Raw genomic sequence first — 115440 nt, 5'->3', positions numbered from 1 at the left:
GATCAGTGTTGTCCAACTTCTTTGGTACAAGGGCCAGAATTTTTGTGGTCTACGCGGTGGAGAATCGATTATTGAAGTCTGTGCTGACCAATCCCACTTTTTAAACCACACCCAATTGCAAAAAATGTTAAGACAATACCCACATTAATGATGGTAGCACACAAAAAAAACTAAATGGTGGGTGCTCACTGCAGGGATATCACTCTTATGAAAAGTTTGTCAGATTAAGACAGACCCTTAAATCCATATGCCTTCTCCCCTGTGGATAACACAGCAACACACAGCACATTATTAAACATCTTGGGGACCCCTTACAAAAGGCAGAGCTGTAAATCGGAGAAGTTCTATTGTTTCGTGGTTTTTTATTGCGACTCTGAGGAATCTCTGGTGACACTTCCTTATCAAACGTACTGTAGTTAGGCATTTTAAAGGTCCAAAGTTATTAAGGATTCACGAGGTAGAAGGGAGGGAATTATTGACATGATAGATTCCATTTTGAATCTTTTTTTGAGAATAGACTTTAGTTTAGTAGGCTTATAACAGTCGTGAACCTTCTGTTAGACTTGGTAACTGAAACGCTTGGAGAATACAATCCTGATTCTCTTTGTGGAACTGTGGTTAGAACTAGCTGATTTTTGAATTTCCGGAAAGACAACAACATTGCTTACCTTTTTGTCTTGTAACTATTTTGTTACCTTCTCTTAAGGTTTGGAGTACCCATCTGTCTGATGTGATCTTCTCCCATTCTTGTAGAAAAAAATTTATTCTTCCCCCCACTGACAACTTATCACGTGGAAAATGATTTGTGACCAAAGTCAGCTCGGCCCTGGCCTCTCCTGGATCTTGATTTGGAGGTGAAAGGTCTTTCACCATCAGCTATATTTTGCATCCTGACAAAATCTATATGAGGTCCTGAAGGGACGAAAGGAAGCTCTCTTGGACGACTTCTTAACTTGAGGAAGATATCTCACTTTATCATCCAAATTTTTCTCCACCAGAGGATCAAGCTCAGAGCTGAATGACTTTTCATCTTCAAAAGGCGGATTAAGAAGCCTGTCCCTATGCTTTCTGTGTGTGTGTTATACTCTGCCTACCCTAGGCTTTCTGTGTGTGTGTCATATTCTGCCTGCTCTACATGATCCGTGGGATGCGAGACTGGTAGGGGTTCTGGGGGTTTGTTAGCATTTGGAAACTGTTGTTTTGTGGGCCCCTATGTTGTTTAATCATGTGCTCTAGGGGTGTTGCTGTGTTATCCACAGGGGAGGAGGTATATGGATTTAAAGGAGAAGGAAAGTCGTTTAGCACTTGGGGTGCCAAATGTTAGGCACCCCCAAGTGAATGTATTTACTTACCTGAAACCCTGGGCCAGTGCTCCAGCAGAAAACTGCACCGGCCTGGGATTATTCCAGTAAGCACCATGGAGCGTTTCTCTTCTGACTTCTTCATTCTTACAATTTCTCGGGGGAGACGCATGCGCAGTAGAATGACAAAGCCAAATTTTTTAGTTTAATATGACTTACAGTTTTTCACATATGAATGATGAGTGATATTCCTGCAATGAGCACCAACCATTTGGTTTTTTGGTGTGCTACCACCACATACCTCCCAACATTTGGGAGGTGTAATTATTGGCCATGCCCATTTTATGACCACACTCCCTAATTACAATTCCCGTTTTACAAAATTTGGCAGAATATGAAAGTTTGAACACATTTCTGGGAGTTTTTGTGCAATGTTTTATGTGTTATAACAGTTTTGCAAATGAAAGTGAATTGCCCTTTAAGCTGCTAGTCTCAGTTCTCCAAAGAGATTTTCTTATCTAAAATAGTTACAGTTTTATCTTTGCTTATCTTAAATTGTTACAAAAGTATCTAAGTGCAGCTGCTGACTGTTCTGGGCTCTCTGCCAAAAAGCCTCTTGTTTTAAGTTTCAGAAACTTTGTATCTTTTTCTGCATTCAGTGCAAGGGAATCAAAGAGAAAGTCAGAACATATCAGTAAATACTTCGGCTGAGCTGTCAAAATCGGGACTGTCCCCCGGAAAACTGCCACCATCAATTTGGAAATGGTTTTAAAAGTTCTTGTGGTAACATGGGTGTGGTTTAAAGTGTGTGTGGTTTAAAAACAGGGAGTGTCAGCACTAGCTTCCATTATCGGCCCTTCACCTCAAGGCCAGAAAAATTCCAGTTCTCGATACCACAGTAGTTAGACTGGAAGCTGGCCTACACAGCAGTGCAGAAACCAGTTCCTGAAGGAATTAAAGCACACTCAACAAGGGTAGTGCTGAAAAAGCTGGTGTTCTAGTAGACTAAATTTGCAGAACCATATTGTGGTCAAGCTTTGCAAACCACTACATGTTGTCCATTGGTGCACCAGGGGAAGTTCATGTTTGCTAGGGTAATTTGTACCCTAGCAACCAGATTGCTAAAATTGTAAACTGGACAGCTGATGAATAAAAAGCTAAATCACTCAAACACTACAAATAATAAAAAATGAAAACCATTTGCAAAACGTTATTTTAAAAATGAACAACACCTTTAAAGTAGAAAAACTCCTATTAAGCCAACCTCTGTACTTAATGCAGTAAATGTTACCCCCACCATGTTGAAGTTATACTGGCAGAAAGTGGCAAATATCGAACAGATAACTAAGTTAGCGATGGCCCAAAAACTGCAGGTTGGGCAGGTTCAGCTCACCTTCTGCAATATTCTGGGATACTGCTGTGCAAGCACCACAGGCAGGGCCGGATTTACATAGCGGGCGCCCCTAAACCCACTGCTATTTGTCTACCCTGTCCCCTCCCCTTTATTCGTGCAAATTTTCATCATCGGGACCGAAGCAATGAGGATTGACGCACAGGAAATTAAAAAATTCAGCACATCCTCTGTGTTTTTGCCCGAAACATGTAGTGTGGACAAATGATAAAAATGTAACTTGCAGTTATTCTGCCTACAGTGTGTGATTCCCAAACTTTGGATATATATTGTTAATAGGTTAATAGTTCTGACTGTAAAATAAATTATCATGCCTTAAAAGGAAACTCAAATTCACTGGTAGGGCCAATTTGTTATGGAACCCTCTGGTGCATAGTAACACATTATATCCTATGCCAGTGCTCCATCTTTGTGATAAAAAAACCCACCCTGCATAGGACACTTTTTCAGAGTCCCATGTTATTTCATTTTCACAGGGGTAAGGTGTGCTGCGCTGGCCAGTGTGCATTGTTTTGCAGAAAAACGTGTTGAGTGGTAAAATGTGATTTTATTCAGTGGTGGATGCCTAACAAATTTCCAACCTGAATTTGACTTTCCTTGTCTTGAAATCTCCTTGACATGGGCAGCGTCAAGTTTCAGCCCCCTTCCCAATCCAACTCACCCTTCTGCCGTTACACAACTGGGCACTTCTTCTAAAAGGATTGAAAAGGCCACAGCCCCTTTTATTACATAAATTCATCATCATATAATTCCACATTTCCAACATCTTTATATCTTAACAACTATCCAGCGGGATCCCCCACCCTTAGCCGCTGAAGGCTGCTGCCATGGAGATCCCTTTGCAACTGGATATATCCACATTCTGAGGCTATTCCCCTTTTTTTGTCCTTCCCTCCTTCACAGTGGCCAATATCCACAAACCCTCAGCCCTATACATCTTCCACAACAACAGTTGTACCCTGTTCCAACACTACTTTCCTTCCCCCGTAGCTTGACTGAGTTGTCCTTCCTCCCTTTATATCTTCACATAACTGGGTGGGTGGGACTGCTAATGAAAAATCGTGACGAAAGCTTCTCTGTGTCCTCTTCTCTCCTTCCCCTTTTATTCTCCAGCTACTTCCGGAACTACAATTCCCACGATCCCTAGCTCTCCAACTTACGGTTCCGCTTGCTAACCCTGTCATGGCTCTGTCCCTTCATTCTTTTACGGTCCTCAAGGGCCTGCTTTCTTCTAATTTCTGTCTTATGGCAAGATCTACTTGCGATTAATTCATCAGAGATTTCATAGCATCTACAAGCAGGCACAACCTTATGAGAAAAGGCAGGGTGAAATATTGCAATAGGGTATTTAACAAGAGTACATATGAAGAAATATTATTAGTTTGGCACCTCTCACTTCCATGGAATGGTCGGATCCTGAAGGCATGAAGGACAACAGTCAACTGATAATGGACCCACTACTATGAGAACAGTAAAAATCACAGAGGTGTGCTGTGAATATATAAAAGCAGCGCGGGGCAGATATTGTGTGTGTTTTACAGTTGCAAGGAAAACCACAAAAATGGATGGAAAATGTTGTCCCATTAAAATACTAAGCAGATAATACGTCTATATACGCTCCTTGATACATTAATTTTAAATCAGTTGTTTTCTTCTTGCTGTATTAGGTTTTATTATAGGCCACACAGGTGCAAAGGAGCCATGCCTTTAGAGGTGTTACTTTCTGGGCTCCCTTTGTGTGTTGCACATACTGTACCTGTGCAACTGACTTATACCTAAGGATTTGCATGCTTTACTGTACTGCAGCTCCCTAATTTTTCACTGCAGATGCAAATTATCTCCATTGGAAAATTGTGAAGTTGCATCATGTGTTACAACAATTACACAGGAATACTGGGAAACAATACTGCACTGTGAGTACAATAATAATAAGGTATCTTGGAATTTTGCTTTGGCAAAATTAGATTTTTTTTGTTTACATCCCCTTTATATATAGATGGCGCTTAAAGTTCTGGGTATTCATGGTTTTGTGGCGAAAAGAAGAAAGGGACGATAGGAACTCTTTGATTGGAGCTTACTTCAATATCTTTTGGTATTCTGCTGAAATGATTTGCCTGTGCCTTTGAGATGCCCATGGCTGACTTTGACCAGATGTTCATTTGGCACGAAATTGTTAGGCTATGCTTGTCCTAATAAATATTTTTTACATTTTATAACTATCTTTGCTCAGTTGGTCTCCATACCATTTTTCCAATTTTGGTAACCCTTGACTGAGGTTTACATAGTGAGACTGTATGTTGTTATTTTCTACACTTTTGTACTCACATTTATTTTTGGAGCAGACCCACACCATTCATTCTGGTTGGTTTAGAACTCTACTCACTCCTAAGCAAAACAAAATGTTACACTGCAAGGCACTGGCCTTTCACAAGTTAAAAACGTATGCTTAAGGCCAGTGGCACAAGTAGCATTTTGTAGCCCACAGGCATTTTCCCAGGAACATCTGAATACTGGGGTGTTTTCTGCACAAAGATTTTTAGTGAAGCAGTATTCAGTTGTATGAAAAACTAGCTGTGCAAATATTTGGGTACCCTTGTAATTTTGCTAATTTGAATGCATGTAACTGCTCAATACTGATTACTGGCAACACCAAATTAGCTCGTTAAGCCTTGAACTTCATAGGCAAATGTGTCCAATCATGAGAAAAGATATTTAAGGTGGCCAATTCCAAGTTGTGCTTCTGTTTGACTCTCCTCTAAAGAGTGACAGCATGGGATCCTCAAAGCAACTCTCAAGATCTGAATACATATTGTTCAGTATCAAGGTTTAGGGGAAGGCTACAAAAAGCTATATCAGAGGTTTAAACTGTCAGTTTCAACTGTAAGGAATGTAATCTGGAAATGGAATGCCACAGGCACAGTTGCTGTAAAACCCAGGTCTGGCAGGCCAAGAAAAATACAGGAGCGGCAAATGCAAATGATTTTGAGAATGGTTACAGACAAGCGAAAGATCACCTCCAAAGACCTGCAAGAACATCTTGCTACAGGCTGTCCATGCTCCGCAGCCATCAAATTTAACTGAACTGGAGAGATTTTGTATGGACGAATAGTCAAATACTGCCATCCAGAATCCACACCCATCAAAGGCTATAGGAGGTGTTTAGAGGCTATTACATTTGCAAAAAGAGGCTCAACTATGTATTGATGTAATATCTCAGTTGGGGTGCCCAAATGTATGCACCTGTCTAATTTTGTTATGATGCATATTGCATATTTTCTTTTAATCCAATAAACTTTATGTCACGGCTGAAATACCACTGTTTCCATAAGGCATGTTGTATATTAAAAGGAAGTTGCTACTTTGAAAGCTCAGCCAATGATAACCAATACTCCAAAGAATTAAGAGGGGTTCCCAAACTTTTTCATATGACTGTACATACATGGAGGAGAAATCTGGAAGTAATGGATTAATGACAGTTCATGGCAGAGTTCCACCTGTTCATATTCTTCACTGTCTTGATCATAGTACAAACAAGCAGTTCCATCAACCCCTAACAAAGTAGCTCTATACTTTCAAGAGTGCATGTGCTATCTTGGTCCCATTCTAGAGTTTCTCCTACTCTTATATTCTTATTATTCCCATTTTGTAATGTTCTTAGTGTTCTCTACTATGGAAGCATGATTTTGTATAGCCCAGGATGCACTGACCTTTCTAGTGGAGTGTGCGTTTCCTATCCATCTAGCTATAGAGTATTTTGAGGCTTGTTGACCTCTTTTGTTTGTACCAAACAGCACCAGAAGGGCATTGGATTTCTGAAAATCAGTGGTCCTGTGAATATAGAATTTAAGTGCCCTTACTGCATCGAGTGTAAGTAATTGTTTCTCCCTATTGTCCACTGGTTTTGGACAGAAGAAAGGAAGTATAATTTCTTGGTTGAGATGGAAGCCCAAGATGACTTTCGGAAGGTGAGATGGAATTGTGCAGAGGAGCATTTTGTCTAAATGAAATATTGTACACGGTTGTTGATGGGACAGGGATGCTAGGTCTGATACCCATCTTGCTGAACATATTGCGAGCCGGAAGGCCACCTTCCAGGACAGGAATTTAAGATCCACCGAGCCCAGCAGTTCAAAGGGTGGTCTTTGGAGGGTTCAAAGCAGTAAATTAAGGTCCCAGGAAGGGACATGGTCTCTTCTTGGAGGGCTTATTTTAAATTGTGCAGAGGAGCATTTTGTCTAGGTGAAATTTTGTCCACAGTTGTTGATGGGACAGGGATGCTAGGTCTGATACCCAGCTTTGGAGGGCGCAAAGCACTAAATTAAGGTCCCAGGGAGTGACAGGGTCTCGTCTTGTAGGGCGGATTTTTATGAGTGCCTGAAAAACAGTTTATTTCTGGTAAGGTGGCCCATTGTTTGTGACAGAGATCCGATAGGGCACAAACTTGCACTTTTAGTGCTGAAGTATTGAGACCTTTCTCTGTCCAGAATATGAGTGGCGAGGCATGAAGTTCTGAAAGTAATGGATGAGACCAGGGCTGTGCCGCAGACATCTGTATCAGTTCCACAAACCACAATCTGCGTGGCCACCATGGAGTAATGAGGACCGTGGGAAGTCCTTCCATTCTTATCTTGTGAATGAGGTGAGGGATGAGTGGTAAGGGTGGAAATGAGTATGCCAGGTGACACTTCCATGGGCAAGTGAGTGCGTCCACTCTTTTTGTCATTGGGTCCTTTGTGAAGAACCTTTGTAAGTTGAGTGTTGAATCATGACGCCATGACATCCAAGCAAGGGATGTCATGGACGGTAGTTGCATCTATGGTATTCTCGTCGAGGTCGCTTGCCCTGTGGTAAGAAATTGCCTTTGCCACCTGTGACTTCTGAAATTATTTGTTTTAGTTTGCGCCAAAATAGTTGTGATCCATTTAACTTAAGACATGTGAGCTTGTGCTTAAACGTTGCCCGGCTATTGTTGCAACCACAGGACCCTGCAAGCCGAGATGCTGCTAAAGGAGCCTTGGCGGCGAGTTTAGCATTGCCTAAGAAGGATAGCTGCGCCTTAATATTCTCTAGCTCAGAAGTGAATTGTTCTGGGGCAGCTGGAGATTGTTTTAGTAACTCCTGGCACCAGTATGTCACTGTTTTTGCCACTGTAGTAGATGCTGCTGCCAGTTTAAGTCTATCTTCTTATACATCAGGCCTTTGATGTAACCTGCATCTTCTGTCTGTGTAACGAAGTCTCACCCTGGTGGTCTAGTGGGGGGACGGCAGGGACGCCTGCCGCCCCCTCGACGGGGACGCCCGTCACGCCGCGCCGATCCTCGTCCTGTGCCGGCTCCCTAGTGCGGCCGCGCATGCGCACTTCTGATTTAAAGGCGCATGCGCGCTGACGTAATGACGTCAGCGCGAGAGGCGCCAAATTCAAAAAGTATTTAAAGGGCATTCTCACAGTAATCATTGCCCGTGACAGGATTTTGTTCCTGGTGCTTTTGAGCTTTTGCTATATTCTGAACCTGTTTGATTCCTGTTTTTGATCCCTGCCTGGCTATTTGACTATTCTGATTTCTGGATTCTGACCCTTGCCTGATTACTGACTACCGCCTCTGATTAACCCTCTGATTGACTCCCTGGTTTGACTCTTGCCTGTCTGATAACGATTATTCTCTGCCTGCCTCGACCCGGCCTGATCTGACTACTCCTTTGCCTAAACGCCTTGTACTGCGATCTTCTGTTCAAAGACTTTGCTTTACTGTCGTGCCCCTCTGCCTATCCAGAACCCTCATCTTGCACCTCTCGTTTAAGTCCAGGTGGCATCCAAGTAAGCCGAGGGCTCCTCCCGAGGCCCAAAGGCGGTCACACTACTGGTGAAGCACGAGCCGAGACCAGGGTGCCTGGTGTTTGTTCTGGTGTTGGGTGCCGACCGTGACATTATGACGGGCCAAAGATGGACGAAGAAGGTCGAGCTGCCGCTGCTCCTTCCACCACTGAAGCGCTACTTACCACACTGTTACAGCGCCTGGAAGAACATGAGCAGAGGCAAGATTACCTGATGCAAGGTTTCCACAATTTGACCCGGCGACTGGATGCTTCTGTTCAGTCTCCAGCTCCAGTAGTCACCCCTCCTGTGGCCACTCCTGTGGGTTCTCCTGCTCTGTTGGGTAATGTATCCAAAACCCATGAACCCAAAATTGTGTTTCCTGATAAATTCAATGGGGACAGGTCAAAATTTTTCGTGTTCCAAGAGGCATGTAAATTATACCTCAGCTTTTTCCCCCATTCATTCACTACTGGTGAGGAAAAAGTGAGGTTTGTAATAACCCTATTACAGGGTGATCCCCAAGTTTGGGCTCTCAGATTGCCCCTCTTAGATCCTGCCCGTTTTTCCCTTGATTCATTTTTTAAAACCATGGCTGTACTTTATGATGACCCGGATCGTGCATCTTCTGTCGACTCCGCGATTCGTAAATTGCACCAGGGGAAACGGGATGCGGAGGTGTATTGCACCGAGTTCCGCCGGTGGGCAGTGGAGACTGAGTGGAACGACATGGCGCTTCGTAGCCAGTTCCGTATTGGGCTGTCTGATTCTGTCAAAGATAGCTTGGTAAATTACCCTTTAGCCTCCAACCTGGATGATCTCATGTCACTTGCCATCCAGGTAGATAGGAGGCAGAGGGAAAGAAGGGGTGAAAGGGGTTCTCCTATGCATTCTGGGTTTACCAATGTTAAGTATAACTTTTCTAATATGGTGTCCAATGTTAAGTCCCCTAACCCTTCCATGGTTCAACCTCAGGAGGAACCTATGCAATTGGGCATATCCCATCTAACCCCTGAGGAAAAAGCCCACAGGCGTTCCCTTGGTCTTTGCATTTACTGTGGGGAAAAGGGTCATTTCCTGAATTTATGTCCTAAGAGGCCGGGAAACTTCCAAGCCTAAATGGAGAAGGGGAGCTCCATTTGGGTGCAGAAGTTTCCTCTCCCCAGTCTACCTCTAGGATTTTGATACCTGTTAAACTCACCTGGCCTACGGGTTCTGTCAGGGTGTCCGCTTTTGTGGATTCAGGGGCGGAGGGAAATTTTCTGGATGCCACCTTTGCAGCAAAATTTGGTATTCCCTTAATCCCCCTAATTCCTCCTATGAGGATTTTGGCAGTTGATAAAAAACCTTTAGGTTCAGGCCTGGTAACTAAAAAGTCTGTGTCTCTTTCCATGTGCTCTGATAATCATCACAGTGAGAGGTTAGCCCTTTTTATCATTGAGGGTGCGTCTTCTCCTCTTATTTTGGGGTTACCTTGGCTCCAGACCCATAATCCTCATATTGACTGGGTATCTGGGAAGATTCTGCAATGGGGTCTTAAGTGTGGTGGTTCATGTATTCCTCAGGTGGTGGCAACCACTTCTTTAGAAGGTTTACCTGCAGCATATGCTGAATATGCTGACGTGTTTTCTAAGAAAGCTGCAGAAACCCTTCCTCCACACAGGCAGTATGATTGCTCTATAGATCTAATTCCTGGGTCTATTCCTCCTCGGGGTAGAACATACCCTCTTTCCTTGCCGGAGGCCCAGGCAATGAAAGAATATATTAAGGACAACCTTGAAAGAGGGTTCATTAGGCCTTCTAGTTCCCCTGCGGCGGCGGGTTTTTTCTTTGTTGGGAAGAAGGATGGTGGTCTACGCCCCTGTATAGATTATAGGGGTCTCAATAAGATCACCATAAAAAACCGCTATCCCCTCCCGTTAATTTCTGAATTGTTTGACCAGGTTAAGGGTGCCAAGATCTATTCTAAGATAGATTTTAGGGGCGCCTATAATCTCATACGCATTAGGGAGGGGGATGAGTGGAAAACTGCATTTAACACCAGGGACGGCCACTACGAATATCTTGTAATGCCCTTTGGTCTCTGTAACGCACCCGCCGTGTTCCAAGAATTTGTCAACGACATCTTTCGGGACCTGCTGGGGATATTTGTAGTGGTCTATCTTGACGATATCTTGATTTTCTCCTCTAATTTGGGTGAACATAGAAATCATGTTCATCAAGTCTTGTGCAGACTCAGGGAGAATAATCTTTATGCAAAACTGGAGGTGTATCTTTGAGGTTACTTCCATTCAGTTTCTAGGGTTTAATATTTCCAGCAAGGGTCTTGAAATGGATCCAGGCAAGGTGAGAGCTGTACTGGATTGGACCCAACCCCAATCATTACGTGCTACCCAAAGGTTCCTGGGGTTTGCAAATTACTATCGTCAATTTATTAAGAATTTTTCCATTATTGTGGCTCCCATCACTGATTTAACTAAAAAAGGCGCTGATCCCAGCATTTGGCCTCCCGAAGCTGTACAAGCTTTTGAATTCCTCAAAAAGGAATTCAGTTCTGCCCCAATCCTTTGTCACCCCGACACTGCGCTTCCTTTTATTGTGGAGGTTGACGCCTCTGAGGTAGGAGCTGGGGCAGTCCTTTCTCAAAGGCACCCAACTACCAACAAGTTACATCCCTGTGCTTTCTTCTCCAGGAAGTTTTCACCCGCAGAGGTGAATTATGATATAGGTAACAGGGAATTGTTGGCAGTCAAATGGGCCTTTGAGGAATGGCGGCATCTTCTAGAAGGTGCTAAACATTTGGTGACGGTCTATACCGACCATAAAAATTTACTGTATATTGAATCAGCTTTACGCCTAAATCCTAGGCAAGCCCGGTGGGCTTTATTCTTCTCTAGATTCAATTTTTTGTTAACTTTTCGGCCTGGTTCCAAAAATACCAAGGCACTCTCTAGGAGTTTTGAATCCTTTTCCTCTGACTCTAGTGAGTGCACTCCCATCATTCCCAGGGAAATAATTGTTGCGACCTTGGAGTCTGACCTCTCTTCCTTGTTGTCCCCTTTACAGTCATCTGCTCCTGCTGATACCCCATCTGGTAAATGGTTCGTTCCTGAGGAGCTTAGGGAACAAGTGTTAAGAGAGGTTCATGATTCTAAAGTGGCAGGTCATCCAGGTATTGCAAAAACCATTTCTCTTTTATCCCGTCATGTCTGGTGGTCTTCCTTCAAACAGGATACTAAAACATTTGTCAATTCCTGTCCAGTCTGCCAAAGGTCTAAGTCATCTCATCTTCTGTCCCAGGGTCTATTAAACCCCTTACCCATCCCAGAGAAACCATGGTCTCACATTTCCATGGATTTTATTGTGGAGTTGCCTCCTTCTCAGGGTAAGACAGTGATTTGGGTGGTGGTCGATAGGTTCAGTAAAATGGCTCATTTTATTCCTCTTCCACATCTCCCTTCTGCTAAAACCCTGGCTGACTTATTCATTACTCATATTTTTAAATTCCATGGTTTTCCTGAAAATATTGTTTCTGACAGGGGGGTTCAGTTTGTTTCAAGATTTTGGCGTGCCTTTTGTTCCTTGGTGGGTACTGAATTGTCTTTTTCCTCTGCCTATCACCCCCAAACTAACGGTCAAACCGAAAGGGTGAACCAGTCCCTTGAGCAGTATCTCAGATGCTATGTGTCCGATAACCAGTCCACATGGTCCGAACTGCTACCCTGGGCAGAATTTGCATACAATAATGCTACCCATTCCTCCTCAGGAGAGTCTCCTTTCTTTGTTGTCTATGGTTTGCACCCCAAAGCGTTTTCTTTTTCTGACTCTAATTCCCCTGTACCCTCTGCCAATTCTTCTGTCCTGAAATTTTCCGAAATTTGGTCTCAAGTTCATAATTCGTTATCCGCAGCTTCCCTAGCTCAAAAAAAAGCTGCTGACAAATCCCGTAGGGAAGCACCCCAGTACAAGGTGGGAGATTTGGTATGGTTGTCGACTAAGAATATCAAGTTGAAGGTTCCCTCTCCTAAACTGGGTCCTAGGTTCATTGGTCCATACCCCATCATTGCAATAATTAATCCATCTTCTGTCCGTCTTCAGTTACCTCCTAATTTCAAAATTTCTAATTCCTTCCATGTCTCTCTTTTGAAGCCTGCCAATAATTCTCGTCATCTGTCTGTTCCTCCCCCAGTGTTGGTTGAAGGTCAGCCTGAGTATGAGATCCAGGAGTTCCTCGACTCCCGCCTCGTGAGGGGTAAGTTGCAATATCTTACCAGGTGGAAGGGCTTCGGTCCTGAGGAGAACTCTTGGGTCTCAGTTGATGACATCAAGGCTGACCGCCTCAGGAGGCAATTCCATGCTAAGTTTCCTGGTAAACCTGGGGGTCCAGTGGCCCCCCCTAGAGAGGGGGGTAATGTAACGAAGTCTCACCCTGGTGGTCTAGTGGGGGGACGGCAGGGACGCCTGCCGCCCCCTCGACGGGGAAGCCCGTCACGCTGCGCCAATCCTCGTCCTGTGCCGGCTCCCTAGTGCGCGCGCGCATGCTCACTTCTGATTTAAAGGCGCATGCGCGCTGACGTAATGACGTCAGCGCAAGAGGCGCCAAATTCAAAAAGTATTTAAAGGGCATTCTCACAGTAATCATTGCCCGTGATAGGATTTTGTTCCTGGTGCTTTTGAGCTTTTGCTATATTCTGAACCTGTTTGATTCCTGTTTTTGATCCCTGCCTGGCTATTTGACTATTCTGATTTCTGGATTCTGACCCTTGCCTGATTACTGACTACCGCCTCTGATTAACCCTCTGATTGACTCCCTGGTTTGACTCTTGCCTGTCTGATAACGATTATTCTCTGCCTGCCTCGACCCGGCCTGATCTGACTACTCCTTTGCCTAAATGCCTTGTACTGCGATCTCCTGTTCAAAGACTTTACTTTACTGTCGTGCCCCTCTGCCTATCCAGAACCCTCATCTTGCACCTCTCGTTTAAGTCCAGGTGGCATCCAAGTAAGCCGAGGGCTCCTGCCGAGGCCCAAAGGCGGTCACACTACTGGTGAAGCACGAGCCGAGACCAGGGTGCCTGGTGTTTGTTCTGGTGTTGGGTGCCGACCGTGACAGTCTGCAAGGTAAGATTTGCACGCCAGCCTGACAATAGGCGTGTCAACTTTGGTAATTTTGCGTGAAAAGCAGAGAAATCACTGGCACAACTTGGGTTATTTCTAGCAGGGAAAACCCTTGCTCATTTATTGCGGATGCAACGTTTTGGGGCGTAACCCCTTTGTCAAGCATTATTTCATAGCACTGTAAACTTGTCTTTCCAATATACTGTATACAATAAACCAACACTCATTTCGAAATTATTTGTTTATTATAAACATGTTACAGCATGGACTTCTAAGCGGCAGGGCAGGAATTGATGCTCACTGCCCCACTGACAAGAGATGCTTTATTGAAACTTACAGCATGTTCATCTATCACAAAGTTACGGATACAGCCAGTAAAAGAGTTGCGTGTAGTCAGTGTAGGCCCAAGTAAAGAATCTAAAAAGAGAAAGAACATGGAATATAATAATTGTCAGTGTCTGTTTGAAGGTTTTGAAGGTGTGATTGCTTATTTGGTAGAATCAGCTCCCACTTTTTCAACTTGTGAGTCCTGGTGCACGTACCCTGACTGGCCACCTTCCAATCCTCTCACAAGTATTGATTGAAGTACAGCACCACAAGTCTTTTCTATAAATAAAAATGCCTTTATTGGAACACTGGCAGGACCTGGATAAGCGACCAGGTACCCGCCAGTGTTAGAATTAAGGCATTTTTATCTATAGAAAAGACTTTTGGTGCTGTACTTCAATCAATAAAAATTCTGTGTGATGCCCAATATCTTGTAGGTTCAAGAGTCTCATCAGATAAGGACCTCACAACTTTCTACACAGAGTCGTGTTACTGTAGATCGAATTGCTGGGCCAAGGGTCAAACAAATAAAACAGCACAATATGGCTGTGCACAATCAAGTAAATTTGCCCTTGTTTGCCAACCTCACCAAACGAGCAGATCTAGCTAACTTCAGAATGTTATCTTGAGTACATGTCTTGTACAGTTAAATATGTTCTGAAATACAGGATTTCAATAAAACTGATAGCACTTGGGTTTGTGTTGCATTCATTTTATATCACACAGGATGCTGCAGTGAATGGCCCAGACAAAATATCCAACACACTGTAGAGAAACTTACTTGGTACACCTCCAACAAACACAGGCTCTTTCAGCTCCAGCACTTTGGTGTTAATGGGGCCCACCACATGGTTTATCTCAGAATCCACATCCAGTTGTACTACATTTCCATCTCGTATCACTTAAATAAAATCATAGAATTATAAGACTTCTGAGAGGTATTTGGCACTATGCAGCATACAATCTTCTCTATGTGAAATGAGTTGCATATACTGTAGCGTGAAACAATATGGAGGATAAAATAGTACTAGTATCTAGAGAAAAGTGCTGTACTTGTAAAACAACAAAAATCAGTTTGTTATTGCTTCACATACAATACTTTAGCTCCTGCGTACACATTTTAAATAACATTACCAAAGTTTTGGTGAACACTAGCAGCTGTATAGTTTAGATCTGGGGACTTATAAACACATTTATTTGTATTCAATTCCAAATATTAGAAAAGTTGCAGTTATTGTAGGTCATACACACCTGCAATTCGGTGCCACTGGCCATCACAGAGACTCTGTTTTGGTAGGACATGTGTAGAAAACTCTCTGTTGCCATTTTTCACCTTAACAACAACCTATAGGAAGATACAGTCAGCACTATATTCGTTTTTCATTTAATAAAATGGAGAACTACTCCTTAATAACACTTAAAAAATCATATTAGGGCTATTATTAATCTATAATGCCATGATATACAGTTCAATTAGCTGCTGTCACATGTTTTACATAGTACCATGGATAGTAACTATGTAGAATGCCATACTTAGAAAGTAGCTGTTTAGTTGCCTGCGATTGCACCCTGTACTGGATTTCTGTAGTAGTCTCTTACTTTGGAACTTAGTTTGTAAGTCATTAGTGCTTGTCAAAACCCAACAAATTCTATAATATATATGCTAAAAAAGCAAGGTCAAGAATGTTTAAAAATATAAAGTTTGTCACTGGGCAGGATTTTGTTCTGTATATTGATGTTTTAAATCATGATGCACCAAATCCAGAATTTATTTTAGAATTCAACAGAATTACTGGCTACTCTATATCTTTATCCAAAATAGTATTAGCTTTTACCCCTCTCTCCCCCAGTCACTTGTGTTAACCATCGTTCTTACTCACAAATCTTTTTGTCTGTTTTTGTCTACAGTCTAGTTACTCTACCGTCAACTATACTATATACTCTCTTGCTCCTTCCTCCTGACATTAATAATTTGCTTTATTACCCTCTCACTATTTACCTTTAAGTTAACTTTTAGTCTGTAATACAATGGCCAGTTCTAAACACCTTTTCAATTTGTCTTCATTATTTATTTTTTATAGTTTTTTAAAATTATTTGACTTCTTCTTCTGACTTTTTCCAAATAGGAGTTACTGACCCCATCTATAAACAAATGCTTTGTAACCCTACGAATTTATTTTTTCTGCTACATTTGATTATCATCTTTCTTTTAGGTCCTCTACTATTTATATTTCAGTCTCTTGTTCAAATCAATGCATAGTTGCTAGGGCAATTAGGACCCTAGCAACCAAATTGCTGAAATTGCAAATGGAAGAGCTGCTGAATAAAAAGCTCAACACTCAAAAACTACAAATTAAGAATACTAATCAATTGCAAGTTGTCTCAGAATATCACTCTCTATCATAATAAAAGTTAGCATAAAGGTGAACAACCCCTTTAAGGAGTAGGTATTTTATTTTTTACTTTGTCTAATATAACATTACAAATTTATATTTTTTTGCAGACCTTGCCCTAAATATTATCACAGTCTTTCTAATTTTGCAGGTTCCCCTGTCTAGATAGAGCTATTTATTGATTGATCAGTGTGCTGGTGGGAAATTAAAGAATGTACTTTCTCTGGACAAATAAAAAATTAAGTACAATTATTCAAAGAATAAGAAAACTTATCTTTTGCCTACCTGTCCCTGCTTCATGTGTAAATTCAAATACTCTCCATTCACATTTTGTATGTGAATCAAGATTCCAGAGTTATTTCGTGGACGGACTTCAAGGGCAAACTCAAATGTTAACCCAGTACTGAAGGAGTCATCTACAAGAGGGAAAGATAAAGTAATCAGTCAAATGGCTGTAAGACTTTCTAGCATTCTCTTGTGTTTTATTTGATGGAGACTAACATTTCGGCTAATCCAGTACTCTTTGCCAAAGTGCAAAAATAATAAATGTACTTGTCATGAAAACATGTAGTGGTTAAAAAAGGTGCTTAAGTGACAACATCATACTTAATGTTAGTCGCCTCTTTCGTAGATCATTATTATCAATTATTTGTTGATCAATTTATCTTGTGAGCTTATTTTAGATAAACAATATTTATTTCATGAGTTTTTTAAGAATAATATATTAAACACTTGTGACTTTAAAATCACCTTGGTGAACTACACATATGAAAGTAACTAAAGCTACTCTTCCCATTGGTTAAAGGGGAAGTCTTGTATAATTTTCCAACTAAACACAAGTGCACTTTATAATTTCTACTCCAATAAGAGGGTTGCTTTTTCTTTTTGGTGACTGACATTCATGTGGTTGGGTTCTATTTGCTAGTTATCTTTGGTATTTTGAAAAAGTTGTCTTGTGCGGGCAGTTGAAATATATTAATTTTCACAGAATTTCACACTGGTTTGAAGGCAGCTGAAGTATTAGAGGGTTCTTTCAGTATGCCAATGCAGCACGGTATTTTACTTGTCTGTGTTGATTCACGTGTTTCTGTCAAATAAACACTTTTGTCCAGACACTCATGATGGTGCATTGGTGGTATGTAACACAATGTTTTCATTCAGTAGTTCATTACCAAGAATCACATATCCTCCTTCTGATGAAATGTAGGTTCCAGATTCCATGGGGCCTTCAAAACAAGGTGTTACACTGAATGTCTGGGAAGGTGACGTCAAAGAGCGTCCATTCATCTGCAAATTGCTAAGGCAGCCACTGAAACTGTACGCTGAGTTGATCTAAGGAAATAAGAGAATTGGGAATAAACTAAACATTTAGGTAGAAAAGCAAAATTTCTAAGGTCATATTTACATATCTTATATAACTACCCAAATGAAATGTCTTTACAGCACTTGTTAAAAATCTAGCTGATAGTAACAGATATTTGGTTCTATAGACCAAATTATGAATTTGTCCATGATGCCCAATTAGTTAGCACACTCTCACTAATGACTGCAACAATTGGATGTCTTGCAAGGATTTTAGCTAGTTTTTTCCTTACATTTATATTGCCACTCAAGTCAAGTCTTAAAAGGTGATTTGAAAAAGGTAAAAAAGAATAAAAACTAAGCAAAATAACTGTAATATTGCACAGTAGTTATGATACATCAAACTATGTAAAGTATTTTTTGGGGGATTTGTCACCCACTGTAGTGCAGATTTAACCACAGGCAACAAATCTACCTATGTGCCATGGTTATTATTGTCAGACATTGGGGAACTTAACTTGGTGGAGTGATACTATGATGCTAATGGTAAACACGAGCCAGGTACGGGGAGCATCACATCTCTCTCACACTCTCACCTCCATGCTGCACGTAACATCCGTCCCCCTCAGGGTCAAATCCATGAAGTTTAGCCAATACGGAGCACTCGGAGTGATGTGTTAAAATCATTAAATTTTAATAGTCCAAGTTAAAAGAAAGTAACAGCGTGTCAACATACAAAATATCAGATCATCCGCTTTACGTGTTTCATGGCTTCTCGCCACTTCAATTCACATCACTCCGAGTGCTCCGTTTTGGCTAAACTTTATGATGCTAATGGCTTGGAGAGGAGTTGGCAGCAAAATGCATACGTGTGTTGAAATCTGCTCTCTGTCGACTACACCTGGCCCAACGCAATGGAATTAGCCTTATTTTGGCTCATCATTTACATCTGTGACATTAGCTTTATGCTTGCTCATCGTTTATTCTTTTAGTGTAAATACTGTTAGCCTGGCTGTAGTAATAACAATTATGATGAATAAGTACGTCTATCTACCTGAACATTTTTGATTGCTATTCCAGGCGCTACACCTCCTAGATAAAATGGTGCATCCACAGTCCAAATAACAGCAGCAACAGAAGTACTGTCTTCTAATACACGGAGCCCATTAATGATTAATCTTCCTTTGTTCTTTTCCCGGATGCATAACACCTACAACAGGAACAGAAGCAAATATTTCAGTATAAATAAAATAAAAAATACCATATCAATGCAAAAGTTGTAGAGCTGTATATAATAGTAAAAAGATGCTGGTTGAGAGTGTTCATAAAGCTTTACTAAAAATAAAAAATTAAAAAATAAATGTGAATAAGTGTAACAGTGGAAAGTAACATTTCTGTATTCAATTGCATGCCTTCATTTACTCTTAAAACATATAACAGGTATGAGATCCTTTATCTGGAAATTCATAAACATGGTGTGCTTTTCTCTGTATTAATAAACTGTACTATGTACTTGATGGTAACTAAGCTGCATGAATCCATATTGATGGCAAATGTTTAAATGATTTTTAGCAGATATGGTGATATAAATTACAGAAAGATTCCTTATCTGGAAAACCCCAGGTCTCAAGCATTCCATATAATAGACCCTATACTTGTATTAACAATATGAAAAATAATAATTCTTATAGTAAATATTGATTTGAAATATGTTGCTTCGTCTTACTCATGCAAAGCCCTCTAAATACCCTTGTTTAACAAAATGTAGATATCTATAACAAATACAAAAAAACAATAATACGTGGTGTATATATATGTATTCAAAAGTTAGTCTTTGCATTACCTTCCACTGACCATAATTACATTTTCTGGTCTAGTGCACAATGCTATTAGTTGCATGGGTACTGGACATCTATATGAAGCCCGCTCTGCATGTGTATGTCACCAGCACAAAAGAAGATTTAAGTCAGATTAAGGAACACTAAGGTGCAGATTTACTAAAGTCTGAAATCAGCAGTCACCACAGAACAAACCCACTTTCTAAGCATATTTATCAAATGATGAACTTCATTATGAAGTATAAATTCAGTAAAAATAGGTTGTGTAAATCATGGTCCCAATCTCCTCTTCTCCACTCTGTGGATATCTTCAGTCTGACCTTTGCCTCTCTTTAGCATGGGTGAAGTAGCTGCACAATGTGTCACCCTAGGCCCCTGGTTTCCAGTGCTCATATCCTTATTATAAATTAGTATTTTACCTTAAAATCAACTTTTAAGTATGATGTAGCATACGAAAGGAAAATGGGGAGGAGCTATGGTTGGGGGTACTGTTAAGGACAGTGAGGACCACATGTCATATATGTAAATCGTACCAGTATTACATGTATGTTTACAAATGCAAGTCTGACTAGTAAAATGTGATAGCAGGAGGTGCTGGAGCTGGAGGAGAAATATGATGTAATTGGTGTGGTCGAAACATGGCTGAATGAGTCGCATAACTGGGCAGTTAATATCAGTGGCTATACTTTGTTTCGGAGGGACAAAGGCAATAGAAAAGGAGGAGGGGTGTGTCTGTTTGTTAGGGAGGATTTAAAAGCTAATATAATGGAGGAGGCGATGTTAGAAAATGAGGGGGCGGAAGTCATAAGGGTGGAGCTCTTCACCAATTGTAAAGAGCAAATTAATTGTAGGAGTATGCTATAGAACCCCTTATATAAGTAAAGAGGAGGAGGAGGCTAAGCTCCCGATGCAAATGGAAAAGGCTACTAGTTGGTCGAATGTAATGATAATGGGGAATTTTAATTACCCAGATATTGACAGGAGCAAATGTACTGCCAGGGCAGTTAATGGGAACAAGTTGATAAACGAGTTGCATGACAATTATGGCACAGGTTATTGCGGAGCCAGCCAGAAAAAATGCTATACTGGATCTAGTGACATTTAATGACCCACAACATATAGCAAATGTGCAATAGAACCCCCTGGGCAATAGTGACCATAATGTTATATCATTTAATGTCTGGTGCAAAAAACTAATATACACTGGGGCTACAAAAACCCTGATTTTCAGAAAATCAAATTTTAAGGCTGACATGCAGAGCATAGATTGGGCCTTGTGTTTTCTGTTAAAAACAAGGAACAGCAATGATTGGCATTTAAAATCATTACTGTTCTCAACATGTTAGGTCACATGAGCCAATGAACAGACGGAGTTCTGTCTTTTGCTTCCACACTTCTTCTTGTTACAGTTACAGTTACTTTAATATATATTCCAGATTGGTAAGATTCTTTCATATGCCACTTAATTTGATGTAGACTATCTGTTGCTTAAGTATTAATTTTGGGGATATCGTTTTTCTTTAATATAGAGGTAAATAAGTTAATAGGAATGAAGAGAAAGGCATTTAAAAACTACAAGTATGTGGGGACAGAACTTGCATTTAACAAATATAAAAACTATAATAAATGCTGTAAAACAGCAATCTGGAAGTCAAAGATTGGAAATGAGGAGCACATTGCAGCAGAGGCGAGACTAACCCCAAAAAGTTTTTTTTAAGTATATTCATAAAGCTTTACTAAAAATTAATGTGAATAAGGCAATAGGGCCAGATCAAATACACCATGGGTTCTAAGAAAGCTTAGTTCAGTTTTAGACCGGCCTCTATTTCTCTATTTAAAGCTGATATCATTTCTATATTTAAAAAGGGATTCGATCTCAGCCTGGCAATTACAGGCCAGTAAGTTTGACATCTGTGGTAGGCAAATTATTTGAAGGCTTGTTAAGGGATCACATTCTAAATTTTGCCCTAGTGAATGGCATTATGAGCAGCAATCAGCATGGCTTTATGAAGGATAGGTCATGTCAGACAAATTTGATTGCTTTTTATGATGAGGTAAGTAAGATGCTGGACAGCGGGGGAGCAGTAGATGTGATTTATTTTGATTTTGCCGAGGCATTTGATACAGTACCCTACAAACTACTGTTTTCTAAACGAAGGTCTGTTGGGCTTAATGAAGTCATTTACACATGGAAAGGAAACTCGCTACAGGATTGTGTACAGAAGGTGGGTGTTAATGGTTCATTCTCTACTTGGCGTAAGGTTCTTAGTGGGGTACCTATGGGCTCTGTATTGGGCCCACTTTTATTTAACTTGTTCATTAATTACTTATGGGAGGGTATTGTAAGTAATGTTTCAGTGTTTGCAGATGACACAAAACTATGCAGCCCAATTAATTCCATCCAAGATTTGGCATCCTTGTAGCAGGCTCCTGACAAACTGGCAATCTGGGTAGCTAGGTGGCAAATAAGATTCAACATTGATAAATCTAAAGACATGCACCAGGGATGTAAAAATATCCAAATAATACACTTAATGGGTCTGTACTAGACAAATCCATAATGAAAAAGGACCTTGGAGTCTATGTAGATAATAAACTTGCCTGTAGCAAGCTATACCAGTCAACAGCTTCAAGGGTAACAAAGATCTTGAGCTGTATTAAAAGGGGCATAGATTCATGAGAGGAGGGGGTTATTCTTCCACTGTACAGAGTGCTGGTAATGCCCCATTTAGAATATGCCGTACAGTTTTGGTCTCCAGGACTCAAATGGGACATTATTGAATTAGAGAGGGTCCAGAGAAGGGGAACTAAGCTGGTAAAAGTTATGGAAAATATCAGCTATGAGCAAAGACTGGCCAAGTTGGGGTTGGTCACGCTGGAGAAGAGGCGCTTAAGGGGTGATATGATAATTATGTATAAATATATAAGAGAATCATATAATAATCTCTCTAATGCTTTTTTTTACCAGTAGGTCCTTCCAGCTGACAAGAGGGCACCCATTACAATTAGATGAAAGGAGATTCTGTCTAAATATTCGGAAGGAGTTTTTTTTTACAGTGAGAGCTGTGAAGATGTGGAATTCTCTCCCTGAATCAGTCATACTAGCTGATACATAGATAGCTTTAAGAAGGGGTTGGATGGCTTCTTAGCAAGTGAGGGAATACAGGGTTATGGAAGATAGCTGTTGATCTAGGGATTGGTCCAATTGCCCTCTTGGAGTCAGGAATGATTTTTCCCCCTCTGAGGCAAATTGGAGAGGATTCAAATGGGGTTTTGTCTTCCTCTGGATCAACTAGCAGTTAGACAGGTTTTATATAGACTTAAAAAGTTGAACTTGATGAAAGTGTGTCTTTTTTCAACCTTACTTACTATGTAGCCAGTTATATTCTAAGACAATTTGCAATAGGTCTTCATTTTACATTATTTGTGTTTGTTTATTTTGCAGCTCACTAGGATGCAATTTTATCAGCCTGGAAGCTAGCCTCCAATATAATGAAGCAACTCGGCAGTGGTTTAAATGAAATACTGGAATATGAATACGAGAGGACTGAATATAAATAAAAAAAATAACAAGTAACAATAACAATACAAAATGTAGCCTCACAGAGCAAACGTTTTTTGGCTTCCGGGGTCAGTGAACCCCATCTGAAAGCTGGAGACAGAGAAGACAAAAAAGTTGAAACTACAAACAATATAGAACGAGGAAAAATTGTTAACAATAGGGCTATAACATACTAACAGTTACCTTAAAGGTGAACTACCATTTAAGCACACATGTGACATGTCCAAAGTAGACTAATAAAAGATGAGTGAGCATTAGAAACGTTCTCCAGGTGGTTACTTGGTAGTTTCTACAACAGCTTTTCTCAGGCCTTCCTCTACAAACTACCCAGTAACAATCTGTTTCCATCTGAAGAAAACTGTGCATTCACTGGAAACTAAGCAGCTAACATCAGGGCAGCAGATGCCTCGAGACCACAAATATTTCAAAATTGTTTAAACATACAAACAATGTACAGTAAGTGGTTTCTAAGAAAACCCTGGTTCAAAGTGTTCATGCATCAGATTCCAAGTATTCAAGAATAATTTTTAGTATATGTAGTTTAAGCTGAGTAAAAATTTAAGAGGTCATTTTATCAGGCAGACTGAAATGTTTGAGATAAGAGGATTTGATACTAATTTACAGCAGCCCACCTGCAAGCATGCAATCATGCAGTAAATTAAAAAAAAAGGGAATATGTGTGTGTGTGTGTATTAATATAGTGTACTAAGGCATTACAGATTGTTTAATAGAGCTTCTGGGCATTTTCATTTGAGTTGGGCTCTGGAAAGGAGTAATTGAGCAATGATCTACAACTTACACTGTGCCATAAGCCATCGTTGTACTTCTCTTGAGACTTGATCCTTATCTTTTGCTGCCCATGGTTAAACATGAAGGTGAGTCGGCCATGAGACAGAAAGAGAGTCATAAAATTGTTTTCCTCTTTATCAGAGACATAGAAGATCATTCCATTGGATGAGTATGTCTTCAGTCTTACAAACAGTTCAGATCTGTCACACAGGAATAGACTTTTAAGTATTCAGTCCAAACAATTCTTTTAAATTGCACAAGGCAATTCAAGCATATGAAACTTAACCAGAAGATTTTATAGTTAAATGAAAGAAATAAGCTAAATAAATAAGCATACACTGCTGGAACATCTGCTGTGTGGGTGGGGGCAGTATAGTGTTAGGGCTGTTTTTCCATTAACCACAATGTAATGAGCAGCGTATATCAACTTCTGTTTTATAAGGGTGAATGTATGGCTTGTCCATAAGGCTCAAAAACATGTTCCTTTTTGTTTACATATGCAGCATTGTAAGAAGGTTGCTTATGCAATGCTGTTTACACATACAGTTGTTTCTTCAACATACTTTAAAGTCACAACTGAAGGATGATGCAGAATAAGAATACCTCTTTTAAGTAATTATTTATACAAAGGATTTTTCCAGTGACCTCAATTGCTCTATATACCTTATAGTGCTATTCTTCACAGAGAGTGAAAATAAAATCTCCTGGGAAGACATGGGGGCCAATTTATTCTCATTTTTGTGGTTTTAGTGGTTTTAGTGGTTTTGAAACCACAATTAAAGTCGCAAACTCTAAAATTATTAATGTCATGAGATTTATTAAAAAAACAGAATAAAAAAAGTAAGAATGGAAAATTTTGCTGAATGCTGCGCTACAAAATCCGAATACCTCTAAAAATTCAAGTTCCTACAAAAACCTCTAAAAGTCTTAATTTATTTAGAGCATTCCAAAAAGATCAGTGCAGCTCCCACTGACTTCTACAGGACCTTGACAACTTTAACCAATTTATGCAGATTGTAATATAATATAATTTTCACCACTGGCAATCTCTGAAAAACCGTAGAACCTGAAAGATAATATGATTTAGTTTCTTTTGTGGGTTAGGGCATGGGAAACATTTGATATTGCAGATGTATTACGAATATTACTTACTTTTCATTGAAGCCATTAGGGATCTGTTTGAATTCCTGTCGGCTGTTGGCTATGCCACCATAGAGATGTGCCTGTCTGGCAGCCTTTGGTCTGCTAGAGAGGGTGCACTGCGAGACTAATTCTAAGTCTTGTTCTGTCTCTTTGGACCCAATTGCAGCTTGAGACTCTAATGTTTTTTCCATTCCAACCTTTATAAATAGAAACAGCTATTAGCCATTTTTGTCAACATTGTTTAAAGGGGTTTAAAGGGTTGTTCACCTTTCATTAACTTTTAGTATGATGTATAGAGTGATATTTTGAGAAAATTGCAATACCTTTTATTTGATTATAGTTTTTTTTTCTTTGTGTTTTTTGTTATTTAGCTTTTTATTCAGCAGCTCTCCAGTTTGCAATTTCAGCAATATGTTCAAATTACCCTAGCAATCATGCATTGATTTGAATAAGAGACTGAAATATCATCATCATTTATTTATATAGCGCTGTCAAGATACGCAGTGCTTTACTGCAGTTATAGCAAACAGGGAATAAATGGTGGATAACAGACAAGGATTACAGAGTACAATAGGGTTAGAAGGACCTAGAGATTAGAGTTTACAAACTAAAAGGTTAGGGTACAATTGAGACATTAGGATTATATAAACACTTTGTCATTTTTGATACAGCAATGATTAATTAAGGTACATTGAATAAGCCTCTTTAAACAGATGGGTCTTTAAGGAGCGCTTGAAAGTTTGGAAGGAAGGAGAAAGTCTGACAGCTTGTGGCAGAGAGTTCCAGAGAAGCCCGAGAGAAGTCTTGTAGACGAGAATGGGCAGAAGTGACCAGAGGAGAAGTGAGGCGAAGATCAGAAGCAGAGCGTAGGTTTCGTGAAGGAGTGTATTTGGAGATTAGAGATGAAATATAGGGAGGGGTTTCATTATTAAGGGCCTTGAATGTGAGTGTAAGTAATTTGAATTTGATTCTAGAAGAGATTGGGAGCCAGTAAAGGGACATACATATGGGAGCAGCTGATGTTGAGCGGCGAGCTAGATGAATGAGTCTAGCGGCCGCGTTTAGAACAGATTGGAGTTGTGAAAGGTGACTTGTTGGAATACCTGTGAGGAGTAAGTTGCAGTAATCAAGGCGGGAGATGATGAGAGACTGAATCAGTGTTTTAGTTGATTCTGAACTGAGATAGGGTCGTATTCGAACAATGTTGCGCAGTTGAATACGGCAAGATTTTGCAAGTGTTTGAATGTGTGGTGAAAAAGACAGATGAGAGTCTAAGATGACTCCTAGGCAGCGTGCCTGTGTGGTGGAATGAAAGGTGGTGTTGTTTACGGTGAGTGATATCTGAGGGACAGGGGAAGATCTTGGAGGAAATATAATGAGTTCTGTTTTAGAAAGGTTCAGTTTCAGGTGGCGCTGTGACATCCAGGAGGAGACAGCAGAGAGACAGTCTGTGACTTGGGAAAGGACAGAATTAGAAAGATCAGGAGTAGACAAGTAGAGTTGGGTGTCATCAGCATAAAGGTGATACTGAAGTCCAAATGACTGAATGAGTTTTCCTAGTGAAGTTGTATAGAGCGAGAACAGCAGGGGGCCAAGAACAGAGCCTTGAGGAACTCCAACGGAGAGTGTGAAAGTAGTAGAAGTAGAGTTAGAGAAGGAAACTTTAAAGGAACGGTCAGACAGATAAGATGTAAACCATGAAAGAGCAGTGTCACAAATGCCAGATGAGTGTAGAATGTCTAGGAGGAGTGTGTGGTCAACTGTGTCAAAGGCTGCAGAGAGATCTAGAAGGATTAGAATGGAATAATGACCTTTAGACTTTGCCAATAGAAGATCATTGGTTACTTTGGTGAGTGCAGTTTCAGTTGAGTGTGATGGGCGGAAGCCAGATTGCAAGGGGTTGAGGAGGGAGTTGTGAGTGAGATGCTGGATCAGGCGTTTGTAAACAAGCCTTTCTAGTAATTTGGATGCGAATGGAAGAAGGGAGACCAGTCGATAGTTAGTGGGAGAGCTGGGATCAAGGGAAGGTTTTTTGAGGATAGGAGTGATTAGTGCTTGTTTCTATAATGATGGAAAGGTACCAGTAGAGAGTGAAAGATTGAATAGGTGGGTAAGTGCAGGAGAGAGTGTATCAGAGATTGGGTGGAGAAGGCGAGAGGGTATGGGGTCAAGGGAGCAGGTGGTGGGTTTTGAGCTGGCTAGAAGTTTGCTAACTTCATCTAGAGTTGCAGGGGTGAAGGAGTGCAAAGTAGATGTGAGTGGACTGCACGTTGGTCTGAGATTGTTGTCGGACGGTATGCTCAGCCTAATGAGATCGATTTTTTCATTAAAGAAATGAGCAAGGTCTTGGGCGGTAACATTGATAGATGGAGGAGGGCATAGGAGTGAGTTAAATGTGGCAAACAGCTGCTGTGGTTTGGAGGACATAGTAGATATTAGATAAGAGAAGTATTGTTCTTTGGCTAATGATAGAGCTCGGTTATAGCAGGAGAGCATGAATTTGAAGTGGATGAAGTCAGGATCAGTTCGTGACTTTCTCCACCGTCGCTCAGCTGATCTACTACATCTTCTGAGGTACCGTGTTACACTAGTGTGCCAAGGTTGGGGTTTAGCTGGCCGGCTGTGACGGGTGGTAGAAGGTGCAAGGGAGTCGAGTGCTGTTGAAAGGGCATCGTTGTAGAGAGAAGCTGCCATATTGGGACAGGAGAGAGTATTAATATGAGATATGGATTGTGCTGATACTGTTGATAATTGTTGTGGTTCAAAGGCATTAAGGTTTCTGTACGTGTGGGTAGAGAGAGATGGTTGTGAAGGTGCAGGTGAAAGCAGTATCTGAAAGGAGAGTAGATGATGGTCAGACAGAGGGTAGGGAGAGTTAATTAAGTTGGATGGGCAGCATGAGTGGCAGAATATAAGGTCAAGAGCATGACCCTCGATGTGGGTAGGTGAGTCGGTCCACTGAGAGAGACCAAAAGAAGCTGTTAGAGAGAGAAGTTTAGAGGTGGCAGCAGAAGCAGAGTTGTCAATGGGGATGTTGAAGTCCCCTAAAATGAGAGCAGGTGTCTCACTGGAGAGAAAGTATGGAAGCCAGGCAGCAAAGTGATCCAAGAAGGTGGAGTAGGGACCTGGGGGGCGATATATGACAGCAACACGCAAAGAGATTGGAGAAAACAAACGTATGCTGTGGACTTCAAAAGAAGTGAAGGAGAGAGAAATCGGTGTAGTTAGATTTTGAAACCTACATTTGGGGGAGAGAAGAAATCCCACCCCACCGCCATGACGGCCATCCGGTCTAGGAGTGTGAGTAAGTGAGAAGCCTCCATAGCAGAGGGCAGCAGGTGAAGCGGTGTCTGAGGGGGAGAGCCATGTTTCAGTGATTGCAAGAAGGTGAAGGGATTTAGCTATAAAGAGGTCATGGACTGCTGTTAGTTTATTGCAGATTGACCGTGCATTCCAGAGGGCACATGAGAAAGGCAGGGAGGGTGCTGGTTTTATGTGAATTAGGTTTGCAATATTAGAAGTGCGTAAAGTCTGAGAGACTGGAAAAGACCTTGTTGAATGCCTGAGAGTAGGAATAAGTGAGAGTACAAATGAGTGAGTTGGACCAGGGTTTGGGGAGATATCCCCAGCTGCAAGTAACAGTAATAATGAGAGTGAGACAAGGTGTGACCTAGATTTGACAGTGCGAGCATTGTATTGTTTGATGGGATGAGAGGGGATAATAGATTTAACAATACAAGATAGTGTGCTTAGATTGAGAGAGGGTGATGGGAGCAGTGAAGAGGAGATTTCAATTTCAGGATAGTTTGATGGATGTTGGAGTGCAGAGGATATATGCAGAAGTATAGAGGAGAGAGAGAAAAAGAAGGCAATCAAATTAAACATAGTTGGACAGTATAATCCGTCTTATTTTGTTGATAGAAGAATTGTTGAGCAGTGATGTCCAGTGTTTGCTTGGAGATTCCAGTCCAACTCTGATCCAACTGCTGTCCAACTCTGTCTAACTCTATATGTTGTACTTAAACTTTCTGTACTTTAACTTGATGGACTTAAGTTGTTAAATGTGCCATGGCTCTCCTGCCATGCTCACCCCTGCTATGCTTCCCCTAGAATGAATGTCCTGATATACAGCAAGAGGGTCACATGGGTGAGGGCCAGCAATTGATTAATTAAGACAAGTTAAAGACAGAAGAATCTCTGAGTCTGGTCATCTAAGAGACATCAATAGCAATAAAATGGACATACCAAACTATTCACTAAAGCAAGCAACAAATTGCTAGATAAATGTTAACTGATGCATTTTAACACCTACCCCACAATTGAATAATTGGCAATGGTAATACAAAGTTTTGCAGCAGAGTTGGATGGTGAGATGCAGAAAGCTAGGAGCAGTAAGTTCAATTAGCAGGAATTAGACATACCCCACAATTGAATAATTGGCAATGGTAATACAAAGTTTTGCAGCAGAGTTGGATGGTGAGATGCAGAAAGCTAGGAGCAGTAAGTTCTATTCACATGCTGCTCATTATTAAAATACTGACCTATGTATCACAGAGAGCTGAAGACTAGTATATATATATATATATATATATATATATATATAGAACAAGAAGGATCAGCACTCACTGTATTGATGTGAAGAAAAGTTTTGCGTTTATTGATTTACAACATAATCCGACGTTTCGGTCCCACCTGGGGACCTTTCTCAAGGTGGGACCAGGTGGGACCGAAACGTCGGATTATGTTGTAAATCAATAAACGCAAAACTTTTCTTCACATCAATACAGTGAGTGCTGATCCTTCTTGTTCTATATATCCTGTATTTGATCGTGCACCACGAACCTGTTTAAAGATCGGAGTGCTGGTACTGTGGGACTACATATATATATATATATATATATATATATATATATATATATATATATATATATATATATACACACACACACACACACACACACACACACACACACACACAGAAAGGTACAGTATGTGCCCTGCCTCTGGCCAACAGACACTTTGCTCTTATCTGTGGACTCAAACAATGGCCTACAGGTAGAGATCATGAATAGAAATATTGAATAGAATATGAATAGAATATGAATAGAAAGATGAGCAGTAGATTGATGGGCGATGATATTCTAATTTAAAATCGCCACCACATTTATGCATAGCTATAAAATGCAATGAAAGGGTCTCAGAGGATGTAAGGATACCAAAAAACATAGCAATTCAGAAAGTAAGATTAGTATCAGTAACAAACTTACACTCTTCTTTAGCTTTCCTTTGTCTTTAGAGGAATTTTTACCATGCTTTTGATGCAGAGCAATAGGAGGTGTTTCAACTGGACACCCATAAAGAGAAGGTTGGACTTTCTCTGTGTATTTCTGAAAATCCTCAACTTCAACATCTCTGTCAACTCTTAAACATTGAAAGACATTGTTACTGTTTATTCTTGAGAATAAATCATCTGTAAAGGCATCTAGTCCAACCAAAGAACCAGCGCAAACACAAACTGACAGAATTCTAGCAAACAAAAACATAAGGAAGCAAACCCAGTGATTGTACCCATTTGTTCCTGTTTTTGCTTAGTATGACAATTTTTTCAGCCCAGTAAGGTAAAGAAGGGGCAAATCTATTAAATCTCTTTAATCCACATGTCTCAATCCCACCCAGTCCTGCAATAACAGGGATATTGCATGATAATCTGTGTAAAAGCCCCAATACCTTCTCTTAAACTAACTCTACTGCTTCCCCCCTGGTTGTCAAGTAGGCATACTAAGACATTACAGATTCTAGAAAAGTTTACAGTGAAAATCATGCCTACCAGCATCATACCATTATCTTGTTATCTAATATATTAGGATTATTTTGCAATGTTTGCTGTATTCAAATTTGAATTTAAATTTCTGAAGGGTATTCTGGTGTTCAGAGCTACAAAATTATATATTGCTTTTGAAAAATACTGTATAAAACCCACAACAGAGAGTCATGTATTCACAGAGTATACATTAACTGGGCAACTGGACCTGGAGTACTTGGAAAACTGTTTTATCACACATTGTTGCTTTATGAATTCATCTCTATGGTGTCTGGACTACAGCTCCCTTCATGCTTTAAACTTCAATAATATACTAAAAAAGTTCAGCAATATTTGGTATGGAGAAATACTACCATTGAAGATATATGTCTCCTTTAAAACATTTCACTGCAGGCTTTACATCCCCCGCCCAAAAAAGTCACATATGGCTGATATTTGTTGAAAGTTGGCAAATAGTAAGCTCATGTCTGTGGTTTTAATAAACTATGCCTTTATACTTTTCTAAGAAAAATGCATTTAAAATAGAACTCTTATGAGTAAATAGTTTTTAATTCTACTATAATAGCTTGCCATATGATGTCAATTGCCACATGTGACCACTTCAAAAAGGTCACCACAAACATATTTTCATGCAATGGAGCAGTCATGTCTCATGAGTATGGATTACTTTGATGTTACCTTTCAAAAAAGGTTTAGTAAACCAGAGCAGCTAGCTATAGATGTCTGCATTTATTGAGTGAATAGTTCAGACTGCACTTAGCACCAAAAAATACAAAACAAACCTTGTGAAATAAGCATTGCTGATACACCCTGTGAAATTGGCCTGGGAAACTCCAGTTGGGGTGCCTCCAAAATAAAACTTTCTTGCCACCGGAGAGCTTGCATCAGATTTCTGTCTATCTTCTACACTTGCATCTGTTTCATCTACCAGCAACTGATACCTACAAGCAAAAAGAAAACATATAGTGTTGCGTTTGTAGAATGGTTTGGCAACAAGACATGACAATCCATGCAACTGAGGAAGTCTTCAAACATATTTACAAAACGAATGCACATACAGCGGTACAATCATGCTGTGTGATCACATTATTTTTGGAAAACCTATAACCTATTCTACTTTTAAAAAATCAGAGTTCTTAAAGATGTGGATGAATCCTAAAAAATCTGAAGGTTTCCTACTATCTATTCTATAATATACAAGGTGCATACTATACCTTGTTGGGGAGACTGAAGCAACCACAAAGTGGTTCTTCCCATCATTGTATTTCCTATTTTTAGATTGCACTTTGATGTCTTTTATTCTGAAGACAACTGATCCTTTATCCATGGATAATGAAAACATATCAGCCTAGAAATAATGAATTCAAAATAATTACAAGCAAGGAACAGGTTACATGATCTCAAGGATTTTCCCCAGTGGAAATACATTAGCTTAAGCAATACATTTAATACAACCTACAATCATTAAGATCTACTCACCCCTTCAGAGTGATAAAGCAACAGACCGCTGGGCTGTAAAGTTTTGAAACTAAAGCCACCTTCAAAGGACTCGAAAGGAGCCAGCTTCTGACTAGAAGCAATAAAACTTTGCCCATTAAAATAAGCTCGACGGGACATCTGAGGTGAAACAAGAAAACATTTGCACTTCATTAGTATGATTCAAAACAAAAGTAAATACGGTGTTTGGTTTTACAGGGTATATACTATGATAATGTAATGTGTTCAACAACTGTTAAAGGACAAGAAAATGCTAATTTCAGGGACCCTAGTGAATCACAATTGAAGAGGGTTGTCTGGGAAGGTTAGTGAGATGACAGGGTAGTACTGTGTTTGTTTGCCATGTTCCATGTATCATCCATGTATTAGTGAATAGCAATCCTTATTTGTCAAATACACAGATTCTGTCTCCCACCCCTTGCAATACAGGGGTGCTCAAGGCTCAGTGCAATTAATATTAGCCTATGTACGTCAGCTAAATGAAAAATTATGCAGGCCACCGAGTGCTGAACTTACAAGTGATTCTTCAGGACAGCCATAGCTGATACCAAGCGTCTCTGGTTCTTCCAGCAAATTGAAATCCTTCTTCTGAAACTGGAAACCTTTTATGCATCCCTTATAGGAAATGTCTGCAGCTAGGTGACTCTTCACACTAAAAGCAATAACAAGTTAATACAAAAGATGGATTATTGCTCAATGCCTCCTGTTTATTTATTTTTAACCTCCTGTGCTTATATACATTCATTATGCTGTTGAATGTGTTGCCACCTCATCCTTAAAACCAATTACCCATTTTACTCATGCACTGAACGGCTAATTAGCAGTTAACATGGATTTATTCTGCACATGGACTGGCTTTTGAGTAGACAGGCAATATGTGTCTAAATTAATTGTTAGATAACCATGCACAATGTGAATTTAACATGTATCTGGTTTTAAACTAGGAAGGTGTCAAATCAATCCAGATCAATGTCCAACAGCTGCTCAAAAACGTCATACCAGATGTCCCTGTTGTACATATTCTCTATGCTTTTGTACATATAAAGAAGGAGAATGTTAATTGCCATCTAACTGGATAAAACACCAAGGGGTAATTCAAAGTGAAATTGGAGTAAGAAGTATTACTGGAGTTAAATTGTCATTAAAAGTACATCAAATTCACAATGTCTTACTCCATTTCCTAAATATTGTGGCTTTGCACGTGTTGGCATTAAACTTATGTTCCAGAAGCCACATTTATGAATACCTATGAGTACCTAATTTCTCCACAGTTTCTACACAGTTTGTGGTTGTTTTTTGGTGCCATTAATGGAAACATTCAGAAGGATGGAGTTAAATTGGCAAAATTGCTTTGAATATTAAAATTCAAAAGATTGTGAATTTGTTAACTGATTTTGTGGTGTAAAATATTACTCTAATTTAACGGCAAATTCATCTCAATGCCACTTTTGTGACTGGATCCTGCATTTAATCACATTGAGGCCATTAGCAGTTAAAACATAAATAAATTGCAGTCTCCCAAAAATGAAGTTCCTGTCTTATTTTTTTGTGTTTTTTCACATTTACAATGTTTGATACTGCTGCCATGGTTATAATTGCTAGGTGCTGAGTTTCAACATAAGTTATTACCATACTCTCACTGGTATTCAGTACGTGGCACTGGTAATACAGTGGAAAATATGCACAAAATACAGACAGACCAAATTCTGACACGATAACACAGGAACATCTTTAACAGTTTTCAGTTGAAATTGGCACAAACCTCTGCAAAACTGGAGAAGGCGCTCCTCCAATATAAACGTCAGAGAAAGGAATTGATGTCTTTTCATTGTCAACACTCTTCACATGTCTTCTGTCAACCACCAATATCATCTTCTTGGAATTGTGATAAATGACTGAGATCTTGGAAAACACAACATGAACACTGGCTTTACTGCATAGGTTTCTTAGGTATTAACGCTTTGCTTGCTATTGAAATTATTGTGTATTCTTGATCAATTTCCAAATGAATTTATATAACAAATGCAGTGACAAATTAATGAGATGTGGGGCCCTGAGGCTACACCGACATAGGCACAACATCTAGGCTAATTCTGAATGCGTGCAGATCCAGGCATTCATGTACCATAAAGTGACATACGGGTCAATATATTTAAAGGTTATGTTGCATTAATCAGAGGTTGTAGAAAAAGCATCCTCAGCACAAATCCTATTCAGTGAACTCATGTTGAAGAAGGGTTATACTGACCCTTACATTTCTGAATTCACGATTCAAGAAAATTTCGGTGAAAAATGCAACCTCAACATTTTCCAAACTTAAATATATTCAGCAACTGAAAAAATCTCAATTATTCAAATGAGAAAAATTATCAACTAAAAGCTTATGGGCTTCTATAAAAGTCAATGGTGGTGTATATTTTAACTCTATTTCTTTAATGTTATAACAATGAATGGAACCACGTGATTTTTGTTGTATGAATGAGGTTTTTCTGTGAATTGATGAGAATTGATGACATTTTTTTTCACTATCGTTGTTGAGTTTAATTGGGATTTTTTTTCCTGATCAAATTTAGAAAAAACGTAATTAAAGATCTGCCTCTAAATGAACAATTTGGTGTTTTTATCTATTATCGTTTGACAGCCCACAAACAACATTGATTCCTAATAGAACAAGAAAGTGATGAATTTCAGTCCAACGCAATGGGTTGCTGCAAAATCAGTGCTGTCGAATAAAGCACTGATTTTGCAGCAACCCACTGCGTTGGACTGAAATTCATCACTTTCTTGTTCTATTTGATATTATACAGTCTGGTCGAATCCACTCTATTCCAACATTGATTCCTGTGTCTGTATAGCTGCCTAAAAGCAAATAATGCTATACACAGGAAACAAATATTCTTGTATCTGTGTTAATGGGGAAAACAACTATTCTTGTGTTTGAGTTTTTGTGTACAAGTACAAGAATGTGTGTGCTTCAACCACCTCTCAAAGACTATTTTCGGGCAGAGTGCAGAGCAGTCCAAAGACCCTTGCCAGGGGTCAAACATATAGTAGAGAAGAAATCACTGCAGCACCTCTTTGTTGCAAAAGTGAAAAAGTTATTTGACCAGTAACCAACAGGCAACGTTTCAGGCTTAGTCTTGCCCTTTCTCAAGCCTTGTGTACATTTTGTTTACATCCCTTAATTCATAGAAGGGCCTATTCCCTAGCAAAATAGTGTTGAAATTGGGTTAAACAGAGTACCTCATGATATCTTGCATCGTTTATCTGAAACTTCTTCGCTGAATCTTCAAGAAGCACAGGCCCCTTGGCAAAGCCAAAATCATACTGCAGTCTCAGATATCCATCTTGGAGCTCCAGACTAAAGAATTTGGTCTAAAACATAAACAGTTTGTTTTATAAAAAATGTTCTTGCTGTTCAATTTACAACTTGTCGATTAATTTATTGTCAGTGGTAGCAGGCCCTGATATCAGAAATTAGGAACTGAGGCCATTATAAACAATAATGAAGGGCAGTTCCTCTGTGAGGACAATAACAAAATTAAAGGCAGTATAGTGTCAACTTCACACCCTGGAATACCAACTTACAACTGACATTATCACAGTGCAGTTAATTAACCCAATAACATAAGCTAATACAGCTAGCAACTAGGCCAAGTGATGTCATAATATTCAAACTGTCCTTCAGTACTGGTTAGTAAATTACCCCAATGAGTGTTGTAAGAGACTTGAAAGTGTGCATATACTTTATAATAACAATACATGTAAAGTTGCAGTTCATGTAGTGTGATCCTACCTCTGGAACTGACCCTTAAAAATCCTAGACAAAAAAAATCTTTGGTAAAAGTACAAGTTACATATTATCACTAATACATGTTAATTTACATTACTATTTCTGTATTCATGCCAGGAAAATCCAGGCTGCTACTCTTCAAACTAAAAATCAACTGACAGTTTAAGGCTGCCAGTTGGACAGACCTAACTTAAGTTGTTTTTTTTAAGTTTGGAGGTTCAGCCTCCATGTATTTTCCAAAGCATTCTCTCTTACATTAGTCCCCTGCAGCAAACAGAATAAGCAACATGGGAAACATTATATATTTGCATAATCCTGCAATCTATTATCCATGATGACAAGAGTATGAAATAAAAAAATTATACTTACTCCATTAACCATGAGTAAAATAAGGGCATTATCTACTGGTGTTCGGACTTCTATATCAAAGCGAGTGACTTGGGTAAAGCGACCCCTCCTTTCTATATTGCGTATAACAGCATATCCAGTCCCATCAAAGAAATAGCTTGCTGCACGGCTCTGTGTGAAGGCCAATTTATTCCTATGAAAAAAGAATCATTATGTGTCAGAAAGATGTTATTTCAGGGTTGCCGAAGCCTGAACTTGGTATAAAAATATTTTTCAACTTCACAGGCAAACTTTGGCTCAACTGCAAAAGCAAAAAAAACCAGTGTAAATATGTATAAAATGATAAAGATGCTACTGTCTCTAAAGTTGACAAACGTTGCAAAAAAATCATATTTAGTAAAGATTACATAGTTGTGCACAGTTCAGTCAGTTTGAGGCCTTGAAGCCAGTGTATTTTGTAAAAACTAAATAGAAATATTCTTAGTGAATATTTGATCTCAGCTTCAAAAAATGGCAAAATACAATTGCGTCTGAGAGTAACCTCCTTACTGTAATTTATAGCAAAAATAGTAAGAAAGAAACTTGCACTAAATATGCTATTTCTTTTTCACCACTATCTAAGCCTATTTCTCTGTCTTAAATTGTAAAGTAAATACGTAAAAAAAATAGAAGCAAATCGAATGGTAAAATATCTTTTTTAGCTTAGCAGTTAAAAGTTACAAATATAAAGTTAACCTCTTATTTTAAATAATACAGAGTGCAGATATGATTGCTGTTCTTATATTTCAACACTTTTTGTTTAATGAGATGTATACTTTATTTCCCAGGAAGGCAAATATTTAAGCTAAGAAAATACAAAAAAAAAACCCATATTTAAAATGGTTTGTGTGATTACAGCCTTAATCTGTGGGAAGGATATGAAGACTATATGCTCAGGAAGGCTTTATCGTAGAGAGTAACCTCCAGATTCCTCAAAGGAAGTGACTAATGCACCAAGGCTGTGAACTATTATTGTAGTAAAGTCTCCCACAGAATATTTTGAAGATTATTTTCTCTGCTCACTAAATATGTGAGCTTTTAACTGAATTTAACTCCCTGATGAATATACTTTTATCATTAGTATAAAAGGTGTAAAAAAAGGTTGTATTTGAAAAGCTCTGTAAAAGAACAAAAACATAATGTACAGGGAATGTAAATGAGGACATTTTCTTTACCTGGCACACGGTGGTGCTGTGACTGTGTTCATGTTGTAGATGTTCTTAAAATTGTACAAGCTAACAACATCATCATTGACAGTAGCAAGCTCTAGACAACCAACAAAGCCTGGCAGATTTAAGCTGGCGGGAAGCTAAATGAAGACGGAGAGGAAGCAATTGTGCATCAAACAGAAACAGTGACTTGTTCACAAACTACACAAAAATAGGTGTGGATGCTAATAAAATATAAAAAATGTGTTATTTATCTGCTTGTGAGTCAGCATTTGATCACTGCAACTGGCAGGAGGGATGTTCAGAAAATATCTTACTCTGTGGTGCAACATTCCTCAGAATTCACTGCCATCAAGGCATATGGTAGCAGTTATGCTCATTCATACAGAATTCTATTACGTGTGGGTATATAAAGTGTATGTATAAAACTAAACAGGATAATACAAAGTATAATGCAAGAGAAAAAAATAATGCTTTAATAAATCAGCAGCATTGTGAGTCACAAAAGTGCCCATATTAGATCCGTTCATTTCAAAAGACAATACATGATCTGCAAATCTCTGAATTGGTTAATAAACTGATATCCTGCAAATGATTACATCAGGAGGAATGTTCTGCAGATAAGCACTAATAGTGACCAGATGGCACTTAGTCATAGGTCTATATATTCAAAATAGAAAATCAGTTTGGAATGCCATTCCTGAAACACGGAAAACTTCTCAATAATGACAGGAAGAGTGGCAGACTTCCTTAACTTCTCCCACCCTTAAAATCACCATTGTTTATTTCTTAGTACCTAGACTCAACAATAATTCTAGCTTGGTTATTTCCACTTACCTGAAATCCTGAAGGAACCCCACCAACATAAAACACCATGCTGGCGGGATCTAGATCTAGAACAGAATCTCTTCCAGTAGCCTCACCCTTCTTAATGAATTTTTCTTCTGCTGTGCTACTTGGACTAGGTACAGTTAAAAGCACTTTGCCATGTCGGCCCAGCCTATGAATGCAATTCAGTAAAATTATTTCACATTTTTACATGAAGCATTTAATAGATATATTTTCCCCTAACAAGCTCTAAAATATGTCAGTTATTTAAAATATATTCCAGTCTATCTGTGTATGAAATTAGGAAACAGGGGAGTGTTATTATTAAAATGTCTCCTTTTACAGTATATTACTTTCCCATTGGATCATTAAGTAATATATGTTTGTAAGAGCATACTGTATTCTCCACTATTAGTTTGATCAGTTAGTTCACACATAAAAATAGTTATTGCATGTTTCTATTTATCCATTATAGTCTGATGCAGCATGCTGGTTGAGTACACTGTTGCTTAATGACTGCATATACAGTACTGTATGGGTTTTAAACAGTTTCTGGATAGACCTTTTACTGCATCCATACTCTTGGACACACAAGGATAATGTACACATATTAGCAACAATATCACTTCCCTTGTTTTAGATCTGGCCATAAACATTTAATTGCTGCAATAATACATTCATTTATTGTAAGCTTTAAAGATTGTAATTCCACAACTGGACAATGATATTTTCAGAGATGGCAGGTTGTGTATGTCTTCAATGATTTCATCAAACAGTTGTTTCATATACTACCTTTCAATTTTGATGAGACTAAAATATCCGGGCCAGGAGTTGACAGGCTTGGAATCCAGTGGAATCTCAACATCTCCACTTCCCAGATTGTACACATAAACCAGATTGTTGCTCTTAATTGCAAGACCCATGTAGTCTGATGTAGACTAGAAGAAACATGTTCATTTGTGTATAATTTACTTGCCAGCAAAACAATATCATAGCCAACAATACAAAGTAGGAGTCACAAAAAAAAATATTTATAGCTTTAAACCAAAATTAAAACCCTGGCGAGGCAACAGAAGCCTTCTAAATCAATTCCAACCTAATTAGATTTTAAATAATGTAACAGCTTTTTCATAACTAAACAGAAGACAAAAAAACTAATTAATATATTGTAAAATAATGCATTATGCTCTGTGCATCATTTACTTTACTATTATATAATAGTATTGTCTATGACTGTAACAGTTAGGGGGTTATTTATTAAAGTCTGAATACTAAAGCTTTTTTACTATAGAATCCGAATTTTTAGTGGGAAAAAACCCTAAAATTATTATACCCCGAGGCTGCAAAAAGTCTGAATCTGAAAATCCGCCATCTCAGACCTGTGGATTTTGTATATAAGTCAATGGGAGAGGTCCCTATCCTATTTGGAAGTTTCTGTGGCGTGCACTGGAATTAGGCCGAAAATCCGACTATTTCGATATTTTCGGGCAAAAATTCTAAAAATTCTGGCTTTTAGGGAAAAAGTCTGAAAAAAAATCGAGTGATACAGTAAAAAAATCTAAAAAAAAATTGCACGATTCGGGTTCTCATTCAATTTTTCCCCAATCAGATTAAATCAAGCTTTTTTTTAAATAACAAATAAGGTCAAATCATGGATTCTAGTTTGGTAGGAGTTTTTTAAATTAAATAATTTGAAAAATAACCTCCTTAATATATGACAGTGAATAATAGCTTTCACTTTCACACCTGAATTGCATAAACATATGTGCTTTCTAAGTTAAACTTGAATTTCGAATGGATGATGCATAATTCAAGCATTGCTGCTTGTCACAGAGTACTAGACAGCAGGCAACTGAAACGAAACACAAACACTGAAGTAAATGATTTGCCATGGGGAATGTGGCAGTTAGGATATGACATGTATGCTCTAGTATTCAGCTGTGAATGATTGTTCAAACTGGTTTATATGTGACGTGATTGTGTCATTTATATGCTTGGCCATGAATGACACCTAGCCTAGTCTATTTACTACACAAGCAAATAGACAAGACAAAAAAGAACATCTTGATACACTGTGTAGTCTCATCTATTCTTGCTCATTTAAGACTTTTCGCACCTCCTTATAGTTGAACTTGGTGCTTCTCAGTGCTTCCTGCCTTCTGGGAAAAAGCTCTGCATTTCGGGGAAAAAATATGGCAATCGCACTCGAAATTGCACTTTCGTGATGTAAATTAGCTCTAATATGTCATAATATGAGGAAAGGTTTAATAATTATAGTTTGCCATCTCATCTGCTTGTAAATGTTGGATATTTAAAACTGGATATTTATTGGATATTTATGTATTTACATTTGAATGTGCCTAGAAAACATATTAAGTTATGCAGGAGTTAAGCGATAGTAAAAATATTCCCAGCCACAATGTCTGAGACAGTTTATAGTCTTTATCTGTTCTGTTTAATAGAGAAACATGTTGTCAGAGTGTGTTTCCGCTGCCCCTAGTAACTGACCCATAATAACTGCTGTTTGTTAGCAAAATAAAAGTTTGCTAAGCCAAATGGCTGTATGCTAAATGTTAAAGCATGAGACTGTTGCAGTCACTAAAAAAAAAAAAAGCCTGCTGGAACAGCTCTCCCCACCCCCCAAAAACATAGCAGTAGGTTTATTGGCTCCTTGTAAAATCAACCCTTGTGTGAATGTGATCTTGGTTTGTAAGCTCCAGTGGGAGAGGGACCAATGTGACTTAAAATCTCTATAGCTTTAGTACGCAGACTCTTAGGGGCAGATTTATCAAAGGGCGAGGTGAATTTTCGAATGAAAAAAATTCTCATTTCGAGCTATTTTTTGTTTACTTCGACTAGGGAATAGTCCAAATTCGATTTGAATTTGAAAATAATTCTAATATTCGAAATTTATCATGTACTGCCTCTTTCGACTTTGACCATTTGGAATCTAAAACCTGCCGAATTACTGTTTTAGCCTATGGGGAACCTCCTAGAACCTATTTGAAGTCAATTGGTGGACTTTGAAAAAAGTCCACCTTCGATTTGTACAATATGGCAGAATACGGACCTAATCTATCGAAAACTGACTTATTCTACCTAAAAAACTTTGACTTAATTTCGATTGGTTTTTTTGAATTCGAATTTCGAAAGTTTTTCAATTCGAAATTCTACCCTTGATAAATATGCGTAATAATGTACAGAAATTGGAGTATATAGCACCTTCCACCAACAAGAAAAGCACAAAAATGGTGTGCAGGGTCAAGGATTAATGATAAATATTTGAAGGACAGGAAAGAATGACCCCCAATTTGCACCACCCCATTTATTATTCAGTAAGTCCCATGACAGGAAGTGAAACGTAAAACGTAACCTTTATTAAATTAGTTAAAATCGACCAAGGTGAAAGGGTTAATTTAAAAATACAAAAAGGAGGAGCACATCATTAACTGCATGCAGTAATCGACCCCCCACAAACAGCTCTAATAATTGATCATATTCAGCCTATTGAGATCATAAAGAGCATATCATTCGTGGGATGGATTGCATCATGTCCTGTATATAATGACAGCTATAGTGGTACTCAGTACCCAAGGGGTTAACACACTAGTATGTGCAGAAATTATAATATGAGCAAGAACTGTGGGCAATGTTATAATTGAACCTCCACAGTATCCGCAACACCCTGTATATGACAGAAGTGTGAAAGCCAAAAGTCTGTCCCAAAGGGTTAACTGATCGGCGTTGCCCAAGTGTGACCACTAAATTGTCTTTTAATCGTCCTACCACGGTACACCCCCCAGTATTACTGGCGGGTCCGCGGTAAGGTCAATTGCGACGCAGGAAAAACTTTAGTTGCAGTAAATGTGCTACCTGCCTAATTGAGCTAAAAGAACTGAGAGGCGCCTGACGCGCGTTTCACTCGCACCCGCGAGCTTTGTCAAAGGCAATCCTGGTACTGAGTACCACTATAGCTGTCATTATATACAGGACATGATGCAATCCATCCCACGAATGATATGCTCTTTATGATCTCAATAGGCTGAATATGATCAATTATTAGAGCTGTTTGTGGGGGGTCGATTACTGCATGCAGTTAATGATGTGCTCCTCCTTTTTGTATTTTTAAATTAACCCTTTCACCTTGGTCGATTTTAACTAATTTAATAAAGGTTACGTTTTACGTTTCACTTCCTGTCATGGGACTTACTGAATAATAAATGGGGTGGTGCAAATTGGGGGTCATTCTTTCCTGTCCTTCAAATATTTATCTTGATAAATATGCCCCTTAATCTGTGCAGATATTTCTATGGTCTTGTTATAGCCCTGCTTCTTAATGCTAATGTTTTCTTATTTTCTAGTTGTGTAAGAAGTTCACATTGTGTGCAAGTGGAAAAAAACACAACACATTTTTCTTAGTAATTTTCAACCTAAGCACTTACATTCTTATTTCCGAAATACATAATGAGTTTGTCATGAGGTTTTTCCTGGTGTGCAATCGGGTTTAGGTACAAACTGATAGAAGAATATGCTTTCAGGTCTGCCACATTTGTTCTTAGACTCACATCAACAGCTGATTTACCTCCAAACCGCATTGACACTTGGACCTGCAATAAAAAACACAACAGGAACACCCAATTATTTCTTCATCTAATAGCACACAAAAACTTTACATACAAATGTGAGCCTTTGAGAAACATGCATTTTAACGACCTTCTTGTTTTTCTCTTATGTATTTGTTTAATGAAAGTATTAAAAAATTAAAGTATAATTAGTACCCTCTTGCACTGTCATCCATAGATTCCATTAAGACATTCTGACTGTATAAGGTTCAGTTGTTTATGACTATACCCACCTAATTTCTTCCCCTTGGCTTATGGCACATTTGAAGATTCCACCAGCGGAGAAAAGGTTCCATTACCCTTAATATTATTACAAGCAAGCACTAATGTCAGTGCCTTTAAAAGCACTGGCCATTATGTTTAGTGATGGGCGAATTTATTGGCCAGGCGCGAAGTCGCGCAATTCGCCACCGGCGAATAAATTAGTGAAGCGGCCGCGAAAATTCACTGGTAAAAATTTCCCGGCATCAAAAAAAAAGGCGCTGCGTCCAAAAAAAAAAAACGGACACTGGCGTCAAAAACGAGACGCCGGCGCTGTTTCACTAATTTTTCGCCATTTCACTAATTTTACGGGAAATTCGCAAAATTTTCGGCGAAGCAAAATGGTGCAAATTCGCCCATCACTAATTATGTTTAATTACTGCACTTAATTCAACAATATTGTGTTGGCAGAGTTTTTTCATTTCTGCCTTATTGATCAAATTGAATTTACAACAGGAAAAGTAATTAAAGAAAATTTTTTGCTGAAACAAATAAAAAGACAGCATAAATGAAGCGCTCTTTGATGTTACAAAGATTCTGCAGCAAGTGACACTGTGACTTTTGTGCCACACAGAGGAATATCACAGTTAATAGGCACAGATGCAACATCAAATGGTAATGTGTTAAAGTTAACCAGACCCACCCGCTGTTGCACCTCTGCAAGTCTTTACTGTCACTGCGATTCACTGACTAAAGAGGCAGCTTGAATTTACTTATTTTGTAGCAATCTACAATCAAGTAAATGTGATTTTGTATTACAGTAATAGATATAAGGGGTTATATAATAAATGGTAAGTTTGCCCAGGAGCAGTAACCCATAGCCATTAATCAGCAAGTAGGATTTACTGGTCACCTATTTAAAAGCAAACCTTATAGGTTGCTGGTTACTGTTCCTTGGCAAACTTAGGGGCATATTTATTATGTGGTGTAAACAAAAGGCATAATACACCACACATCACCAGGCTTCACCATATATAAAAGGGCGTGAACGTAGTAGTTTGGGATGTATCTAAATTGTGATTTTTTTAATAATGGATTTTAGAGAGGAATCTAAAGTAATATGCACTTCCCTACTCCAGTAATCATAACACAAGACTTATTACCAGTACCAGAAAATTCTGACTTCTCTTCCTAGAAACTATGGTGGGAAGGCCAATAACACCAGTCAGCTTGAAGTTTGTGCAAACTTCAAGTGTGCATCCAAAACAAGTCCACCCGCCTATTACACCTACAGGTAGACTTATGGTACATAGCAATGTTCAGGTATGATATGCATTATGACACGTACCTTACTGGCCACACTCCTTGTTTGTGCTATAAGCTCCCTAATGCGGAGAATGCTTGATGATATATTGTTTGTAGGCCACTTGTATTCTACTGTTCGCAGCTTATTCAGAAGCAAAGGGACTACCTCTGTGAGGTTCCTAACTGCAATTAAAGAAAGACCAATAAATACAAAATATGTCTCAAATAGTGATTCATGAATATTCATTGTAATGCATCATATATACAGTAAAAGGTTGACACCTTATTTTGACATGATATACGAGGCTGTGAAGCACACAGGACATATATTTTCAGTTGTGATTAATTAAAAGAAAAAAAAGACAAAAGTTAAAACAGGCATGAAAGTTTTACTGGGAAACCACTGGGTGTCATTGTATATGGGTGCATACCTACATCGGCCAGATTGTAACTTCAGAAATGGGGTTGGTGTTGATGCTCACACACAAAATATAATAGACTATTTATTTATAGCCACATACCATCTGAAGCCTGACAACCAATGCAGCAAATCAAACCAGTATATATCAATAACTTACCAGCCTCTCCTGCTGAGTTTACAACCTTGTTATAAGCAGAAGCATCAAAATCTGTATCAATAAGATCTTTGGTCCAAATCTTGGCATTCTTGGACATTGGATTGGTCAATTTTGATATCATAGCTGTGATGTTTAAGGCTTCCTCAGCAACCAGTTTCGATTTTTCTAGTCGCTTTCTTGTGTTCTCTACGAAGTAAATGGAAATGTCAAATTAATTGTTTTACAATTAATCTGTGTGTTGTATGTTCATTTATCAGTAGCAGAAATAAAAAGTGTTTACCGTATATGCATATAAAACTAGTGTACCATTACTGTGCACTGCTAATAACTTTGTGTTTAAGTACCACTACAATTAATATAAATAATTTTCTGTGTAGCCATGGCTCTCAATGGGACTACAGAATGAAACCTTACCCATATTATATTAGGACATTTGTTCATAAGAACCAGAATAGTTAGCTGCTGCATAAACAATTATATATTTTAAATGTCAAAAAATATACTTTTACTTTTTGATGTTATTGTTATTGTTCTGAGTGTACTTATGACTTCATAAATGCCAAGCTCAATGATATCTTGGCCAATCAGATTTTCTGCAACTGTACCAGAGAGATCAACAGATACCAATGATCATATAGTTTTGGTTTAAAATGCCTTTAAACTGCATGACATAATTCTGTGCGGCTAGCAGAAATCTGATGTAAAATGGTCTTATTTATGACTAAAGTGTATTTTGGATATAGTTTTATTTCTAATAAGCTCTGAAATACTTTTATTCATGGTTTATATCATTGCTCTTTATAGGAAGTGGTTTCTGATGATGAGCCAAAATAAAAATGTTCTTAAATAAAGAAGAAATATTAAAGAGACAAAAACTTATTGTCATTGGGGTCACTTACTGTTAGGGATATACCGAATCCACTACTTTGGATGCGGCCGAACCCCCGAATCCTTTGCGAAAGATTCGGCCGAATACCGAACTGAATCCTAATTTGTATATGCAAATTAGGGGTGGGAAGGGGTAAACATTTTTTACTTCCTTGTTTTGTGACAAAAAGTCATGTGATTTTCCTCTCTGCCCCTAATTTGCATATGCAAATTAGGATTTGGTTCGGCCAGGCAGAAGGATTCGGGCGAATCCGAATCCCGCTGAAAAAGGCCAAATCCTGGCTGAATCCCGAATTCAGTGCATCCCTATTTACTGTGTCCCCAGACAGAAATGCAAAAGCCATATAGCAGATGGTTAGTACAGAGCTCCATGACAGAGTCCTTTGTTACAACCTAAATTCCACATCTGGATTATGTACAAGTTAGGGGTTGGGAGAAGGGGACCCCTATGTGCCTCTCCCCTCCCTCTCCACATAAATATAATGCTGCCCAGTGCTGTATTTATGGTGACAGCTGTAGGTCTCTGTGCTCTTAAATGATGTGCAGAGATCTGCTGCAATTCATTGAGGCTGGAAAGCAGGGTAGAAAGTGCAAAAAATGTAGTATTGCACCAATTTTTTGAACTTTGCAATCCAATTAATAAATGACTCCTATAATCGTACTGCTATTAAAGGAGAAGGAAACCCCCAGGGCGCTAAACCCCTCCCCCCCTCCCCTGTGCTGCCCCCCTCCCTCCTCCCCCCTGGCCTACCTGTCCCCCTGGGCAAATGCCCCTAACTTTTTACTCACCCCTCTGCGCAGGTCCTGTCCACGGAGTACGCAGTCGCCATCTTCTCCCACGCGCGTCTTCTTCCTGCTCTGATCGGCGTTTTCTGGCGCATGCGCAGTAGGAACAGGTACCGGTACGGCTCTACTGCGCAAGCGCCGAATGTCACGAAGTTTTCCGATTTCACTTCGTGACATTCGGCGCATGCGCAGTAGAGCCGTACCGGTACCTGTTCCTACTGCGCATGCGCCAAAAAACGCCGATCAGAGCAGGAAGAAGACGCGCGTGGGAGAAGATGGCGACTGCGTACTCCGTGGACAGGACCTGCGCAGAGGGGTGAGTAAAAAGTTAGGGGCATTTGCCCAGGGGGACAGGTAGGCCAGGGGGGAGGAGGGAGGGGGGGCAGCACAGGGGAGGGGGGGAGGGGTTTAGCGCCCTGGGGGTTTCCTTCTCCTTTAAAGAGCAACACATACTGTAAATCATGAAATCAGGGTCGAACTGGGCCTGGTGGGCCACCGGGGAAAAAACCTTGTGGGCCCGACCCTTGTGGGCAGACCCGCTCCTGCCTCACACTCTGCGCTGCCCCCCCCTGACCTACCCCTGGCCCAAATCACAGCAGTGGCAAGAGAATAGGTATATGGGGGTGTTGGAGGGGAGTTACTACTGGGGCAGGGACAACAGAGGGGGGAGTGGGGGCCCCTGTGGTGCTGGGTCTTGGACCCTCTAGTCTGACGCTGCATGTAAGACACATACACAATGCTACTGTTGAGATTTAGCTTTGTAAAACATTAAAAGAACAGTACACTGACAACTGCAGTCTATCATTTTAATACATAGATTCGGCATTAGGGTTTATTGCCAAAATTTCATTTTACCATGACAAAAGACGCAATGTTAGCTCCATCATATTTATACAGATACAGTACATAAATACAATGATAATATGCTCTGTTTACAAAAAAGCATAATATCTACACCTTTTCACTATTAATAGGTAAACCAGGTCAAAATAAATAATAATTTTTTTTATGCTGACTTACCATCTTCGTGTACTTCAATCTGAGAAATGGCATTTTCTAGTCTATCGCTTAAAGCATCTTTTCTCAGAGCAGCATCATTTACACGTTGTTTCGTTTCTGAAATTCCTAAGTCTTTTCCTTGGCAGAAAGAATAATACCATTAGATTTATTTCTTTTATTACCAAGTATTTTACTGAAATATTTTTATAATTTACCAGTAGCTCTGACATATATGATTTTTGACACTGAAATACAAACACTGCAAGCAGGTTATTAAAATGTCAAGGTCTTCTTCCAGCTAGCTGCTGAAATCTCTCTTGTACCTACAAGCCATATTTGAAATGTGCATTTGGTTGCTAAGAGCCTCGATTTCATAAAGGGCATGGAAAGAAGATCAACTTGGAGTAAAAATTAAATGGTGAAGCAGGGAATAGCTTACGACCTTCATTTATATACCTTTGCTATAAAGATAAGGTTGATGGGATATGTAATTTCAAGTGTGTTTGGGGATTTGACAAACTTCACAGCAGAGCATTTCTAATGGAAGATATATCATCAATAATAAAAAATGCTACTCTGCTGAAACTGTTGTGGATTCATCAAATTGTCTGTACAAGAGCATGCAGGGTCTTACACTGGTAGTTAATAAAAAGTGGAGGACAAACAAAACTTTCCAGAACATTAATGAAATAGGAAATCAATGGATACATTTCACATCCATGTTCCTTAATGCGCAGTAATTAAAGAAAACTTACTCGAATCAGATGCCTCCTTCAGTTCTTTAGCTTGAACCAACAGTTTCTCATTCTCTGTCATCTGATACTTTATCTGGTTGTCCATTCCATCTGAAGCCTACATGCACAATATACAAACAAATGTCTGTTTTAAGTAATTAGCATGGAATTATATCTGTGATGTTTCTATGAAAAAAATCCGAAAATCCTGATCACCATCTATCTTTTTTTTTTGGAAGCATGGTCAGATTTTTTTTTTTTTTAAATATTGTTTTTTATTAAAGCCTCATCACAGTTTTACATGTTCATTTATACAATAATGTCATTGTTGTTACATATTGAACCATCAATAATCAATAAAATTGTTGATCAATGTCGGTTTTCTTGAATAGTATGAACACAATGTACATTTGTAGTATGGATTGAACAAATAAGGTTTGAGAAGTTTTACAGGTTGGGTTGTGGTGGTCACTCTTTCTTACAAATTACCGCTACTTCTGAAAAAGCAGATGTGGGAGGCCTATTTCCTTTTTTCAAACTAAACAAATGTCAACATAACAAACATAAAATAAAACACTTAAATCAACTAAGCCCGTTGCTCGCCCTTGTTGCAGGGATTTTAACAAATCTTCCACTACATACATTTCAGTAAATCCTGGGAGGCAGCCAATACACCCATAGTTTTTAGGTCATTGTTGTTAGAATTAAAGGGTTGGTACCACGTGGTTCGATAGAATGAAGAGACTGTGAGCCTTCTTATGTCAAGTGGGAGACTTATAGGATATAGGTGGTCCATATGTCAAAAAATTTGTTAATGTGTGATATTTTGTTTCCTGCCAGTCCATGTGGAACAAGAAATGTAATTTATTTTTCACTAGATTCATGGAGGGTGGAACGGGTGAAAGCCATTCCTGTAATATAGCTTTCCTAGTAGCCGCAGCTAATCTTTCTGCTAATGCTTTGTTAGCCCTGGATATATTTTGGGTGTCCTGGATTTTACTAAATAAAGCCCACTCAATGTTAGGTTGGAATTTTTGTTTGGTCAGCGAATGCCAGTACCCATATACTTCTGACCAAAAAGTTTTGATTTCTGGGCATAGCCACATGAAATGAATTAGGGAGGCATCAGCTGCTGAACATCTCAAAACACGATGGACTGGCCAGTAGTCCCATCTTGAACCTTCGTTGTGGGGTCAGATAGGATTGGTGTAATATTTGTAAAGTCATAATCTGGTATTGACTGGATGATATTATGTGCATAGAATGGGAGTGAAATTTCACGATGTCTGATGTTGAGGTGTCTTGGATTATATCAGTCCATTTCCCAAAAGAAGTGTAATTTTCCAATGGATCTAGGTTTTTTCTTGTGAGTCTGTAAATATAAGATGTGAAATGTGATGTATTGGTTCTTTTCCATATATGATTTACTGGGCAAGATGTGTCTTGCTTTGTCATCCTACGTAAGACCTCCCTCGCAGAGTGGGTAGCTTGTAAATAATAGAAATGTTGCCTGCAAAGTATCGGGTATTTGGTGGATGCTTCTGCAAATGTCATGATAGAATGTGCTGGTCAGTATGTCTCTTATGCAATAGATGCCATTGTTTTGCCAGATGGTGAATATATTTGACTGCTTGGGGATTGTGCATGGTCAGATTTTTTAAAAATATTAAAGGAATTGTTCAGTGTAAAAATAAAAACTGGGTAAATAGATAGGCTGTGCAAAATAAAAAATGTTTCTAATATAGTTAGTTAGCCAAAAATGTAATGTATAAAGGCTGGAGTGATTTGATGTATAACAAGTCAGTCAGGACACTACTTCCTGCTTTTCAGCTCTCTTGGTTTACACTGACTGGTTACCCTGGCTACCAGGCAGTAACCAATCAGAGACTTGAGGGGGGGCCACATGGGTCATATCTGTTGCTTTTGAATCTGAGCTGAATGCTGAGGATCAATTACAAACTCACTGAACAGAAATGTCCCATGTGGCCCCCCTTCAAGTCACTGACTAGCTCAGAGTTATAGAGCTGAAAAGCAGGAAGTTGGATTCTGGCTGTTTTATTAGACATCTGTTCACTCCAGCCTTTATATATTAAATTTTTGGCTAACTAACTATATTAGAAACATTTTTTATTTTGAACAGCCTATCTATTTACCCAGTTTTTAGTTTCACACTGAACTATTCCTTTAATGTCTGGAGGTACGATCCATAAGACCCTGATACGTAAAGCTAGCCAGCTAGCCACACTTTCTCATGTTTTTCATAGTATTTTATTGACTAACAACTGGTCATCTGTGTGCATCTTTGTTTTTGGTGAACCTCTAATGTAATCACACCAAAATTAACTGACCAAAACCGAAGACAAGGACAGCCAATAATTATATTAGATGAGTGTACAGGATTATCAGCCAACAGAAACAGAAAGTTCTGGTATTGTCTGAAGAAGAACAATTATTCACTTAAATTCCTTTTGTCAGAGCACTGACAACATGTCACATGTTGCTACTGGCCAGAGAATGAGAAATGCACAGCACTGGCAGCTAATACTATATGATTGCTAACACTTAAAGGAACAGTAACACCAAAAAATTTAAAGCATTTTAAAGGAAAACTATACCCTCAAACAATGTAAGTCTCTATAAAAACACATTGCATAAAACAGCTCATATGTAAAACCATGCTTCATATAAATAAATGACTTTCATAATAATATACTTTTTAGTAGTATGGGCCATTGGGTAATCCAAAATAAAAAATTGCCATTTTAAAAAATAAGGGCCACCCCCTGGGATCAGACAATTCACGGGGCACACAAACAAATCACACATGTTAGGTCACATGAGCCAATTAACAGACAAGGTTCTATGTTTTAGTCCCACACTTTTTCCTGTTACAGTTAGAGCTGCAGTTTTTCTGGTCAGGTGATCTCCGAGGCAGCACAGAGAATATTATAAAATGGTGTCTCAAAGGAATAGATGTAAAAAGGGCAATATTTACTTAAATATATATTCCAGTTTGGTAACATTCTTTAATATGCCACTTAATATGATGTAACTGTTGCTTAAGTGTTCATTTTGAGGGTATAGTTTTCTTTTACAGTAATGAAAATATCATGCAATGTTGTCCTGCACTAGTAAAACTGATCTGTTTTCTTTAGAAACACTACTATAGTTCATATAAACAAGCTGCTGTGTAGCAATGGCAAAAATTGAAAAAAAACTAAATGGTGGATAACAGATAAAACCTGAGCCTTTTCTCCTTTGAATGGCTGCCCCCATGGTTACACAGCAGCTCATTTATATAAACAATAGTAGTGTTTCTGAAGCAAACACAGCAGTTTTACCAGTGCAGGGCAACACTGCATATTTTTATTACTTTAAAACACCTTCATTTTTTGATGTTACTGTTCCTTTAAAGGGTTTCAGCAGAAGTTGTTGGTCTCCAGCTGGTGTAGCACATTCTGACCTGGATTTTCTTCAGTCAGATGGTAGAAGGGCTCTGCACGTTTTCAAACGTATTCTAAAATGATAACTTTCATCAACACTACTTTGTTGCAACTTCTACATCTTCCACTTCAATCAAAATACCACTGAATTTAGTTAGCCAACTCTGTTTGTGCAGACTCCAAATATTTCCTAAGTGTGAATTAAAAACTTTACAATGTAAAACGATGTAAAATGTACAACGAAAAATGTATCTGTATTTTCACACACCCTAATAATGCGATCCAAGTATTTGAAATACCAGTGACATAATTTGATGTCAATGACTATTAGCTGCATAGAAAACATTTCCATTACTAATTGGACAACTACTTCACCTCTCTCCAACTGCAACAGAAATATTTTTGGAATGTTAACATGCAATAAAAACAGTAGTGATATTATGAACTGCTAACAGATAAGGCACGGCATTCAGCAAATGTATGTTTGGCTGGCAGCACTCTGAAAGGGGTTACAGTACCAAATTTATGCAATACATAACACTATATATCCCTGACACTCCGTTTATTTAATTTGGATTCTGCCATTTCAGAGAATTAAAGTATTAATTTTTGCAGAGTTAACCTGTATTATGGAGAAGGATTATTGTGTTGCAACTTATTAGAAGAGTAATGTGTTGGCACAGTCATCTTTTTTCTCATCCATGAGAAAAAGAATATATTTAAGCCATTGTGCACAACGCTTTACGAGATGCAGGGCAGCAGGCACAGCATTCTAGAGATTCACTAAATAATTCTATACAGGTATGGGATCTATGATCCAAAATACTGGAGAACTGAGGTTTTCTGAATAAGAGATTGTTCAGTAACTTGGATCACCATAACATAAGTTTACAAAAAAAATAAAACTATTTAAATATTAAATAAACCCAATTGGAATGTTTGGCAACCAATATGGATTCATGCAGCTTAGTTACCATCACTGAACTGTTTTTTTTATTACAGAAATTATTTAAAAAGATATGAAATATTTAAAATGGACTTCATGGGAAATGGCCTTCCTGTAATTCAAGGCTTTCCTGATAATGGGTTTCCAGAAAAGAGATCCCATACTTGTATTCATACACAATGAATTAGCTAGCTAGCAAAGGGCTTAAAGTTTTATATATGGTATAAACATAGTTAGATCTATTTTCTGAGGTTACTGTTGGTGACAGAAACTGATTTGAATAAAATATACACTTTTCTTAAACACTGAGTACAGTAAATATATCTTAAAGAAAAAAAACTGCTTGCAAACACACTCGTTGTAGTATTTCGAAGACACAAATTCAAATTTGCAAAACATTTTTAAAAAATATTTTCTTTTCGGAATCCCATGTCTGAAAATGAATTAGTTCATTAATAACTGCACATTAAAGTCAAGTAAGAATAATTTGGCCACTGGATAAGACTGTATCACAAGAGGCTATGGGGCATATTTATCAAAAGTGAAGTTAGGGATCCCCACAGTCCACTAGAGTAAAATTCCGCCACTCTCCATTCATTTTTATGGGATTTTTGAAAGGGTATTTATCAATAGGTGAAAGTTCACCCTTTGATAAATATGTCTTCCAGAATGCCATAGAAATGAATGGAGAGTGTTGGAATATCACTCTAGAGGACTGTGGTGATGCCTAACTTCACTTTTTGATAAATATGCCCCTATGGGTGGGATTTTAAAAATACTTCCTACAGCAAGCGGTACAACAGCTTTCTCTTATATGAATAAAGGCCCTGCCCATGATTGTCCCTTGACAGCAGTATATACAGTTTTCAGGTAGACAAAAAACAAAACATTAAAACGAAGTGTGCCTGCTTTACTATCACACACAAATCCTAAAATACTACTGCTGAGCAGTAATTGCATATGTGTCAGTTAACGCATAAGCCAAATAATAATTTCAATTCATCTGAGCTTACATTAACACTGTACATTTCCTCCTCTGACTCTTGATACAAACATTGTTATAAATCCTTTAGGGGGCTGTTCACCTTCCAACACTCTTTTGCAGTTGAGTTGTTTTCAAACTGTTTACCAGAAATAAAGACTTTTTTCAATTTTTTCTATCTTTTATTTTATTCAGTTTTTACAACATTGAAATGTAAAGTTTAATCTTCTTGTCTTTGGTTTTTCAGTCTGGTAGCTCAGTAATTCAGGTGCAGATTCTGTATTGTTACAATTTGCTACATTAGTTGATACATTTCTCATCAGCAACTGTGTAATATTAAGAACTCTTGTATCAATTCTAACAGCTGCCTTTAATGAGACTCGGGGATTCTGCTCCGCAGGGCCAAATATAAGAAATGTATCAACTAAATGTATCAATTTAAAACAGTTTACAGCAGGCATGTCCAAAGTCAGGCCTGAGGGCCAATTGCGGCCCGTTTTCAAATTTACACTGGCCCTCAGCCTCCATCATGAAATTAAAAATAATGTGGCCCTCCAGCACAGTGCAATCAGGAATCACGTAGCCGTAACAGTACTATTTGGGCACATGATTAGTGAAATGATCGTCTATACTGCTGCCTGTGTGCTGAAGCCTGAAGGTGTTAGCAATATACGTGTAATGGCACGTAGTGATGCGCTGCTCTCATATACGTACTGCCAGTACAGTAAACTAAAGACTTATGCGAGAGCAGTGCATCACTACGTTCCATTATGTGTCTATTGCAACACCTTCAGCACACAGGCAGTAGTATAGATGATCATTTCACTAATCATGTGCCTAAATATTACTGCTACGGCTACGCAATTCCTTGTCTAAATGAGGCGCGGAGAATAAGTCCAGATTCCACTTCTCCACTTCCTAAACGCCGTGTATGCGTCCATCTCCAGAAGTGAATGATCCTGATCACAAGCTAGCTACCTCAGAATGGATGTCAGGCTGAATGGTCGGCCCTCACACAAAAAAGTTTGGACACCCCTGGTTTACAGAGTCAGTGACCCCTGCTCCTCTCAGAGCTGCTTTAGAATGACTAGAGGTGGCAAATGAAACTTTACACGTCAGGATTAGAAAAAAGTTCAGAAATAGAAAATGAAAAGTAAATAATAATAAAGTTTTTAAATTATAATAAAGTTTTTATTTCTGGTGGACTATCTGAAACTATCTGAACTGAAAAAAGTTTTGTATGGTGGATAACCCTTTTAAACTAGCAGAGCAATAAACTAAAAATAAAATGTCAAGATGTCTATTACAAATAAGTGAAAAGCATGGCAACTTACATCATTAACTCTTTCTGCTGTATTTAGTGCAATAAATGACGTCTCATTAGCAGCTTCAATCCTATTAACAATGCTCTCATGGACATTGGAGGCATCAATGGCTTTTTGAACAAATCCATTTGCATCGATTCCCTTTAAGTCGCTGAAAGGAAAAACATTACAATACAATGTGCACACAAAGTCTAAGGATGGTGCACTTCAGAATTGGACTAGGGGAATACATTCACAAGTATATTGTCTACCTTACTATTCAATGATACAATTGCAATGCACAACTCTAAGCATTGGCACTTACTTTTTGTACATAAATTATATCTGCAAATACTGTTGAAATTTGTGACCAGATGGAAAATATTCAACAATAGTACCTCCAACAGAGAAGACAGTAGACAGACCCCAAAATTCAGAGCAAATCTGCAATATTTGCTTTCGTTGTATAAATGCATTAGTAATTGCTAGGGATGCACTGAATCCACTATTTTGGATTCGGCCGAATCCCCGAATCCATCTTGGAAGATTTGGCCGAATACAGAACCGTATCCTTATTTGCGTATGCAAATTAAGGGCGGGAAAGGAAAAAGTGGAAAAAATTGGTTTACAAAAAGTCACGTGAAATCCCGCCCTCCCCACAATTTGCATATGCAAATTAGAATTTGGTTCAACCAGGCACAAGGATTCGGCCAAATCCTGATGAAAAAGGCCGAATCTTGGCCGAATCCCGAACCGAATCCTGGATTCGGTGCATCCCAAGTAATTGCATTCGCTATTTGCTGACTGGTTGCAATAGGTTACTGCAACAGTACACTATTACCTAGTGTTGGTTCTTTCTGTTTTATTATTTGATTTGCAATAATGCATTATGGCAAAACTATTTCTCTCACCTAACAGAGAAGGTAAAGGATTGTGTTCCCTCATAAGTTACTGTCCCCTAAAGAATACAGCTGAAAGCAAGAGTGCGGCACTACTTGCCAAATTGCATATTTAGTTAATATATTTTTACATATTTGCAAATGTTATTGCATAGTTGCATTTTATTTCACAAACTTTAAAACTATGGTGTGTGTTTGGACAATGTACCTTAATAAATTGCATCAATCTGTGCTCCCAATTGCGTCTATTTTGAAGAACCTGTACTTGTGCATTCATAAATAACTCCTTCAGTGTCTTGCTAAAGCTAAAACTCAGGTGTTATGTACTGACTGGATTGGGGAGGCGGCAGTCATTGGTCTGGAGAACCAGACCCAAATATAATGCCAACTGCTTGCTGCTTAATTTAACTATTTTCAGAACACAGCAAACACTGAACCTGCTCACTCAGACCCAGAGCATCATAGGGATGTGACATCACATCTATTTGCCAAAAGTGCTCAGTGTAGCTTTAACCAAGGCATCTACTTTCTTATCATATTTTATGTATATGAAGTATGTAGATTTCTTTATGCTGAAGTAAAGTTCAGCCTGATCTGATAAACAGTGTGATGAAAAATACAGTGCACATGAGTGTAAGAGAATTCCATAATTAACACATCATCTGTCTAATCCAGGGTATCTTTAGCAAGATGCACACATCCTACTGACATCCATTATACTGGATGGTAATTCTGCTGAAACGTATACCATTTGCATACTGATGCAATCAGTAAACTGTGCACTACAACATGGGTGCGATTTATCAAGGCAGGACTAAGTTGTATCTACAATGTACATAGTAAACTCTGTGCAAGATGTTTTATACTTGCAGTAATACCTGGACCCTGACAGTTGCTAAGGACTGCCCCATGGCAAAGGGGGCACCTCAGGCCATCCCGCTTAAGGGCTAGCAAGGCAAAATCTGGGACACAGTGAGTTACTGCACTGATTATTTATATAGTACTATAACATTTCTGATGGTGCCCCTGCTTTTCACGTTATGGGTACAGGGCTTCTTTGTGCACTGTCCCTGCTTTTCTTTGCACCTACAAAATTGTGTGCATTTAAAAATGCATTCCCATGTCCTGTATGATACCTAAAATTATGGGTAAGAACCTATGTGCAAATTACAAACAGGCACAAATCTTTTCCACATGTCGTAGCATACCTTGTGTTATATTATGCATGTGCAAATTTTTTTTTCACTGATCAATTTGCCCCAACTGAAAATGAAATGCTACACATTTTTTTTGTTATAAAATGTAAGCAATTGGAAATAATGTAATATTACTCTGTATATTCATTATATTTCTTTTATTCAACTATCCGTAACTTTGCTTCCCTACCTGGTCAGCCCATTTGCTTCTCTTTGAAGGTTAAGAGAGTGAGTCACAGCTTCTTCAACTATATTTTCAACATTATGAGACAAATTTGCAAGTCTTTCTTTTAGTCCGATGTAAGCTCCATCTATTTCAGCATGATGTCCAGACATGTTCTACATGAAATAAAACAAATCTAGAATTACATCATTGCCATAAAACACAAACACACACACATATATATAACTTTCAAAGTTACATTTGGGTTCTTTGGATCTGAATTGGATGCTACTGGAATAAGAATTGGCCTTAACAATTTAGCAGAGTTTTCCTTCCTTTTATTTACTATATTACCTTGGTGATATCGCTGATGTCAGAAATAAGCATGTTTGCGCCATTCAATGTTATGTTAGCCTGTGTCAATGTTCCACTGACATTTTCCACTTCCTTAATCACCTTTACTGTTTGAATCTATAAATAAGAAAAACAATTGTGAAACTGTGCTACATTACAATTAATATAGCTCTTAAGAATGACAATAACATTGTATATTCCTTCAGTGTATACTGTTTGTGGCCATGGTTAGAGAATATATTATTCCATATTTTATTGTGCTGTAAAGTAAACAAATCCATCTTACATTGGACATTTGAAGCTTGCCAGTGTTTGCCTTATTTTTTTCTGTAGTTTGGTTGATGTGTTGGCGTGCTTCCTCCATTGCTTCATACAGATCTGCAAGCTCATCATCGTGTTCTGCAATTTTCTCTAGTACGTTAGGAAGAAAAGATCGGGTATTGTTTTGTACTTGCTGCCAATCATCTAAGATTTCAGTCAGCACTGAATAAGAAAAAAATTAATGAAATCATAAAGAAATCACTTTGATTTAAAGCAAGTTTAAAGCAGCATTTAAAATTGAAAACTATAAATGTGTTTATAAAATCTATATATAGGTATCTGACGAAATAAAGGAAATGCCATCACCAACAAAAAAATTGTAGTTAGTCGCTAAGGTTGCCATACAACCAAGTACAAGCCCTTGGGCTGAACAGACATTACTAATAAGCAGTGGACTAGGATAGAGATCCAGAGTCAGATAACTCACACTCTTCAACATATTCCTTTTCTTCTTCTAGGGTAATCCTTTGTGTACTGAAGTTCAGTTCTTCCATATCCTCAAGCATTTGCTCTGCTTGTTTCTTACTTTTAACACGATCACTGGTGCTCAGGTCTCCTTGCAATGATTCATAATATTCTAATTTGCCAAGTAGTTCTGCAAAGAGAATAATAAGATGGCTAAAGTTCACTCCAGAGAGGTTATATTTGAAAAAACCTGCAAGTGCAGGTGCTTTAAAATGTACGCACTGGAGAGCACATGTAGATGAACTTGCATCCAAACAAGCTCCTGCTCTTCCACATGGTTGCCAGTGCATCCATCCTGCCTCTTCTGATGACTAGTAGGTTACTAACACCCTGAACCAGGTGGTAAATCCAGGGTTCTCACACAGCACCTTATAAGTGACTCACTAAATTACTTTAAATTTACTTTTTTCAATCTGAATAAAAACATATGCACTTTGCATACTTACTTGCATTCGTAATTGATTCCTCAAGTCTAGTTAGTCATAGCAACATTATACCATGTACACCAGAAAATACTGTTTTATTGCAATGGGTTAGATACCAATTCACAAAGCATCTACACCAATTAAAGGAAAACTATACCCCCAAAATGAATACTTAAGCAACAGATAGTTTATATCAAATTGAATGACATATTAAAGAATCTTACCAAACTGGAATATATATTTACATAAATATTGCCCTTTTACATCTCTTGCCTTGAACCACCATTTCGTGACTGCCTCAGAGATCACCTGACCAGAAATACTACAACACTAAGGGGCTGATTCACTAAATTCGAGTGAAGGATTCGAAGTAAAAAAACTTCGAATTTCGAAGGTTTTTTGGGCTACTTCGACCATCGAATGGGCTACTTTGACCTTCGACTACGACTTCGAATCGAAGGATTCAAACTAAAAATCCCCATAAAAAAGGTCCCCATAGGCTTGCCTAAGTTTTTTTGATCGAAGGATATTCCTTCGATTGTCGGATTAAAATCCTTCGAATCGTTCGATTAGAAGGATTTTATCATTCGATCGAAGGAATAATCCTTCGATCGTTCGATCGAATTTTCTGCGCTAAATCCTTCGACTTTGATATTCGAAGTCGAAGGATTTCAATTGCTAGTCGAATATCGAGGGTTAATTAACCATAGTGAATCAGCCCCTAACTGTAACAGGAAGAAGTGAGGAAGCAAAAGGCAGAACTCTGTCTGTTAATTGGCTCATGTGACCTTACATGTGGTTTGTATGTGTGCACAGTGAATCTTACGATCTCAGGGGGCGGCCCTTATTTTTTAAAATGGCAATTTTCTATTTATGATTACCCAATGGCACATACTACTAAAAAAGTATATTATTATGATAATGGTTCATTTACATGAAGCAGGGTTTTACACATGAGCTGTTTTACTCAGTATCTTTTAATAGAGACCTACATTGTTTGGGGGGTATAGTTTTCCTTTAAAGGTTACTCACTGTATATCATTGAAGAAATAATGAATAGACACTACCAAGTCTAAGGGGGTTATTTATTATACTTTGAATATCTGAAATTCAAATACTTCGTAGTTTTCAGACTAAAAAAAAAAAACTACGAATGTTTCAGAATTTATTAAAGCCTGATGGTCTTAAAAGTCAGACTCAGAAAATCCGGCATCTCAAAGCTCTCGAGGTCCTGTATAAGTCAAGGTGGAAGATCCCTGTGTTTGCGCTGCTGTCCGTACTGATATCCAATAATTTTGGGGATTTTGGACCAAAACTTCATACTTTTCGGGCAAAGCTCTGAAGTTATCAGATTTTTGCCCAACCCAATTTATTCTGACTCTTTTATTGATAAATAAGATCCATTCGGGCAGTCGGAGTTGATCGGATTTTTATGTTAGAAATACTTAGAAAATTTGGACCTTGATAAATAACCCCCTAAATGTTAAATAATCAGACATGTAATCTACTAATATTTAGGGTTGCCACCTTTTTTGAAATATACTGGCTTTCCTATTTTTATCTTGCTTTCCTACAAATAACATTCGCATCAAGCATTATACTTACTGGCCAGACTAGTAAAATAGGAACAATAAAAACCATTAGCCTAATGCCTTCGGTGATTGAACTAACACTGGTTTTTTCCTTTTTAACTGTTTAAACCCTTTGCAAGATGCCACAAAAACCTGTACTGTAAAACTGTAATGATTGTGTTTTTTTCCCTTTTAGTTTAATTGTCCATATGTACAAAACAACTCTGAGAGCCTGGGCAAGCTAATGGCACTGCAAGTTGTTTAATTACAGGAACATAATAGACAAAGCCGGGCCTCCATCTGAGACAAAGCATACTTGATTTATTCACATCATTTTATTTTAAAGATATCATTCATCTTATTCATTCTCCCTTCAACGTATTATTCCCCCACATTTCTCACTGACCAGGTTTGATTACAAAATGCCATATAAATGTCATATCAAACACAGTCGTTTGAAAACCACTGATGATTTTCCAGAATAATAGTAAAAAAAAAGTTGTTTACCTTGGATGCCATCTTCTATATCATTTACTTGTCCTGCAGTCAACTTAGCCCGTTTCATGGTTTCCATGGTTTCTTTGTGAAATCGAGATCCTTTCATCTCAGCTAGATTTCCCTAGAAATAGCCAATGTCAACACAAGTTCAGCACTTCATGTTCTACATTGTGCATGCTTACAGCAGAGACTCAGGGTACCACAAACACAGCTGCAGATAATACATTACAGACACAAGATAACATTTATACACTTCTCTTGCTAGCTACAGCTTTTCAGCCCCTGCTTTCCTGAAATATTACTATCATATAAAATTATTGTTATTAAAAAACACAAACGGAGAGCTTCCCATATTTTAAATATAGTGTATATATAATAGCATAAAACATCGTGTTTCACTTAGCATAAAAGTTTGGGTTCCTGACTGGACCTTAGCCTGTGCAACTCTGGGTAAGTACATGATTTACAAAACAGAGAGGGAATCTTTTCAGTGGTTGACCCTCTATTTTTTTACTTAGAATTATGCTCTGGTTCACCATTTAAACCTTTGCTGTCCATCTTCCATGCAGCAACTTCACTCAGCTGATTAATGCAGCACCATGTGGTGACAGTCAATTGACAAAATGGGACATATAGAATGATGTATTGGCAGTTGCAATTTATATAGTGAATAATGTACCCTCTCTTGTAATATAATTAAACAACTGCCTGGTTCCAAGAGTAGTTAGGACCTAATCAACCTGGAAATGCAAACTGTTTCTGAATATCATCATTTACACATACCAAACTACCCCTTTAAACCCAGTTATTCTTGGACCTATAGATATAACTAAGATACAAAAGTTTTGATGCATACAATGTTAATGAAAATATATCAGTAATACTTACTTTGTCTGCAAGCTTATTTACTTTGGTCTGAAGATCTTCTGCTTTAATTTCTGCATTTTCAATCATGAGATCTGTAAATACAGATTGATTGTTCTTCTCCTCCAGCATTTCCTTGAAATAGAATTATACAATTGCCATCATTAGAAATATTATTTTATTTGTATTAATTTTTCTACTATTAGTGACATACACTGCAATATGAATATGAGGGGGGCATACCAGAAGTCAATGGGTTGAGGTTTTCACTTTAAGTGTAAAGCTTAAATCAAAATTTACAAAACCCCCTGCCATAAGTGTTAGAGCACCAATGGGACAAAATTGCACCCCTTTATCCCTTAGTGCTGAGTTAGGCTAGGGCCACACTACATGGATCTCGGCCTATGAAAAAAACGCAGTCTGAGAATCCGCTGCCCCGCTGCTCCTATTCTACTGCGCTGCCTGCACCCAGAATCATTTCCTGTGCTCGTGTGCAGATAGACATGATGGATTTTGGTGAGAAATGCAAAATCACGTGTTTTGGCTCCAAAATCCACCATGCAGCAGAAGTGATAATAATGAACTAGTCATTAGGTGGAGAGTTGCAGGCTGAACACAAGTCTGTACTTACACATACAGGGATCTGAGGCACCAAGTGCCTGTTGGCACACACACACACACACACACGCACAGTACTGCATTCATTGTGCGCTCAATGCAGGGCACGGTGCAAAACATGGAACTGAAAAAACATGCCAGCTGGCAACTTTTTTTGCATTTTGCAAACTGTCCCTCCCTTTGTGACCACTTAAATATCTAAGTTAAAAACACAATGTACATTTAAAATTTTTGATTTTTTCTACCAAAACAAACCAACAGATTGTATATCATACCGTAAGCTGGATCAGTGTGGAATTGATGTAATTTAGATGTTTATGAGCCGCAACACCAGTTGATATACTAAGCGCTGTAGTCTTTGTTTCATCTGCTAGTGATGAAGCTATTCTGAGGTCATCAATTAAGTCCCATATACACTTATCACAATCTGAAAAATTATAGAGATTGACTGCAGTTATTCCAAAACAAGTGTCCACTCTATATTACATTCCTTGAAGGCACACTTAACAGCCTATCTGAAAAAGTATAGAGATTGACTGCAGTTATTCCAAAACAAGTGTCCACGCTATATTACATTCCTTGAAGGCACACTTAACGGCCTATTTATCATACTGTGTAAAACAATTAACATAGAAAAACAGTGTAAAAAGCTTTGTAAAATAAATAGCAAATTTATCACAGTGCTTGTGTTATATTTCACTGTGAATAAAAAAAATTAAGCTTCAATGGGAAATATTAAATTTTACACAGTATGATAAATAGTGTAATAAAAATAACCATACGTTTGCCCCATCTAGTAACGACAGAAACTAATTAAGATGTTCCTATTTAAATAGCGGACCAATAAATGCAACCTGTTGATTGGTTGCTATGGGTTACTAGACAGGTCACAAACATGACACTATTTATTACATTGATTTCCCATACAGTAAGTATGCTTTTTTACAACAAAATCCACTGTGTCTGTGCGTAAGCGGGCAGATCCCATGCCTGTCAGTTCATACACATATACTGCAGAAGGCAGCAGATGGGCTTTTCTCTGCTGTCATATATACACCAGCAGAAAAAACAATCCTTGTGCCATTAGCTTGTAACTCTAGCTGTGTACTCCTTCCACTTGCTATTCAAGCTGCTAGGTTCTGACCTTTCTCATCTACGGTTCTAAAAGAGGGTCTGCTTATTTTTTCTATTTTTTCTATTATTCAAGTTTAGTAGTCAAGTTAGTAGTAAATACTAAAGGTGGGATCTCTTATCTGGAAACTAGTTATCTACATACCACTTTGCTTAACATGGGAGTGAACCTCAGGAATTTTAGTTCACTAATATAAATCTAAATATTTGTGAAACCACCTTCTTTTCTGTATAATTAATGATGTTATACATACTAGATAAAATTACAGAATGCGCAATTACTTTATTGGATAGGTCGTACTGCATGTTTTATGATAATGGATGTCCAAAACTCCCAATATATCTGTAGCATTTGCAAGAAGATCCACATCATTTAACCAATATATTACATGTACTAGTACATGTACTGTTTCTCTTTGCACAGTCCAACAGTACAGCTCTAAAATCCTCCTTTAATTTAAGTTAGAATAACACTTACCAAATGAACAGTCGGAATTTGCTGGAGATTCTGGGTCCTCTAATAAACATTCCCCAGTTTTATTGTTACATGGGCCACCTCCACAGTCACATTCTATAAGACAAAAACATTTTAAAAGTTCATGTTATCTAAAACAAATACATCACCATTTATTATACAGGATTCCATATGTTCACAATTGCATTAATGTAAAACATCTGTCTTACACAATAACCTTCCCTATTTTACAGTGTGTTGCTGACATCCAAATGGTTTTAATAGAAAACTGTAACAAGAAAGCAGAATCACAGGAATCACAAGAACTGGTCTTTCCTTTTCTCCGCTACTTTTATTTTTTTCAGCAGGGGAAGGACAACAAATTGTTAGAAAGAAATAAAATGTGCATTTTCATGTTGGCATTTTCAATGTTCTCTAGCTGCTGCTGGACTATGATTCCTACAAGTCAACATTTTCAGGAAATATCACCTCCCACAGTACCTGGGACCTGTTATCTAGAATGCTTGGGGCCTGGGGTTTTACGGATAACTGATCTTTCCATAATTTGGATCTTCTTACCTTAAGTATACCAAAAAATCATAAAATCATTAAAAAAAACAACAGGCGGGTCACCATCTTGTAACTTTGTTAAACATCTTTCCCTGACCCTGACCTTGCACATGCTCAGTGTGGTCTGGGCTGCTTAGGGATCGTCATAAACAAAGCTGCTTGAGTTCTGCATGGCTGGTAAGTAAGGCGGGGGCTCTCCCTGCTGTTCATAAGTATGATTGTTTCCCTGCTCAGCAGTTAGGGACCATCTGACAATTCCTATCCACAGCAGTAAATGAAGGGAGAGTTTCACTGCATACAGTCAGGTTTCTTATAAAACAGTACACATTTTTTAATTAAAGTATATTGGAGATAGGTTTCTTTTTCATTAAAGAAAGTAAAAATGGGATTTTATTTTTTTGCCTTTCCTTGTCCTTTAAGAGTGGCTTGGATGATTTCTTGAACAAGTATAGTATCCAAGGCTATTGTGATCTTAAAATCTACTGTTAGTGAGCATAGATATTGGTTTTTATAGTTATATGTCTGAGTGTATAGATAGCAGTGTCTGACCAAGCCAACTGGGCACCCTAAGTACCCTGGCAAGCCACCTTGCCTCACCTAGCATTAATGAGCCAGCGCACATGCAGTGATGACACATGGAGGTGGGGCGAGTGTGTGCACTTGAATTAACAGCACTCTGGGCAGTGGCGTTATGCGGCCCTGAGCTAGGGGTGGGCAGACAGAAGAGGTGTATGTGACTAACCTAGTACAGATTTCTGTATTAGGCCAGTGATGTTATTTTAATGCCTTTACAGTATATTTATGCCTTTACCAGTACAAATCTGCCAATTTTCAGTGTACGAATATGTATGTACTTACTCTGACATCCAGATGGTCCATAATTCCAGTATCCTGGCTTGCATCTCTCACATTTCAGACCGCCTGCACCAGGCTTACAATTACACTGTCGTGTTTCGGGGTCACAGTTGTTATCCAGAGAAGCCAGGCTACACATACATTTCTGACAGCCCAAGCAACTGCTATAACCATAGTGACCTGTCTAGGAAAACAAAACACAGGCATTATGTTAGCCCATATGTACAGTCACTAAAGTAATAGCAGATGTGGCAGTGGGCAGCTTGTATTGCAGGATTTATATTATTGTGCATGTAAAAATAATCCCATACATGGTTTGAGTAACTGAATTTTTAAAAGGAAAGAAACGTTATGACATTTATAGTCATATTACATACTAGGGCTCCTTTACAGTTATGACTGCAGTCGCAGTTGCACAATTGTTGCGTCTGTTAATGCCATTCAATAGCTGTTCTTGTTTCTATGAACACTCCCTGTAAATGCATGTATTTATACCAAGTGTCATTGAGCCCACCTATTCAGTTGTTATGAACCATGGGCAAGCACATTTACTGATGCAGAAGATTTGCATTTAAAGAATCAAGCAAAGACATTATTTTTAACAACGAGCTTTAGAAATGCGGCAATTTCCACAAATATTCCCACAAAAAGACCAGTGTATAAATAGTAATAAATGTACTACAACAGAACATAGGTATTATAAATAAAGTTTGCAATGTATTAATCCTACCATTAGTGATGATCGAATTTATGGCTTTGCTTTATCAAAAATTTTGCATAACGACAAAATGTTATCAAAATGCATTGGAGTAAATGAAAAGGTGAAATTACAATGCAGTTAAGGCATGTTTAGCTCTGTAATAAAATATACATTGCCCTACCTTATATTGTCTTTAATATTAATAACAAAAGCATCAGTTTACCAGATAGGTTAGCCAAATACCAGCTGGTGGCAGCTCTATTTAAAGAATAGCTAAAGATTTCGGTGAGAAATGCTGTAGCTTATGCTTTGGTACTAGCCTGAAGCCACCACAGCCCTTTATCACTGAAGACCCCCCCAGTAGCCCTCTAGCTTCTTTTAACTGATTCACAGCATATTATATAGGCTTGTTTCAATTACCTAAGGGAGTGACTCATAATATACAGTATATATACAAATATTCACAATATGTTATACACTAAATGGCAGTGTTTTGGGAGTTTCCTTAAATGAGAAGGATCTAGGGGTTTTTGTAGATAACAAGTTGTCTAATTCTGGGCAGTGTCATTCTGTGGATATTAAAGCAAATAAAGTTCTGTCTTGCATAAAAAGGGCATCACTCAAGGGATGAAAACATAATTATGCCTCTTTATAGGTCCCTGGTGAGGCCTCACCTGGAGTATGCAATGCAGTTTTGGACTCCAGTCCTTAAGAGGGATATAAATGAGCTGGAGTGAGTGCAGAACGTGTAAAAGAAATGGATCCGCACACACACTGATTAGTGCAGTCGGGGATTATCCCCTTTTATTCAGCCACCAAACATCAACGTTTCGGGGGGGAAACACCCACCCTTCATCAGGATGAGTGAGTGCAGAGACATGCAACTAAATTGGTTAGGGGGATGGAAGACTTAAATTATGAGGGTAGACTGTCAAGGTTGGGGTTTCTCTGGAAAAAAGGCGCTTGCGAGGGGACATGATTACACTTTACAAGTACATTAGAGGACATTATAGACAAATAGCAGGGGCCCTTTTTACCCATAAAGTGGATCATCGTACCAGAGGCCACCCCTTTAGACTAGAGGAAAAGAACTTTCATTTGAAGCAACGTAGGGGGTTCTTCACAGTCAGGACAGTGAGGTTGTGGAATGCACTGCCGGGTGATGTTGTGATGGCTGATTCAGTTAATGCTTTTAAGAATGGCTTGGATGATTTTTTGGACAGACATAATATCAAAGGTTATTGTGATACTAAGCTCTATAGTTAGTATAGGTATGGGTATATAGAATTTATGTAAAAGTAGGGAGGGGTGTGTGTATGGATGCTGGGTTTTCATTTGGAGGGGTTGAACTTGATGGACAGAGTGGGCAAATACATGTTATGTGTAGAGAATCCATTTTCTGCCATACCATTCATTCATTTTAAATTCACTGTACCACAATAGTTATTGTATAACCAATTAATGTTAAATTCAGTTGAAAACAGTAGCTGCTCTGCTGTCTATTGCACACACTCAAACCGACTAAATGCAAAAATAATGCCCTTATATTGACATATTGAAGTTATTCAAGGAGAGAAAATGAAAAAACATGAATACTGTGTAATCAGAGGGACAGAAGGAGGTGGTTGTCATTTTACTTACTTCACAACGATCACAGAAAACACCAGTGACTCCTGGTTTGCATTGACATGCCCCGGTAACATCATTGCATGTTTCTGTACCACATTTTGAACAGCGGCACTCTGAAACATAAATCTGCTGTTTAATTACATGTCATAAAGGCATTTAACATGGTTTATAAAAGTAGACTTCCCAGGCAATTGAGAAACTTGATGGGTAATATACAAATGTGTGCTTGTATAAAACTGGGAGCAAATTATAAACCATAAGGGCTGTTTTAAGCTTATTTATGTACAAATAGGAAATATGCCCTCTTAACTTTCTTTTTCCTTTCCATGTAATAGGCTTGAGGTATTCAAGGGCCCCCAAATTAAAAATATACAGTATTTCATAAACTCAAATGGATATGGTATGTGTGGCCTTAGATGGAACTGCTCAAAGTGAGTCTTTGTCCTACACATATTAATGTCCATAGCAAGCACAATAACGCATTATTGACCGGAAATTACAATACCCTTCTATTATTTTCCTATCCTGTACAAATAAAGCACATAACAATAATGTTCCATTTACCTTTGCAGTTTTTAGCCACTCTAGCATCGCCATAATACCCCGGTGCACATTGTTCACAGTTAAAACCAGTAGTGTTGTGTATACAATTATTGCATTGTCCTGTCAACTCATTGCAGTCTTCAAATATCAGGTTAGGATCTGAGTTCCCACTGCAGTCACATTTTTTACATATACTTCCCTTTAGAAGAGGATTTCCATAATAGCCTGGGGCACACCTTTAATGAAAAGTATATAACCATAACATGTGTCCAGTGTTGCTAATGAACAATAGCCCGTAATACATTTTGGTTTGAATAAAAATGTAATCACTATCAAACTGTTTTCAGCAATCTTTTGCAATCTGATTTTTTAGTTCTCACCAGTTTTCTGATCAAGATATTTAATGCATATAATTTTACTTCTCATTTAACGTAAAATGTCAGTGCCACTTAGTTTGCAGAGTTATCAATAGTTCAAGTAGAGGCATATTTATCAACATTCTAATTTTAGTGGTTTTAGAGGTTTTTGAAACCATGACTAAACTCACTTGGGCTCAGTAATTAGCTTTTTTCAGCCAGCAGCAGGTTGATCACCGAAAGCAAATATCTGATTGGTTGCTGTGGGTTACTGCCCAGGTGCTCATTTGCCCACTGTTAATAAATGAGCTTAATTTTCTCTAAAACCACAAATGTCATGAAATGCATTAAAAAATTACAAACTAGATGGTCAAAGAATCTGTGACCCTCATTTACAATTGTATTGATATGTTGCATTTTGTTTGTGAGCATGAATCTGCTTGGTGCAAACAATAAAGACATTTAAAAAAAATCAAAAAAAACTTACAAACTGAAAAAGCACTTAAGTGAAAAGTCACAAAAAAGTAGCAAAAACAGCATCAAAAACTCTAAAACCACGAATCAAAGAAAGAACATCAAGTTGTAAAAAGGGGACATCTGCCATTGACTTCTACAGGTTTTAAACTGAGAATTTGAATTTTCACACTTTTGAGACATAATACATCCTGAAAACGTCACACTTTTTTCCCCCACAACTTTTTTGTTTTTTTGGTGTCAAAAAATAAATAAATAATAAATTTACTGCATAGTGTACTGTATGTTTTTAACATGAAACTGAATGAAAAAATGTAAACAGCTCTTTTAGTGGATAGCTGACGTTTTACTGGCTAGGCTGGTAAAATACAGAATGAAAGTCAGGGATTTGTTAGTAGTCAGTAAGGGGCCATATTCCGTTTATCATTAGATTATAAATACATTGATAAGTTAAATAGATAAGCAGAATAGAATGGTAAGTCCTATATCCTGTCAAGGAAGTAGTGAGGTATTCATGGAAAGTACTGAACATTCCACTGTTCTTCTGTTAAGTACTACAGTTCCTTAACAGGTTCACAGTTGTCTTTCAGCATGTAATATGAATCTCTATTCATATTACATGCTGAAAGACAACTGTGAACGTGTTAAGGAACTGTAATATTTAACAGTTTATGTGCTACATGAAATATTTTTTTTGTTCCTAAGTGCAGTGCACTTAAGAAGTGTTTGCATGTTTTATTAGGGATACACCGAATCCACTATTTTGGATTTGGCCGAACCCTGAATCCTTCACGAAGGATTCGGCCGAATATCGAACCAAATGCTAATTTGCATATGCAAATTAAGGGCGGGAAGGGGAAAACATTTTTTACTTCCATGTTTTGTGACAAATAGTCACGTGATTTCCCTCTCCCTCCCTAATTTGCATATGCAAATTAGGATTCGGTTCGGCCGGGCAGAAGGATTCGGCCGAATACGAATCCTGCTGAAAAAGGCTGAATTCTGGCCGAATTCCGAACCGAATCCTGGATTCGGTGCATCCCTATGTTTTATATCTTGAACATATCCTGCCCTGCACAACTGTGTCTACCGTATTTCAAGGTTTTCGTGTAACAGAATGCTTTTTTACAGGGTTCTTATGGGTCCCACTCCTGTGGTACCTGTGGTACACTTATATTTTACCGATACCCAAATAAAATTAAGCAATACAAGGCAAAAGGTTCGCCCTGGAACAGTAACCCAAAGCATTGGTCCCCTGTTTAAAAGCAAGATTTTCGTTGACTGCTATGAGTTAATTTTCCTGAGTAAGCATATTGCCTTTTATTATACATGGAGGTAATGGTTTTATTTAAAATTTTGCACAGTACCCAAATACACAAAATGCAAAGAGAAGGAGAACATTTGTATATAAAACTATAAGTTGTATTTTCATGCTTACCTTTCACAGTTTGGCCCAGCATAATTGTCCTTGCAGATACAGCGCATAGAACCACTCTTGACACCGCAAGCAAGAGCAAAACTGGAGGCAAACATAATAAGAGATTTATTTATCATCACCAGAAAAGATTATTAAAAAGGATTGTCACTAGAGAGCAACTTCTTCTGCTCTGATTTTTTTTATCTATAAAGCAGGAACCAGTTTCCTAGTGGTCTTAGGGGTTTATATAATAAAAGATGCATAGTTTGCTACTGTTCTAGTGACCCATAGTCCACCAATCAGCAGGTAAAAAACGTCAGCTAATTTAAAACAAAAAACTGTACTGACTGATATCAAACTTGGCTCAAGCTTTGCTCCTTTTAAAATATCACCCCCCTTAATATATGAATTTATTATACTTTAATATATATATATATATATATATCCTAGTGGTGGCAAGCATTTATTTCCATTGGAGGGTGATAACCAAAACTGCACGAGAGCAGCATATTTTGTTTCAGAAGAGCACAACATCCCATGTCAAAGGCCATACAGAATTTACAATCACCATGATAAGGTTACTACTGTTTAAGAAAAATATAGTTTTCCTATCTCTGTTCTCTTTCTTTCCTATTAACAACAATGACATCCGCTCTTCTATTTACTAGCCAGGTGGCCATCCTGATGCATGCTTGAGTGTTAAACTGGCATGTTAACCTGCTGATGTTTCATTATATATAAACAATTGAAAAAAGAATTTGTGCCACTCCGGATTCCTGGCGGAATGGACAAACCAATTCACTTAATGCAGCTGCTGAACACAGTTTTGTTATTTTGCTCACCACTGTTTATTTAGAATCACTAGAACAATATCCATTTAACAAATAAATAGTTACGGGCTATGATTCTCTTTTATTGTCTTCTTTTTCAACTTCCTCTTACTTAAAGGGGAACTATTGTGAAAATGAAAATTGAATATAAGCTTCATCATACTGAAATAAGAAACTTTCTAAATACAAACAATTACAAATTCTGTACTGTTCCTGAATCAAGTTCATCTTCACTATTCCTCTCTCAGCATCTGTTTCTCTTCATTCTGTCTTCATTCAGGAGTTGGGTGTCAGATGAACGACCCAATATATAGTAATATATATATTATAGGGGGATCCTTTTGCCTAGAAGATGTATTAGAGTTCACTCTATTAAAATAACCAGAAATCCTGTCTCTCAGGCAGAATTTGTGCAAAAGGCAGTTATTTTGTTAGATTTTGTTTGTACTGGAATCCTTTATTTGAGTGAGCTCTAATACATCTTCTAGGCAAAAGAAGCCCCCCCTATAAGGTATAGTGGATCATTCACCTGACACCCAACTGCTTCATGAAGACAGAATGAAGAGAAACAGATGCCGAGAAAGGAATAATGAATATTATTATTATGATTGTTTCAGAAACAACACAGAAATTTTAACTGATTGTATTTGCAAAGTTTCTAATTTCAGTATAGGGAAACATATTACATTTTCATTTTTGTGATAGTAGTTCCCCATTAAACTTTCTGCTGCTAACACATTTACAGTTCCACTCAAAGTGCACATTCCATTCTTTACCTGAGGCCTATTATTCATTCAGGAACTACTGTAAATGTTACTGCCCAAATGGTAACAAGAGATTTATCTCCTTTCAAGGTAAAGAACATGTAAAATTAGGAAAGAGAAGGAGAGATATAGAGAAACTTTTGAATAAAAGAGAGGTTTGGTGGATGTTCATTTTAGAAACAGAGCAACCAGCATATTAGAATAAAGATTATAAAATATTATACAGGCAGATAGGGGGTACTTGGATTCATTTTTCATAAAAAAATGTCTTGCTATAATAAAAATTGTAAATATGTTCAATATGGTGAAATGGATATAAAATAGGTGAAAATGCTACACCTTCTTTCAATTTACCCAGATAAAGTAAAACTGTGATACTACATAATGTATTTTGAGGTGAAAAATGTCTCTAAGATATCCCTTTAATATGGTGTTTAGTGTTGTCTATAAAGTTGGGATTTTTGTACACTGAGATTATACTCTGAGGAAGTGACTGTTGCAGGTTATGAAATGCATCAGTAGTTATTAATTTTTGCACAATGCCATTGCTGACAGCTTTTTAAAGAGATGAAATAAAGGAAGATAATGTTTTAATATTATTTAGAGAAGTGCTGTGTCAATCCTCAGTCTTGAGAAATAGATACCAAATGAGTAAGATCTGGGAAATTTCCTTTACCAGCCACGTGTTCAAATTTTTACATCAGTGTCCAAAGCCATAATATTTCAGTGCTGGGTTATGGTAATCAAGGATCGGCAACTTCTGGCATTGTATGATGAGAAAGGACATCTGGTGTAATCAGGAGAGATTGTTGCATCTGTCTCTTCAAAATATAAGCTAATAAGAATTCCGTTCATGGGAACTACACAAAAATAAATGTTCCCACCACAGCAGGGATGAGATCATGTATTCTGCTTCATTCTACTTCCCCCCAGAGGAAAAAATAAACTCTCAGTCATCTCAACAGCAAAAACAATCAATGCTAATCATACTTTAAATACGTACAAATTTGAAGTCAAAGAAGCATTTTAACAACTAGCAAATTAGCCTTATGGCTAGACAAGCCGGGTTAAAATATAATATTGAGGCATATATCTAGCAAGTATTGTAATAACAACAGTGAAGCAGACCAGAAAAAGTACTTGGGATATATGTCTCTTAAAATTAAATTACATTCATAACTGGAGGTTTCAACCCAAAAACTGAAACAACTATCTGTGAGTGAATTTTTGGTGATGTCATTTAATATAGTGCTTTAAAAAGTTGTTATGCAGCATTAACCTAAGGAATTAAAAATGGGACATGCTAATTTATCAAATGTAACCGGTTTGTAATACAGTAGCTATGGGGCAAATTTACTAAGCGGCGAAAATTCGCCAGCGACGGCTTCACAGGCAGGGCAACACTTCGCCAGGTGAAAACTCGCTCAGACAACGCTAATTCACTAACATGCGAAGTTGTTTCCAGGGCGCCAAACGCTGGCGTAGTTGCGCTAGCGTTAGTTTGGCAAGCAGAGCGAACTTGCACTAGCGTTGGTTAATTTGCATATGGCGGGAAGTTAAAGTTGAATGGACATATATGTTGCAGCAAATACATTACATTACACAAGCCCAGGGAAGCTTTACGCTCTTTTGCAGCCTATCACCCAGAAAAAAGGAAAAAGACTCCAGTGTTTTTTTCAACTAAATTTTGAGGAAGTCCTATCTACTCTATTGCACTTCGCCTAGTCTGAGGTGGTGAGGGCAAGTCTGGCAGAAGAGCTAACGTTCAGTAAAATCCGCATCTTAGTGAATTTGCACAGTTACGTCCCTTCGCCAGAGCGCAACTTTGCCTGGCGATTGAGTGCGAATGAGCGCCAGTGTCAATCTCTTTAGCTAAAGAAGTTATGCCTGTGCCCATTAGTAAATTTGCCCCCCATGTTTTATTGCAAACATCATTTACTAGAATAATGGCAAAAGCCATGGATACATGGGTAGCAGTGCCATCAATATGAAATCTTAACATTTAAACAGTTTCTGATTAACACATACTTGTTAGGACTAAATGGTAGAGGGCAAGGACATGGCACACAAGATTTGGGTACTCCTCGGACCACATTTCCTAGGTAACCTGGTGGGCATCTTTCACAGTGTTCCCCTGTTGTATTCCTTTGACAATCCTGTGGAGAAAAACAACAAAGGCATTTAATTTTACACTCGCCTTTAGAAAAATATATATCTGATTGCTTGCTTTTGATATCAGTATCAATGTAGATAGGCACTGCTATAGTTCATGTATGGCTTGCAGTTATTTAAAAAAATAATTTTTGTCAGTTACCATTCATAAGTAATTTAATCTGAAAATAATATGAGAATTTCAAAAAAGTACTGGGCCATTTCAAATACAAATTGTTCTGGGATTTTTAATTTAAAAATTGTATTTCAGGAGTACCCACAGGGTATTTTTTTTTGTATTACATTGGCTGTTATAGCTAATAAGGGATAACTTGGCCTTTACTCTTTGTCTGGTACCAGTTTGGCAAAGGATGGTATGAACATCTCAGCTTGTAATAAACAGCACACAATCACACAAAAATGGCCATAAATTTAAAGGGGTTGTTCACCTTTAAATTAACTTTTAGTGTGATGTAGAAAGGGATATTTCATTTTTTACTCTTTGTTTTTTGAGTTATTTCAGCTTTTTATTCAGTAGCTGTCCAGTCTGCAATTTAAGCAATCTGGTTGCTAGGGTCTGGTTGCAACCTTGCAGTGATTTGAATAAGAGACAGGAATAAAATAATAAAATGTATCAACAATAAATCTGTAGCCTTACAGAGCATTTGTTTTTTATATGGGATCAGAGACCCCCATTTGAAAGTTGGACATAGTCAGACGAAAAAGCCAAATAACTAAGAAACTATAAAAATTAATAATGAATTGAAAAGTTGCTTAGAATCAGCCATTCTATAACATACTTAAAGGTAACTTAAGGTGAACCACCTCTTTAAGGCTTGAGCAGCCCATGTACTGTAGCAATATTTTAATATTGCATGAATCATTCCACAGTCAAATACATATTGTATATTGTATATACTCTACAGAGCGTACACTGCAGAAAATAGATTTTAATACATTTTTAATCAATTAACCAAAAACCGAAGTAGAGCACTCATCACCACACAATGGTTTAAAGTACCATTAGAGATAACACATACAAAAGTCACTGCTCAGATAATAATACCAACAACTTTTTTTTACTGGTTAATTTCAAAATAATATGCCTAGTTGTAGCCTTAACTGTTTTCGTTATATTAACAGGGGATATGCCGAAGTCCAGTTCTGCAAAGTTTTTGCCAAATTAATTCTGTGAATTTTCCTAAGGCCCCACAATTTATATCTGCTTTTATTTCCTCTTGTTCAGAGCAGGACATTTCACTATATTGAGGATTTATCCACTTTAAACAGGATGGGATGTAATTTTTGGGTCCTAACCACAGTTTTAAAATTAGTGGGTTACACAATACCCAATATCTTCCATAATGCCTTCATAACAGGACTCACTTAAAATACGCAGAAGTACCAGAAGTGGTGCAAATGTTAGAACCCATGCAATGGTGCAAACTCCTTCCTCACTGCTCATCCTCCATATAGCTCTGCTCTGTGCAAGGCTGGCAGGAAAAATTATGTTGCCAGCCTGTGGGTTCTAAATGGCATGTAGACAAATACAAGATTCCTCTACACTCAACCCATTATCAATATATTTAAGACAGAGACATTTTGTGCATACTGCTACTGAAAAATGCCTTACACTTATAAAATGTATAATGAAACCATAGAATTCTTAATGAATCAAATGAAAATTGAGCATAGGACTGGCCAGATATGGGATGACTTTGACGTAGTTGGCCAGCTTAAATATATTGCAATATATGGACAAACAATCCCTGTTTTGTTTAAAGGGTAAGGCATTTTTCAGTAGCAGTATGCACAAAATGTCTCTGTCTTAAATATATTGATAATGGGTTGAGTGCAGAGGAATCTTGTATTTGTCTATATGTATTTTGGGGTCACACCCTCATTGCACCCCCGCCTAATGATTTTAAAAACTAGTGGTGAGCACAACTTTCCCTTGTTTGTTATAGTTCTACAGGAGCAGTGACCAGCTCCATGTTGTAGCTCCCACCCCCTCCAACTTTCATCAGGTGATCCCACTGGTGTCTAATAAAAGGGCAGCCAAGTTTGGGAGTTTTACTTTGAAAGCAGCTAGTAAGTTGCAGGTAAAACGTATTCGTCCCTTTTATAAAATGTATAATGAAACCATAGAATTCTTAATGAATCAAATGAAAATTGAGCATAGGACTGACCAGATATGGGATGACTTTGACGTAGTTGGCCAGCTTAAATATATTGCAATATATGGACAAACAATCCCTGTTTTGTTTAAAGGGTAAGGCATTTCTCAGTAGCAGTATGCACAAAATGTCGCTGTCTTAAATATATTGATAATGGGTTGAGTGCAGAGGAATCTTGTATTTGTCTATATGTATTTTGTGGTCACACCCTTATTGCACCCCCGCCTAATGGTTTTAAAAACTAGTGGTGAGCACAACTTTCCCTTGTTTGTTATAGTTCTAAATGGCATGCACACTAAGGTATTGCAAGGCTGTCTTACAGCAAAATTCAGCAGTCTCCTGTGCAAGGGAATCCTGTACTGACTTAGGTTGGCAATGCATATAGGGCTCCCACTATTTCTTAAGAGTTGTGTGCTAGTAGGAGGCATGTGATTTGCTGTCAGGTGCAAATCTTTATACTTCTGAAATGGAATACAAATACTAAGGAACAAGATGCACTGTAGGAAAAATCAGGAATCCCTCTTAAACCAACAACCATATTTTTTGTTTCCATTGAATATGGGCACATTTGTTTATATACTTTTATTTTGATGCATTTCAGATTCTTGTTCAGCAACTGATGGGTTACTGGCGTGCCTATGGATTTCTGTTTTGTTTGATCATTCCAGCTGTTAACACACATAATGCAACCCGCAACTTCCACTGACAAACCACCAGTATGAAGTAAAGCGCCAACAACTTAATGTGGTTAGAAAATTTGTATAGCCACCACCACACAAAAACACACAAAGGGACACATAAATGAAATCATGCTGGGTGGGGGACTACAACAGTTTATGGTTTATATAAGACTGACTGTAGCCTAGTACAATGAAGGTTGTCTATATAGCATAAGAATGTAAAGATAATATTTTGCTTGCTGAATTTTTTTTTTTTGTAATCTTTTATTTTCTTTTTCAAAAAGGTATGCAATTACACGGCATTCAATATTTTCATATATGGGGAGGGGGATGTTAGTATGGGGGAACAAAACTTGCAGTATTGTATATTTCTTGCCAGCATTGTTGCCTATTACTTCTGATGTAATTATTTCTCCTGCCGTCTCTCATGATCTTTTGTACATGCTCCAAGGAGTCTTAGATTTCAGCATGTTTGTCTGCTTTATCTGCCAATAAAGCTGTTAGATATAACAGGTTCTGTGTCAGATTGATTTTTTTACACTATACTATGGGGGTCTATGGTCACTTGTAACCAATGCTTTGCTAGACTAATTCTTGCCACAGCTAGGATTTGGCCCATTAATATATTTTGAAGTTCTGGATGGGAGGGCCGATAATGCTATTCAAGCCTTGGGGGTAATGGGCTTATTGAATACCTTCCCTAATATTTGACAGATCTCTTTCCAATATGTTACTGCCATAGGGCATGTCCACTATATGTATTTATAGTCTCCCGTCTCTGTGCACCCTCAAAGCAGGAGCTAGAAGTGGAGGGATCAAATCTATTTTTCCTAACTGAGGTAATATACCAGTGCATCATGACCTTATATGCTGACTCTTTTATGGCAGAATTTTGGAGTACAAAACAATCATGGTGCTGGAAAGGGGCTGCAGCCTTGCAGTTCTGGGATCCTAGATTTAATTCCAGCCATGGCACTAACCTGAGTTTATATGTCCTCCCTGTGCTTATGTGGGTTTCTTGTGTGTTCTTTAGTTTCCTCGCATACTTTACACACACAAAGGCAGGCTAACTGGCTCCTGGTAAAACTGACTCAAGTGTGTGTGTGATAGAGACCTTAGATTGTAACCTCCATTGGGGCAGGGACAGATGCGAAAAATGTATAATCTCTGTAATAATCTATTAGTGCCATATAAAATGTAGATTTACCAAAAAATGTACCCACAAATTAGTACAAAGCTACAATCACTAATCTAATTGTGGATTTTTTTGGTAAACAGCAAAAAAATATTGTATATGTGTTATGTAAGCTATTTTGTAATGTTTGCTAAAGTCCTGTGCCTTGCAATACCAAAACTGGTGCCCCATTCTATTAGTACTTGCAGAGTGGCATTATATGGTAAAAAATTAAATAAAAAATCCACTGTAGTGAGTGAGAAGTGATATCAGGTATCCAATGATGCTTCTCTTTGGGTAAAATGATACATATGAATTTATAATTAGTAAATGATTTATTAATGAATATAGAATGACAATTGACAGTTTTTATTATAGGGGAACAATCGTGAAAATTAAAATTTTATATAAGCTTCATTATATTGAGATAAGACATTTTCTAAATATAATCAGTTAAACATTCTGGCCCATTTATGAAATAGTCAAGTTTCTCTTCAGTATCCTACTCTCAGCATCAGCTGCCATAAAAGTGGTAATAAAAGGGTTTCAGTTATAGGATGTGTATGATGGTTAGCATCTATGTGCCCCCCCCCCCCACCCAGCCTTCCCTCATGAATATGCAGCAGGCGACCACAGGTTTCTCTTTCTGAAACAATTTATCAATGTTAGAAGGCAGGGTGCAAAGTGCAAAATCATGGCAGATTGTGCCTGTTTTTTGTACTATGCACCCTGCCTTCTGCATTGTAAATACTGTATATGTCGTACTTCTATGCAGAGTATAACTTTTTCATTGAAATCAGTATCGCCCAGGATAAACACTTAAGGAATATATAGAGACACACATACAAACACACACACGTACAGTAACACACACACACACACACACACACATACAGACAGATACACAGACACAGTGACACACATACAGACAGATACACATACACAGTGACAACCTTACAGACAGATACACACACACACACACACACACACAGTGACACACATACAGACAGATACACACACAGTGACACACATACAGACAGATACACACTGTAGAAGCTGGGGGGGATATATTGTAGATGACCGGTATATATCCCCATTCTTTAGGTTTTAAAACTTCCTCTTTAAGAGACACCATGGGGTTAACCAGCCAAAGGTGGGCTGGACATCCAAGGGGTGTTTAATGGAGGTGAGTAGCAGGTGAAAGGGGTGGAAGTTTTTTCACGTGTGGTAACTCACTGCTGAGTTGAACAGAGAATGCTGTCTCTCTAAAGACTGGATGTTATAGGTTTGGCAAGTAAGCTATTCTTATTTTGGACTTATATACTGCTGAAGTGAAGCTGTTTTGTTTTTCTGTACCACTGCTTACTGCTGAAAGCTTAACTTGAGTTGAGAAAAATAAACAGACTGTTTACCTTCAATCTGGAGTGGCCTGCATGTCTGGTGAAAAAATCCCGCTGTGATCCCCCAAACTTCACAACACACACACATACAGACAGATACAAACACAGTGACACACATTGTACATACAGATACACACACACACAGTGACACACATACAGACAGATCCACACACTCACACAGTAACTCACACACTCGATCTGTAACTGACACAGCTGCAGCCTCCCTAAATCCAACTCTCCCCCAAGCCAAGCGCAAAGCAGTTACTCACAGAACATCAGACGCACACACAGTTCCAGCAAAAACAGCATGTAACAGGCAGGCCACCGCCTTGATGAACAGCACCGGGATCCAGCCCAGGTTTGGCAGCAGCATAGAAGGGGGATGGAGCCATGCTTCCACTTGTTTACCGGCACCCCCCTCCCCCCCCGCACTCCCCCCTCCCCCCCCGCACTACACTAAACTCCAGTCACGGGCAGTCGGGCCAACATCGCACCCCCATTTGCGGTTTGCGAGCGAGTCCGGGTTGAGCTCTTCTTCCTGCTCTCCCTGCCCACCACCTTGCACTGCTGGCTTCTGGCCTCCCTTTTTATAGACGCACGCCTGCTCATCACACCCCTTTTGTGACATCATCGACTGGCGGGTCGGGCGCAGGTCTATAAAAGGAATCTAGAAGTTGGGCGTGGGCTGAGGGAGGGCGGGTTAGGGTCCAGTGCGGGTCGGATTTTACCCGACACTCAATTAACTAGTAAACGTGCAATACTGTGAGTTAGGAAGCCAACCACTTCAATAGGTGGTTTTGATTAGTTTAGCTTAATTTAGCTTTATTAATAGGCAATGAATGAATGCTCAAAACTTGCTAAAAGTAAAACCAGTGCTGCTGATCACTTGGGAATAGACTTCAATTAACTTGAATTCATTAATCCCTTGATCCACCCTATGCATTTTGCACTCACGGTTGTAGTTGGTGCATACTGTAGATGTGATTTGCAGTGATCTTGACAGTTGGTGTGGCACTGCTATATTGCCATTCAAAGAAATAACCCACAAAGATCATTGTGAGCTGAGTGATCACATAAAAGGAACTGAGCAGGTGGTGCAATCTTATGTCTTGTCATTTTACCAGACTGAATGAAATTTTATTCAATCAATCAATCAATCAATCAATCAATCAATCAATACTTTTCATAGATGCCACCACACCAAGTATGATGGTTAATTAGTTTGTGCAATTGTTTAACCATATTCCTCTGAGCTTGCTTTAATCAGTCACAGGCAGATCTTTTCTATATTTACAATGGTCTTGTAGACACCATATTGTAGACTTTTTTAGAACCTAAGCACAGCAATTCTCACCATTGCTTTGTATAATTCTACAATATAAATGATGGCAGGGGTCAGTTTCTGAAGTTATTAATGTATCGTTCTTGAAAAAAAACTGAGAAAGAGGGTCCTGGGAAGCAAACCCAGTTTTGCTCTAGGATCCACCAACATTTTTAATATCAAATCACTAAAAACAAAAAGATCTGAGATGTAACATGAACTTACCAGACATTCTCCAGATCCATCCAAGCACTTCTGTGAGTTTCCATTGCAATTACAGGGTAAACATTCTCCGGAAACTGAATAATAAAATCCCAAATGACATCGCTGAAAAGCAATAAATAAATAAAAAATCACGAGGATGCAAATTCATAAATATGAAAGCAGCCAGAATTGAACAAATTATGATTAAACTGGGGCCCCTATCTGCTGCAGAAACATGCTAGTCTTTTGAGTCGATTGATCAAACAATGACAATAGATAATCATGTTAAAAACAGGTCGGGGGTTACAAAATATACTTGACTAGTAGTTAAGAAAGCATAGGATATAAAGGTACAGAGCTCAACAAATCAGGTGCAGAGTAGACGAGGAAGAATAAATGGGGCAAAAGTAATATGAGGCTTTAAGGATAGGACTACACAGAAGTTTTCGGCGTCAAATCGCATGCGACAGAAATAAGGTAAGAGATAGAAATGTGGGATGAAGTTGCATCATTGACCCGACGCGACACGACCGTTGGATGCAGATGCAGCGTCTGCATCCGACAGTCGTGTCGTGTCGGATCAACGCTGCGACTTCATCCGACAATGCATTCACTTACCTTATTTCTGTCGCATGCAATTTGACGCTGGCATTTACCAACCATGCATTGATTTGAATAATAGACTGGAATATGAATGAATAGAGGGACTGAAGAGAAAGCTGAATAATAAAAAGTAGCAATAAAAATACATTTGAAGCCTTGTTTTTAGATGAGGTCAGTGACCCCCATTTGAAAGCTGGAAAGAGTCAGAAGAAAACGGCAAAATTTAAAAACTATAAAAATGAAATGATGGAGATCAATTGAAAAGTTGATTAGAATTAGTAATTCTAAAACTTACTAAAAGTTAACTTGAAGTTGAACCACCCCTTTAATTCACAGCAATCATTAGACTAAGGGGCAGATTTATCAAGGGTCGAACTGAAAATTCGAAGTCAAAAATTAGAATTTCAAGCTATTTTTCTGTACTTCGACTACGGAACAGTCTAATTTGAAAAACACTCGAAATTTATCATGTACGGTCTCTTTAAAACTTCAGCTTTGACCATTCGCCATATAAAACCTGCCGAATTGCTGTTTTAGCCTATGGGGGACCTCCTAGAACCTATTTGGAGTCAATTGATACAGCCTATTCACCCGCAGAAAAAAACTTTGATTTTGTAAATACATTTCGGTTGGTCTTTTTCAAAAAAACTCCCATTACTTCTAAATTCGACCCTTGATAAATCTGGCCCTAAATGTGTTTTTTGTTTTACTAGGAACCTCTGGTACATCATATTTACTTAAACATACTGATTGCATCATGTCTGTAAAGTAACTTTTGCTTGCCAAGAGTAGCCAAGGGTAATGTACAGTTACAGATAGTCTTTCATTTGATATCAGTAAACGCAGACTTATTACAAACTATTTTGATATGTAAGAGAGCTTTCATGTGACTATATGCTACAAACAGGTCTGGACTGGTCTGCCACAGGATCTCCCAAAGTGCCCCGGCTAAGAACAATTCAAATCAGGCTGTATTTCCACCATAGGCCTTTATAACACCTACAGCATTTAGCACTATCTTCATCTACATCTTATATTTTAGAATTACTAACTTCATCACATTTTTGTTTCAAAATGGCATATTTGTAGATCTTGCTGAGTAATAATTGCTATACCTTCATACCTCACATATAAAAGAATGATTTGCTTTATGCAGAATATTTCAGGCGCAGCAACCCCTTGCCTTGGAGTCCAAATAATGAATATGCTTGATAAATGATAAACCACAAGATTAAAAGTTTGAATGAAATGGAAGCACCCAGTCTTGTTGCAGTGAGAATATTACAGCATGTTGTCTTAGGGGGTTCTTAGTTATTTTAATGATAAATAAGTCAAAATCGTGGATGGGAGTTTGGTCTATTAAGAAAATGAGATAAAATCGGTATATTAGTAAATAACCCCCTTAATGTACTGCCACATTCATGCCTTCCTCTGCAATTTGCATTTTAGAAAGCTTGAACAAAAATGACTGGCTGTAAATATAAGGTATTCTGGCTAGCACATGGGTTATTCATGAACGATTCATGGCTTATTATCTGCCTTGCCCTATGGTCACATTCTACAGTATCTGCTTCAGTCTACTGATGCTAGGTTTGACCACAGCTTGCTTCCTTTTTAAAATAATTTCTATAAAAACACAAGGTAAAGTGACCTAGCTTGTATACAAAAAATCTGAAAACACAGTAATAGAGAGCAGCTTCATCTGATAAATTTGTTATAGTTTTAACTTTACCAGCTTCTAAGTAATTATGCTTCTACCTACCCATACAATTAATCTTATTGGCTTTCAGATAAATCAATGTGTTTGCTCTAAATACAAATGGAAACTTTTGCAGCAATAACAGTATGTAAGTTTATAAATACAATTCACTACTTTTCCATATATAGTAAGACAAAGGTTTCATTTGGATCCTTTAGTATTCTGTATGTGACACTGACATTTTGGAATGTACTGCTGAGAGGTTTATCTCCAGGGCAGCTCAGTTTATGGATACATGTAACTAACACTTTGCAAGACAGTCAGCCACTGAAAGCTTAACCATGTCAATTGCAAAGCAACATATGAAGATTAGTGTATTTAGTTTAGCACTGATAAAACTTATTTAATAACCTTTTTTACAACCAGGCAGTACATAATTAGAGAAACAATAGAATACCTCCATCTTGCTACTGCTAAGCATACTATTTCATTTGTGGAAAGCTTGCTATGTTAAATACTACTGGGGTTTTGTAAGTACATGGGCTAAATGTTAAAAAAAATTGAATTTTTTGCATTTAGACTTAAGGTATGAAGATCCAAGTAACAGAAAGATCCATTATGCGGAAAACCCAATACTCCGAGCATTCTGGATAACAGATCCCATACCTGTATAAAAAGTTACTAATACTAGGCTGTATGAAGAAGGTGCCTTCTGTATAGCTCATCTCTGGTGTCACAGTGCACCAGTAACTTCTGAAAAAATAGACATTCTTATCATAACCAATGCTTTTAAATGATGTTTCTAGAAGAGTTTTACATGTGTTGCTCTGCATTTTTCAAGATGAATTAGAATTAACAGTAAATATATCTAATATAAAACTGAAAATGATTTTTGATTGGAATTATTGTAAAACACCCACACACAGCGAATATCTCTGCTGGTAGAGCATATGTTGAATTATTTGTCTCTGACAGCTGATTTTCATTAACGATCTGCATGGGAAACTACCATATTCCTAGCTGAAACATATGTGGCTTCGATTTCCAGTGTCCACTTTAAATTTAACTCTGTAATTTCTGCAAAAGAAAACAGTGTAACTAATCTCAGGGGCTCAGTTACACAGCATTGGAAATAAAACATACTTGCCCTGTGACCCCAGCATTCGTCTGCACAGCATATATAATGTGTGCATGTATCTTTATATATGTACGTATATACAACGTTGAACAATTAAAACAGCCAATATTTAAGAAATGAATGTAAATTGCAAAAATGTTCAAAAACGCAAATTATATTACATTGTATTTACATTACATGGATATTCTTCGGTTTAGCTACTTTTTAAACACTAATAAAAATGTGGATATTTTGTGACTGTATGTATGGGATCCATTATCCAGAAACCCATGTTCTAGAAAGCTCAGAAATAAAGGAATGTTATTTGACAAAATGTTTTTTTGGCTTTAACTGATTTATTTGGATTACCAATAGACAGAGCCGGGCCAACCCAGCCAGGCGCCCTAGGCAACCTGGCCGGGCACGGCGCCGGCTGAGTGCGTGCTTGGGTGCGCATGTGCGAAACCGTGCTCTGGTGCGCATGCGCAAAAGTGCGCTCGAGCGTGGATGTACAAAAGTACGCTCACACATGCGCAGAAGCGCATTATTACAAAAAAATATTCGTGGCAGTCGGGGAGAGATGGGACCGGACAATGGGGTAGGCATCAGAGCAGGTACGTGCCTGGCGCCCCCCTAGCTTTGCGCCATAGGCACGTGCCTACTCTGCCTACCCCTAGTTCCGGCCCTGCCAATAGATCTGTTATCCAGACAACCTTAGGTCCCAAGCATCTATAGAAACTGATGTATCAACTCTTATTTTCACTGTAACTTGTACCAGAATGAGCATAGTTCTGTGTGACTTTCACTGGCTGGAATGCAACAAAGGGTTGAATAACAAAACATTCTTCATGACTGGGGAAAGACTTTGGGGTTGATTAAGCTACTTATGAGACTGGCAGGTATGCTAATATACAATCAGTAGATTTTTCATTATACAGGTATGGGACCTGTTATCCAGAATGCTCGGGACCTGGAGTTTTCCTGATAATGGATCTTTCCATAATTTGGATCTTCATACCTTAAGTGTACTAGAAAATTATGTAAACATTAAATAAACCCAATGGGGTGGTTTTGCTTCCAATAATTATTAGTATGCCTTATGTACAAGCTGACATATACAGTAGAACCCCCATAATACATTTTTCAGGGGACCAGGAAAAATGGTGTAAAATCCAGGAAAATGTAAAATCAGGAAAAAGTATTATGCATAATATATAGGTGGGACCACAAAACAACAATGTAAAATGAGGGAAAACTTAAAATCTGGGGATGGAAAATTGAAGTATCACTGTATACTGTACCAATGAAGTACATTTGGCATGGTTTGTAGTAAAAATTAATATGTGAGTCCCTAATGTCTGTTATCTGTTTCTGTTATATATCCTGTATCTTACAAGGCTGTATTTATAGGTACAACTTAGTGCAGTAACAAACACCATTGTTCTGGTCAAGTCTGACTAATCCTCGTTTATGGAAGGAAATACTCCAAGGTCACAGTAAAAATGTTTGTTTTCCAATGGGCCAATTACCTTCATATCCTGACTTTGCTTTTATGTCAGCAGCCACTTGGACTTGACAATACACAGTATGTTGTCTTATATTCCCTGATAAATGAGTTTCCTAACCCTTTGGTGTTGCACTGTCTTGACAAGGAAAATGTTTTTATTAAAATGCTAAAATGATGGAAAGTTATGTTTAGCTATGTATCCATTCAATCCATAGTCCTGGTTGTGATCGAATTACAATTTCACACCAATTCCTACAGCCAGCTCTTGTACAGATTTGGTTTACCAGATTTGATTGTATTGCTAAGAAACAATAAAACAATAAAAAAAAACATTATTAAAGGGGTTGTTCACCTTTGAGTTAACTTTTAGTATGATGTAGAGATATAGGGGCCGATTCATCAAGGGTCGAATATGGAGGGTTAAATAACCCTCGATATTCGACTAGGAACTAAAATCCTTCGACTTCGAATATCGAAGTCGAAGGATTTAGCGCAGATAGTACGATCGTACGATCGAAGGATTATTCCTTCGATCGAACGATTAAATCCTTCTAATCGAACGATTCGAAGGATTTAAATCCAACGATCGAAGGAATATCCTTCGATCAAAAAAACTTAGGAAAGCCTATGGGGACCTTCCCCATAGGCTAACATTGACTTTGGTAGCTTTTAGCTGCCGAACTAGGGGGTCGAATTTTTTTTTAAAGAGACAGTACTTCGACTATCGAATGGTCGAATACTCGAACGATTTTTACTTCGAATCCTTCGATAGTCGTAGTCGAAGGTCGAAGTAGCCCAAAAAAACTTCGAAATTCTAAGCTTTTTACCTTCGAATCCTTCACTCGAAGTTAATGAATCGGCCCCTAATAGTCCAAGACAATTTGAAATATTTTATTATATGTGTTTTTTTTATTGTATCACTTTTTGTTCATCTTCAGTTTGGAATTTCAGCAGTTATCTGGTCTCTAGTGTTCAAATTACCTTAGCAACCAGTAAATGGTTTGAATGAGAGACTGGAAAATGAATGAGAGGACATAAATAGAAAAATAAAATGTAAAAATAACAATAAAATTGTAACCTCACACAGCAATAGTTTCTTGTGGTAAGTATAAAGAAATAAATAATGAAGGACAATTGCACAGTTGCTTAGAACTGTCCATTCTATAACATATTAGAAATGTTAACAGTAAACCACCACTTTAAGGATCAATAACATAAGTTGGGGAACCATGAACAATCATGCAGAGCAATTGGCATTTTTTTTTTATAATAATGTGACTGTTCCTTACTGTTCATATTACTATTTTATTTGCCTCTGTATTATAAAGCGGGTCATTTACTGACAGCCTGGATGAAAGCTCAATAGCACTAAGGGGCACAAAAGCACACCGAATTCGAATTCAAAAAGACCAACTGAAATTAAGTCAATTTTTTTTTGGTCGAATAGGTCAGTTTTCGATCAAATAGGTCTGTATTCTGCCAAATTCGAATCGTTCAATCCAAGGAATAGCGCATTCGATCGAATTCAATTCAAAGTTTTTCCCCAAAAAATTGGCTCCAAATAGGTTCTAGGAGGTCCTCCATAGGCTAAAACAGCAATTCAGAAGGTTTTAGATGGCGAATAGTCGAAGTTGAATTTTTAAAGAGACAGTACATGTGCGGGAGATTTGCATGTCCAGTGCCCATTACTAGGCTGCAGGGCGACATGCCACTTCTGCTGCCCCTGAACTTCTACCACCCAAGGCCCAGGTCTTTTGCCACAAATCCAGGCCTGTGCATCCCGGGTCCGGCTACGCTCTGCACCTTGCACCAGATGTAAAATTGGGCTCCATGTTCAGAGTGAAGCTTTGGTAGGTGCAAGGCAGTTCTTTCCTGACCGCTTGCCATAATGCTGGCAGTAAGTACAGCACGCAATTTGGGCCTGTGCCCACTGGTGTTACCTAACTTGCTCATCTGGATGTAGATAAACTGATCCTAGTATTATGTGAATACAGGGTTGCCATCATGGGTTACTGTAGTCAGTGATTCCATGGCCGATGGAGTCCAAAGAGATGTAAAAACTGCTGGTTGGGATGGGGCTTGCAAGTGGGTTTGGCATACCTGGGTATGTGAGGGGCAAGGTCATGTGTGCACAGGCCAGTTTTTTCATTGATGCATAATTGTACTTGTTGGAAGGGCCCTCTTCCCAGGGCCCAGGTGACCAATAGGTTGATAATTGGGGGGGAGGTCTTCTAACTTAGTTATATGGGTCCCTGTCATGGCAGTCCTATGAGAATGTATCAGGGACCTTAAATTGTAAGCTCAACTGTGAGAGGGACTGAATTATGAGCAGTCTCTGTAAAGCATACCAATACTATACAAACAAAAGAAAATTAATAAATATTATTGCAAGCTGAGTTGCTACCATCCAAGGACTAAAGGTGGCCATACACAGAGAGATCCGCTCATTTGGCGATGTCGCCAAACGAGCGGATCTCTCTCTGATATGCCCACCTTGAGGTGGGCAATATCGGGCTGATCCGATCGTGGGCTCTAGGGCCCAACGATCGGATCCTAACGCATGGGAAACGGGGGTCGGATCGCGGGACCGCATCAACGAACAGATGCGGCCGCGATCCGACGGGATTTTTTGTCCCATCCGATCGAGATCTGCCCGACTTTCGGGGGGGGGGCCCATACACGGGCCAATAAGCTGCCGACTTGGTCTGTCAGCAGCTTTTATTGGCCAGTGTATGGCCACCTTTAGTCTCCCTACCAAAGTGTAGAGATCAGTAGCATCAAGCAGTTAGGACTGTCAAATCTCAAAGGGGATACAAACCCTAATTTGCCTCTAATACTGCTTTGTTTGCAGCCACATTTGCAAACCCTACCAAGAGTGGAGAATTCCTTTACTAAACAAGTTTAATTATCACACACCACAAACACTAATTTATTTCAAGACATCACTAAAAAACAAAGATTGTTTATTTAAATAGGACTCTGTATAAAATGTCACCCGCATAATTTTAAGCATTCTGGATAATAGGTTTCTAGATAATATATTCCACTAAAACCCACAATGCCTCTCAAGAAAACGATCCTGCTGAAATCTGTGTAACCTGAAACATTTGTCTTGGTCTGGGCATAAACAATGTAAGCACTATCAATTTACTTATTCTAGTTTAATATAATTTTTTTAATCCTACGTTTCAGTAGTCAGATTTCAGTAGTTTGTATGTAGGCTATGAAAGCTTTATTTGCCTATTTATGTGCTCATTTTGTAAGAGTGGTTGGGGCATCATAAAATTAGCAAAGAATGTTATATACAAGATGAATATAAATAAACTTTAGTATGCTTGATTATGATGTGGGAAAACACTTCACTGGTTGCATCATGGGGCCCAAACAGTTTGAACAGGATAGAAATAACTTAAAACATATGAGAAAAAACATGTTCCTAGATTATCTTCTGTATGAGATGCAGTGCAGCTCTTGAAATGCTCCAAGAAAAGAAAAAGGGCTCATACATTTGTACATGTATTCTTGTAAATAGCCACACTGTTCCACTAACAGGGTTGTACAAAAACAGTAATTATACTTTCATTTGAGGCATTTTAGAAAATGATGATTGAAAGTCTGTGGTTATTTTTGGTGGCTTAGATTTAACTCTAATGTGGTTCTAACTTAACTTATTATGTTGTGTATAAATGAGAAGACTCATATGTTTTGTATTGAATTCAAAGCTCTCAGTGAACAGGGAATATGATTCCCCTACATACCAAAGAAGTGAAAAAGTTATAAAGTTCTCAGAGCATCATAATACCCCATGGAATACCAGCCCTTGTGCTATTAGTAAAATGTCAGAGTGCATCAAGGGATTATTTAGGCATGTGAAAAATATCAGTTTAGCTATGGGTTATAGGGTAAAGGCTTGACTTAGGGACAATATTTCAGCCATGGCAATAATATGACATATTAGGCGTAGGTGTAAGGAATCCCCATACACCAAGCACTTTGAGTAGGAGTTATCTGCCTCTTGGCTAACACTGCTCTTCAAAAACAAGAACATTTATCAACTTGGAATAAAGGCACAGCAGGACAAATTTCAGGACATTTTCTGAAGATGTCTTTGACAGAAATTACTAACAAAAGCACATTTATTATTGAGCTCACTTTTAACATATGAAACACATTACATGGTCCCTCTGCAGAACTATATTTTTGGTTGTTTAAAACAATACTTAAAATAACTTAATATTTACTTTATAACATCATTTAACCCCTTTGTCTCACTGCACAAATGGCTGTTTCACTCTTGCTAATATATACTACGCTATGGGGGTTATTTATCAAAGGTCAAATTTTAGAGTTTTGTATACCTCAAATGAACTCGATTGAACTCTAATTTAAGAAAAAACTTGAATGAAAATAACTTGAATCAGTGAGTTCAGGGTTAACCAGAAAACTCAAATTGATTGAGTTTTCAGCAGGAAAAGACTCAAATTGATTGAGTTTCCGGGCAAAATCCTCCAAATAAACCTCAAACATCATGAAGGCTATTAACATTTTCAATGATTCAAGGGACTTCTGCCATTGACCCCTACATGAATTGACAGGTTTTAGCTGGTGTATTTTTGGATTCTAGTTATTTCCAGGGTCATGTAGACATGTAGAAATATTGTACTAAAACTCAAAAATGTGAATTTTGAACAGAAAAAAGTCAAAAAACTCAAATTTTCATTGAAAACACAACTCGTTCATTAATAAATAACCCCCTAACATACAGTTTTTTGGAGGGGCAGATTTATAAAAGACATTGGCAAATCCCTGTCGTTTTCCTGCAGGATTTCTAGTAATTTAATAGTTTTTAGGAATTTTATAAAAAATACTGGATTTGATCAAAATTGTAAATTAACATTGGCTAAACCTTCCTTAAGGTGGCCATAGACGTAGAGATCCGCTCATTTGGCGACATCTCTCACCGATATGCCCACATTGAAGTGGGCAATATTGGGGTAATCTGATCGTGGGCCCTAGGGCCCAATGATCAAATCATAATGGATCTGATACGGGCGGTCGTATAGTGGGACCGCATACACGCATAGATGCGGCCGCGATCCGACTGGATTTTTTAATTTGCATGATCGAGATCTGCCTGACTTGAGGCTTTACCTCTATCGGGCAAGCCCGTCAAAAGGCCCCACACACAGGTCAATAAACTGCAGACACGGTCTGTTGGCAGCTTTAATCGGCCCATATATCGGCCCTTTAGTTACCTCTGACTGCCAAAAGATTAGCTCATTGTAATGAATCCCATAGCAGGCTCTTGACAAGGTAAATTTTTTTTAAGGACAAGGTAAGACCTTGTACAAAACGTTTCCAGGATAAACATTTTAAAACAAGCAACAGTAATCTGTCGTTTGCCACATGTTCCAACATTTTGGCCACCAAACAGAAAAATTAGCATCAGAATTTAATAATCAGCCATGTAACATCAGCTTATATCACAGGCAAATCTCATTTTCTGCTTTGATTTGTGACAACCCCTAAGCTTAGCTTCTCAACAGCTGCTCAAAGTCCACTGAGTGGATGTGTGTCGCAGACACTCCTAACAAAATGCAAGATGGAAAAACTCCTGTGACAACTTTGAAGGCCTAGATCATTAATACTATAGAAATGCTGAACCATTAGACTCTATATATAAAATATATAAAATATAACATTTCTAGCCATATTAATTTTTAGGGTTTAGTTCTCCTTCAAATAGTTAAAAGGGTATATTTTTACTTTTTTTTCCAGCGGATATGATCAATATCAATTCAAGTGATCTAACTAATTGTAGGAATTTGTAAATAGAGGCATCACTTTATCTTATTGATAGGAAACTTCATTTGATTTGATCAAAATTGTTAACACTGGCTTAGCTTTCCAGGGAATCGACCTCTTAGCTCCAAAAAGTCGGAATGAACTGAGGTTTGAATTTATAAGGCTATCCTAGATTATGGGCAATTTGATTACCTAAAATAACTTTCTTTTTTAGTGCATTCAATCAGTATCAACATTGACTGAATCAACTTTCCTTAAAACACAATCAAGCTTTTCTGTAAAACAGATCGGTAACTGTTAAATTAGGATTTTTGAAAACAAATTGACTTGACTAATTATGGGTCAATTGTTGTGGAAATAACTACCACTGATCATTATGAATTGATAACAGTTGATTTTTTTTCATCATAATCAGTTATAGAGGCAGTTATAATTCTTTAAAAGTAAACCCACTTTTTAGACAAGATCTCATTCAGTTGGGCTTATGTATAATAATTGGTAGATTTATCAAACGTTGAATTTCAAATTCATGTGAATTTGTTTTTACTCTAAATAAAGATTAGAATAAACTCACAACTTGAATGGGAGGTTATTTAAGAAAAAAATTGACTGTCTAATATTCGATCGAAAAAAATTAGATTCATATTCGATTTGAGTTTTCCCTCCGAAAAAACTGGAATATAAGAAAGGCTATTAACATCTTTAAATGGCTCGACAGACCTCTGCCATTGACTTGTACATGAACTCGGCAGGTTTTCAGTGGCAAATATTTTAGAATTAGGACTGTATCCATGGATGAGGTGTGATAAATATCACATTTGAATTTACATTCAAATCGGGGATTATAATTCCGATGTGTGAGTTTTGACACCAAAAAAATTTCAAAATTCAAATTTACTATTTGACCCTTAATAAATCTGCTCCTAAGTGTATAGTGCAAAAACACTATCTGAACTAGGGATGCACCGAATCCAGGATTCGGTTCGGGATTCGGCCTTTTTCATCAGGATTCGGCCGAATCCTTCTGCCTAGCCGAACCCGAATTTGCATATGCAAATTAGGGGCAGGGAGGGAAATCACGTGACTTTTTGTCACAAAACAAGGAAGTACAATTTTTTCCCCTTCCCGCCCCTAATTTGCATATGCAAATTAGGATTCGGTTCGGTCTTCGGCCGAATCTTTCACAAAGGATTTGGGGGTTCGGACGAATCCAAAATAGTGGATTCGGTGCATCCCTAATCTGAACTGTGGAAAAATAATATATATAATTTCTTTTTACATAACTGAGGAGAAACCATGATAGTCTGCCTCTGCTTTGCTTAAGCTGGCCAGAGATTTTTAAAAGATCCGATCCTCATCATGAGACCACGATTTTCTCGGAACGATCGTACGAATTGACCATCAACTAAAAAGACCAATTTGCCCGGAAAACAAAGGGTAGCTGCCTGCTTGGCCCTGCAAACATAGATAGATTGCACTGGGACCAACAAAGATTTTTCGACCTGGCCAATCAATTTCCTGACAGATGTCGGCCGAAAATCGAAAGATGTACGATCGTTCGAATCCCACTAACCGTATGATAATTTCAAAGGATTGGTCGGACTTCTCAAAAATTGGACGTTCGGCAAGAAGAATCGTTGCGTCTATGGGGAGCTTAAGGCTTGTAGAATTATCTCCCTGATTTCACAATCTCCATTGTGAAATGCTGTATCCTGGTCTAACATATGGACACACATATGTTTTTCTGCCGCGGTTCGCACCGCTGTTTTTAAAAAAGCCAACCACTGCGTAAATACGCTAGCGGAAGTGCCATAGCCTAAATCGCTAAGTGTATTTACACAGCGATCAGCTTTTTTTTTAGAAACCATGGCGCAAACCCGGGGCAGAAAAACGTGTGTGTCCATAGCTTTAAAGTCCCACTGCTTTTCATAGTGGACGGTGCACAGATTCTCTGTAAAGCAGAGGCATTTTAAGTCCCAGAACTCCCTTCTTAAAAATCACAATTTTCTGCTGGCTTATGGCATTTTGGTTTTATCCAGGTTACACTTCTTATATTAGGTATGTCTAACCTTTGGAGCTTCAGAAACATATAACATTTTTTTGGAATGCTGTAAGCACAGATCAATTAAATCTGTAGTTGTTCAAGTTGCAAAGTCTTATATCCTCATCCTTTTTGGTTGGGGTAATATGATTTGTAGCATGCATATAAGCAGAACTATATTTCTATATAAGCTTCTAAGGGTTCAAACCTTTTGTGACTGACCCTTGGGTGGCTATACATTAAAAAAACAAAATGCTTTAAGAAAATTCCACCAGCATGCTTCCAGACTCTTATGGATGCCAATGCCTAGAGCAACAAGGACAGAAAAACAGCCCTGTATATGTAAGAAATGTCCCCTGCTAGGGCTATGCTACCAGCATCGGGAGGAAGCTTCAGGTGCAGCCTACCAGGTTTAGTGGAGCACAAGTTCATTCCTGGTGTGCACATTATGCATATGTGTGTGATGTCACATACATGTCCATAACAAGCAAAAGCTGTGGCACTATTCTCAACTTGGCCATCTGCACCAGGAGCTCCCTCCCAATGCGGGTAAGCCTAGTGCTCATGGTGGGGAATTTTTAAAAATAGAAACCTATTGTTCCCCTCCAAACAAAGCCCACACATGTGGTGAAAAAACTATTTTTGTGTGAAAGGCCAACGTCAGGGTACTTCAAAGACTTTTTATTTTACAGCTGCAACAGAAATCTTAAAACTGGAAATACATAGGTATTACCTTGCACATAAATATTTAACACATTTACCTTAAATTCCCCATGTAGATTACTTTCTTCGCACCTTACATTTCACATATACATTAAATTGCAGAAATACACCATATTCTATAAATACATTACCTTGCACATAGATATTCCTTTGTACGGATACCTTCTATTCCTCTAGACATTATACTGTACAAATTAACTGCCAAATGTTATACTTGGATGTTGCAAGAGATTTTAAAGTGAAGCCTGTCTATACAATTCCTAGTTTATAAAATAAGAAAGTAATGTATACCTTTCATAGAAGCAATAAACAAGGGTCATGGATCTCAATAAGCAAAACTTAATTTTAAGTGAGTGTTTGTATTAACATGCTGAGCCTAGTCATCAGCTCTACACTATGATGAAAGAAGGTGCCATTGGGCACCAATAAATGATGGCCTGTGGTCATTTTTTTGTGTGCCTCGGGCACCAAACTTACACTACAAACCATTGGTGGACCTTATGTTTACAGCTGTGTAATTAGTAGTGCTACATAAATGGAATGTTATAGAGAAGTGCATGGATGTTGGGTGGGAATCTGTATGAGCCCCCTGGGAGTCACACTTGCAGTGTCTAACTTTCCATGGGTGTGCACAGAAAATGTGCTGGGGTGGGGGAAAGGTCATCAACCAAAAGCAACTTGCTGCCCCCTTTCAAACCATTAGTGTGCACTGTGGTAGGACAGTAACCTGCCTGTCAGTGTGAACATGGAGCTGATTTGGGCTAGAAAATGCACAATGAAGTGTTTTCTGGCCAAAATATTCTCTGTGTACACACTGACAGGTACAGTGTCGGACTGGGCCCACCAGGGCTGCCACATCAGGGGCCCATCCAAACCCCCTGCCCACCCTCTGCCACCTACACAGGCCCCTGCCACATATCCCACTGAGCCCTCTCTCCCCTTTTGCTCTCACACAAAGGTGCAAAGGCTCTGCCAGCAGCAGCGAGTGGGTCTTGGCCAGTAGGGCCCACCGGGGTTTCTCTCAGTGTCCTGCCAGCCCAGTCTGACCCTGGACTGGTGGATTACAGTTCTGGTATTAATGGGGTCCAGGTTCAATTCTACTGTTAGATCATTGGGAACTGGTTATTTCAGGGAACTTCTGCTATGGTTGTAACTGACTGATCCTGAAAAATTCCATATATATCAGCACCCCTACAGATGAGAGAAAAGTAATGTAAAAATGCTGGATCTGGGGAATGAAAAGCCTCTTGGAAAAAAGCTATGGCTAAAAAAGTGTCTAAAAAATCTGCTGTAGAATATCAATATACTATCCATTCTCTAAAGCTGCCCATATATGGGCTGACAAAAACTAAATATGGTAACAGACTTTCCCAGAAGAATGCAAACCCAATATAGCGTTATGGTTTGAAAGGACCACATCCATGCATTTATATGGTCCTCCATTGTACCACGTCAAGACTCAAATGCTGGCCACCTTGTGCATTAGCTGCAGTTCAGGCAATGTAAGCACACAGCTACAGGGCCCCTAAATCAGCATAAAAGCATATAGATAGTGCCACCTTTCAAGCTCTCAGCAAGCCTCCAGGTGAGACAATCCAAAAAAAAAAAAAAAACAGAATTAATGACACTAGAGTATACATACAGCAAGAGGGCCCCTGAAAAAAGCACAAGTACATTATGTGCCTGAAAATAAATATTTCTTTAGAATGAGTTGTAAGGTCCCACCAGCATCCTACAGAGCACTGTAAAATTACACCAGCCAGTAACCGCATTTTTAAATAACATATAATATGGTGGTGAATTTCCTTATCCTTTAGAACAGGGATCCCCAACCTTTTCAACCTGTGAGCAACATTCAGAAGTAAAAGGAGTTGGGGAGCAACACATGCATGAAAAATATTCTTGGGCTTTCGAAATAAGTGCTGTGATTTGCCATTTAGTAGCCCCTATGTGGATTGTCAACCTACATTGAGGCTCTGTTTGGCAGTGCACCTGGTTTTTATACGACAAAAACTTCAAAAATAATCACCTGCTTTGAGGCCACTGGGAGCAACATCCAAGGGGTTGGAGAGCAACATGTTGCTCACGAGCTACTGGTTGGGGATCACTGCTTTAGAATGTCCAAGCCTGATATAAAACTATATTATGTATATAGTTGGAACTACTATAGTCCAAATAGTCCATTATGTGGCTTATATGAGAAAGTGCATTACAATTATATATACTTATGGGTAATAAATGTTTTATATCAAGGAACTTTCTAAAATACTTTAGAAGCAGGATTGGCAAACAGGAAAAGGACTGCAAATCAATGGTAGAGCTGCCAAACTATAGGGGGAATGCAGGCCCAGACTGGTAATCTGTGGGTTCTGGCAAATGCCAGAGGGGCTGCTATAAGTTCCCAGAGACAGTCAGTATTTAGTGGGCCTCTGTGTGGGCTGATTGGGCCTCTGTGTACCTGAAATGCCAGGGCCTATTTTGGCTCTTGGTCCAGACCTGGGGGAATATGCCAAATAATAAGAGACATTATATTCAAACCAATAAAACATACAATATTCTACCAGACTAAATACAAAGTAACCTGTGTAGCAGCCACAGGTAGCCTAGTGCACGTTACATGGAGAGAGGCAGCATTGGCAGTGATCCCTGTGATGTTTAATATCATTATGGGAAGCTGGGTCCTTGTTCTTTGCCTGCTTGAGAGTATAACTCCTTGAGAAAAAAAGTGACCCACCTTTCCTCTCTGTGGACCATTATGTAATCAGGCCCCCAGTGACCCTGAAAACCTGTGCCTCATGAGTACCTGAATGCCTCAACGTTTAGTAAGTAATTCCTAATGCTGTGAGAGGAATGAAGATCATTGTGGACACTCTTACCTGTGCCAGTGGTACGAGCTTGGCAGGGATGAAAACGTGCTGCACTTGTACCATGCCCGAGTCCTGGCCGCTGGGGTTGGAAGTGCTGCCTTCTGAGTCCAAATGGAAAGCGCTGCCTTCCATTGAGCCACTGCAGAGGCACAGATACCTCCATAGTGACATTAACAGGCATATAAGATACCCTCGGGAAAAGTGACCCATTCTAGTCTTCACCCTCTTCCCGAATACTACACGAAGTCTCCTGCAGCAGCAACGCGCACTGCCTCCTCACTCCACTTTTCGCTTGCAGATGTGCTGCAGACTGTTAGCTGGCCACTTGTGCTTTCAGTCACGCTGAAACATTCCCCTCCTGTACCGGTTCCTCTGCCTTTTCCCTTGAGAGTTCAGTTAACACGAACAATGTCTGAGTCCCCAGAGCTTTTATGCTGCGCAGCTTCTTTATCTCCAGTGTGAGCCTGCAGGATACAGTCTGTGCAATCGTCTCCTGGGTCTGCCTTCCCTCGTAGCCTTCAACTCTACCTTCTGGATTAGACCCTCCCTCTGGCAACTCAGTATGACACACACTGCTGCACTACATTGGGGGAAAACAATTTTCTTTCTAAATTTTCACTCAGCGTACAATCTTATGCTGCCACACACCCACCAACGAATATTTCTTTTAAACGTATTATTGCTGTTCTGCAAAAATGTACCGTATGGGGCTTTATGAAATACAGAAAAATGGATGTATACAGATAAAAAAAACTATAAAAGCGAAGGGCGTCGTCACTATCGTGGTTATGTTCCAGCTCCTCTGAAGTAGCTGGAACTGTATTCATATATCATTGTGGGATTTTACCGAATCTAGCCATACCATTTACCTCACACCTCACAGTTCGTGAGAAAAGTCACCTTTTAGATAAACTTGTATTCAAATTCAGTTTTTTTTCCTAAAAATTTAAGGCATTGAGTCCTACAGAATATGTGAATACTTAAAGAGGCTGTTCACCTTTAAGGTAACTTTTAGTATGGTATATTATAGTTATGTTCCTTTCTTCTGACTTTTTGCAGCTTTCAAATGGGCGTCACTGACCCCTTCTAAAAAGCAAATGCTCTGAAAGGCTACACATGTATTGTTATTGTTAATTTTTATAACTGATCCTTCTATTCAGGCCCTTTCCTATTCATTATTTTAAGCTGAATACACTTAGGAATAAACCGCACACCGCAATTCTCTCCTCCTGGTGCACAGCGATAGGGAAATCGGCAACCCCTTATTCGATAATTGAAGAAGGTCATCGGCAAACAAGGATATTATTCAGCAGGACAAGCCCTTGCAATTTTATTCAATGCATGGTGCAACGTTTCGGGGACACTTCACTATGTTCGGCTTGACAAAGGGGAGTATCCCCGAAACGTTCCACCATGCATTGAATAAAATTGCAAGGGCTTGCCCTGCTGAATGATATTCTTGTGTGCCGGTGACCTTCTTCAATTATCAATTCATGTATTTTAAGCTGGCCATAGACTCAAAGATCCGATCGTACAAATCGACGATTCGTACGATCTTCAGACCGCGTGTGGAGAGTCCCGGCATTTTTCCGTCCCAAGGAGATCGGTCATTTGGTCGATCGGCCAGGTTAAAAGATTTCTGTCGGCTGCCGATAATTTCTCTACATGTATTGCCGATCGTACGATTGCATTGGGAGACTGTCACCAACTTTGTCGGACATAAACTTTTTTACGATTGCTGTCAGGGGCAGAACATTGGCTGATCTGTTCTTTTACTACTTTGTTTGGAATGGTTAGTGGCAGGTCGGGAGATGGGGAAGTCCGATCGTTCGAGGATTCGAACTATTGGATCTTTGCGTCTATGTCTAGCTTAATTCAAATCAGTGCATGGTTGCTAGGGTAATTTGGACCCTAGCTACCAGATAGCTTAAACTACAAATTGAAAAGCTGCTGAATAAAAAGCTAAATAACTCATAAACCACAAATAATAAAAAATGAAAACCAATAGCAAATTGTCTCAGAATATCACTCTCTACATCATTCTTAAAGTTAATTCAAAGGTGAACAATCCCTTTAAAGCATCACAGCAAATAAAACTGATACATGGTTCTTTTTTTCTAGACTGTCGAATTGCAAGGCCATCATGGAGAATAGATGGAGTTAAATACATCAGGAGGGTGCATTTAGTATCATCAGGGCTGGATTTACATAGGGGGTGCCCCTAGACCCATCTTGTTTGTCACCCCTGTCCCCTCCCTTATATTTGCTCAAATTTTCATCATCTGAACCGGAGCAATGGGGATTGGCGCACGTGAAATTTAAAAAACTATCGTGTGAATCCCCAGTGTATGTGAATCAATGTGGGTGTGGTTAGGCAGCATGCCGCCCCTAAAATCCTGCTGCCCTAGGCCTGGGCCTTGGTGGCCTCTCCACAAATCCGGCCTGAGTATCATTTTAACCATTCACCATGCATGGGTCTATCCTAATTTCCCATCAAGCAGTCTGGTTGCACTTATATATTTATAGTCCTGGAGTTATAATTGTTGAGGTGGCATTTGAAAGGCAATGGATAGGGTACATAGGCATGAGAGTGGAATATGGGGTGATAGGGTGGCTAAGCATGAGAGTGGAAAATGGGGTGAAATGTTATTTGTGTTATCTGCATGAACAGGTCAGCCCGAAACCTGAATACGTGGTAGGTTTGGGCCGACTAAATGCGGGTGGAAGCCATATATGCTGCTAGCCCTCACCAACCTCTGTGCACTGTGATGTGCCCTACTTGTGATGTTGTGGCATCCCAAAAACTAATGCAGATTAACTGTTATGACACTGTTTTCATTTTTCTGTACCCTTACTATGAACTAACGGCGCCTGAATTTATTTCAGATCAGAAAGATACAAAAATGATCAGATGGCTTACATTTCATTTTCTATATCATGCTTAATAAAAGCACTTTTTACCTATGACATACATTCTTCCCTAGACTGGCAGTTCACTATATGTTATTGCATCATCTTAGAATCAAGAGCTGTTATTTACAAAGGGTGCTCTGTTTCCCCTTTAAAGACGTGCTTTGTCAGTCCCCAGAAACAAGGATGGTAGTGTATGAAGTCAGAGCTTGTTGCCCAAAACTGACCAGTACTTTCCACAGTAAACTTGTGAAATTCTTGGAATGTAACCTTTATGTCATTTGTGCGATCTGAGTCAGAATGGAATAATACATATCTTTCATTTCTGAGCTCCCTGAATGCAGAATTATACTTACAATTTATAGATTGAAAATGACAGTTATTTTATGTTGTTACATTATTTTTGGAAGTTTTGGAAGCAAGCAAAAACATAAGAAAATAAAACACAGTTTATAAAGTGTATAAAGATAATAATGTATATGTATAAGACATTTTTTAAGAATATCTGATGAAAAAAAGCTATCTGACGCAACCTGCTGGAATTAACTTCAAATCCAGGGTGCCGATAATCCCGGGACTCTTAGGGGCAGATTTACAAAATTCGAGTGAAGAATTCGAATGTAAAAAACTTCGAATTTCGAAGTATTTTTTGGGTACTTCGACCATCGAATTGGTTAAATTCGTTCGAATTCGAACGATTCGAAGTAAAAATCGTTCGACTATTCGACCATTCGATAATCGAAGTACTGTCTCTTTAAAAAATACTTTGACCACCTACTTCGGTAGATAAAACCTACCGAAGTCAATGTTAGCCTATGGGGAAGGTCCCCATAGGCTTGCCTGTGATTTTTTGATTGAAGGATTTTCCTTCGATCGTTGGATTAAAATCCTTCGAATCGAACGAAAAATCCTTCGATCGATCGATCGCAGGATTTGCGCAAAATCGTTCGACTTCGAATATCGAAGTCGAACGATTTTAGTTCCCAGTCGAATATCGAGGGTTAATTAACCCTCGATATTCGACTATTGATGAATCGGCCCCTTAGTGTCCATGGACATACTTATCCACTATTCATTTAAGCAGGCTAGGGAAACACATTGAAGAAGTGCATGTAGCATATTTGTAGTGGCTTCAATATGCACACTAATTTGCACAGCATACTCGCAGTGATAATGTTTATTACCGCTTCTTGGTCACAGTTGTTCTTCATGGGATGCTTCAGTTTAATGTTATAGCACATGAAATATCTGATGGTGGGTCCTGGGCAAATGACCCTGCATACAAAGAAAACATCTATGCTTGAAGTACTTCTCTTCCCTATAGTTGTAATGGCTGTGAGCAATAATCAGGTATCCATGTTCATGCTGTGGCCACAAGGCATTTTCTATTATTTAGAGAGGCCCTGATCAGCTGCCAGTAGGTGCGCATCAGTATATACAGGCTATCCATCTGTAAATGTTCTTAAACTGTGGGTGTGGTGCAACACTCCTTCCTCAGGAGAATGGTGAATGGGAAGGAGAATGGTGGGTGGGAACTTCCAAGTTCTCTAAAAAAAGGAAAAATAACTATTCCATTTAGCCACTTTGCTGACCACAGCCAAATAACAGTCGCATAATAGCTTCCAGTGGTTGTAATTTAGATATTTGCTACTAAGATGTTACATGGGTGTGGGCCCCTCCCAGTGCAACTTGTGTCCTTTCTAAGGATATAATTATTTAGAACACATTTCTCTGTCTATTTTATAATAAGTATATAACTTATATTTTCAAGTTACTGACCATGAGCACATTAGAATAGAATACTAGAATACTTCTAACCTAGAATACTTAAAATCATGTGACTTTCATCACTAAACAAGGACGTTACATTCGTGTTTTTCTTTAGCCCTGCCTTGCACTAATTTGCACATGCAGATTGGATTCGTTTCGGGACATAGCCAAATCTTTCATGAAGGATTCAGGATTCTTCCGAATCCCAAAATAGTGGATTCAATGCATCCCTACTTTGAAGTTAAACTGATGTTCCAGAATGCCAATTTGGTGAATTTGGAGCACAAAATTTCTCGATACATATCTGGATTACCAATATGAATTTGGTGTAGGCTTTTTTTTTGCAGTTTTTAACCTCTATTTCCTGGTGCTGACATCAAATTCTGAAAGATGGATTTAAACTGTCAAAATAGCTATACACTTTTATGTTAAAGTCAGAAAACATTTTGGAGTAAGTAAAAATTAATTGCAGCAAATTGCTCTTATATAATGCCCTATACCTTTGTAATTTGCAATTGGTCTTTATTACTTATTTTCTACATTTTGTAACTATTTGTCTTCCTCTTTTGCCTATTTACAACTTGCAAACGGAGGTCACTCACTCTGGTTGCTAAACCAGTATTGCTCTGTGAGGCTACACTTTTATTATTATGGTTCCAGGCAGTCCCCCGGTTACGTACGAGATAGGGTCTGTAGGTTTGTTCTTAAGTTGAATTTGTATGTAAGTTGAAACATATACATTTACTTATTAAATGCAACAAGACAGATGTTTGTCTTAAAATAGTATTTATTTTTACCTTTATGTGCATAATGTATGTATTTTTATATTTCTGTGCTCTTCAGCCAGAGGGGATTGGGGCAGGTGGTTTAATAAAGCTAAATGCTAATAAAAGCCAAGTAATTCACAGTACATTACTGTAATAGCCTCTGTCTGTAATTAAGAGTTGTATGTAAGTTGGGTGTATGTAACTCGAGGACTCCCTGTACTTTTAATCACTTATCTTCCTATTCAGGCCTACCACTATTAACATTCCTGTCCAATAAATAAGACCTTAGCAACCAGCTGTTGAAATACCAAAGTTGAAAGCTACTGGACAAAAAACAAAATAACTGGAAAACTACCAACAAATAAAATCAGTCAAAATGCAAATTGTCTCAGAATATGTCTAGTTTATACCAAAAGTAAATCTAAAAGTGGGCTACCCCTTGAAGAAATTTCTGCCATAAACCAAATTTTACCCCAATTTAGCTCTAAATTTGTCTTAATGCTACTTTTGTGAATATCCCCCCACCCCCAGTTTTGTGTAGGGAAAAATGTGGTGCTCAAAAGTGGTGTTCTGGTACAAAATCACTGTATTCATTAAATGCTTTTGTGAAATTGGTGTTCTTTTAACTCTTAACTATATAACGAATATTTACTAGTGCAAATAATGTGCTTGAACATAAGTATCTTTAATGAATAGAGTCATTGAGCACAATGACTGCGTCCATTTTTACACAGCCACAATTGTGAATACAAGGCAGTCTATCTCTAGGATTAGCAAACTTTGTAGCACAAGGGTATGAGTTTCAACACATGCTGGCAGAATGCACTTTTCTAAGAGCTAGTAGACACAGGAACTAGTTGCCAAAGAATTTCTCTCACTTTATATGTCCTCTCATAACTGCTTTATTAACAATAAATGCCTTTTCATATCTCTCCTGCCATAGCATATATACAACAGCAGCCCAGAATGATTTCTACAGTATTTACTAAAACTTTGCCACACATCTTTTTTTTAATCATTGTACTTACCAGTTACCATTCAAATTAACCAGGATGACCACTAATTTCTTTACTGAAACTGGGAAATTTAGTTTAGAAACAGCTGCAGTGCTAAAATTAAAATGATTTGTTTATGTAGTAAAATGTGCAAATTGCTACGGGTCTAATAATACCCTTTAGCAAAAAGGTAGTATTAATTAATCATCTGTGTAAAAAGTTAACATGGGAGTGGTTGCTATGGGTTACTGGACCTGGCAAACTTTGTCCATTTGCTAAGGTTAGTCAAATTTGTCTAACACTACAGTTGGGCCAAAACTGACAAAGTGGCCAAGTCATCAAAAGTTTTTCCTTTGCTAGCATTTTGGAAGGCTTCTATGTAAGTTGACTATTATTTATATAGTTGCCAATAGGGTTAAATCCTGTAGGAACAGTAACATCAAAAAATGAAAGTATTTTAAAGTAATTAAAATATATTGCAGTGCTGCCCTGCACTGGCAAAACTGCTGTGTTTGCTTCAGAAACACTACTATTGTGTATGTGTATATATGTATATATATATATATATATATATATATATATATATATATATATATATATATATATATATATATATATATATATATATTTATATCTATATATGATGTTGTTTAGCAATGGGGCAGCCATTCAAATGAGAAAAGGCTCAGGTTACACAGCAGATAGGAGATAAGTTCTGTAGAACATAATGGTGCATAATTTTTTTAGGGCATCAGTGCATTATATTTTCATTACTTTAAAACACTTTCATATTTTGGTGTTACTGTTCCTTTAATACCTAAAGCAGTCCCAGTCCATGTATGCCCCGTTGGTGGGATAGTTTCCATATTGATCCAAGGAAGTAGTGACTATTTCCTGTTCACATTTAAAATAGTAGATGAGAACACTGGGCTCTGGCTCTTTGGCCTTCACCTGTTGAACAGGTTGGATGCTGTTGAAAAACCTGGGACACAACGCCCCAGTAAAGAAAGGTGCCCTAAAGGAACCACCCCTTTAGTAAAAATTGGGGAAGGGTGACCCTGTGAATGAGCCAATTACACACTGATAGGTATAGTATCTGTAATAGTACACTCTAGTTGTGTAATACAGATAGGCCAGCTAGAAACAGCAGCACTGAGCTCCAACAAGGGTTGCCATCTTTTTAAAAGTTAAATACTGGAAGTGGCTGGCTGTTGACATAATGGTGTGGCTTGATTATGTAAATTGGAGGTTAATGACACAAAGAAATTGAATAAGAATTGGACAGGACCAATTAGTAAATTTGTAATACCAGCCCTGGACCTGGTTGGTATTTTACCTGTAGTCTGATGAAATACCAGCCAGGTGGCAACCCTATCTCCAACATAGGACTGATACATTGGAGGAAACTCTCCCAGGTGATGCTCCCTGTGGAAAGGGACTCAGGCTAGACCTTTTACCTAAAGTTTCAACTGTAGGGGATCCAGACCACACAAAAATATCTCAGAGGGTTGGAAATTTGCCAAGTCTGGCATCCGGACTGGCAATCTGTTGGTTCGGGCAAATGCCCAATGGGCTGCTTGTATTAAAATGTAAATGGGCTGCTCACCTAAAAATGCAAATTAGGTCTGTATTTAATATGTAAATGAGCCACTTACTTTAGAAATGTAAATGAGCTTTTGCATGAGGCAGTCTAGTCACTTTAAGTATGCTACACTGTGGCCCTATGACATACATGGTAATTAAAGGGTGCATGGTCTAGCTGGGGGCACACAAAGGAAAATTTAGAATATAGATATATATATATATATAGTATAGGGCCACTAGTCCATCTGATAGAATAGTTGTGATAGAAACTAGGGTGAGATATCTGTTGCAAGGGCCAGTTCCAGCACATATGGTAATGGACACTTAAAATATCTATTAATAAACACTAGTTCTAGTTAATCTTGAGGTTGGAAATATATATCATGCTTTGCATGGGCTGCTTTGATACTTTTGCCAGGGCTGCTTTTTCCTCCCAGTTTGGCCCTGCTGGCATCATAGTAACAAAAACAAGTTAGGTTGAAAAAAGGCAGATGGCCATCAAGTGCAAACTTTTAAGTCTATATACAACCTGCCTAACTGCCAGTTGATCTAGAGGGAGGCAAACCCCTCTCACTCTCCCACACTTCAATTTGCCTCAGAGGGGGTAAAATTCCTTCCCGACTCCAAGATGGCAATCAGACCAGTCCCTGGATCAACTTGTACAATGAGCTATCTTTCATAATCCTGTAGTGCCACACTCCTCACTTGAAAAGGCCTTCAACCCCTTCTAATGTATCAGCCAGTACGACTGCTAATTCCACATCTTCATAGCTCTCACTCTAAAAAAAACCCTTCCTTTCTTCTAATCGGAATAGGAGCCCTCCTGCCAGCTGGAAGGACCTACTGGTAAATAAAGCATTAGAGGGATTTTTATATTATCCCCTTATATATTCATACATAGTTATCATATCACCCCTCAAGCACATCTTCACTCAAATTGGATAGTCTTTCCTCATAGCTGAGATTTTCCATAACTTTTACCAACTTTTACAAGTTTACTATGCAGTGGTGGACTGGCCCACCAGGACACCAGGAAAACTCCCGGTGGGTGCAAGTGTCAGTGGCAGCAATTGTCCCATTTCTATATAAGAATAAAGAGAAGAAATGGAGGGAGAGACTGATGAAAATATTTGAGGCAAAGTGATTAAAAGAATAAAGAAAGTGAATGATAAAATACAGGGAAATTGCTTGAAGAGTGGACCTGTGGCAGGCATCCCAGTCCAACACTGCTTCTATGAACCCTCTCCAATTCTGTATGTCATGTTTGAGCACCGAAGACTAAAACTGTACAGCATATTATAGATGTGGCCTTACCAGCGTTCTGTACAGTCAGGGCCGCCATCAGAAATCACGGGGCCCCGTGACTGCTGACTGGCATTGGTTGTTACAGCCAAATTTATTATCTACATGGACTCCAATGTCCTTTTCCATTATGGATTTGCCTAGAGCAGTCCCATTAAGTGTATTTTGACATCCCAGGTGCATGACATTTATCAACATTGAATCTCATTTACCACTTAGCAAGGCAGATTGCCAGTTTGTCAAGATCCTGGCAAGTATGTCACATCCTGGATGGAATTAATTTTGCTGCATAGTTTTGTGTCATCTGCCCGACAGACCTTAGTTTAGAAAGCAGTCATTTGTGAGGAACTGTATCAAATGCAAAATCCAAATAGGTCACATCTACTGCTCCCCACTGTCTGGCATCTTACTTACCTCATCATAAAAATCTATCAAATTTGTCTGATATGACCTATCCTTCATAAAGCCATGCTGGTTACTGCTCATAATGCCATTAACTAGGACAACATTTTGAATGTGATCCTTTAGCAAGACTTCAAATAATTTCCCTAACAGGAATGTCAAACTTAAAATCAAGTCTTAAATATAGGAATTACTCTGACTCTTCTATTGTATACAATGAAGAAAAAAACAGATTTAGCACATCATGTCAGTGTGTTCTGTGTACTACCTCTGTGCATTTAAAACACCTGTGTTTATAATGAAAGGGATTCTGTCATGATATTTATGGTGTCGTTTTTCTTTCTAAAAATAACACTGCAAATAATTCACTCTACCATATAAAATTTCATTCCTGAACCAGCAAGTGTATTTTTTTAGTTGTAATATTGGTGTTTAGGCAGCCATCTCAGGTCATTTTGTCTGGTCACGTGCTTTCAGAAAGAGCCAGCAGGATGGAACTGCTTTCTGGAAGGCTGTTCTTTCTCCTACTCTAATGTAACTGAATGTGTTACAGTGGGACCTGGATTTTACTATTGAGTGCTGTTCTACCAGGCAGCTGTTATCTTGTGTTACTGAGCTGCTATTTGGTTACCTTCCCTTTGTTTTGTTGTTAGGCTGCTAGAGGGGAAGGAAGGGGGATGATACTGTATCACTCCAACTTGCAGTACATTAGTAAAGAGTGACTGAAGTTTATCAGAGCACAAGTCACATGACTGGGGCAGCTGAGAAACAGACAATATGTCTAGCCCCATGTGAGATTTTAAAATTAAATATAAAAAAAATCTGCTTGCTCTTTTGAGAAATGGATTTCAGTGCAGAATTCTGCTGGAACAGCACTATTAACTGATGCGTTTTGAAAAAAAAACATATTTTCCCATGACAGTAACCTTTTAAGAACTTCTGTGGTCATCAACCTCATAGTTTGAAGCAAAATAGGTGTAGTTCAACAACAATGCTTAAGGTGGCCATACACGGATAGATCCGCTCGTTTGGCGATGTCGCCAAACGAGCAGATCTCCCTCCGATATGCCCACCTTGAGGTGGGCAATATCGGGCTGATCCGATCGTGGGCCCTAGGGCCCAACGATCGGATCCTTCACGTTCGCAAACGGGCGGTCGGATCGCGGGACCGCATCAACGAACAGATGCGGCCGCGATCCGACGGGATTTTTAACCCCATCCGATCGAGATCTGGCCGACTTTCGGCCAGATCTCGATCGGGGAAGCCCGTCGGGGGCCCCCATACACGGGCCAATAAGCTGCCGACTCGGTCTGTCGGCAGCTTTTATCGGCCCGTGTATGGCCACCTTTACTTCCACCACACACACTAATGAATGGGCCCAGCTGAGAAAGGTCACAGTGTAACCATGCTCTGCATCCTGACTAGCTTAAAAACTATTTTGGGCTAAAAAGGGCATTCATCTTCTGGTTTAGAATTTGTGTGTGGAGGAAGGGCACATTTGTGTGTTGTGGATATTGCATTCTCTTGGTTTATTGTAAAAAAAAGTTGGATCTCCTTTGTGGAGAAATATAGCTCCAGTGCACTGGTTATTTTTAAACAGATAGCTATACATAAATCCATTTCCTAGGCACAAACATCAGGTAGAGTACTCTCACTATTATGCATTACACACTTCAAACTTCAGTACAGTAGTTTATTGTTTGAATAGAATTCCTATGCAAGGAGAGACTGTCTTGGGACTGTCTTTTTTAACTATTGACCTTATTTTTTTGTGAAAGTTTACAAAATAAATGTATTTTCATGAGTGTACAGCTTCATCTGCAGCCTAAAAAAATCTGTAAATGGCAAATACAGGTATTGGATCCATTATTCAGAAAGCTTAGAATTATGGGAAATCTTATAGACTTCATTTTATCTAAATAATTATTTTTTTTTAAATTATTTTTTGTGGAGAATGCTGTAACAAATCCAAACCCTAATTTGCATAATACAATTTTAAAAATGTTATCAGTTGTTAAAAACAAATTGTTACCAAGAATTGTCCAAAGCTTTAGAGCTACATAACTTTAGAGTTTGGATTCAGTTTGGCTGAGCACTTTGTATTTGACCAAATCCGCATCCTGCAAATGGTCCTAGGATTCAGCAGAATCCCGAACATAAGATTCATTGCATCCCTACTGATTAATAGCAAATGTGAATCTGTGTAAAAGAACATAGCAACTGTACCAGACCAGTTGAAACATATAGGTTTCTATGGGTTACTGCTATCTGGTAAATCTGCATCATTTTACTACATTAGCCCATTTTGTTTCTGAATAAATGAATAAACATGCTGTTTGGTATCCAATTACATTTAAAGTGTTCTTTGTTTTTATGTATTTATTGCTGTTATGGTTCCCATCCAATATTTGTTGATAAATATTTGTATTATCTCTACTGACAATTACACAGGAAAGCTGAATCTGTAGAGAAGAGAGTAAACAGGCTGGAAGCAAAAATACAAACTAACTTAGCAGATTTCAGCGAAATAATGTTTTGGTTACATGTTAGGTCAGCCTTTCCTCCATTTTTTGGAAAATTAGAACATTCCTCATTCTCTTTATTCATGTTGCCTCTGGGTATTCACAACACTCTTGGTTTTCTCTTTTAAACACTTTCAAAAATGAGCAATAATAACAATACATAATTGTGGTTCAGTCTGTGCGATGTGGGGCATTGCAAAAAAAATTGCAGCATAAAAACCAAAGTTTTGTGAACAGAGGTACGTTAAACAGAATAACAATTAATAATCAGAATTTCAGAAGTATTAATGGGATGGAGAGGTTTCCTTCAAATCCCTATCTAACCTTTCTATCATCACCACACCACAAATCCGGGTCCTGGTTCCAATAGTTGGTTGCATTACCAGTATGCATCAGATGCACCTTGCTGCACAAACTATAATTATGTACATATTAACAGAAAAAAAACCCCGGCTGCCCAAAATTGCACTTTGCACACTGCACACTGTCACTAGAAGGGGGGCGGGCCTTCTAGTGGCCCTGGCCCGCTCACACCCCCTGCTCCCCCGGTAGTTCTGCCACCCCTCCGTACGGCTGCATTTTCAGTGGCCCTGGCCCGCTCACACCCCCTGCTCCCCCGGTAGTTCTGCCACCCCTCCGTACCGCTGCATTTTCAGTGGCCCTGGCCCGCTCACACCCCCTGCTCCCACGGTAGTTCTGCCACTGTGCACACTGCACTTGGCCCCATACATAAACCTTTATATACTGTATTTTGTCTATATCTACCTTTCTTTTGTTCCAATACTCTACTTTTCACCCATACCGCAAAAACAAACAGGCAGTTTAATTGACTGCTGATTAAATTGACCATAGTATGCCTGCAAATATGATAGAGATCCTGTGGCAGGGACTAATGTGAGTAATGTATAATCATAATAATGTGATTTAGAGTGTTACTGGGCTGTTATAAATTGCTAAATAGTGATGGGCGAATCTGTGCAGTTTTGATGAAAAATGTGCGAATTTACAGCAAAATTAGCGAAACAGCGAAAAATGTGCGAAATGCATTGAAGTCAATGGGCGTCAAAATAACTTTGACGCACGTCAATTTGATGTGAGCGTCAATTTGTATCCGCGTGACTATTTGGTCCAAATGCATTAAAGTCAATGGGCATCTGAATAATTTTGACGCAAGCCAACATTTTTTTGACGCGGCAGACTTTTCTCTGACGAATTTTTGCTGCAGTTTCGCTTGCAGCAAAACGATGAAATTCGCCACAAATTCGTGTCTGGCAAATTTATAGGCCCATCACTATTTCTAAATACTACCTGCACCACAGCAATAGATGATTATAATTGTCTGCATGAATCTACAGCCTTTAGATTTGGATTTCAGATGAAGAGCAGCTGGAGGACAGCTGGCTGGAAAGGTACAGACAGCCTCCAGATCATGGAATCTCTACCACACACAATAGCTCAAAACTTCCTCCTCTAAGAGCATACCCAGCCCATAGCCATGGGAAAAGAGGAGACATCCACCCAAAAGATTTTTATCTGAAAAACACAAGTTGTGTTTATTTTTTAAAAAAAGGGGGCACAATTGGCGCCTTTTCTGTGCACATGTCAGTATATTACTATTAAGAGAGCACAGAAAATGTATTAAAACTTGGCAGTTAGTAGTGTTTACAATTCCAAAACAAAGCATGTTAGAAAAACTACAATAAGGTAACATCTGTTTTTAACTACAGCCTAGCATTTCTACAGTATAATGTCAAAGGCTGACAGTCTTTGGAATGCACCATGAATGAAAGGTTTGAGGATATTTAGTAATGCCTGAGCTGCATCTGCCGTTTTAATTGAACTGTGAATAGTTTTTAACTGACATAACCCGAATGGATTGCAAGGACAATGTGCCCTCTTAAGCTAAGGGCTGAGCATTTGCTGCTGTAACATTTTCCCACATCGTGCATGGCATTTTTTAGAAAGATCACACAATTGTCTTTAATATTCACGGCCCAAGTTCAATATGCACAAGTCCAAAAACAGGAAATAGAGTCAGAAACAAACTACAGATGTATTTGAGATGTTGAGTATTGTAGAGTCACCTCAGATAATTAAAACTATACTAATCTGACAATTGTAGAAATGCATTGTTGTAATGCTATTATATATCAAGTGTTTTATCTGCAGCACAAATAAGTGTCTGGCAATTTTCTATTGCAGCCTATACTGAACAGCTATTTGACTAAACTGAACTTAAAGGAGTGGTTACCTTTAAGTGAACTTTTAGTATGTTATAGAATTTGTATTCCTAGTGACTTGCCAATTGATTTTCATTATTTATTTTGAAGAGTTTATTTCAATTACTTGCCTTCTTCTTTTTTTTTTTTTAGGTTTGAAATGGGGCTCACTGATCCCCAGCAGCCAAAAACTATTGCTTGGTGAGGCTACACAGGCAGGTCTCTCGTTCAAACCACTGCCTGGTTACTAGTGTAAATAAGATTTAACAGCTGCAAATGAATAGTTCTAACAAATGCATTCTGTCCTTTATTCCTTCAGCACAGACACTCAGAAATTAATTTATCAATGCTGTGTTGACTTTACATCCTTTGCAGAAACTGGTGGTTTGGTAATTGAATTTGTTTAGTAATTTCAAACATCTAACATCTCATCTAATTGCAATGTTATGACACTGAAGTAATTTTCAATATTGCTAATGGCACTTTGGACTGATTGTTGGTACATTTACACTCAATCTTTTTGAGCTCTATTAAATTTGTTAGTGTAATAGATTCCATATGAGGAAAGGACATGCTCACTCCACTGAAACATAAATAATATGGCAACTAATTAACATTTTTAAAAAATGTTACTATTAAAGTAAACTGGATAGAGCAACACAAATAACTGTTTTCCCACTGATGTCTAGTTAGTTAAATATTTTGGCATAGGAGGTTTGGTATTATACTAATATTAAATTATTGGCTAATCACTGGAAAAATACATTTTCACACAGGCTCCAAGACAGCACAGATTGATGAGATAGATTCTCTCTCTTTCGTAGTAAGAACCCTGCTGATCAATATATTTGAATCTATCCTAATAAAGGATTTTGAACCAGATAAACAAACATCACAAACATTGTGATGAAGAAACATTTTAATCTGAAAGATTGAGGGGGTGATTTGTACCATCTTCAGGGCTTCAAAGAAAAAAGGAATTTGCAGTGCAAATTCTGCTTTTCTGAAGTCTATGGGCAGTGAGATTTAGAAAGCACTATGGGGACAGGTCAAGGATTTTTAGCATGCAATATTGAATGTGTAGAGAAAGTATGTCTTAGGAACTAGCCTTAATTAAGCAATTGTAGAGATAGCGGTTCAGCTAGATAAAGGGTTATTTGGTATCCAAAATGTTGCTGTGCACACCACTGCAATGTGCCCTTGATTGTCAATAAAGCTGGTTTTATGGAAATTGTTGGTGAACTGTGGAGTTTATCTTTATGACCACACAAATCGTCAGATGAGAACATGCAGATAGGCATGTTGTAAATCTAGAATCACCAAATAGACAAGTAAGTATTATTGAGTAAGTCATTTTAAATATTTTGAAATTATTTAGAAACCTTAGGTCCATCACTATATTTTTTCTCTCTTGGTTTTGGTTATCAGGTATACCAGAGAACAGTAAGAATCTTTGTTTTAGGGTAACTGGCAGAAGGACCTTTTGATCCTGACCTGGTTGCTACAAAAGGACTGTTGATGAAAATCATGCCTTGATCTGTATGAACCACTGGTCTGTGGTTATTTCCACAAGGCCCGGAGGAATATTTCTGATTGTAGGAATTCAATCTCTCACTAGGTTACAAAGCAAAGTTGGGTTGAAAGTCTATCAAGTTCAACCCCTATAAATTAATCCACTGCTATATTTACGCACACTCATATTGATCAATCTATACACTCACATATATAACTATATATATAAAATCACATTACTCATCATCATAATCATTTATTTATATAGTGCTGACAAGATATGCAGTGCTTTACCTTGGTAATAACAAACAGGGAATAAATGGTAACTAACGGAGTACAATGGGATTAGAGGGCCCTATAAATTAGAGTTTACAAACTAAAGGTTAGGGTACAATTGAGACATCAGGATTTTAGAAACAATTTTGTGATTTATGATACAGCCATGATTGATTGATTAACGTACATTGAAAAAGCTTCTTTAAACTGGTGGGTCTTTAAGGAGCAGGAGAAAGTCTGACAGCTCGAGGCAGAGAGTTCCTGAGAAAAGCAGAAGCCCAAGAGAAGTCTTGTAGACGAGAATGGGTAGAAGTGATGAGAGGAGAAGCGAGGTGAAGGTCAGAAGCAGAGTCAAAGTTGCATGAAGGAGTGTATTTGGAGATCAGAGATGAAATATAGGAGGGGCTTCACTGTTAAGGGCCTTCAATGTAAGTGTGAGTAGTTTGAATTTGATTCTAGAGGAGATTGGGAGCCAGTGAAGGGACATTGATATTGAGTGGTGAGATAGATGAATGAATCTAGCAGCAGCATTTAGAACAGATTGGAGTTGTGAAAGGTGACTTGTTGGAATATCTGCGAGGATTAGGTTGCAGTAAACACGGCGGGAGACGATAAGAGACTGAATAAGGGGTTTGGTTGATTCTGAAATGATATGGTCATATTTGGGCAATGTTGCGCAGTTGAATACGACAAGATTTTGCAAGTGTTTGGATGTGTGGTGAAAAAGACAGATATGAGTCTAAGATAACTCCCAAGTTATACTCGCCAAGTATGGAATAGTGAACTTTAGACTTTGCCAGTAGAAGATCATTGGTTACTTTGGAGTGCATGGGGTTTAGTGGTTGAGAAAGCAATCAGCAGATGGAGGTTAAAATCAAAAGGATGATTTTATTGAGGTATTAGTTAAAATAACAGTCATCATTCAATATTCCTACTCTATGACATGTGTGGTCACCTGATGCGTTTCATGCCTCTTTCCGGCACTTCATCAGAGTACTTCGGAGTGCAGTTTCAGTTGAGAGTGATGGGCGGAAGCCAGATTGCAGGGGGTCGAGTGAGTTGCTGGATCAGGCGTTTGTAAACAAGTCTTCCCAGTAATTTGGATGTTAATGGAAAAAGGGTTTAGAGGACAGGGTTTGAGATTAAAGAAGAGAAGTACTGTTCTTTAGCTACTGATAGAGCTCAATTGTAGCAGGATAGCATGGATTTGAAGTGGATGAAGTCAGGATCAGTTTGTGACTTTCTCCACCATCATTCAGCTGATCTACTACATCTTCTGAGATACCGAGTTACACTAATTTGCCAGGGTTGAGGTTTAGCTGGTTGGCTGTGATG

General features: G+C 38.4%; 1 protein-coding gene across 2 annotated transcripts; it reads right to left on the bottom strand.

The window, feature by feature from the left end:
* Window positions 1-13868: 13868 nt before the first annotated feature.
* Window positions 13869-98380, bottom strand: lama4.L (laminin subunit alpha 4 L homeolog). Of its 2 annotated transcripts, XM_018263292.2 has the most exons (40): window positions 97855-98380; window positions 81505-81606; window positions 74405-74532; window positions 70804-70884; window positions 68557-68771; window positions 68005-68105; window positions 65667-65847; window positions 64263-64355; window positions 62929-63080; window positions 62060-62170; window positions 61181-61292; window positions 58640-58807; window positions 58178-58374; window positions 57892-58008; window positions 57565-57713; window positions 55310-55451; window positions 48626-48722; window positions 47892-48008; window positions 45198-45383; window positions 44663-44802; window positions 42934-43098; window positions 39284-39429; window positions 38501-38663; window positions 37670-37803; window positions 36477-36648; window positions 35558-35689; window positions 34077-34216; window positions 32831-32966; window positions 32297-32434; window positions 32032-32165; window positions 31600-31758; window positions 30264-30417; window positions 25006-25193; window positions 23864-24053; window positions 18719-18874; window positions 17535-17694; window positions 16648-16778; window positions 15221-15314; window positions 14751-14870; window positions 13869-14059 (listed from the first exon to the last, which is right to left on the bottom strand). In XM_018263292.2, exons 1-40 carry the CDS (start codon window positions 98053-98055, stop codon window positions 13914-13916), a joined length of 5748 nt encoding a protein of 1915 aa, XP_018118781.1. In that variant the 5' UTR covers window positions 98056-98380; the 3' UTR covers window positions 13869-13913. The 2 variants fall into 2 exon arrangements, with proteins under 2 accessions (XP_018118781.1, XP_041418919.1); XM_041562985.1 differs by lacking the exons at window positions 81505-81606; window positions 97855-98380 and adding an exon at window positions 80228-80320.
* Window positions 98381-115440: the final 17060 nt, after the last annotated feature.

The sequence above is a fragment of the Xenopus laevis genome, chromosome 5L, assembly GCF_017654675.1.
Source record: "Xenopus laevis strain J_2021 chromosome 5L, Xenopus_laevis_v10.1, whole genome shotgun sequence".
NCBI classification, from domain to species: Eukaryota; Metazoa; Chordata; class Amphibia; order Anura; family Pipidae; genus Xenopus; species Xenopus laevis.
This window is presented reverse-complemented; position numbering and strand designations above follow the sequence as displayed.

What these genes read in the sequence shown, in the direction of transcription:
- lama4.L (XM_018263292.2), bottom strand. Translation starts at nt 98,055, where the DNA reads ATGGGTCACTTTTCCCGAGGGTATCTTATATGCCTGTTAATGTCACTA. An exon ending in AGTGGCTAAAAACTGCAAAG is followed by an intron (nt 68,106 to 68,556) that starts GTAAATGGAACA and finishes TTTATGTTTCAG; the next exon opens with AGTGCCGCTGTTCAAAATGT. An exon ending in AGTCTCATCAAAATTGAAAG is followed by an intron (nt 38,664 to 39,283) that starts GTAGTATATGAA and finishes TTGCATTCATAG; the next exon opens with GCTGGGCCGACATGGCAAAG.